At 36.8% G+C, this 141,709-nt stretch overlaps 2 protein-coding genes, 1 non-coding gene and 2 pseudogenes across 7 annotated transcripts; 1 reads left to right on the top strand and 4 right to left on the bottom strand.

Annotated features, from left to right (window-relative positions):
• Positions 1–4,900: 4,900 nt before the first annotated feature.
• LOC107619579 (uncharacterized) lies at positions 4,901–9,587 on the bottom strand. 5 transcript variants are annotated; one of them, XM_088500645.1, is made up of 9 exons: positions 9,111–9,587; positions 8,346–8,496; positions 7,727–8,014; positions 7,563–7,629; positions 7,269–7,459; positions 6,758–7,173; positions 6,206–6,306; positions 5,663–5,737; positions 4,901–5,271 (listed from the first exon to the last, which is right to left on the bottom strand). In XM_088500645.1, exons 3-5 carry the CDS (start codon positions 7,892–7,894, stop codon positions 7,296–7,298), a joined length of 399 nt encoding a protein of 132 aa, XP_088356771.1. In that variant the 5' UTR covers positions 7,895–8,014; positions 8,346–8,496; positions 9,111–9,587; the 3' UTR covers positions 4,901–5,271; positions 5,663–5,737; positions 6,206–6,306; positions 6,758–7,173; positions 7,269–7,295. The 5 variants fall into 5 exon arrangements, with proteins under 5 accessions (XP_088356771.1, XP_088356772.1, XP_088356775.1 ...); XM_088500646.1 differs by having other exon boundaries at positions 8,346–8,500; positions 9,111–9,571; XM_088500649.1 differs by lacking the exon at positions 5,663–5,737.
• Positions 9,588–16,211: 6,624 nt separating this feature from the next.
• LOC148544809 (uncharacterized) lies at positions 16,212–17,339 on the top strand (annotated as a pseudogene).
• Positions 17,340–17,695: 356 nt separating this feature from the next.
• Positions 17,696–18,454, bottom strand: LOC148544808 (uncharacterized). Its single transcript, XM_088498992.1, has one exon. The coding sequence runs from the start codon at positions 18,452–18,454 to the stop codon at positions 17,696–17,698; it is 759 nt and encodes a 252-aa protein (XP_088355118.1).
• A 42,996-nt stretch (positions 18,455–61,450) lies between these two features.
• LOC148544806 (uncharacterized) lies at positions 61,451–132,155 on the bottom strand (annotated as a pseudogene).
• LOC148544807 (small nucleolar RNA R71) lies at positions 87,125–87,232 on the bottom strand. Its single transcript, XR_015902129.1, has one exon. It is a non-coding gene; the product is annotated as a small nucleolar RNA R71 (small nucleolar RNA).
• Positions 132,156–141,709: the final 9,554 nt, after the last annotated feature.

Genomic DNA, 141,709 nt, shown 5'->3' with positions numbered 1-141,709 from the left:
ATTATTTTGATGTGGTGGCAATACCTTTTGTTTTCTGAATGAATGCTTGAACAGTGCATATTTTTTTTTGAATTTGTTGTTTATGAATGTTAAAATTGTTGGCTCTTGAAAGAATAAAGAAAAAGGAGAAATGTTATTTGATAATCTGAAAAATCATAGAATTGATTCTTGAAGTAAGAAAAAGCAGTGAACACAAAGCTTGCAGAAAAAAATGGCGAAAAAAAAAAGAAAAAAAAAGAAGAAAAAGCAAGCAGAAAAAGCCAATAGCCCTTTAAACCAAAAGGCAAGGGTAATAAAAAAGGATCCAAGGCTTTGAGCATTAATGGATAGGAGGGCCCATAGGAATAAAATCCTGGCCTAAGCGGCTAAACCAAGCTGTCCCTAAACATGTGCTTGTGGCGTGAAGGTGTCAAGTGAAAAACTTGAGACTAAGCGGTTAAAGTCGTGGTTCAAAGCAAAAAGAGTGTGCTTAAGAGCTCTGGACACCTCTAACTGGGGACTCTAGCAAAGCTAAGTCACAATCTAAAAAGGTTCACCCCGTTATGTGTCTGTGGCATTTATATATCCGGTGGTAATACTGGAAAACAAAATGCTTAGGGTCACGGCCAAGACTCATAAAGTAGATGTGTTCAAGAATCAACATACTGAAATAGGAGAATCAATAACACTATTTGAATTCTAAGTTCCTATAGATGCCAATCATTCTGAACTTCAAAGGATAAAGTGAGATGCCAAAACTGTTCAGAAGCAAAAAGGCTACAAGTCCCGCTCATCTAATTAGAACTAAGTTCATTGATAAGTTTGGAATTCATTGTATATTCTCTTCTTTTTATCCTATTTTGTTTTCAATTGCTTGGGGACAAGCAACAATTTAAGTTTGGTGTTGTGATGAGCGGATAATTTATACCCTTTTTGGCATTGTTTTTACATAGTTTTTAGCATGTTTTAGTTAATTTTTATTATATTTTTGTTAGTTTTTATTTTAAAATCACATTTCTGGACTTTACTATGAGTTTGTGTGTTTTTCCGTGATTTCAAGTATTTTCTGGCTGAAATTGAGGGATCTAAGCAAAAATCTGATTCAGAGGCTGAAAAAGGATTGCAGATGCTATTGGATTCTGACCCTCCTGCACTCGAAATGAATTTTCTGGAGCTAAAAAAGCTCAATTGGCAAACTCTCAATTGCGTTGGAAAGTAGACATCCTAGGATTTCTAGCAATATATAATAGTCCATACTTTGCCCGAGATTTGATGGCCCAAAATGGCGTTCAAAGTCAGCCTAAAACATCTTCGTGTAAAATGCCCAAACTGGCACCAGAATTGGAGATAAACACTCAAACTGGCACCAAAGCTGGCGTTTAACTCCAGGAACAGCCTAAGCACGAAAAAGCTTCAATGCTCAGCCCAAGAAAACACCAAGTAGGCCCCGGAAGTGGATTTCTGCACCATCTGCACTTAGTTACTCATTTTTTGTAAACCCTAGTTACTAGTTTAGTATAAAAACTACTTTTAGAGATTTATTTTAGAAGTTTTTAATCTCTGAACGTTTAGTCCTTAGACCATGGGGGCTGGCCTCACGGCCATGCCTAGACCTTTCACTTATGTATTTTCTACGGTGGAGTTTCTACACCCATAGATATACTATTTTCTAATGCAATTACTACTATTTTCTATTCAATTCACGCCTACTTCTCCAAGATATACTCTCGTACTTAATTTAGTTAAGTCAGAATGAAGGGGTGACCCGTGACAATCACCCAATCTTCGTTACTCGCTTAGCCAAGGTCGCGTGCCTGACAACCACAAAGCGATCTACATGATGTTCAATGTAGTCATTGGATGACAGCTGGAGTATACTCTCTTGGGTTTCTAATCTAAGATTAGAACCTTCGTGGTATAGGCTAGAATTATTGGCAGCCATTCCTGAGATCCAAAATGTCTAAACCTTGTCTGTGGTATTCCGAGTAGGATCTGGGAAGGAATGACTGTGATGAGCTTCAAACCTGCGAATGTGGGGCACAAGTGACAGTGTGCAAAAGGACCATGGTCCTATTCCGACGCTAGCGGGAACCGACAGATGATTAGCCCTACGGTGACAGCGCAGATGGATTTGTTTTCATCCAAGAGGATCATACAGCTTGCCATGGAAGGAGGTAATGCATGGTTGGAAGAAGGCAATAGGAAAGCAGAGGTTCTAAAGCAACAAAGCATCTCCAGACGCTTATCTGAAATTCCTACCTATGAATTACATAAGTATTTCTATCCTATTTTATATTTTATTTATCTTTTAATTATCAAAACCTTATAACCATTTGAATCCACCTGACTGAGATTTACAAGGATGACCATAGCTTGCTTCAAGCTGACAATCTCTGTGGGATCGACCCTTACTCACGTAAGGTTTATTACTTGGACGACCCAGTGTACTTGCTAGTTAGTTGTGCGAAATTGTAAAAAAGAGTTGAGATTACGATCGTGCGTACCAAGTTGTTGGTGCAGTTGAGATCACAATTTCCTGCACCACGTCACCATGGCCGAACCAAATTATGAATTTTCGTGTGATCTGGTGCCAAACGCTGGTGAGGTGGCATTTGGCGCCACGTTGGTTGAAACAAATGGATGCTTTATTGTGATCGTGGCCCTAAACTTGGATGGGTGAAGTTTGGTACCACCTTATGTATGTACTTGGCTCCTTTTCTTCTTTTGAACTCCGCCAAATTCGCCCGAGTGCTACCTGAAATCAATCAACTTGCAAAACAACTCAAAGTAGCATTCATGGTGGCTTAAAACACCTAATTCTTGATTAAATTCAACAAATTCAAATCCAAACTCACTAAGAAAAGATAAGAAAGATGCTCACGTATCACCTACTACCAACACTAGTACTAGACCCACTTCCCATTTCTCCATTTAACACATGTTTCTTCCTTCTCCTTTCAGTGTATCTCCTTGAGACCCTACTTTTTTCGGTGGTGATTTGTGAGCTAGACTTTCCTTTTTTTTTTCTTTTTTTTTCTTTGTACTTTTGGAGAGTTTTGACTACTCTCACTTTCAAAACCAGGAGGAGGAGGAGGCTTGTAGGCTTCATCTTCGACACTCTCGTATGAATTAGATGATGATAATGATGATGATGATGATGATGATGATGATGATGATGATGATAATGATTTTGAAGAATCTGTCACCATTACAACAAGCTCATCTTCGCAAACTACTTCTTCAAATACAGGATTATCAACTGGATGCTCAAAATAAAGGAAGAATTCATTTAGATTGTGCTTCAATGTGAAATCACACATTTCATTGATTTTCTTATCACCACGAAGCACATGTAACTGATCCTCAAATTCCACAGCAGTAGGGTCGTACCAATAAATTTCCTTATGCACTAAATACCCTAATCCCTTGAAGAGTTTTTCCAAGCTTTCTTATTAATAAAATCCACATTCATTGGAGGAAATTTCTCCACCTTTCCCCCCAAGTAACGCAATTTGCCCTTTGCATTTCCTCTAAACTTTCTGCCATAGTTAAACACAGGAACCACAAACACAGACATCTACAATATTTTAAAACTAAACCATTAAAGTTTTTTCCTAACACACATCACACATCAACGACAGCTAGAAAAACCAGAACTAAAAACACTACATTGTATCAATAACTTGAATATAAACTTCTTTTTTGACAACACGAAACTAATGAACCCTAATAAAAAAAATAGTGTTTTATCATATCACATTAGATGGACTAACTCGGATTTTCTATAAAGAACTAAAAAATAAAGTCGCAATTCATGCAAGCGATTCATTCGTCAGAGACATGCATGCAAAAGAAGTACATTATCAACTCACAACAGAGAAAGCTAAACAGGGGAACTAACCTTTCACGTGTGCCACGAAGTCGCCGTCAAAACCTTCTAAACGTCTGTCAACCACTCGTAACCAGGTCAAGAGTTGCAATGTGTTCCCTGACTTTTGGAGGAAAACAATGGTGGAAGAAGAACTATTAAGGCTTTTCTGTGAATGAGTGAGGAGATCAAGAAGAGTAATGTAAATACGCCTAGGCTATTTATGAACGACAACGTTTGGGACCTAGGGAGGGGGCTTTTAGTCCCATTCACAACTTCGTTCTGCCACCTGGCACTGTGACATGACACGTCAGACAACAGCGGACACGTCACACGGGCAACCCATTGGCATCCAGTGACAAGGGTCGATATGTACATTTCTTTGCATGGATGGGGCCCTGGATAAGATATCAGAAAGATCAAGGTGCGCGTCATCCCTCGGATAAAAGGCCAGGGACCGAAAAGGGTATTTACCCTTTTATTTGGGATTTAGGGTTTAATAGGTGACAGAGTCAAATATAAATAGTAACTTCAAAGTTTCGGTCCCAACATATCAAAATCGCCTCCGTAGCTCACAACTAGAAAATGGATTAATACAGACAGATTTACAGACAGATTTATTCTTTATTACAGACGGATTTTTGGTTACCGACAAAATTACCGACGGATTTTGTCCCTCTGTAAAAGCCTTGTAGGAAATTATTTACTGACGGATTTTTACCAGTTACCGACGGATTTTTTCTCTGTAAATTCTCCATCCATTTCCCTGAAACGTCAAACTTTTCGATGAATTTTCCGTCGGTAATTACAGACGGATTTTCTGATGGATTTTCCGTCGGTAATTACAGACAGATTTTTTGACAGATTTTCCGTCTGTAATTATAGATGGATTTTCCGACAAATTTTCCGTCTGTAATTGGAATCTTGGAAAATCATCCCAAACTCTGAGTACAGATAAAAAATCCGTCTGTAAATCCATCACTAAAGTAAAATAAAATTTTTTTAGATTTTTCATTGCAAAATAAAATTGTTTTCATACAAAATAAATATAAATTTAATAAATACAAATTTTTATTGATGGTACAAATAGAAAAATACACCAGTGAGTATAAAGCATTTTCTTTATAATAAGAAGCAATTATTTCCATGCAATAATACAAACTGAATACATTAGATGACAAGTAACTACTAGTTGACTCATTAGAATTCAATATCCTAATTTATGGATAGCTTCATTCTTTCTTGAGCTTCTTAGTGATGGTGGCAATATACTTGCCTTGGTGGAATGCTTGCTCCAAGTCAAGTTTAGTTGGTTGTCTTGATCCATCACCACTAGCATAAGTTCGGGCATCGTACGGACTGCCACCCTTCACTTCATTCATCTCAAACATGCCGCCGCTGAATGTATATCTGATTGAGGCAGTCTGCTTCCAATTCAATAGAGAATTAATTAAGACCAATGAGGCAACAAAATATTTCATATGAGTAGAAATATAACTAGGAACATGTAAATTATAAAATGCAAAACATAAAATCTCAGCTCTTAACTAGGAACATGTAAATTATAAAATGCAAAACATAAAATCACGCTTGGATATCTGGTTGGACGTTGCTTGGGCAAGCTACAGAAATAACATATCAAGTTTTAAATATAGGTTATGGACCTATAGGTTCAACTAATCAATATAGAAAGGTTACTATTTTATTTACAAGTAAGAGATTAACAACATTTTCAAGCTTGAATGTGTAGACCGGAAAGCAGAAAAGATTTAGAAATAGCAAGAGAAACTCAGATAGGATAACTAAAAACATCACCAGAAGGCGTGTGTTAAACTTCAAGGCTCCACCCACTTTGTCCTCAGTTATTAATTACTATAATTTGAATAGCACCTAGCAACATATAAACAATTGGGAAATCATGAATAATAACTGGTGATTTCAATTGCATTTCTAGTGAATTTGCTAGTAACAAAATACATAATACCAAGTGGTATATGGTGGATTCCAATTATCATGTTGGTAAGTCTAGTAAAATAATTTCACATCCATTATAAGTTACCTTAACACCAGAAACATGATGAAATCCCGAGTTAATTATAGGATCCCTTTAGTGAGTTAATTAGAGAAGTTACTCACCATAAATAAAGGATATAGCAATTAGTTCATGTCTTTGATCATTTGCTACAGTTTAACTTCTCTATCATTGTAACTCAAAAGTTCATCAATATACACTATCTTGGGATTCCAGTTCAAACACATTGATCCCTACATATCTAGATAATGTCTAAACCTATAGTTACAAGTACTATTTCTCATTAATTTTTGTAAAACACAAAAACAATTATGTAACATTATTACCTTATATAGGTGATTCTTGCTCTATGACCACTGAACAAAAGGTTAGCATCTTCTGATCCCGCATCATCCCTATCCAAATCTATCATTTCCACGGTTGAACCCTGGCAAACAATAATAAGTAAAGTGAATGTCGAGATTAATAACAGTCAATGAATGTTTAACAAATCAAACTTTCTCATAACTTCAAAAAATATTTCCAAAAAACAGCTACAACAATATTAACTTAAAACAAAAAAATGAGGTACAAGCAGTAAAAGGCAGCTCTTTGGGGTTAAAATAAATAAATAATTTAAAAAAATCCCATACTATCAATCGTCAAAAGAAAAACTTGGGCATCAGCTAAACTATAAAAAGAAAATTAGAAGCAGATCATGAAACTCAAGGACACCGATGAAATCAAGATCGTAAAAATGATCACAAATACAACTTCTGCCTGGTAACCTACTGAGGTCTTGAGGAAATCCAACACTCGAGTAAATTCACAATCACAGGAATTACTAACAAGTTTGATTACAAGAAAATAGCTTAACTTCTTTAGCAAAGATGTAATACCTTTTGGAGCACACAACTAGTTTATTACATTGTACACAAACTATTCAGTCGGACTATCGGTGCTGTAAAATCTGGAAAAAGGGATAGTAACAACTGCTAAGCAAGAAACTTCAAGGTCCTCCACAGCTTTGGATGGGAAAGTTCTAGCCGCAGGCTCTTGGACTCGATTGTATGACGCGGAGCAGTTCGTCGAGGCTGAAAAGAAATAGTCCTCTGAAGACTGTAAAGAAGTGCCTATCCCCACCATGGAACAAGAAGAACACTAGAAAGATTGTGTAGAGATTATGTGTATAGTAGAAGATTTCAAACTTCATCCTTCTGATTTGTGGAAGTGAAGTGACATAGATAACTAGCCCAGTGACAAGTGTAATCACTCCTGCGAGGTATATTCATCCTGTGTTTTTCCACTTCCAAATCTGTTTGAAGATCATGAAAAGAAAATTAAAAGGACAGTACTAATCACTACTACAATTAAAAGAAAATTGAAAAATTTGAAGAGTTTGGGCTTCACTTCTTTCTGTATATAGTGGCTAACACCCTAGACAAAGTAAGTGCTTGCGCTGTGTATTGCAGTGAAAAATATCATTGCAGTTCCAAGCAAGGTGTGATATCTGACTGAAGCTTCAAATTGGATGCCGAGTATCCGAAACAGAGCCAATCCCCTTAAGATAGGAAGAAGAAGCAAAGCAAGGCAGGCTTCGGCTAGCAACCCGAACCGGGTTGGTTAAAATGAGAAAAATCTCTTAAAATGCAGAACTAAAGAAAACAAAAGCTCAAATAGAAATACAAGTGTTCAACTACATACCACTGCCAGTAGCCTTCATGATTGCATTGCTAATAAATGGTACATTCGAATACATTGCAGCTATCACCTGTACCATAAGCCAATTAGGATAATTGTTTCACATTACAGAAGTACAGAATACATTAGTAAAAGTGAGCCTCAAGGGACAAGGAGAAGAGGGAAACCGTTTGGTTGGAGGTGACCATGACGGCGACGGAAGCGGCGGAGAATAGAATGGATAAGAGCCTGAGAAAGTTTGGGGCAGTCATGAGAATCCTGTGTTTTCCGGTAACTGAGGAGGGTGGTTGTTGGGGTTGGATGGCCTTGGAGTAATGACTTTTTGGGTCAGCCATGGGTTCTTTAGCGGTAGAAAAGTGGATAGGAAGCTGAATGTGTATCTATTCACACACTCAGTTTTATGTATGCTTTGGCTTCTTCTTCCACAAATTATTCATAACTTGTATGCAAGACGACTATATAAATGAAATAATAACCAGCTTAATTCATTACAATTTATTTATACATAAAACGAAAAATCATATGTTGGCTACATGAATAACATATGTTGCATTATATATCACCTCATCAGTACTAAAAAGAGTTTCACATTATATATAATAGCATATAAAATAGTTCAATGTTCAAATGCATATATACGTTAATAACTAATGATAATGATTATAACAAATTTTAGTACAAATATTATTGAGAAGAAGTAGAAGAAGGTGTAACAGTAGAAGAAAATAAAATGTTTTAATTTAGGAATATAATTATTACAAGTTTTGAGAGTAGAGAGTAGTGTACCTGCTCCTTTAGCGGCAGCAGTTTAAATAAGGGAGAGTCCTACCATAAGAGTGTAGGCACCCCTTCCAGCTAAGGATGCTTCAGCTTCATGTGCCTCCAACAAGTTAAGATCACTTGCATTCACGTAATGATGCTCAACCGCTTCAGATCCCTTGCTTGACAGAACAACAAGAATGCATAAGAGAATCAGCATTTTAAGAGAATGTTAACAATAACCATAAGGACTTAAAGGTTGAAAGGCTCATTATTTGACTGAAAAGCGCATGCATGTTTTCTTATACCAAATTAATTTACCATTAATCTCCATGGATTTTGAGACCCTTCAAGCTCATTCCACTTTCACACACATAAAATCTATTCCTAATTTCTCCTGAATAATGACGACAGAAAGCCAGAAATAGGCAAAACAGCAAACAGGTAGAATGCATGCAACAAACTCTTTCAACAGAGTCCATTTCAAAATGTACCCAATCTGATTCAATTCAATGCTCAACAAATCCACTCCTTCAAACTGAATTAAATTTTCAGTTCTAGACAACATTCATCAGGCTCATATTAACAACGTTCAACAATGTTCAGCAATCCAGATTAACAATCTAAACATTTCTCAGCTATTCAGAATCAAAACCTAATCTAATCCTATTTTAACAACCTAAAAATCCACTAATCAGAAAACAAATCTAACTAAACTAATTACTAAAATCAAACTAACTTAACAAAATTAATTGAACATAATAGAAATTAAAAGAATTTTGAAACTAAAACCTGGAAACAGAGACAATCAAAACAACGCAGAGGGAAAGAAGGATGCCCAGGTCTCTACGGTTCGAACGGGGGAAAGAGAGAGGTGGAACCGCGGCTGATGGTGGAACCGATTTTGGTCGCCACGGAGCTAAGGCTTACGAAGGTAGCTGCAGCATTGACTGGAGGAGATGATGGCTGTAGCGCTGGAAGAGATGATGGCTGTAGCCAGAATTGAGGGGGATAAAAGGAGAGAGAGAGAAGCGCGGTGGTGGTGGAGCTTGAGCTTGCTTTGTTCTGTGAATGAGAAAGAATGAGAGAGACAGGGGTTGTATTCTACTGGTTCAGTGTTTTAAAAAGAGGAGAAAGAAAAGGTAGCTGCGGCGATTAGGATGGCGCTGTGGGTGAGGAAAGGAGAAGAAGAAGTAGCCCGTTGACTGAGAAGAAGGATGAGGAATGCTAGGTTTATCTCGTTTAATTTGTGTGCCGTGAATGGAGCTCGCGCAATGGTAGATTTGACGAAAAATTTTAAATTACGTACAGATTTTTCTTCTGTAATAATTTAATATAACGCAGCATTTTTGTCCATTTAATTACAGATGGATTTTTTATCTGTAACTATTTTTCACGAAAAAAAATTAATTTTTTCGACAGAATTATCGATGGATTCTTTCTTCCGTCTGTAATTTATGCTAATTCATTTTTTTTTTCGACAAAAAATTTCTCTAAAATTCCATTTATATTTTCGTGGGATAAAATTCGTCGGAAATATCCGTCTGTAATAACTAGTTTTCTAATAGTGACTCTTTTTTCATCAGATGAGTTACAATTCAATCCTATCAAGGATACAAAAAGTTTTGGTTGATATAATTCTTTAATCACTTTTATGAGTATAAATACGCTTCCGCATTATGATGTATATTTTTTTGATAGTTTAATATAAAAGATTTGAATTATAAAATTATTTGTTCTAATAAGTAGTATTAGAGTCATCCATAATTTAATCATCAAAAATATTTAATTTTATTGTTTTTTTTATTTTTAATTACTGAATTGAAATATGTATATATTTATGTTGTTTACGTTTAAAATTGTTGCTCAACAAAGTCATATATTATGAATATTCTTCTCTGATTCTGTTTATTGTCGTTGCACATATAATATGTAACTTTAATATGTGTGTGCGTCATATGTTTGACTTTTATATATATGTGAGCGTCATATGTCATATATATAACTAGTATTGTTGCACAAACATAAAATATAATCACTTTTAATGCTGATGTTGTTTGGGTTGCAATTCTATATATATATATATATATATATATATACTGTTATGTATGGTGTGTTTGGTTGTATGCTTCACATAGACTATGGATAATTTTAAATAATATTGAGCAGTATTTTGAGAATCGAATTGATATTTTTGGAAAAAAAAAGAGTAAAATCGATTATTGATTAGCCTTTTTGTTATTATTTAAAATATTTGACTTGAAAGAAATGTTAAGATTTTCAAAAACAAGCAATAGAGTGTAGAGAATATTATTAATAGATCAATTAATAAAAACTATTAAAAATAGAAAAATGTTGATTTTTATGGATTGTTGATGATAATAACAAAGGTAACTACAAATTATTATAACTTTATATTTTAGTATTATTTTTTATTATTATTTATTTTATTTTATTGTGTTGAGCTCCTTGCTTTAAAAAAAATATTTATTGTTATGTATAAATATTTATATATATTGATGTGCATTTATAATGAATACAATGTGTTCTTTACTACTCATTTTTTTTTTATAAAATGATACTCATAAAATTGATGATTAGTGCATGATGTACTTCCTTCACGTGTTTTTTTTTTTCAATCTTTAGATTGTGTAATTGAATATGATATGTGTTCTTTTTTTTTTCTATTGTTTAATGCGTTATTTTTTATTAAATAAATAAAAAATAAAAATAATTTACACTTATTGTAGTCTATTTGGTTGAAATATATTAAGATTTTTGTTATGATGTTTAAAAAATATTGTTTAATTGTTAAAATGGGTTTAATAATTAATTTTAAATTTAAAAGTATAAAAATAAAAAATTTAAATATTTTAATGTTATTAAAAAAATAATTTAAGCAAAAATTAGATGCTAAACAAAAGATACTATAGAATTAGTCATATATTAATTAAGGTATATATTTTATATAGAGACTGTATCTTTCTTTTATTTGGTTTGGTAGAATTATCTTGATATAATAAATAAATAAATGAATGATTTATTCTAAAACATTAGTAGAGTATTATAAAACTATGATTGTCTCGAATTTAATTTTGTGTGCTATTCATTTTGTATAAAATTAATTATTCTTTTGGAATATAAGAATTATTGTGTGTTACTTATGTAAATATTAATCAATCTAAAGAGATATTTATATTTGGCTGAATTATATGTATACATTAATAATATTTGAATAATAAAAAATTAAAAATATTTTTTTTATTTATGCAAACAATAATTATCTAAAAAAATTTATTATTTTATCAAATAATAAACATTGTACACTTTTATTTATTTTTTATTAATTATGTGGTCAACAATCGACCTAAAAGAATGTTAATGTTTTGGCCAATTAATAGAAAATATATATAGTAATAAATAGGTTGTGAAGTTTAGGTTTTCATGTGCGCATTTAGTCAGTTTAAAAAAGGTTTAACGTGTGACAGAAATTTTTTGACAATATTTGATTACTACAATGAGAGTATCACTTACACTTAATTTTTCTATCCAAAAATTAAAAATTAATGTTGTTCTAAATATCTCAATATGGACATTTTTCAATTATTTAACTAATATTTATTGCACTTTTTTTTCTAATCCAGTTGCTATGCCTTCAACTACCAATATTTTTGCACAAGTTAGCAGTATTCTTATGCTAAATGGTACAAATTTTAAAGTTTGGGATACTGATGAGTCCATATTTGACGATAATGTTTTGTTCGAATTGAACGGATTTTATCACATAAACTCACTTACTCACCAAAATTGCATACTTTTGTGTTTTATCCCCAAATTGAACCTAAATGTGAAAACATGCGTTTTTGTGCTTAAATTGACCATTTTAATTTCATTTTTATTCCATTCGATGTCGTGATAAGTTTATTGAGTGATTTCAGGTCCTAGAGGCAAGAATGGCTAGGCAAAAGTGGAAGGAAGCATACAAGAATGGAAAACACATGAAGAAAACAAACGAAAAGTACACTGAAGTGTGCGTATGTACACACCTGTGCATACACACAAGTCCCTGCGCGTGACCTCATTAATGAAGCACGTGGCTTGCAATTTTTTGGGCTCTTTGGCCCAATTTTGGAAGTGCTGAAGCCATTTTGGAGTGCTATATGAAGGGAACTTCAACACATATCAAGGCATTAGCTTAGGGAGCTCACTTTTAGATAGAAAAACATAATTAGGAGTAGGAGTAGTGTAGAGTAGTTTTCTCTTAATCCTCTCTTAGGGTTTACTAAAATCTCGTTGTAGCATTTTATAGTTTGAATTTTGGTCTTGGATTTTGCTTATCACATTGTAAGTACTTTTTAATTTCTTCTTTAATTTCACTACTCTTGCTACATCTTCTTCTATTTCAAGTTACTTGTTAATATATGCAATTTTGATTTTTTGAAGTTTTGGTTGGTGAATTTTGTCTTTTATAATTTCTATTTGCTTGATTGCATGTTTATTGTTGTGAATAGTTTGGTTACAGTTTTCATTTTCCTTTGCAAATTCTTATGTTTTATTTTTATGCCCACCAAGTGTTTGTGAAAATGACAACTATAGATTTTGAGTAGATTTTCACTTCCTGACTTAGAAAATGAGTTCCTACGATACTGGAGTCATAATGTCCAACATTTAGTGGTAATTCTTGAGTAGTTAGTTATCTCTTATTTCCATTAACGCTAGTTTTTTACTAAGAAATTAGTAAGTTAGCTAGGACTTATGGATTAAGGTCAATTATACTTACTTGACTTACTCCTCAATGCTAGGGGTTGATGAAGTGAGATTGACTCATCATAGTTATCATAGTTGTGGTTATGGCGATAATAGGATTGCTTAATTCTCATTCCCAAGTCAAGGCTCTTTTATGCATTTACTGCATTTTCACTAAGTTTTTATCTTGTTTCTTTTTAATTGCATTAATTCCCTCTTCGATTGTTTCTTAGTTCTTTTATTACTTATTTTTTTTAATCTTTCGTTTCTTGATTCAAAACCCCCGTTTCTTCACAATCGAAAGTGTAACATCTTAATTGCATTGTCCGAGGGAGACGACACGGGACTTAAAACTCCCGATTTTTATTGGTTTGTGTTGTGACAAATAAAGTTAAAATTTGATCAGGAGTTAATTGTTGGTTTGGACTATACTTGCAACGAAGAAATTCTATTGAGAAATTCTAAACCAACATTAATTCTCACATCAAGTTTTTAGTACCTTTGCCAGGGACAATGCAATTGGTGTCATGTTTTTTGTTGTTGTAAATATGTCAATATTATAAATAGCCTACTTTTTGGTTATTTGGTTGTTGACTTATAGTATTTGATATAGAGGTTGTGATCGTATATAACAGGTTTATCGGGATTCTGGGTGTATCACCGAGCTGTGATGGCTGCTGAACTGAAATCGGATGGACCGAATTATGACAGAAAATCAGACGGTCCGATTTAAGTAATCGGACAGTAAGTAATTGGTGGGTCTGATTTCAATCTATTAGGAACCACGTGGCGAGCATGCACAGCAGTCCCGCGTTGATGAGGTTTCAATTAAGCGAGTCCCACTTTCCCTTTCACTTTCACTCTCATTTCTCTCTCTCTCTTTATTCCCCAACCCCATCATTTCTTTCCCTCTCTGTTCTCCAACCTCATCACCATTGTTGGACCACCGAAACACACAAAAAAATTGGAAACAATGCCAAAACGAATAAAGATCAAAGATATAAATCAACCAAAGTTTCATATTGTTAATTATCTTAGGCATCTTAGTTATATAAGTTTATATTTTTTAATATTTTGATTTAATAAATAAATCAAAGTAGTTAATATATATATATTAAATCAAAGTAGTTAATATTTTTTAATATATTTTTTAATATATATGTATGTAATATATTTTTAAATTTATTTTTTTAATATATATGTATGTAATATTTTTTAATATATTTTTTAATAGTTAATAATATGTATGTAATGTTAGATTTTTTATTTGATTTAGGTTTAGATTCATGATTATTATTAATTAATATGTTTTGAATGGACAATGAATGAATGAGATCTGTAAATAAATTTAAAATTTATTATTATTATTATTATTATTATTATTATTATTATTATTATTATTATTATTATTATCGCTGGAGTAATCCTAATGAAAAATTTTGTTATTATTATTATTATTATTATTATTATTATTGTTGTTTATTATATTATCGGTAGAGAGTTATTAGTATTATTAGTGTTATTATCCGTGGAGAATTGTAATTAATTATTATTATTAATATTATCATTGTCGGTAAATGATGGTAATTATTATTATTATTATTGTTATTATTATTGTTATTATTATTAATTGAGTTTAACATAATTTAGTATAATTTAGACAAATAATTAGGTATATTTATTATGTATGTTTATAATGTATGTATATTTGATAGGCAACTGCAGCTAATTAGTTATAATAATGGTAATGTAAGGAAAATTATATTATTGTTAAGATAGTTATGTTACACTGGTATTTATAAAGGAAATGTGATCTTGTAGGGTTCACAGATGTTGATATATGATCACTTGAAGCCGCCTGATCCGTACAACTAAATTGTTAAGGGTCACTTATGGGAGACGGGTTTTTATTATCTTTCTCATATTGGGGTCATCCAGTGTCAGTCAGCAATGATTAATGCTCTGATTGAGAGATGGTAGCCTGAAACTCACACGTTTTATTTTTTTGGTTGGTGAGTGTGCGGTGACGTTGGAGGATGTGGCAATGATTCTCGATCTGCCGACAAATGGTCTTCCGGTTACAGGACCAACCATGAGTTGTTTTGAGGCGATGGAGGCCGAGTGCTTGCACCAGTTTGGAGTTGCACCGAGGAAGGCAGACTGTAGAGGTAGCTTTATAAAGTTGACATGGTTTAGGGGTTTGAAAGATTGCATAGTATTGACTGATGATATTCACATTCAGATGTATGTAAAGTGTCACATAATGTTGTTGTTTGGAACTATTTTGTTTGGAGATAAGTCGGGTGTAGCGGTGCACTAAAAATTTCTGCCTTTGCTCCGTAACTTCGCGAGGATCATACAGTTTAGTTGGGGTTCGGCATGCCTCGCACACCTGTATAGATCATTGTGTAGGGCAACTCGTGTCGACTGTAAGGAGATGGATGGTCCTTTGACACTTTTACTTACTTGGGCCTGGATCCGGCTACCATTTCTTGCGCCGATACCCGGCAACCCCCGATTGTTTCCGATTGCAAATAGGTAAAATAAAATGATGTATGAATTGACAGAAGCACTAGAAATTGCATTTTATTTTTGACAAAAATAAGTTACTTACGAGATTGTCTTACGGCAGGTGGCGTAGCTGGGATCATGAAAACTATGCTTACCGATATCATTCCCTTCCCCACTACAGGAGGTTGTTAGATGAAATGCAAGAAGGACATGTATGTCATTAAAAACTAGTACCTGCATTTGTTTTGTCAATGAATTTATAGTTGTGTAATCATCTGATAGTTTCGGTGTGTCCAGTTTGTTTGGCAGGCCTATGACGTTGGACACATTGATCCAGACCTGATTCCCGTAGACATCCATTATAATTCTGTTATTTGGAGTGCCACGGTGCCGCTTATATCGTTCGAGTGCGTCGAGTGGCATGCAACCGATAGAATCAGGAGGCAATTTGGCTTGAGCCAAGGTGTCCCTAATCAGGAGCGAGATCTAGGTGCATCATACGATGAAGTACTAATTGGGCCTAAAAATCAAGATTGGGCCGTTACGCACTCTTTTTGGGTAATGCAGTGGACCAATCAGTATAGTCACGTTCTAGTTGATGAAATGGGTCCTTCACATTATTCTTTGGACATTTACATGCATTGGTATCGAGGAGCATTCGGCGTCCACTTGCAATTGTCGGACCTTGTAGTAGAAGAGGATCCAGAAGGTCTCCCAGTTCATAATCAAGAGAATCAACAGCAACAACCAGCGGCACCGACACCGGCACCGCCACATCCACCTTCACCTCCCCCGCTACCTCCACCGCCACTGCCACAACAGGATCTTGAGTATTTTTTACCATATGTTCCTCACACGCATCCCTCTGGTTATTTTTCACCATCAGTTCCGGTACATCAACAGTTTTGGGGTGGTCCACAGTTTGAGACAGGGGAGCAAGCCTCATTCTCTCAGCTGCTTGGTTTAATGGCTAATTCAGGAGCAGGTCACTCATATTCAGGTAATTATGCGGACATTCCCGCCGACCAGCGGGCACGTTCGGGTGGTATTACTCCAGCTAGGAGGTCATTGGTTTTGAGACCTCAGGATCGCACTTCCTCTGATAATTCTGGAGCCAGGATGTCTGTTGATTCGAGCAGGAGTGCTGAAGCCGCGGGAAGCATTATACAGAGTGAAAACCCGAGGCGTATTCCGATGAGTCTAATTCAGGAGAGTAATAAGGGAGTTGATGATGAGACTGATGACTATCTAGTAGACCATCCGGATAGTGATGGAGACCATGATGACGAGGATGAGGATGATGATGAGGATGAGGACGAGGATGAGGATGAGGATGATTCGGAGGATGACGATGACGACGATGACGTCGCTGATGATCCGGCCGGACAAGCTGATGAAGACCGCTGTGACAATCCAACGAGTGCAGGTAAAGTAAAATGTTGAGTATGTATTCTTTTTAGATTATGAATTTTTAGATGACTAGTTCAATCCTGGTAGTGTTGTATTTTGATGCCGACTTTATATTTGATTAGTTCCACTCTGCATGTGTTGTAGATTGATGCTGACTTTATATTTGATTAATTGCACTCATTACATGTATTGTAATATGATAGGTACAGCCACAAGTGAAAAAGGAAAATGCTACAATCTTAGAGAAAATCCGCCACGTCGGAGTGCTAGTCGGTATACCCCTCAGCATTTAACAAGATTGCCAAGAAGTGCAAAAAGTTATACAAAGATATGAAGTGGGCAGCAAGAAAATAATGTGTTTCATGTTGTTAACTAGGTTGTTGTTACTATTTACTATTGACTTAGATTGTTGTTACTATGTATATTACTTAGATTGTTGTTACTATTTAATATTGACTAGGTTAATATTAGGGGACATTGTATGGATCAATTATGTTACTTAGATTGTCGTTGCTTTGCTATTTTGAATCGGTTATATGGATCGATTTTGTTAGTCATGGTGTGATGACTATGTAGGTTTGAAATGAATACATATAGCAATAAATTCCTTACAATATATCGAACTGCCAAAGTCATACAGCAACGTAAATTCAGATAAAATGTAACAATAGTAACTTCTACTCTCCGGGTGCCCCCGTACTTGGACCACTTCATTGTCGACATCTACTCCAGCTGTGTCTCTTGGCACCGCATTGCTTGCATCTCCTAGGACCACGCAACATGCGAGTGTCCATCTCATTCAAGAAGAGGGTCATCTTAGGCCGACCTTTGGCTACCCGTCTGAGGAACGGATTGCCAACGAATTGAGGTCCATGATAAGCAGGCCACGTTGTAGGATTTCTCCATGATAACCTAGCCCTGTATACTCTTCGAACTTGGTCTATCTTGTATACGTCATGAACGTACACTTGCCAATCCAATCGCTGATTTGCACAGCAAGCTAGAACATGTCGACACGGAATTTGGTCAACCTGGAATTCACCACAGTCATACCATTGTTGGTGTAGGTCAACTGCATACTCAACCCCACTAGACATCTCACGTACCTCGAAGACTTCATGTTCTCTATCAAAACAGCTTACCTGTATGTTTCCCGATGCTCGCTGGTTTGCATGCAGCTTGGAGGTCACCATCTCAAAGAACACATGTCCAGCATTAATTCGAGCATCAGCCTCGGCTCTTTTTCTAGTGAACAACTCATTCAGTCTGTAAAATGTAGCTTTAACAAGCACAGTGACCGAGAGATTGCGTGCACCCTTAAGAACGGAGTTGATGCACTCCACAAGATTGGTGGTCATATGTCCCCATCTGTATCCACCATCAAATGCCAAAGCATACTGCTCACGTGGGATGCGGTCAAGCCAGTTCGTGTAGGCCTCACCCCGTTCTTTTAATCGTTCGTAGCGCATCTGGTACTCCCGTATCGTCCTCGAATATCCCACAATAAAAAACAGTCACCAATGAATCACATTCTATCGAGTCATATTTACTTAGTAAACAATGGAGTAGAGCTTGTATTTAAACTTACTGATATTGACGATGAGTTTCTGCAAGTAAGGTGCCTTGAACTTCCTCAAGAAGTTCGACTCAATATGCCGGATATAGAACATATGGAAAGCTCTAGGAGGAAACCAAGCCCCATTACTCCGATCAATAGTTGACCTGATAGAATCGTGTCGATCAGAGATAAGACCGACACCATCTCGTGTCACCACATGTTGACGCATGTTACTTAAAAAAAGTACCATGCATCAGAAGTCTCCCCCTCCACTATGGCAAATACAACAGGCACGATGTTGTTATTATCATCTTGTGAGACTGCAACTAACAAACAACCATTGTATTTACCCTACAAATGAGTCCCGTCCACCTGCACTACTGGCTTGCAATGTCTGAAGGCCCTAATACAAGGGTAATAACTCCAGAAGACTCTATGTAGTACACGGATATCAGGAACCAAGTCATCCTCCTGGTACGCAGGCATTGTTTCAAAGTGAACCACTGCTGACAGCTCCTTGTGACATATGGCCTTAAACCATATGGGCAAAGCTTCATACGATGCCTCCTAACCTCCGAAAATTGACTCAACCGCCTTCTGCTTTGCTAACCAAGCTTTACGATAGCTGATGGTGTAGTTAAAATTTGACTGGACTTCCGCAATGACTGATTTCACCTTTAAAGATAGGTCAACCTCTACCAATGGCTTAATTGCTTCTACAACTGTCTTGGAATCCAGTTTCTAATGATCTTGAGAAATTGTCGACCTGACACAAGTGTGAGTACCATTGTACCTCCTTATCTCCCAGCAGTACTTCTTCTGCATTTTCGTAACCCTGATCAGCCAATCACAATCTTTGTCGTATTGTGTACATTTAGCATAGAATATCGTCGGTTCCGACTCATAAACCCGATAGTCTACACCTCTACGGATGGTATAGTCTTTCATTGCCTTGATTACTTCTTCCCTTGAACTGAATTCCATGCCCACCGTAAATTCACCGTCGACCACAACAGGAAGCTCTGCCACAATCACACCGCAAAATATATCATTATATAGTCTTTACATTCACTATTCTATCTACATAAGAACTAGTAAATATAACTCATAATAAATAACTATTAATTAATAAAGTAATAAAATGGTATGGTCATAAACGACATACCTGCATTCATATACTGCAGAAATTCCAGTGCATTCATCGCTTCCAAGTTCAACGACCGCATGAAAGAAGGCTCTTGAAACGGCACCGAGTTTGCTAGTGCATTAGCAACCTCCACCACATCTGCGTTCATGGTGCCATCAGCTCCATCTTCGTCTTCGCCTGGACCAACGATCTCATAGTTACTTTCAAAATCCTCCTCGTTGTCACTATTATAATCTTCCAATTCAATATTTTGGTCCGCTTGAGATTGCTCGAACTCAATATACAACTCGATGCACGATATTCGGTGGTGATTCTCCATATACATTGAAAACATTTCCTGCATACTCGCTTCATCTGTCATGTATTTGGTCTGAAAATGAACGAACCCATCAAACACAAGTAAATGATACCTGTACAAAATACACGATATTCTTCTACATCTTTCTGAGTGTATCTTCTTACAAATCACACCTTTCAATTCATCCAGTGAAAACTTAAATGGAATAACATCTAATGGATTTTCACATATAAATTAAACTCCCTCATATGTTTCTAATAAAATATGTCCATAACAATAATTTTTTAATACAACTCTATCATCCATAATACTATACTACTTTAAACACTTTCAGTCTCAATAAAAACTAATCTACAGAAATAAAGAAGGATGAGAGAAGAGGAAGAACATCACCTAAATGCAGAGACTCACGGACTGAAGAAGAAGAAGAAATGGGGGTTCTGGGTACAATCTTGGTTTTATGTACGCATGACTCACCAAATCAAACGGTCCGACCGGGTGCTCAACGCTCACAATTTTCCACGCATCAGAAATCGCTGCCTTCGATTACATTGCATCCGATTTTCTTCCGGTAACAAATCGGTGGGTCCGATTATGGTGCCACCGGATTAAAAAATTTTTTTGATCCACAAATCCCTAGGACCGATTTGTGTTCCATTGGATTCAAATAAGTTAAGCCAGCATCAAATCGGTCCATCCGATTACATATGCACACCCAGCCAACAAACAAATCGGACCGTCCGATTTGTTTTCCTTTTCCACAGTAGTAAATCGGACGGTCCGATTTCATCCCCCACCAAACTCCAGCTTTACACCGTCACAGCCCTGTAAATCACTCACAATCTCCATAACGCAGGGTTACTCACACTTGGAAATCATATCGAAAAAAAAGAGCCTTTGGTTGTTTGGTTATTTTTGTTAATACTTAGGTGTTTATTTTTCTTGTTTATTGACGCCTTTTGCTTTTATTTTCTACTTTCTCTATGAGTTATCACCTTTGTTGCTTGGAGTTTGGTTGTGATTATATTGTAGGGTATAATGACTTCAAATTGAGATTGCATCATGGAGTGGGAGAATCAATTGAGGGAGGAACCATATGCGTATGAGCAACCCTCATGGCAACCACCTCCCCCATGTTACAATGAGCCAAATTCTCTCTAATGTGCATACCAAATCCAAAGATATGAACGATACCCCCTACACAATCCTCAACCACCAAGCCTTCAGAACCACACCATCCATCTTCACGAAATTTGAATGTTTATACACTTTTCCACCAACCATATGAATCATCACCTTATTACACACCACCTCAATACCCTCACCCACATAACACCTTTCAACTATACAACCTTTCTCTGCATCATTGAACCTTCTTCTTTACCTCAATATAAAGTTCTTTAACCCTTGCCCCAAAAACAACAAGACCTTCAAACTTTTCTTCAAGAGTAAGGAGAATTTCAAAAGAAGCAAGTGGAGTTCATGGCTACCATAGCCGAAGCGGTGAACCGCTTAGTCCTACTACGCTCAAGCAATCAAGATATTTCCCATGAGAAATGTGAAGGATCAATTAAGGAGTGTAGTGAGGAGGAAAATGTGGAGCCTAAAATAGAAGAAGTGGAGCCTAAAATAGAAGAAGTGGAGCTAAAGATTGAGTCACAAGAGGAGGAAGGTGAGAGGAGTGCACTAGAAGAGGTAAAGGGAGAATTGTGGGAGATTGACCAAGTTGTGAATTCCATCATTGACGATTGTTTTGTCCACATTGGTCAATCTCCTCAATGATCTTGATCAACTTTCTCCCATTGCATATGGAGAGGAGGTCGATGTGGATTTCACATAACCTCTAAAATATGACCTAAGTGATGGGGAAGAGTGTGGAGAGGTTGGTGGGGAAGGAGTTGACAACCAAGAAGTGGAGTCTACAAGAAAAATTCCATTCCAAGGGCAATTTGAGTCGGTAAGGATATCCTCAATGAACTTCATAGGCCCACATCACTTTGTCATATTGGAAACGGATCACCAACATAAGATCCTTCTTGGAGTGTTCAGCAATGAAGACATCTGTGTTGGTTGCTAAAGGAATTCGAGGTATAGGTGGTGCAAGGTTCAATTCGAAGGATTCTAAGGTTTATTTGGGTGCTTCAAAGGAAATTTGAGAGATTGTTCATCCAAGGACAAGAGCAAAAATCAATAAGAAGATGACCGGGAAACTAGAGTTTGGGACCCCGAAGGATTTTTAAAGAGAAAACATGGGTGGCGACTCAAGGATGAGTGGAAGCATAAGCCACCATGTCACAAGCTTCACTCAAAAAGTCAAACTTAAGGACCTTAAACCAAAGTGCTAGTTGGGAGACACCCCACCATAGTAACATCATTCTAACTCCTCTCTTCTTTTAGTTTTTGCTTATTGAAATTTTGTCTCTTGATTTTCTTAGTTTGATTGGATCCTAGGTTAAGTTTAATGGCACATTAGTTTTCATCAAGTGTTTCTAATGGAATAAAATGTTTTTGGGGTTTTAAAATATTTTAGAGCTTGAAAAACTGTTTTGGAAGTCATGTTTGGTGCCTTAAAGGCATTAAAATTTTTGAAAAAATAGAGCTCTGTGCGTACGCACACTTCCCCAATTTTTCGTCATCTGTGCGTACGCACACCCCTTATCACCCCTTCTGTCGAGAGCGCTTGCACCAGCTTGTGCTTGTGCACCCTACCCCTTTTTTTTCTTCTGTGCATACGCATATTCGTGTTCGTAGGCACACCTCACCCTATTTTTTTTAAAAAAGCTTTTCGTGTGTACGCACAGCCCTTGTCACCCCTTCTGTTGGCAGCGCTCGCACACGTCTGTGCGTGTGCATACCCTTTGATTTCTCGAGTGTGCGTACGCACACTACCCTGTGCATACGCATAAGGTCCATTTCGAATGTTAATTCGAAAAAGGAGACCATCGCGCCTTCAGAACTTCCCCCAAACCCTTTTCTTTCTTCTTTGAGCAACCCTGCCCTCCCCTTCAACACAACCCAAACCACTCCACCCCACCATCTCCGTCCGACCACGACCACCCACCACCTGCGACCGCTGTCGCTTACATCTCTCTCTTCTTTCTTCTCTTTCCCCATTTCTCCATTTCTTCATGTCACTGTGCCCTGTTCCAGTGCTCTCTCTAGCTCGCACATCTCTGCAGCTCCGACGAGCAGTACAACACGACCCAGCAGCGGCGAAGTTCTATGTCGCTGCGACACTACCACCACTTCTCCCTGTCTTTCCGTCCTTCTTCTCCCTTTCATCAACGGATGTTCCATTTCTCCCTCCCCTGTGTCTGTTTCTTTCTTTCTTTAATCTTCATTGCTTTTCAGTTTTGCTTTTGATAATCTTGTTAGGCTTAGGCTAGTTAATTTCTGTTCTCTGGATTGCAATGTGTTTGTTTGCTGATTTTTCTGGGTTGATTGTTCCTGGTATCAAGCTGAAATTTCTGTTTTCATGTAATGCACACCACATGCTTGGTGAAATGCCTGTGTGAAAATTTTTTGTTTAATTCTTATGTTTGGCTAGCATATATTTTAAATTTTATTTTTCTTAGGCATTATAATGTATAATTGTGCAGTTTATGTGATTTTTTATGACGATTGAGATTGGATTTTATCATGCACCTGGTTGTTATTTTGTTTCAAACACCAAATAGGTTTTCAATTTTCAGCTTCGATCAATTGTTTGGTGTTAGTTAAGATATGCATATTATGCTTAGTGAGTGAATTGAATGCAATTTCTTATTCATGTTGTTTTTTATCATAAATGATCACATACATAATCACTTGTTCTTTGAAGTTTTTGAGCAATTGGTGCGTACGAACCCCACCCTATTATACAGCAGTACTAGCAAGTGCACTGGGTCGTCTAAGTAATACCTGAGCGAGTCAGGATCGATCCCACGAGGATTGTAGTTTGAAGCAAGCTATGGTTATCTTACAGGTCTTAGTCAGGCAGATCAGAAGGTCATTGGGTAGAACTTTGTATAAGTACTTGTTATATCAAATATTTGGATGTTAAGTAGGAATAAGAATAGGAATAGAGTTGAGAGTTGGAGTTGCGTTGTCTTTCTGAATTAATTCCGATATTATTGCTCTCTTTGCTTGTGAGTGATTTCTTCAATGGCAGGTTGTATGTGATTGACACTAGTTTGAGCAGCTGCCAATACTCCTTTGGATCTGAACCCCAGGGTTAATGGGGATCCATCTCTGCTTGAGGGTGAAACGTGCACAGTTCATTCTCCTTAATGATCATACTCAAAACGCCACAGACAAGGTCGGATCTTCTGGATCAAAGAATGCTGCATCATAGGGTTCTAGCTTCTACCACAGAGACCCTAATCTCCCTGAAATCGGCTAAACTGATGTCTCGAGAAGTTCCCAATGAAGTCGTGGATTAGCTGTCTGATTGATGTATAAATATAGCTGTTGGTTCGTCCTTGTCCGGTGAAAGACGCATTCTGATCCCAAGTAGACGCGGGTGTTTATCAGGCATGTTCGTATTAATATGATGAACAGAGCTAATTTGTTAGATCATCCTATTCACCACGATGAAGATCGGATACATATCTTAGAATTAATCAAACACGGATCGAACAAAAATAGTAGTACTTTTATTAATTCATAGGACTCAGCAGGGCTCCTCCCCTCAACCTAGGAGGTTTAGAAATTCATACTGAAAGAAAAATACAAAGTAAAAATGTGTATGCTGAATGAGATATGAAAAGTGTACGAATAACATGAATCTAATCCCTTAAATACTAAACAAATGACTAGTAAGGGTAGAACAGTCTTTTTAGTACTAAAATTGACTTCTGGGGCCCACTTGGTGAGTGTTTGGGCTGAGCTTTGATGAGATCCATATGATATGAGGTCTCTGGGGTGTGGAACGCCATCTAGGTGGTCCTCTTTGGGCGTTTGTACATTGGTATCTACTCTTTGGGCTCTGGATGCCTGGAAAGGGGCAGGTAGCTAGCGTTGGACGCCAGTTTTGGGTCTTCTAATCCAAACCAAAGTATAAACTATTATATATTGCTGGAAAGCTCTGAAAGTCAGATTTCCAAAGCCGTTGAGAGCACGCCATTTTCACTTCTGTAGCTCCAGAAAAGCTCTTCCGAATGTAAGGAGGTCAGATCTGGACAGCATCTACAGTGCTTTCTCTGTCTCTGAATCAGACTTCTGCTCCAGCTCCTCAATTTCAGCCAGAAAATACCTGAAATTGTACAAAAATACAAAAACTCATAGTAGAATCCAAAAATGTGAATTTAACACTAAAACCTATAAAAACTTAATAAAAACTAAATAAAAACTACTAAAAACTATATGAAAGTGATGATGCCAAAAAGCGTATAAAATATCCACTCATCAACAATTAAAATTGATTTTCACCAAGTTTATTGCCTTTTGAACAAGGGTTGTGTTTGTTTAATTATTTTTCACTTTTTAACATGAATAAGTAGGCTCTTCAAATATTGACTTGGCTCTTCAAATATTGGCCCTTTGTGCCAATTTTGGTTAAATCTTACACTTTCATTGCACAATTGCAATAACCAAGTTGTGATTCAATTCACTTCCATTGCTTTACCTAAGATTTTTATGCTCTAATTGTCATTCATGCATTTATTCACTACTTAGGTTTCTTGATTGTGGAAAACCTTACTTTCTTTTGAGCATATTACACTTTTCAACCTATTTTTCTCAATTAAGTGTTGGTTTACCTTATTGGCTTTAATTTGCATTTTTACTATTCCCTCTTTTGCTTGTGTGCCAATTATCTGTTTCTCCTGAGTTGTATACCATTTTTCTTCTTTTTCAGGATGCATCTTAAGGGCAAAGCACCAGCTTCTTCATTGGCTCATGCCGATTTCAATACAAGCACTCAGCCGGATACTTTTTGTAAATGAAGAGGCCCAGAAGCAAGATAAGAAGCTAGAAAGGAAAGCCTTCTATTATGAGAGGAAACTGGATATACCGGCTAGATATGCGGATTCCATCCACGACCGGCTTAATTACTATCAGTGGAAGTTCATAGAACTCGATCGATTAGAGATAAATGAGCACATGGTAAAAGAGTTCTATGGAAATTTATTGAAAGTGGATGCTGAAACAATTTTTCTCTGAGGGGTGCAGTTAGACACCTCAACGCATGCATTTGGGGCTCTCTTTTAGCTTCCTTACATTCCGCCGAGCCGTGATGCTTATATCAAGATAGCGGTAGATTTGATTCAGGGCAAGATTTCACTAGACACAGTTCTGAAGAAGATTGGTCGACTAGAGACCTGTTGGGAGTACAGTAAGGGAGAGAATGCCATCTCCATTAGCATTGCATGCTCTCATCTAGACCCTGAGGCGAGGATTTGGCAGCAAATCATTGCCGACTACATACTACCGAGTACGCCTGCTACACATATCCAAGTCCGAGTGGTGGTGCTTCTTTGGGCTATTCTGGAGGGTAAGAGAATTTTTGTTCTGTCCCTTATCAGAGAGGCGATGTGGAAGGTAAACCAGCAACAAAAATATAATATTCCCATCCCATCGATAATCATGAGATTGGCTACATTATCGGGAATAGAGCAGAGGCCGGGTGAACGGATGTCTACCCTTATCAGTAACGTCCCATTTTTGCCTTTCGGGGAACCGGAGGAGCCAACACAGAAGAAGAGGAAGACTACTGAGCCATCATCGTCATCAGTAGCTCCATCGCCTTCAGCACCTGCACCAGCAGCTCGACCCACTTATGAGTTAGTTTAGGATATTCTTCAGGAGCTCCGCCGTCATGAGCGCCACAGTGAGCGTCATTTTCAGTGGATAGTGGTGAGGCTTGACGGACGAGACCCTGGACCACCTCCTGCACACACACTTGAGCCAGAGCCTGAGACTGAGGAGGGAGCTGAGGAGGTAGCTACAGAGGTTATTATAGAGTCGACCCGAGATATCATCGTCTACCAGCCACCATAGCACCCATTACCGCTAGACGGTGGAGCTTCACAAAGCTAGTCATCCCCATCATGATTTTGTTTGGCACGGAGGATCGTGCAGTGCTTAAGTGTGGGGGATGATTCACTACTTTTTTGGTGTAAAATTATCTCCTAAACACTCTGTTATCCAGTTTATTTTAGTTCTTATTATGCTTTTTGTGGATATTTATAGTACTTTGACTTATGCAATATATACTCTTGTTTTGGTCGTTTGTATATATGTTAGATTACTTCTAGCTTATTTCTAGTGTTGCATTCTCATTTTGATATATATATATATATATATATATATATATATATATATATATATATATATTGCACTTTTAATTACTTGGTATATATTACATATCTTGGTTGTGATTGGATGATGTGAATAGCATAGTGCCTAGTTCAATTTTGTCCTAATTGTTCATATTGGTTTTTGGATATTGAAAATTTGGAATAGAACTAGGAAAATATTTGTTGAAATTGCATCCATCACAACATACATACATACATATAGGAAATAATTTTGCTGAAAAACAACAAAGATTTCCAAGAATTTTATTTTTAGGGCGTTCTATTGAATCGATTTGGAAAAATCCTTTTTTTAAAAAAACTTGCTTGAATGATTTTTGTGGAACATAGAAGAGAGATAGAACAAAATACCTTGTGAGTTGTTAAGCTTTTAATGAGTGGTTACACATTTTAACTACAATTTTTGTTCATTGTGTGCTATGCTCCTTCTATGATTGTGATCTAAGTTTTGCTTGATTCTTTATTTCCAATAGTTGATAATTTGAATGCATTGAGCATGATTGAGACCATTTTTGAATTAAACTCACTCATCCATATAGCCATACCCCTTACATCTGCCATTGTTAACCCCTTTGAGACTTATTTACCCCATTGTTTTTGACATTACTACATCACAACCTTAAGCAAAAAACCATGATCTATCTTGAATTGCACCATTGATTGGCTTAGATTGAGAGGTGTGTTGCATTTAAGTGTGGGGGAATTTTGGAATAGCCTTGGAAGAAAGAATAAAAATATTTTAGGTATGCATTGAAAAAAATTTTGAAAATGGGTGCATTCATGTATAAATTCTTAAACCATATGCATTTGATATATAAGAAAAAAAGAGAGAGAAGGGGACAATGGTTTTCCCAAGGAAAAAGAAAATATAAATAAGAAATGTATATGTGATTTGAATGAAAGAACATACATGAATGTGTTTAAAAAGAGATGATGGAAGGTTAGGATTGCATATTTTTGTTATTGGATTGATATAGGTTGAGTTGATAGTTAAACAAATCAAGGATTCAATCTTTTTGTCCACTTGGCCATATGAATCCCACCTTAAACCTAGCCCCATTACAACCCTAAAAAGTCCTCATGATACTTGCATTCATTCATCATATGTTTGTTGATTGTTAGACGAAGAGCAAATCCTTGAAAGCCTGATTAGAGGAGACTTGAGTGATTAAACCCTTAGACACTTGAGCGACTAGAGTGCATATACACATCTAGTGAGGGCTCAATTACTCAATTCTATATTTTCACACCTCTTATTATGCATTCTTGCAAGTTGCTTCATTTTAAAATTCAAATCAATTCTTTGGATTTTGATTGCATTGAATTATTTCTTTGTTTAGCCCTATATGTCCATATGCTTACTTGAAAATTTGATTGTTTGTTTTCACCAATTCAATAAGATACTATAATATAGATAGACATAGATAGTATATAGTATATTTGCATGCATATAGATAGTTGTATTCAATAAGTTGTTACCCTTTAATTATTCTCCTTGTTTTTGTTTAGCATGAGGTCATGCTATTGTTTAAGTGTGGAAAAATTAATGAGTCCATATTTGACGATAAGTTTGGCTCAAATTGGACGGATTTCATCACATAAACTCTCACTTAATCACCATAATAACATACTTTTGTGTTTTATCCCTAAATTGAACCTAAATATAAAAACATGCATTTTTGTGCTTAAATTGACCATTTTAATTTCACTTTTATTCCATTCGATGCCGTGATATGTTTGTTGAGTGATTTCAGGTCCTAGAGGCAAGAATGGCTAGTCAAAAGTGAAAGGAAGCATACAAGAAGGGAGAACACATGAAGAAAACAAAGGAGAAGCACACTAAAGTGTGCGTACACACAAGTGGTGAAATCAGCAAGTGTGCGTACACACAAGTCCCTGTACGTGACGTCATTAATAAAGCATGTGGCTCACAATTTTTGGGGCTCTTTGCCCAATTTTGGAAGTGCTAAAGACATTTTGGATTTCTATATGAAGAGAACTTCAACACACATATCAAGGCATTAGCTTAAGGACTTTTGGATAGAAAAACATAATTAGGAGTAGGAGTAGTGTAGAGTAGTTTTCTCTCGATCCTTTCTTAGGGTTTACTGAAATCTCATCGTAGCATTTTATAGTTTCAATTTTGGTCTTGGATTTTGCTTATCTCATTCTAAGTACTCTTTAATTTCCCCTTTAATTTCACTATTCTTGCTACATTTTCTTCTATTTCAAGTTACTTGTTAATATATGCAATTTTGAATTCTTGAAGTTTTGGTTGGTGAATTTTGTCTTTTATGATTTCTATTTGCTTGATTGCATGTTTATTATTGATTTTGTGAATAGTTTGGTTATAGTTTTTTATTTTCCTTTGCTAATTCTTAAGTTTTGCTTTTATGCCCACCAAGTATTTGTGAAAATGCCAACTATAGATTTTGAGTAGATTTTCACACCTTGTCTTGGAAAATGAGTTTCTAGGATACTAGAATAATAATGTCCAACATTTTGTGGTAATTCTTGGGTAGTTAGTTGGCTCTTGTTTCCATTGACGCTAGCTTTTTACTAAGAAATTAGTAACTTAGCTAGGTCTTATGGATTAAGGTCAATTATGCTTACTTGACTTACTCCTCGATGCTAGAGGTTGACGAAGTGAGATTGACTCATCATAGTTATCATAGTTGTGGTTATGGCGATGATAGGATTCCTTAATTCTCAAGGCTCTTTTATGCATTTACCACATTTTCACTAAGTTTTGATCTTGTTTCCTTTTAATTGCATTAATTCCCTTTTTGATCTTTTCTTAGTTTTTTATTACTTATTGCTTTTAATCTTTCGTTTCTTGATTTAAAATTCCCTTTTCTTCACAACCAAAAGTATAACATCTTAATTGCATTGTCCGAGGGAGACGACCCAGGACTTAAAACTCCCGGTTTTTATTGGTTTGTGTTGTGACAAACAAAGTGAAACTTTGATCAGGAGTTAGTTGTTGGTTTGGACTATACTTGCAACGAAGAAATTCTATTGAGAAATTCTAAACCAACATTAATTCTCTCCTCAAGTTTTTGGCACCGTTGCCGGGGACAATGCAATTGGTGTCATGTTTTTGGTTGTTGCAAATATATCAATATTGTAAAAATAGCTTACTTTTTGGTTATTTGGTTATTTGGTTATTTTTGTTAATACTCAGGTGTTTGTTTTTCTTGTTTAATGATGTCTTTTGCTTTTATTTTCTACTTTCTCTATGAGTTATCACCCTTCTTACTTGGATTTTGGTTGTGACTATATTGTAGGGTATTATGACTTCAAATTGAGATTGCATAATGGAGTGGGAGAATCAATTGAGGGAGGAACCATATGCGTATGTGCAACCCTCATGGCAACCACCTCCCCCATGTTACAATGAGCCAAACTCTCTCCAATGTGCATACCAAACCCAAAGATATGAACGGTAACCCCTACACAACCCTCAACCACGAAACCTTCAAGCACCATGGTGCATGGAATCGTGATTACACGGAATTGTGATTACACTTTTCACAACTCCGCACAACTAACCAGCAAGTGCACTGGGTCATCCAAGTAATACCTTACGTGAGTAAGGGTCGATCCCACGAAGATTGTCGGCTTGAAGCAAGCTATGGTTATTTTGTAAATTTTAGTCAGGAGATTAATGATAAGAGTGATTGTGTTTTTATGAAAAATAAATAACATGAAATAAACAGTACTTGTGATTCAGTAATGTCAAATAGGCTGACGTTACGGAGATGCTCTGTCCTCTGAATCTCTGCTTTCCTATTGCTTTCTTCTCCAAACACGCATGGCTTCCTTCAATGGCAAGCTTTATGATCCTGTTGGATGAAAAATATCAGGTACGATCTCTACACGGCTAATCAACTGTCGGATTTCTCGTCTCGGATGACAAAAACCAAGTACAGCTACCGTACGGCTAATCATCTGTCAGTTTCCACTAGCGTCGGAATAAGACCCTTGTCTTTTTGCACACTGTCAGTGCGCCCAACATTCGCAGGTTTGAAGCTCGTCACAATCATCCCTTCCTAGATCCTACTCGGAATACCACAGACAAGGTTTAGACTTTCCGGATCCCAGGAATGCTGCCAATGATTCTAGCCTATACAACGAAGATACTAATCTCACGGACTCGGTCCGTGTATTAGATACCCAAGAGATACGCACTCAAGATGTTGCCCAATGACTATGTTGAGCTCAAATAGAACGGGAGTGGTTGTCAGGCACGCATTCATAAGTCTGAACGCCCAGAATGCTACCTGCATGGGCGTTAAACGCCCATTCTGCTATCCTTACTGGCGTTTAAATGCCAGTAAGCCTGTCCTCCAGGGTGTGCTATTTTTTATGCTATTTTTGATTCCACTTTAATTCTGCAGCTATTTTTGTGACTCCACATGATCATCAACCTAAAGAAAACATAAACTAACAATGGAAAATGAAATGAAAACTTAATTATCATAGATAAATAAGATTGGGTTGCCTCCCAATAAGCGCTTCTTTACTATCTTTAGCTAGACTTTTACTGAGCTTTTAATTTAGTCTCAGTTTTGAGCATTCTTGCTCAACATTGCCTTCAAGATAATGTTTGTGCTTACTGTACTCTTTGGGTATGAATCTCACAGCTTTATAGTTTGCAATGTCTGCAAACCAAGGTACTTCCTGAATGGCAAAGAGTTGCTCATCCGCGAATGTTTCAGAGATCTCAGTAGGAGGAGGGGACGCCCCTGCTACTGGCTCTATCCGGGACAGGTGGTCAGCTACTTAGTTCTCTGTCCCTTTTCTGTCTCTTATTTCTATATCAAACTCTTGCAGAAGCAACACCCATCTTATGAGTCTAGGTTTTGAATCATGCTTTGTGAGGAGATATTTTAGAGCAGCATGGTTAGTGTACACAATCACTTTTGATCCTACTAAATAAGATTTGAACTTGTCAATGGCATAAACCACTGCAAGCAACTCCTTTTCTGTGGTTGTGTAATTCTTCTGTGCGTCATTTAAAACATGGCTTGCATAATAAATGACATGCAGGAGCTTGTTATGTCTTTGTCCCAATACTGCACCAATGGCATGGTCACTGGCATCACACATTAGTTCGAATGGTAATGTCCAGTCTGGTGCAAAAATGACTGGTGCTGTGACCAGCTTAGCTTTTAGAGTTTCAAATGCCTGCAAACACTCTATGTCAAAGACAAATGACGTGTCAGCAGCTAGCAGATTGCTCAGAGGTTTTGCAATTTTTGAAAAATCTTTTATAAACCTCTTATAGAATCCTACATGACCCAGAAAGCTTCTGATTGCCTTAAAATTGGTAGGTGGTGGTAATTTTTCAATTACCTCTACCTTAGCTTGATCCACCTCTATCCCCTTGTTTGAAATTTTGTGCTCAAGGACAATTCCTTCAGTCACCATAAAGTGATATTTCTCCCAGTTTAAAACCAGGTTAGTCTCTTGGCACCTTTTTAGAACAAGTGCTAGATGGTCAAGATAGGAGCTGAATGAGTCTCCAAATACTGACAAGTTATCCATGAAGACTTTCATAAATTTTTCTACCATATCAGAAAAGATAGAGAGCATGCACCTCTGAAAGGTTGCAGGTGCATTGCACAGACCAAATGGCATCCTTCTGTAGGCAAATACCCCAGATGGACATGTGAATGCCATTTTCTCTTGGTCCTGAGGATCTACTGTAATTTGGTTGTAACCTGAATAGCCATCCAAAAAGCAATAGTATTCATGGCCTGCTAGTCTCTCTAGCATCTGGTCTATGAATGGTAAAGGAAAATGATCCTTCCTGGTGGCTGTATTGAGCCTTCTGTAGTCAATACACATACGCCACCCTGTAACTGTTCTTGTAGGAACCAGTTTATTCTTTTCATTATGTACCACTGTCATGCCTCCCTTCTTGGGGACAACTTGGACAGGGCTCACCCAGGGGCTATCAGAAATAGGATAAATAATTCCAGCCTCTAGTAAGTTAGTGACCTCTTTCTGCACCACCTCCTTCATGGCTGGATTCAGCCGCCTCTGTGGTTGAACCACTGGTTTAGCATCATCCTCCAATAGGATCTTGTGCATGCATCTGGCTAGGCTAATGCCCTTGAGATCACTTATGGACCACCCAAGAGCTGTCTTATGTGTCCTTAGCACCTGAATTAGTGCTTTCTCTTCCTGTGGCTCTAAAGTAGAGCTTATGATCATGGAAAAAGTGTCATCTTCTCCCAAAAATGCATATTTCAGGGATGGTGGTAGTGGTTTGAGCTCGGGTTTAGGAGGCTTCTCCTCTTCCTGAGGAGTTTTCAGAGGTTCTTCTATTTTTTCTGGTTCCTCCAGATCAGGCTGAACATCTTTAAAAATGTCCTCTAGCTCTGATACAAGACTCTCAGTCATATTGACCTCTTCCACCAGGGAGTCAATAATATCAGCGCTCAGGCAGTCTTTTGATGTGTCTGGATGCTGCATAGCTTTGACAACATTCAACTTAAACTCATCCTCATTGACTCTCAGGGTTATTTTCCCTTTTTGGACGTCAATAAGGATTCGTTCAGTTGCTAGGAAAGGTCTTCCTAGAATGAGAGTTGCACTCTTGTGCTCCTCCATTTCTAGCACTACAAAGTCAGTAGGAAAGGCAAATTTTGGATATGATTTTCGAAAAATAAAGAGAGGAAAAGTGGTTAGGAAGTTTTGAAAAAGATATGTCTTAAAATTAAAGATACTTGTAAGAAAATAAATAAATAAAAGAGAATATTTGAAAAAGATGTGATTTTAAAATTTTAAAGATTGAAACTTTCTTAACAGGAAAACACCAAACTTAAAATTTTTCAATGAAGATAATAAAATAGGACAAGTAATTCGAAAATTATGTCTAAAAGGAAAAAGATTTTGAAAAAGATATTATTTTTTTTTAAAAAGATTTGAATTTTGAAATTTTAAAACTAAGATAAGATAGAATAAAAAAATTTAAAATAAAAATCTGAATTTTTAAAGGTAAAATTCGAAAATTCAATTAAAATAAAGAGAAAAGATATTTTTGAATTTAATGAGGAAAGAGAAAAACAATAAAAAGACACCAAACTTAGAATTTTTAGATCAAAACAAAAAAAAAAAAACAAACAAGAAAACTTTGAATGTCAAGATGAACACCAAGAACACTTTGAAGATCAAGATAAACACCAAGAACAAATTTTGAAAATTTTTTTAGGAAATAAGGACACGAAGCACACCAAACTTAAAAATTTTTATATTTGGAACACTAATAATTCGAAAATGCACAAGAAAAACAAGAAAAAATACAAAACAAGAAGAATTAAAGATTAAAAAAGGAAAATAAACAAGAACAACTTGAAGATTAAGAAAGAACTAGGAACATATAATTCGAAAAATTGAAAGAAAAATAAAATCATGCAATTGACACCAAACTTAAAACATGAAACTAAACTCAAACAGAAGACTAAATTATGAGGTTATTGGTTTTTTTTTCTTTTTTTTAAGATTTTCGAAAATAATTTAGAAAAAAATAAGGATTTTAAAATTTTAACCAAAAGCAATAATAGAAGACTCAATTTTAGTGACTCTAAACCAAAAAGATAAATTTTTCCTAATCTAAGCAACAAAATAAACTGTCAGTTGTCCAAACTCGAACAATCCCCGGCAACTGTGCCAAAAACTTGGTGCACGAAATCGTGATTACACTTTTCACAACTCCGCACAACTAACCAGCAAGTGCACTGGGTCGTCCAAGTAATACCTTACGTGAGTAAGGGTCGATCCCACGGAGATTGTCGGCTTGAAGCAAGCTATGGTTATTTTGTAAATCTTAGTCAGGAGATTAATGATAAGAGTGATTGTGTTTTTATGAAAAATAAATAACATGAAATAAACAGTACTTGGGATTCAGTAATGTGAAACAGGCTGAGGTTACGGAGATGCTCTGTCCTCTGAATCTCTGCTTTCCTACTGCTTTCTTCTCCAAACACGCATGGCTTCCTTCAATGGCAAGCTTTATGATCCTCTCGGATGAAAAATACCAGGTACGATCTCTGCACAGCTAATCAACTGTTGGATTTCTCGTCTTGGATGACAAATACCAAGTACAGCTACCGTACGGCTAATCATCTGTCGGTTCCCACTAGCGTCGGAATAAGACCCTTGTCTTTTTGCACACTGTCACTGCGCCCAACATTCGCAGGTTTGAAGCTTGTCACAGTCATCTCTTCTTGGATCCTACTCGAAATACCACAGACAAGGTTTAGACTTTCCGGATCCCAGGAATGCTGCCAATGATTCTACCCTATACCACGAAGATACTAATCTCACGGACTTGGTCCGTGTATTAGATACCCAAGAGATATGCACTCAAGCTATCGCCCAATGAATACATTGAGCTCAAATAGAATGGGGGTGGTTGTCAGACACACGTTCATAAGTTTGAGGATGATGATGAGTGTCACGGATCATCACATTCTCCAGATTGAAGTACGAGTGAATATCTTAGAACAGAATCAAGCGTGATTGAATAGAAAACAGTAGTAATTGCATTAATCCATTGAAACACAGCAGAGCTCCTCACCCTCACCTATGGGGTTTAGAGACTCATGCCGTCAAAGATATAATATGGAATGTAAAAAATGTCATGAGGTATCAAATGAATATCTAAAAGTAGTTTTTATACTAAACTAGTAACTTAGGTTTACAGAAAATGAGTAACTAAGTGCAGATAGTGTAGAAATCTACTTTCGGGACCCACTTGGTGTGTGCTTGGGCTGAGCTTTGAAGCTTTCACGTGCATAGGCTGTTCCTGGAGTTAAATGCCAATTCTGGTGCCAGTTTGGACGTTTTACGCCAAGATGTTTTAAGCTGGCTTTAAACGCCAATTTGGGCCATCAAATCTCAGGTAAAATATGGACTATTATATATTGCTGGAAAGCTTAGGATGTCTACTTTCCAACGCAATTAAGAACTCGCCAATTGGGTATTTGTAGCTTCAGAAAATCCACTTCGAGTGCAGGAGGGTCAGAATCCAACAACATCTGCATTCCTTTTTCAGCCTCTGAATCAGATTTTTGCTCAGGTCCCTTAATTTCAGCCAGAAAATATCTAAAATCACAGAAAAACACAGAAACTCATAGTAAAGTCCAAAAATGTGATTTTTGAATAAAACTAATTAAAATATAATAAAAAGTAATTAATTCATACTAAAAACTATGTAAAAACAATGCCAAAAAGGGTATAAATTATCCGCTCATCACACCACCCCATCCACCTTCATTGAATTTGAATGTTTATACACCTTGCCATCAACCATATGAACCATCACCTCATTACACACCACCTTAATACTCTCACCCACATAACACACCTTCCAACTATACAACCTTTCTCCCCACCATTGAACCTTCTTCTTTACCTCAATATGAAGTTCTCCAACCCTTGCCCCAAAATTAACAAGACCTTCAAAATTTTCTCCAAGATCAAGGAGAATTCTGAAAGAAATAAGGGGAGTTCATGACTACCATAGCCGAAGCGGTGAACTGCTTAGCCCTACTACTTTCAAGCAATCAAGACATTCTCCTTCAAAAATGTGGAGGATCAACTAAGGACTGTAGTGAGGAGGGAAACGTGGAGCCTAAAATAGAAGAAGTGGAGCTAAGGATTGAGTGACAAGAGGAGGAAGGTGAAAGGAGTGTACCGGAAGAGGTAAAGGGAGAATTGTGGAAGATTGACCAAGATGTAGATTCCATCATTGACGATTTTTTTGTCTACATTGGTCAATATCCTCAATGATCTTGATGAAATTTCCCTAATTGGATATGGAGAGGAGGTCGATGTGGATTTCACACAACTTCTAAAATATGACCTAAATTATGGGGAAGAGTGGGGAGAGGTTGGTGAGGAAGGAGTTGACAACCAAGAAGTGGAGTCTATAAGAGAAATTCCATTCCAAGGGTAATTTGAGTGGGTAACGATATCCTTAATGAACTTCATAGGCCCACATCACTTTGCCATCTTAGAAAAGGATCACCAACTTAAGAACCTTCTTGGAGTGTTCAGCAATGAAGACATCAGTATTGGTTGCCAAAGGAATTCGAGGTATAAGTGGTGCAAGGTTCAATTCGCAAGATTCTAAGGTTTATTTGGGTGCTTTGAAGGAAATTTGGGAGACTGTTCATCCAAGTTCAAGAGCAAGAATCAACAAGAGGATGACTGGGAAACTAGGATTTGGGACCCCGAAGGATTTTTAAAGAGCAAACATGGGTGGCGACTCAAGGATGAGTGGAAGCATAAGTCACCATGACACAAGCTTTACTAAAAAAGTCAAACTTAAGGACCTTAAACCAAAGTGCTAGATAGGAGACACCCCACCATGGTAACATCATTGTAACTCCTCTCTTCTTTTAGTTTTTGCTTATTGAAATTTTGTCTCTTGATTTGCATAGTTTGATTGGATCCTAGGTTTAGTTTAATGGCATGTTAGTTTTGATCAAGTGTTTCTAATTGAATAACATATTTTTGGAGTTTTAAAATGTTTTGGGACTTGAAAAACTGTTTTGGAAGTCATGTTTGGTGCCTTAGAGGCATTAAAATTTTTTAAGAAAGAGAGCTCTGTGCACACGCACAGGTAACATCCCCCATTCTTCGTCATCTGTGCGTACACACACCCCGTATCTATCCTTCTGTCCAGAGCGCTCGCACCAGCTTTCTATGCGTGCGCACAGCCTTGTGCGTACGCACATCCCTTGACACCCCTTCTGTTGGCAGCGCTTGCACACGTCTGTGCGTGTACATACTCTTTGATTTCCCGAGTGTGCGTGCGCACACTACCTTGTGCGTAGGTCCATTTTTGAACGTTAATTCGAAAGGGGAGACCATCGCGCCTTCAGAACTTCCCCCAAACCCTTTTCTTTCTTCTTCGAGCAACCCCGCCCTCCCCTTCAACCCGACCAGACAACACCACCCCACCATCTCCGTCCGACCACGACCACCCACCACTGGCGACAATCGTCACCTACCTCTCTCTCTCTCTTCTGTCTTCTCTTTCCCTGTTTCTCCATTTCTTCCTGTCGCTATGCACTGTTCCAGTGCTCTCTCTAGCTCGTGCTTCTTCGTAGCTCCAATGAGCAGTATGACACAACCCAGCAGCGGCGAAGTTTTGTGCCACTGCGACACTACCACCACTTCTCCCTGTCTTTTCGCCCTTCTTCTCCCTTTCATCAATGCAGGTTCTGTTTCCCCTCCCATGTGTCTATTTCTTTCTTTCTTTAATCTTCATTACTTTTCAATTTTTCTTTTGATAATCTTGTTCGGCTTAGGCTAGTTAATTTCTGTTCTCTAGATTGCAATGTGTTTGTTGGCTGATTTTTCTGGGTTGATTGTTCCTGGTATCAAGCTGAAATTTTTTTTTCCATATAATGCACACCACATGCTCGATGAAATGCTTGAGTGAAATTTTTTTGTTTAATTCTTATGTTTGGCCAGCATATGTTTTCAATTTTATTTTCCTTAGGCATTATAATGTATAATTGTGCAGTTTTATGTGATTTTTGATGATGATTGAGATTGGATTTTATCATGCACTTGGTTGTTATTTTGTTTCAAATACCAAATAGGTTTTCAATTTTCAGCTTTGATCAATTGTTTGGTGTTAGTTAAAATGTGCATATTATGCTTAGTGAGTGAATTGAATGCACTTGCTTATTCATGTAATTTTTGAACATAAATGATCACATATATAATCACTTGTTCTTTGAAGTTTTTGAGCAATTAAAATTGATTTTCACCAAGTTTATTGCTTTTAGAACAAGGGCTGTGTTTGTTTAATTATTTTCCACTTTTTAACATGAATAAGTAAGCTTTTTAAATATTGACTTGGTTATTCCCTTTGTGCCATTTTTGTTAAATCTTACACTTTCATTGCACAATTGCAATAACTAAATTATAATTCAATTCACTTCCATTGCTTTACCTAAGTTGTTTATGCTCTAATGTCATTCATGCATTTATTCACTACTTAGGTTTCTTGATTGTGGAAAACCTTACTTTCTTTTGAGCATATTACACTTTTCAACCTATTTTCATCAATTAAGTTTTGGTTTACCTTATTGGCTCTAATTTGCATTTTTACTATTCCCTCTTTTGCTTTTGTGCCAATTATCTGTTTCTCCTAAGTTGTATTCTGTTTTTCTTCTTTTCCAGGATGTGTCGCAAGGGCAAAGCACCGTCTTCTTCGTCGGCTCCCGCCGATGTCAATCCAAGCACTCAGCTGGATACTTTTGTAAATGAGGAGGCCCAGAAATAATATAAGAAGCTAGAAAAGAATTCCTTCCATTATGAGAGGAAACTGGATATACCGGCTAGATATGCGGACGCTATCCATGACCGGCTTAATTACTATCAGTGGAAGTTCATAAAACTCGATCCATTAGAGATAAATGAGCACATGGTGAAAGAGTTCTATTGGAATTTACTGAATGTGGACGCTTGATGCACCACTATTTCGTGGTATATCTTGTGCTTAATTGAGTAGATTTTATCCACCATCCTCACACTTATTCATTGTATTCGCATGTTTTACATTTTCCTTCCTAATTTTGTGCTATGATTGAAAACATGCTTCCTTAGCCTCAATTTCACTATTTCTAATCCTCTCTTATTATCATTCAATGCTGTGATATGTTTGCTTAGTGGTTTCAGGATTTATAGGGCAGGAATGACTTAGAGGATGGAAATGAAGCATGCAAAAGTGGAAGGAATACAAGAAAATGAAGGAATTGCTGAGCTGTCAAGCCTGACCTCTTCGTACTTAATTGACCATAACTTGAGCTACCGAGGTCCAAATGAGGCGGTTTCAGTTGCGTTGGAAAGATAATATCCGGGGCTTCAAAATGATATAAAATTTTCCATGGTTGCATGGTGTTTAGGGATGCGTACTTGTGAATCACGCGTACGCGTGTATGGTGCGGCAGACAAGCGACGCGTATGCGTGGGCGATGCGTACGCGTGATCGAATTACGTGCTGTACGTATCAGAAAATACTGGAGGCAATTTTTGGGCTCTTTTTGGCCTAGTTTCAAGCCCGAAAAACACAGATTAGAGGCTGCAGAGTGGGAGAATCATTCATTCATTCACAACATAACATTCATTCACGTAATTTTAGGTTTTAGATGTAATTTTCTAGAGAGAGGCTCTATCCTCTCTCTAGGTTTTAGGGTTCTTAGGTTTAATTCTTTCCAATTTTAGATTTTTATCTTAGTTTAATTAGTTTCTCTTCTAATTTTATTTGTCTTAGCATTCTAGTCTATTTAATTCTCTTGTTGATTACTTTATGTTGCCAATTTAGTTTATGAATTATCATGTTAGATTTGATTTTCTATTTGATGCATTTTGAGGTATTTCATATTTATGATTGCTTTCTTCTATTTGTGTTATTGATGCTTACAATTGGTTGTTTGGATTTTATTGTCTCTTATTGCTTTTCTATGCTTTTATGTTGTGCCTTCCAAGTGTTTGATAAAATGTTTGGTTAGATTTTAGTGTAGATTTCTCTCCTTTTGGCTTTGGTTGAGTAATTGGAGACTCTTCAGTTATCAAACTCTTTTGTTGATTGATAACTGAAATTTTCTAGTTGATTTGGATCCCTCTAAAGCTAGTCTTTCCTTAGGAGTTGACTAGGACTTGAGGAATCAAATTGATTTATCCATTTGACTTTCCTTCATAGTTAGAGATTAACTAAGTGGGAGCAATGGATAATTCTCATCACAATTGATAAGGATAACTAGGATAGGACTTCTAATTTTCATACCTTTCCAAGAGTTTTCTTAGTTATTAATTTAATTTCTTGCCATTTTATTTCCTTGTTCCTTATTTCAAAAACCCAAAAAGATACTTTTCCACAACTAATAATAAACTACACTTCCCTGCAATTCCTTGAGAGACGACCCGAGGTTTAAATACTTCGGTTAATTTTATTGGGTTTGCTTTAGTGACAAACAAATTTTTGTATGAAACTATACTAGCAAATTCTTTGTTGGTTTAGAAACTATACTAGCAACGAGATTTCATTTGTAAAATTTTTTACCGACAAAAATCTGTTCATCAACGCTGAAACAATTTTTCTCCGAGGGGTGCAGTTAGACACCTCAGCACATGCATTTGAGGCTCTCCTTTAGCTTCCTCACATTCCGCCGAGCCGTGATGCTTATATCAAGATAGCGACTGATTTGATTCAGGGCAAGATTTCACTAGACGCGGTTCTGAAGAAGATTGGCCAACTAGAGGCCTGTTGGGAGTACAGTAAGGGAGAGAACGCCGTCCCCATTAGCATTGCATGCTCTCATCTACACCCTGAGGTGAGGATTTGGTAGCAAATCATTACCGACTACATACTGCCGAGTACGCATGCTACACATATCCGAGTCCGAGTAGCGGTGCTTCTTTGGGCTATTCTGGAGGGTAAAAGGATTTCTATTCTGTTCCTTATTAGAGAGGCGATATAGAAGGTAAACCAGCAGCAAATATAATATTCCCTTTCCATCAATGATCATGAGATTGGTTACATTATCCGGAGTAGAGCGGAGCCCAGGTGACTAGATGTCTACCCTTATCAGTAACTTTCCATTTTTGCCATTCGGGAAATGGGAGGGGCCGGCACAGAAGAAGAAGAAGACTACTGAGCCGTCATCGTCATCAGTACCACCAGCGCCTTCAACACCTGCACCGGCAGCTCGACCCACTTATGAGTTGGTTCAGGATATTCTTCAGGAGCTCCACCGTCACGAGCGCCGCAGTGAGCGTCGTTTTCAGTGGATAGTGGCGAGGCTTGACAGATGAGACCCTAGACCACCTCTTGCACACACACCTGAGCCAAAGCCTGAGCCTGAGACTAAGGAGGGAGCTGAGCAGGCAGTTGAGAGGCAACTGCAGAGGTTATTGTAGAGTCGACCCAAAATATTATCGTCTACCAACCACCACAGCACCTATCACTGCCAGACGGTAGAGCTTTATAGAGCTAGTTGTAACGACCCACATTTTTAAAAAAATATAAACATAAATAAAATAATTTATTTTATTAATTGGAGCTTCTTATTTTTAGAAACTAATTTACTAATAATAATTAAATTAATTTTATAATTATTAAAGTTTAAATTAATTATGATTTATTCTATTAGTTTGAATTATTTATTAAAAATTATTTTAATAAGTGAAATTAAACTTATTATTATTATTATTATTATTATTATTATTATTATTATTAATAATGGCCGAGGCCATCAAGGAAAAAAAAATAAAAGAAAAGCCAAACGTGGCTTGATTATGTATAAGCATATATATATAATGCGACACGTATATCTTTTATTCCATTGATAACCTTTTTTCATTCTTCACTTCTTTATTGTCACCACCGAAACAAAAGAAAGGAAATAAGAAAGAGAAAGTCCGAAGCTTGCATGGAAGAAAATCGTAATTCCCACTAAAATTTCGACTTCAATTTCTTGCGATCCGTAACTCGAATAAAAAATCTAATCTGGTAAAAGGGTTCGTATCCTCTTCTTTTACATGTTGATGTTACTTTTGTCTAGTAGAAGTTGACGGTGACGTAACTCCTCTTCCTCTTGAGTTCGGCCAATTAGAGTTCTAGGAGGCACAGACGATTTCTTACATTCTCTTCTTCAACAGCTCGATCAGAAAGCTTCTCCGGAGTTTTTGTCGTTGTAATTTCTGTATGGAGGTAGGGTTTGGTAAATTTATAATAATTAAATGTAAATTTGATAAGTGAATGTTGAGTTGGTTGATTATTATTGGAGTTTGAATGCGTTTATATTGAATTATTGTTGTTTCTTGTGATTTGTTAGTTTGGCTTTGAAAAATAACACAACGGTGGTTGTTTTAATGATTTTAGGACTGTTGTGATTGTGTTTTCTATGATTGTGTGTGCTTGTGATTGGATTCTATGTTCTGTAATTGCTGAGTTGGATGGTACTTTGTTGACTGTTGTTATTTACTGAGAACATAATAAAACGAACTTAACTAACTACCCCGACCCTACTAAGAACTTCCCAATTCTTATCCCCTATTTCCACCCCTTTCAGCTACAGGTGCGAAGGTTTAGTGTGGAGCTACAGGAGCATAGAAGATTATTTTCACAAGTTGAGTTGTTAGAATTTATTTTTTCCTCGTCATTTATTATTTTGGTTTTTAGATGGGTGAGATTTGTTTTGAGGCTCTTTGAAATAAGTCTATGTATTTAAAGTTATGTGAATATATATACTTTTGTGATTAAATGGTTAAAAACAAAGTCTCATTTCGTTTTCTTAATAAGAGTTTCTATTCATATTCACGAAGGCTCAATATTAAATAAACATAGTATATAATTAAAGAAATAGAGGTAAGTAATGCTCAAACTTTTAGTACGATCATGAGGTGCTAAAAGTTAGGGTGTTACACTAGTCATTCCCATCCTGATTTTTTTTGTACGGAGGACCGTGTAGTGCTTAAGTGTGGGGAGTATTCGCTACTTTTTAGGTGTAAAATTCTCTCCTAAACACTCTGTTATCCAGTTTATTTTAGTTCTTATTATACTTTTTGTGGATATTTATAGTACTTTGACTTATGCACTATATACTCTTGTTTTGGTTGTTTGTATATATGTTAGTTTGCTTCTAGCTTATTTCTAGTGTTACATTCTCATTTTGATATATATATATATATATATATATATATATATATATATTGCACTTTTATTTACTTGGTATATATTACATATATTGGTTGTGATTGGATGATGTGAATAGCATAGTGCCTAGTTTAATTTTGTCCTAATTGTTCATATTGGTTTTTGGATATTGAAAATTAGGAATAGAACTAGAAAAATATTTGATGAAATTGCATCCATCACAATATACATACATACATATAGGAAATAATTTTGGTAAAAAACAACAAAGATTTTCAAGAAATTTATTTTTAGTGCGTTCTATTGAGTTGATTTGGAAAATTCCTTTTTTTTTAAAAAAACTTGCTTGAATGGTTTTTGTGGAATATAGAAGAGAGATAGAACAAAACACCTTGTGAGTAGTTAAGCTTTTAATGAGTGGTTACATATTTTAACTACAATTTTTGTTCATCGTGTGCTATGCTCCTTCTATGATCGTGATCTTAGTTTTGCTTGATTCTTTATTTCCAATAGTTGATGTTTGAATGCATTGAGCTTGATTGAGACTATTTTTGAATTAAACTCACTCACCCATATAGCCATACCCCTTGCATCTACCATTGTTAATCCCTTTGAGACTTATTTACCCCGTTATTTTTGACATTACCATATCACAACCTTAAGCGAAAAACTATGATCTACCTTGAATTGCATCATTGATTGGCTTATATTGAGAGGTGTGTTTCATTTAAGTGTGGGAGAATTTTAGAGGAGCCTTGGAAGAAAGAATAAAAATATTTTAGGTATGTATTGAAAAAAATTTTGAAAATGGGAGCATTCATGTATAAATTCTTAAACCATATGCATTTGATATATAAGGAAAAAGAGAGAGAAGGGGACAATGGTTTTCCCAAGGAAAAAAGAAAATATAAATAAGAAATGCATGTGATTTGAATGAAAGAACATGCATGAATGTGTTTAAAAACAGATGATGGAAGGTTAGGATTGCATATTTTTGTTATTGGATTGATATAGGTTGAGTTGATACTTAAACTAATCAAGAATTTAATCTTTTTATCCACTTGGCCATATGAATCCTACCTTAACTCTAGTCCCATTACAACCCTAAAAAGTCCTCATGATACTTGTATTCATTCATCATATGTTTGTTGATTGTTAAACGAAGAGAAAATCCTTGAAAGCATGATTAAAGGAGACTTGAGTGATTAAACCCTTAGACACTTGAGCGACTAGAGCGCATATACACATCTAGTGTGGGCTCAATTACTCAATTCTATGTTTCCACACCTCTTATTATGCATTCTTGCAAGTTGCTTTATTTTGAAATTCGAATCAATTCTTTGAATTTTGATTGCATTGAATTATTTCTTTGTTTAGCCCTATATGTCCATATGCTTACTTAAAAATTTGATTGTTTATTTTCACCAATTCAATAAGATACTATAGTATAGATAGACATAGATAGTATATAGTATATTTGCATGCATATAGATAGTTGCATTCAATAAGTTGTTACCCTTTAATTATTCTCCTTGTTTGTGTTTAGCATGAGGACATGCTATTGTTTAAGTGTGGAAAAATTGATGAGTCCATATTTGACAATAAGTTTTGGCTCAAATTGGACGGATTTCATCACATAAACTCACATTTAATCACCAAAATAACATACTTTTGTGTTTTATCCCTAAATTGAACCTAAATGTGAAAACATGCGTTTTTGTGCTTAAATTGACCATTTTAATTCCACTTTTATTCTATTCGATGCCGTGATATGTTTGTTGAGTGATTTCAGGTCCTACAGGCAAGAATGGCTAGGCAAAAGTAAAAGGAAGTATGCAAGAAGGGAGAACACATGAAGAAAACTAAGGAGAAGCACACTGAAGTGTGCATACATACAAGTGGCGAAATCAGCAAATGTGCGTACGCACAAGTCCCTGCGCGTGACCTCATTGATAAAGCATGTGGCTCGCGATTTTTGGGAATATTTGCCCAATTTTGGAAGTGCTAAAGCCATTTTGGATTTCTATATGAAGGGAACTTCAACACATATCAAGGCATTAGCTTAGGGAGCTCACTTTTGGATAGAAAAACATAATTAGGAGTAGGAGTAGTGTAGAGTAGTTTTCTCTCAATCCTCTCTTAGGGTCTTCTAAAATCTCATTGTAGCATTTTATAGTTTTAATTTTGGTCTTGGATTTTTCTTATCTCATTCTAAGTACTCTTTGGTTTCCTCTTTAATTTCACTATTCTTGCTACATTTTCTTCTATTTCAAGTTACTTGTTAATATATGCAATTTTGGTTTCTTGAAGTTTTGGTTGGTGAATTTTGTCTTTTATGATTTCTATTTGCTTGATTGCATGTTTATTATTGATTTTGTGAATAGTTTGGTTATGTTTTTTATTTTCCTTTGCAAATTTTTAAGTTTTGCTTTTATGCCCACCAAGTGTTTGTGAAAATGCCAACTATAGATTTTGAGTAGATTTTCACACTTTGGCTTGGGAAATGAGTTCCTACGATACTAGAGTCATAATGTCCGATATTTAGTGGTAATTCTTGGGTAGTTAGTTGGCTCTTGTTTCCTTTGACGCAAGCTTTTTACTAAGAAATTAGTAAGTTAGCTAGGACTTATGGATTAAGGTCAATTATGCTTGCTTGACTTACTCCTCGATGCTAGGGGTTGTCGAAGTGAGATTGACTCATCATAGTTATCATAGTTGTGGTTATGGCAATGATAAGATTCCTCAATTCTCATTCCCAAGTCAAGGCTCTTTTATGCATTTACCGCATTTTTACTAAGTTTTGATCTTGTTTCCTTTTAATTGCATTAATTCCCTTTTTTATCGTTTCTTAGTTCTTTTATTACTTATTTCTTTTAATCTTTCGTTCCTTGATTCAAGTGTAACATCTTAATTGCATTGTCCAAGAGAGATGACCCGGGACTTAAAACTCTTGGTTTTTATTGTTTGTATTGTGACAAACAAAGTTAAACTTTGATAAGAAGTTAGTTGTTGGTTTGGACTATACTTGCAATGAAGAAATTCTATTAAGAAATTCTAAACTAACATTAATTCTCACATCAGATACGATGGAGATTGTCCTCAATTTTATGGATCTAGATTTGGCTCTTTGAGAGGAGAAACCCATTTTCACTCCAAAAATTTTCAATGAGGTTAAAATAGAAAAATGGGAGAGATCCAATCGAATGAGTATCATGATTATGAAATGCTCATTTCTTGAGACATTTATGGACTTAATTACTGAGGATACAGATACCAAATATTCCTAAAAGATGTTGAAAAATTCTTTGCTAAAAATAAAAAAGCGAAAGTAAGTAACCTTTTGAGCAAATTTGTCTCCATGATATATAAAGATAAAGGGAACATAAGGGAGTACATTTTGGAAATGTCTTTATCTTGCTTCCAAATTGAAAGCATTAAAGTTAGAGTTGTTTGAGAATTTACTCATGCATTTTATTTTGATCTCTCTTTCTGCATACTTTAGGCAATTTAATGTGAGTTATAACACTCTAAAGAACACTTGGTTCTTAAATTAGCTTATACCTCACTGTGGGCAACAAGAAGAAGAAAGGCTACAGCGAGATAAGATTAAAAGTGCTTATGTGGTTTCATCTTCTTAGTATAAAAGAAAGTGTGATACTACTACGAATACACCTTTTCAGCAGAAAAAGACTAAGAAATAGGATCATGCTTCAACCTATTTTTTTCGGAAAAAAGATCGGACACATAAAGAAGTATTGTACTAAATATGCCACTTGCATTGGTGTGCAAAAAAAGTATGATTTTTACTTTCATTTTTTTATGCTAATTTAAGTTATGCACCTATTAATACTTGGTGGATAGATTCTGCTGCTACTACTCATGTAAGTGTTACTATGCAGGATTGCTTGTAGAGCCAACTGCCAAGTGATGTTGAAAGATATATCTATGTAGTAGAAGGCAATATAGCTGCAATAGAAGCTATAGGAACTTTTAGATTACATTTTACAAGTGGATTTTACTTGAATTTGTTTGAGACATTTTATGCACCATCATTTAAACAGAATTTAGTTTCTATTTCTCGTTTGGACAAATCAGGTTATTTTTGTTCGTTCGAAAACAATATGTTAAAAAAGAAAAGTTAATTTTAATTTTAAAAATCAAATTTTGAATTAATTAGGTTTAATCACAATTTTGAATTTTTTTTAATTTTTGTCGCAACCGCTCTTTTCGTAATCTTGTGCCACCGCCCCAACTGCTGTCTTGTTACTTGTTTCTTATCAATTAAGTCAGATGTTCATTTTACTATGTATGTGGATGGTTCTTTTCATTCCAAAGTGGATGTTTATTTGGATATACTATTGGTATTTTACTTAATTTGCTTGATTCTGTATGCACATGCTCTGCAGGATGTTCATTTTACTATGTATACGGAGATTTTTTTTTACTGAGATGTGGATGTTCATTATTAAACACTACTCAAAGAAAACTTCCAATTTCTTCTCGCTCCAATATATAGTTTGAAAAAAGGAACAAATACGAATGTGATAAAAATATAGGGGACTCACGGTGGGAAGGGTGGTGGCGCAGTGACGAACCGAGTCGGGCTTGGCTGTTGAAAACGCGTGGCAGGGAGAATAATCGGCGCTGGTTCGAGGCTATGGCAGTGACCACACTGGGCTGGGATGCGGCGTTGGGGAGGACACTGGGCAAAAGTGCGTCGGGGCAACAGCGGAATAGAAAAAGAGAAGGCATGGCTTCGCTGCGGTGACGGTAATCGAATGTGATGCTGAGAAGCTTCATGACAGTGACAGTTAAAGGTGTCACAAGGGAGGCGGCAATGAGCATTGTCACATGGGCTACGATGGTGGAATGGTTGTGCTGAAATTAGGATTGCAGGTGCAGCCCGTTGTTCATAATTCTCGTTGTCTTCCTAGTTGAAATGAGTGGGAGTAGAATTTTTACATTTTTATGAATAATTTTTTATTTTTTATTTTTAAAAGAATTTATTTTGAAAGTTAGATATCAAAATTTGAAAAAAAATGAGAAAATTATATTCAAATAAGTTTTTCAAAAACAAATTAAAATATTTTTGAACACACATACAGCAAATGCATTTTAAACTATTGAAATTTTATTGTATTTAGATGACTGGAAATCACCATCACAACAGTACAATTTAGGAGATGCAAAGGACATGAGTGAGGTCGAGGAGGGAAGCTTCTGAAAGATCGGGACCTCAATAATGAAGACTAAGGATCTGTGATCCGAAACGCAGATAAGACGAATGTGATTGATAAACCACTATTTCATGGTTTATCTTGTACTCAATTGAGTGGATTTTATCAACTCTTTACCCACTTATTCATAATATTTTCATGGTTTTATATTTCCTTCCTGATTTTTGTGCTATGATTGAAAACATGCTTCTTTGATCTTATATTTGCTTATTATTAATCCTCTCTTATTACCATTAGATGCCTTGATATGTGTGTTAAGTGATTTCAGATATTATAGGACAGGAATGGCTCAGAGGATAGAAAGGAAGCATACAAAAGTGGAAGGAATACAAGAAGTTGGAGAAATTGCTAAGCTGTCTAGCCTGACCTCTTCGCACTCAAACGGCTATAACTTTAGCTACAGAGGTCCAAACGACGCGGTTCTAGTTGCGTTAGAAAGCTAACGTCCGAGGCTTTGATTTGATATATAATATGCTATAGTTTCTCTGATGCTAGGCGACGCGACCGCGTGATCCATGCGGCCACGTCACAGTGACAGAAATCCAGCGTGGTTGAATTCGAGACCAGCAAATTCTGGGCTATTTCTGACCCAATTTGCGGCCCAGAAAATATAGATTAGAGGCTATAAAGTGGGAGAATGCATTCATTCATAGAGGGGCTCTCATATTCACAATTTTAGGAGTAGATGTAGTTTTTAGAGAGAGAGGTTCTCTCCTCTCTCTTAGATTTAGGATTTAGGACTTCTCTTAGTTTTAGGAGTGACTCTCAATCCCAGGTTCAATGTCCCTTTCTATTTACTTTCGCTTCTATTTTTATTGACTCTAATGCTTTTATTTGTATTTGATTTATGTTGCCCAATTGGCTTATGAACTTTCCCATGTTAGATTTTACTGCTTTGAATGTATTTTATTTGAGGTATTCCAAATATTTATGATTTTAATTTAGCTTTCTACATTCTTGGCTTTGGTTAAGAAATTAGTAACTCAGGAGTTATCTTAACTCAACATAAGTGATAATTGTTATCTTTGCTAATTGAATTGATCTTCAATAATCCCAATCTTTTCTTAGGAATTAACTAGGATTCAAAGATCTAACTAATTAGTCACTTAACCTTCCCTTGTTATAGCAAAGGTTAACTAAGTGGAATTAAGATTCAGTTTTCATCATCATTGATAAGGATAACTAGACTGGACTTCCAATTTCTCATACCTTGCCAAAAGTTTATTTTACAGTTATTTTATTTGTCATTTAAATATACCTGTGCCCATTGCCCAAACTCAACATTCCCCAAAAACACTTTTTCATAATCAATAATAAGAACACCTCCCTGCAATTCCTTGAGAAGACGACCCGAGGTTTAAATACTCGGTTATCAATTTTAAAGGGGTTTGTTACTTGTGACAACCACAACTTTTGTAAGAAAGGTTGATTGCTTGGTTTAGTAACTATACTTACAACGAGAGTTTCTATAACCTCTAAACCATCAATCTTCAGTTCTTCAAAATGGCGCCGTTGCCGGGGAATTGCAAACGTGTGCCTTATTATTGGTTATTTTTAAATATTTTATTTTTGCTTGTTTATCTATTTTTATTTTTGTTTTTATTTTTGCTTTTTCTTAAGTTAAGAGGTTATTGGTTTTTATTTTAAAATTCTTATTTTATCTTATCTTATTTCAAAAATCAAATTTCAAAATTCAAATTTAAAAATTTTCAAAATTCAAATTTAAAAATTTTCAAATTTCAAATTTAAAAATTTTCAAATTTCAAATTTCAAAAATTCAAAATTCAAAAATTTAAAATTCAAAATTTCAAAATATAATTTTAAAAAATTTAAATAACCTTTTAATTTAAATTTGTTTTTATTTTTTTATTTGCTACTATGAACTCTCACCCCTTTGGCTATGAGTCTGGTTACAATTATGTTGCAGGAAGAAGAAATTACAATGAGAACAGGCATCAAGGTTGGAACAATCAAAGATGGAAGGAGCCACAAGGATTTGATCAACCCTCACGGCAACAACCACCTCCAATGGACTATCAACAACCACCACCATATGCCTATGAACCCTTTCTTCAACATAACTTTGGACCACCACACTCACAAGCCCCTTTCCGCCATTCACCTCCATATAACCCCAACCCTCAACCACCATACCAACCACCTTATGAGCCATATGAACCATATATAGAAGCACCCCAATTCCAATCCAATTACCCACAAGAACCACCACTTCAATATTCACCATCTCCATATCCATCAATCCAAGAGCACTATGATCTTATTTATGAAAGCCGAGTGCATCAAGAGACAAATGATCGTCTCAAGAAAACAGTGGATCAATGTCAGGAAACCATTCATCAATTGGGGCAAGCAATAATGAGACAATTAGCTTCTTGACGTTCGGACACTCAAGGAACCCCCATGGCTTCATGTGGGCAATCTAATGAAGAACGTAGCATGAAGGAGATACTAGAAACTCCAGTGAACAGTACGGAGCATGACTTTGTACTGGAACAAGTGGAGGAAGCCAGAATTATTGAAGAAGAAGAAGTGGTTGAAGACTTAGGAGATGCAGAACCTCCATGGGAAAGTCCAGTCATAGAACCCCCTTCTAAGACGTTTGAAATTGATGCTGAGGAAGGTGTACAACTTCCAAGGCATATCACAGTTGAAGACTTGAAAGAGGTTGATCAAGTGATGGAGATTCAAGAAGAAGAAGCACAACCTCCCATGCCCTTGGAAAGTAATGAAGAGGAGATTGAATTGGAAGAAAGCTGCCAAGAGGAAGAGGTTAAAATTGAACAAGCTTGCAAAGAGGTGATAATTATCAGAGAAGAGCACAAGGGAGTGGAGCTTGCAATTTCATTGAAAATACCTCCCCCTAAGCTGCCATCATCCTTCACAACATTCAAGTGGGTAAATTTCATATCCCTTAGCTTTCTAATCCCACTTGAATATGGGCTACTGGAGACGGATGGTCAACTTAGAGCTCTTTGTGGCATTAAGAGTAAGAGGAAGATGGTCAGTGGTAAGAATTATCCTGCAAGGTTCATTATGGTTGGAGGCTTTAAGTTTAAACGCAAAAGTTGGTGTAAAGCTCAACTGAATGGGTCTAGGAAGTTGTTTGGCCGCTTTAGTGAGAATTCAGATTGCTTGCTACCCGGATAGAATCATGATAATCAACACAAAGACGGGTGTAAAAGCAAGATTTGGGATCCTGAAATCTGCTCTGACATTTGTCACCCCGGGAGCCTAAGAATCTGTTTGAAGCTTCTTAATGGCTTTACATGCCTAGTTTGGGACTCCGGAGGCCATTGGAATCACAAACATTGGTGGAGATTCCTGGATCAGTACAAGCACAAGGCACTATAACACAGGAAGCTCATCCAATGTCTAACTTAAGGACTTTAACTAAAAGTGCTAGGTGGGAGACAACCCACCATGGTATGATTGTTCCTTTTTCATTTTTATTTAGTTTTGTTTGTTTTCTAGTTTTATTTTATTCTATTTTATTATATTGAACTTGGAGTTTTGCATCACATTCATATTAACACTGCATTCTTCATTTTTCAGATTATAAAAAAAAAGGATTTTCGCACGCGACGTGACAGCGTCGCCGACGTGTCCGCATCGTATGTGCGTTTGGAAGAAAATGAGGATGAACAGAGAGTCATGCGAAAGTGTGGTTGGAGGCGCGCTAATGGCACAAATTAATCCACGCGACCGCGTCATTGACGCGGCCGCGTCACTGACGCGACCGCGTCATTTGAAAAAATAGCTTCCCACGCGATCGCGTCACCTACGCGACCGCGTGGCTCTGAGAAGTCGACGTAAATGGGTGTATGGCAGAAAGTTGAGCTGGAGTTGGGCTGGACTCGTGCTGGAAGCCCAAGCCCTACCACGCGAACGCGTGCTCCACGCGGCCGCGTTGTTTTCAGAAAATGGCCATTCATGTGATCGCGTTAACCACGCGATCGCGTCACCCAGAATTTTGGCAAAAATAGTTTCGAACAAAGAGTTGCGTGACCGCGAGGCTGCACTCGCGCCAATCGCACAAAATAGGCCACACGATCGCGTGACCCACGCGTCCGCGTCACCTGACCTGATCACGCACCACGCGACCGCGCCACTCACGCGTCCGCGTCACAAGCGGCGCACAGAATATCCAGATCAGCCAATTTTCTTATCTTTTCTTCTCTAATCCTTATTTTTCTTATCTTTTCTTATTTCTTTCTTCTTCCTTTCTTATCTTCTTTCCCTTCTCATTCTTCTTATTTTTCTTTTTATTTTATTTTAATTTATTTGCATACTTTCATTCATTGCATTATTTTCATTGGTGTTAGAAATTTCTTTGGGTCATTATTTCTATATTTTACTTGTGGATTATTAGAGAAATTATTTGACAATTATATATATTTTTATTTTTAAAGGGTTGCTTGCATGTTCAATTTATTATTTTCATTAGATTATTTACCATGCATGCTATGTGTTTGTGAAAACGCCCGTATGGCATTATGCACTGTTTTTCAGTATCTTTTATCCTAGTACTCTGAATGCCTGCTTTTCACAAAACCCTTTTTCATATCATATTCATTCAATATAATTGTCATTACAAACATGTTGCTAGTTTGAAAGACTTGGTAATCTAACTTGGACATTGAATGCTTGATCTATGCTACTCATGCCTTTGCCTGCATGCCAATAAACACCTTGCATTCAATTGTTATCATATGCACCAGCTATTTTCTATTGATGACTTTTCACATGTACTCATGAGCGTGTGTTAACGTCATTCTTCTTTATTGTGCATTGATTACCACCTTTCCCTCTCTCTTCCTTGCTCTAACCCTTAGCTTTATAAGTCACTTTCTTTTTCCCTTTTCAGGATGGCCACCAAGAAAGGTAAAGAGAAAGCTACTCCCAAACTACCGGCAAGGAAAGGAACAAAAAGAGCCCCAGCTGAGGAACCACAACCCCCGTCCACTTGCAAATCTCAGCATGCACCGAGGACGGTGCAATCTTTAAGTGTGGGGAGGTCGATACCGATCTCCGTGGGTTAGTACCTTCCTATCTCAAACACCAATGGTTTATTTTTCTTGTTAGTTGTTGCATTTGCATATTTAATTGCATATTTGTTTGATTTTTTTGCATATTTTACCACTTGGTTAAAGTAATATTTTCTTTTTCAAGAAACCTTTTAGAAAATTTCACTAATTTGAATAAAATTTAATGTTACACTTGTTTGAAGAAATATTACACTGGAATAGAGCTCGAACACATAAAACCTGTGAGATTTTGAGCCTATTTGAATTGGTTGCATTTTTCAACCAATATTTTATTTTTGATGTGTGTTTTTTCTCTCTAAAATTGTGATCTTTATCTTGCTTAATTCTATATTTCCATGGTTTGATGTATGCATGCACCTATATGATTGAGGCCTTTGTTTCACTGAGCTTACATACCCATATGGCCTTACCTTTCATTATCCCTTGCAAACCAATTTTGAGCCTATTGTACCCCTTTATTCTTTTTATTTAGCACATCATTAACTCTAAGCGAAAAACAATAATGTCCTTAATTTGAATCCTTGGTTAGCTTAGACTAGTGAGAGTGCTTATGATTTAAGTGTGGAAAAAGTGGGTTTGGAAATATTTGGTTTAAGAATTGGGTATTATATATCTTTATGTGAAAGAAATGTTTAGAACATCATTCATGCATTCAATATCTTAATCATATGCATTGAGAAAAAAATATATATATATATAATAAAAAAAAAGAGCAAATAAGTGAAAGGGGACAAAATGCCCAAAAGTAAGTGGTGAAAGCAATACATATGAGTTGTACTTGAAATTAGAATGCATGAATATGTGGAAAACATGGTTAATGGACAGTTAGCTTTTGTATTATGATTACATGGATTGTCTAAAGTTAGGTGGAAAGTTTAAGTTAATTAAGGATTCATATTTTAGTCCACTTGGCCAAATACAATCTTACCTTGACCCTAACCCCATTACAACCCTTAAAAGACCTCTTGATATGTGTATATGTACATTAAATTTTTGTTGATTGTTAGATGAAGAGCAAGCCTTAGAAAGCAAGGTTAGTAGAGAATTGAGAGAATCGAACCTTAAACACTTGAGTGATTAGAATGTATACACTACCAGTGAGGGTTCGATGCTCAATCCCTTGTTCCCTGCTTTCATAAGCTATTTTCTTCTTGCAAGTCTATTTGTACTTCATTTTTATGATTTGAATTAGTGAAATCCAGTTCATATTTATTCTTGAAAGATTTATTTGCTTTTAACCAAGTAGGTAGAAACATTCTGCATGTAGTTGCATTCATAGGTTGCATTCCATACATCCTACCATTCCTCTTCATTTCTTTATAGCTTCTCTTGAGCTTGGCATGAGGACATGCTAATGTTTAAGTGTGGGGAGGTTGATAAACCACTATTTCATGGTTTATCTTGTGCTCAATTAAGTGGATTTTATCAACTCTTTACCCACTTATTCATAATATTTGCATGGTTTTATATTTCCTTCCTGATTTTTGTGCTATGATTGAAAACATGCTTCTTTGATCTTATATTTGCTTATTATTAATCCTCTCTTATTACCATTAGATGCCTTGATATGTGTGTTAAGTGATTTTAGATATTAAGGGCAGGAATGGCTCAGAGGATAGAAAGGAAGCATGCAAAAGTGGAAGGAATACAAGAAGTTGGAGAAATTGCTAAGCTGTCCAGCCTGACCTCTTCGCACTCAAACGGCTATAACTTTAGCTACAGAGGTCCAAACGACGCGGTTCCAGTTGCGTTGGAAAGCAAACATCTAGGGCTTCGATTTAATATATAATATGCTATAGTTTCTCTGACGCTAGGCGACGCGACCGCGTGATCCATGCGGCCGCATCGCAGTGACAGAAATCCAGCGTGGTTGAATTCGAGACCCGCAAATTCTGGGCTATTTCTGACCCAGTTTGCGGCCCAGAAAACACAGATTAGAGGCTATAAAGTGGGGGAATGCATCCATTCATAGAGGGGCTCTCATATTCACAATTTTAGGAGTAGATGTAGTTTTTAGAGAGAGAGGTTCTCTCCTCTCTCTTAGATTTAGGATTTAGGACTTCTCTTAGTTTTAGGAGTGACTCTCAATCCCAGGTTCAATGTCCCTTTCTATTTACTTTTGCTTCTATTTTTATTGACTCTAATGCTTTTATTTGTATTTGATTTATGTTGCCCAATTGGCTTATGAACTTTTCCATGTTAGATTTTACTGCTTTGAATGTATTTTATTTGAGGTATTCCAGATATTTATGATTTTAATTTAGCTTTCTACATTCTTGGCTTTGGTTAAGAAATTAGTAACTCAGGAGTTATCTTAACTCAATATAAGTGATAATTGTTATCTTTGCTAATTGAATTGATCTTCAATAATCCCAATCTTTTCTTAGGAATTAACTAGGATTCAAAGATCTAACTAATTAGTCACTTAACCTTCCCTTGTTATAGCAAAGGTTAACTAAGTGGAATTAAGATTCAGTTTTCATCATCATTGATAAGGATAACTAGACTGGACTTCCAATTTCTCATACCTTGCCAAAAGTTTATTTTACAGTTATTTTATTTGTCATTTAAATATACCTGTGCCCATTGCCCAAACTCAACATTCCCCAAAAACACTTTTTCATAATCAATAATAAGAACACCTCCCTGCAATTCCTTGAGAAGATGACCCGAGGTTTAAATACTCGGTTTTCAATTTTAAAGGGGTTTGTTACTTGTGACAACCACAACTTTTGTAAGAAAGGTTGATTGCTTGGTTTAGTAACTATACTTACAACGAGAGTTTCTATAACCTCTAAACCATCAATCTTCAGTTCTTCAGTGATGGCAAAGGATGATATGATGTGACAAAGATAAACAAAAGGAGAGCAGATATGGAGGGGGAGAGAGAGGCTAGAAGTTGCGATATTGACATTGGGAGATGTGGCTAACGGAGGTTGCGATGACGACAACGACATTAGATTTTGATGTAGAAAGAGAAGGGAGAGAGCAAATATTATGGGTGAATGCAGCTCGGATATGGCCACAATTTGGATCCGATCCGCACTAAAATTATCGTATCGGATCCAATATCCGCAGTTTTTCAGCTTAGATCCAATCCAGTCTACACATTTGCGAATCGGATCAGATCGGATATCAGATATATCCTCAAAATACAAAAATATTTTTGAAAGCTTAATTTTTTTTAAAAAATATTAATAAAATTTATTTTTATATTTTTTTAAATATGTTTACTCTTAAAATAATGTTAAACATATTTTTCTTGAATAATAAATTAAAATAATACAACATATATGATAATTATTAATTGAAATAAAACATAAAAATAGTATTTACTTATTTATTCCTTTATTTTTGCGGATACGCGGATATGGGAATACCTATATAAAATCTGTAATCCGATCCAATTAGCGTGCGGATATGATCCGATCCGATCCCATAGCCTCGTTGATCGGATCCATATCCGCAATTTTCGAATTGGATTCGGATAAACACCACGGATGTGCAGATTGGATCCAATCCATGAACACCCCTAGCAAAGATTTAAGAGGCTAAATTTTTTAGATATTGGAGAAAAGTGTTGATATGCATAGTATGAGTTCGTTATGTGTTTTTACAGATTTAGAGAACCGTAGTGCGAACTAACAAATTGTTGGTAGCGATTTGCACGTTGGACAACAAAAATTTGGAAGGAGGAAATTGCCCTTGACAATTTGTGTACGTTAGGTGCCTTTTAATAAAATCGGTTTCGGCAATTTCATTTTATTGAAATTAAAAATAATTTTTAAAATCAAAACGTGGGGTGATATCTAAACACGATAAAGAAAAAAGTTGCACGTGAAACAAAATGCTAAGAGCAATCTGACAATCTCTATTGCCGATTTGAACAATGCTGTGGAAATTTTCTAAAAAAATAATAAAGTTAAATTTAAATAACGAGTATTGTCTCTAAAATTACTATAAAATGTTAGATATTTTATAAAACTAGTAATTTACATATCTCCAGCCATTGCTAATAAATTCTTTGATTTAATTTGGAACTTTCAATTCTTGAATCACAAAGCTAGATGGAATCAAGGTGTGTTTGTTTATTGTTATATGATCAGAATTGGGGACCCAAATTTTATAAAGTTTATGATGAACAGTCGTGTTCTTTCTATCAAACAACAAACCAACTGCCAATATAATTAATGAATAATTACAACACCACCCAAACTAATTTCTATATTAACAAATTAGACCATAATTAGAATAAAAATTCTAACATCTCCCACTTGGTCCAACATTTGTTACGTATAGTCTGTAATTACATATTATGTTTAAACAAGTAAGACAAATTACACGAATCATAGTGATAGGTTCTCATGAATCGAGTATTACCTTCTATGTATTACAATGTAACATCTCCTAATTGAATAAACTTTTTATGTGGTATTTCTATAGGAATAAGCCCAATGCTTATTCTAGGTCCTTCACTGAATTTTATTTGTCAATCTCAATCACGTATGCGCGTATATACTAACCAAATGAGAAACAAACAATAATAAGAATTTCATATCCAAATATGTCATATGATATAACATAAGTCATATAAGTGACGTTACAGAACATAAACCCATACTAGTAACATGATCCTTAAACAATTCTAATGGCATGCCTTTTGTCAAAGGATCAGCTATCATTTGTTTAGTACTAATATGCTCTATCTGTACCTCATTAGACCTAACTCGGTCTTTAATGGCTAAGTACTTAATATCGATATGCTTACTTTGACTACTACTTCTATTATTCTTAGCCATAAATACAGCAGATGAATTGTCACAATATATTCTCAATGGCCTAGAAATATAATCCATAATCTTAAGCGCAGAGATAAAATTCTTTAACCAAACACCTTATGATGTACTCCCAAAATAAGCAATAAACTCGGCTTCCATGGTAGAAGTGACTACAAGTAATTGTTTTGCACTCTTCCAAGATACTGCTCCATCAGCAAGCATAAAAATGTATCCTACCGTTGACTTTCTAGAATCAATACATTTCGCCAAGTCTGAATCTGAGTATCTAACAATTTCCAAATTGTCGGTTCGTCTATATGTTAGCATGAAGTCCTTAGTCCCTTGAAGATACCCTTAAGACCTTTTTTTGTAGCTCTCCAATGGATAATTCCTAGATTACTTTGATATCTTCCTAACATGCTAACAGCAAAAGCAATGTCAGGTCTTGTACAGACCTGAGCATACATTAGACTTCCAATGGCTGAAGCATAAGGAATATTTTGTATCTGTTTCTTTTCAAGTTCATTTTTGGGACATTGATCTAAGCAGAATTTGTTACCTTTCACAATAGGTGCAACACTTGGTAAATAATTTTGCATTTTAAACCTCTCAAGCACTTTATTAATATAAGTTTCTTGAGATAAACCTAAAATTTCTTTATGTCTGTCTCTATGAATCTTTATGCCAATGACATAAGATGCATCCCCCATTATCTTTCATATCAAAATGTCTAGATAGAAATTGTTTCACTTTATGCAACAACCCTAAATCATTTGTTGCAAGCAAAATATCATCACATATAAGATGAGAAATATGATCTTGCTCCCACTAACCTTGTGATATATACATTGATAAAAAATATTCTCAATGAACCCAAATGAAGAAATCAAATTGTGAAACTTCAAATACCACTGTCGGGAAGCCTGCTTAAAACCATACATTGCTCTCTTAAGCTTGCAAACTAACTCCTTAGCAGCACTTGAGATAAACCCTTCAGGTTGTCTCATATAGACCTCTTATTCCAAATCTCCATTAAGAAAGGCCATTTTCACATCCATTTGATTCAATTCCATGTTAAAGTGTGCTACCAATACCATAATGATGCGGAAAGAGTTTTTCTTTGAAATAAGAAAAAAAGTTTCCCTGTAGTCAACTCCTTCCCTTTGAGTAAATCCTTTAGCAACAAGTCGAGTTTTGTAGCGCTCAATATTGCTTGAGGAATCCTTCTTGGTCTTAAAGACCCATTTACAACCAATGGCCCTTTCCCCATTAGACAATTCTACAAGATCCCAAACTTGGTTATCCGCCATAGAATTCATTTCATCCTTCATAGAATCTAGCTATAAATTGGAATTACAACTTTCCATTGCTTGTGAAAATATCGTTGGGTCATTTTCATCACAAACATCATAGTCAGACTCAGCAAGATGCACTACATAGTCACTAGAAATTGCTGGCTTTCTTATTCTTGTTGTTCTTCTTAATGTGCATCATCAGCCTCTTGTAAAGGTGGTGGCATAACAGGCTCTCCCTCTTCTTGAAGTTGCTCTTAAGCAATATGTTCTTGAACAACATTTTCATTATGAAAAGTTTGATCCTCCACCATATGATTGACTTGAACATTATCTTCATGATGTGGAACATTAGTAATATATTGTTCTACATTGACCCTATCTGTATGGGCATTATATTGAACAATCACTCTTGTACATGGAGAGGTTTGACAAACATTATCATTCTCAATAATTTTAAGAGGATGATTTCTCCCACTTTACACATCATGCTCTAAAAACCTTGTATTTCTAGATTCAACTATTTTACTTGAATGGAAGGGACAGTAAAATCTGTAACCCTTAGACTTTTCTATATAGCCGATAAAATAGGCACTTATCATCCTTGGGTTCAACTTCCTTTCTTGTGGATTATAAACCCGAACTTCAGCAGGACAACCCCAAATGTATATATGATTCAAACTAGGTTTCCAACCTTTCCATAGCTCAAATGGCATTTTAGAAACTGCCTTTGTTGGAATTCTATTTAATATATACGCAGCTGTCCTAAGGGCTTCACTCCACAAGGATAAAGGAAGATTGGAGTTGCTAAGCATACTCCTCACCATATCCAGCAAAGTCCTATTTCTTCTTTCAGCTACACTATTTTGATCTGGTGTGCCAGGCATGGTGTATTGTGCCACAATACCATGCTCTTGAAGATACTTTACAAATGGACCAGGTGCTTGTCCACTTCCAGTATATCTTCCATAGAATTCTCCACCTCTATCTGATCTCACGATCTTAATTTGCTTTTCACATTATTTTTCTACTTCAACTTTATAAACTTTAAAAGCGTCCAATGCCTCATATTTATTATGAAGCATATAGAGATACATATATTCCTTAATAATCATCAATAAAGGAGGTGAAGTATTTCTGACCACTTAAGGACATATCAGGACAACATATGTCAGTGTGAATTATTTCTAATATATCAGAACTTTTCTTAGTACCTTTTTGAGACTTTTTGGTTTGCTTTCCCTTAATGCAATCCACACAAGTATCAAAATCAGTAAACTCTAGAGGTTCAAGAACCCCATCACTTACTAATTTCTTAATTCTCTCAATGGAGATGTGTCCCAACCTTCGGTGCCACAACATGGAAGATTTTTTATTCATACCATTACCATGCATAACCATAAAACCAGATGGAACATTATTAGCTAAATGTACTTTAAATAAACCACCAATTAAAGTACCATGTCCAATAATATTAGAATTTTTAATAATGTCAATAGAAGCATCATAAAAATTTATACATAATCCTTCTTTTACAAGCTTAGATAAAGAAATGAAAATTTTTAGAAAAATCTGGAATATAAAAAGTTTTTTCTAAATCTAAAATACAACCAGTACTTAATACAAGCCTAAATGTTCTAACAGCTTTCACACGTGAACGCATCCGATTGCCCATATAGATGCTCAGTTCAATTCCTATCGGTTTCCTTTTCCTTATGAAACCCTGCATGGTATTTAAAATATGAATTTCAACACCAGAATCAATCCACCAAGTGTCATGACATATTTCAACAAAATTAGATTCAAAACACACTGAAAGGATAAGATCACAAAGGTTAGTACCTTTCTTTTCATGCCAAACTTTAAATTTTGGGCACTCCTTCTTCATGTGTCCTTTCTTTTTACAAAAGAAACACCGTGCACCTTCTTTCTTCATAGGATGGGATACAATACTCTTTCCTTTCTTCTTATGATCTTGCTTTTTACATTGTCACTAATATTGCACTTTCACCAAGTTCCTGAATTAGCCTTCCTTCTTTTTGCAAACAGATCACGAGTAATTCGTTGATGGACCATTTTTCTTTGTGTGTTATAAGAAATCTTAAATGGTCTGTACTGGGCAGGAAGAGAATTTAGAATAAGATGCACCAGAAATGAGTCAGAGATCTCAACCTCTAAAGGTTTCAGTTGTGCTACAATATCTCTTATGCGAGGCAAAAATCAGCCAATTAAGAAATCAATATAGAAATACGTTGCAAGTATAGTTCTTAACCAGTAAAAATTCGCTCATCAATTTAGAAAGGATGTCACAAAATTAGAATAAAAATACTGGGAGTATGAATCCCAGGTCGTCTCCCAATGAGTTGACAAAAGGGTGCTATCTTATTAATCAGGAGTTTTTCGAGAAATTGTTTTGAGAGTTGAATGACAGAAAAATAAATAATTGTAAATTAGCACAATGAAAATTAAAAGGGATTTATATTATTCAAAATAAAAAGCCTTGACTGGGGGAATGATTAATTGGAAGTTCTATCCTTGTTGGAATTCTCTCAAGTGTAGTATAAAGAGGTTGTTATTTTCACTTAGTTAACCCTTACTAAATAAAGGAAAGTCAAGTGATTGAGCTAACTTTTATTCGCAAATCCTAGTCCTCTCCCTTGGAAAGGACTAGCATTAGTAAATAGAGAATTAGCCAACAACTTCCAATTTAACTAATCACTTGAGCATTCCAACTCAAGTGTCTCCTCTTAATCAACTCCCATGTCAAGTTGGGAATCTACTCCATTGACATGAATATAACGCTCACAAAAGTGTAAGAAGAAGACATGATAAATTAAATAAAATAGGGATTGAAAACCAATTAAAGGAAAAATTAATTATCTGTATTAATAAATTCAAAATGCAACATACCTATCTGAACAGGATTAATAAGTAATCAAAAGAGTAAAGGAATAAGAAAACAAACTAGAATAGTAACTTCAACAGAGGTGATGACTCTCTCAATATCCAAAGCAAAAGCATGAAACTAGAATTCTATGAATGTAAAGAAAACTTAGAGGAAGAGTAATTTTCTCTCTAGATTCAGATCTAAAAACTAAGACTATGTTAATGTGAATGTGTGTTGAGTCTCAGCCTGTTCCCTGGCTCTAGTCTGTATTAATGGGCCGGAAACTGGGTCCAAACTTGGCCCAAAATCGCCCCTAGCATTTTTTGAAATTTCTGCAGATCGCGCATGTCACGCGTACGCGTCGCTGGTCATTTTCACGTGTCACGCGTGCGCGTACCCGACGCGCACGCGTCGTCTTGCAGAACTCCAATCCACGCGTATGCGTTGGGTACGCGCACGCGTCGCTGTGAGAATCTCCAGATCACGCACACGCGTGAGCCATGCGTGCGCGTCACTCCTCGCTGATTGTCTCCTTTATTTCTTGTGCTCCTTCCATTTTTGCAAGCTTCCTCTCCATCCTCTAAGCCATTCTTGCTCTACAAAGCCTAAAACACTGAACACATGGATCACGGCATCGAATGGTATAAAGGGTGTTTAAAATACACAAATTAAAGGCTTAGGAAGCAAGTTTTCAACCATAGAACAAAACTAGGAAGGAATTGTAAAACCATGCAATTTGTATGAATAAGTGTGCAAAGACTTGATAAAAATCACTCAATTGAGCACAAGATAAATCATAAAATAGTGGTTTATCAACCTCCCCACACTTAAACATTATCATGTCCTCATGCTTAGCTCAAGGAGATCAAAAGACTAAATAAGGGAAAGTAAGACTCATGAGATGCAACCTATGAATGCAGCTATATGCTAAGATGTTTCTGTCTACTTGGTTAAAAGTAAATAAATTCTCCAAGATAAAGATAAATCAAATTCCACTAATTCAAATCATACATAAGGACAAGTAAACTTGTAAGAAGACAGCTCATGAAAGCAGGAAACATAGAATCAAGCATTGAACCCTCACTGATGGTGTATATGCACTCTAGTCACTCAAGTGTATAGGGTAATCCACTCTAGTCTTCTCTAGTCATGCTTTCTAAACTTTGTTCTTCATCTAACTAATCAACAAGTATTTAATATACCAATACAAACATCATGAGGTCTTTTCAAGGTTGTAATGGGGTCAAGGTAAGGGTGAGGATATATGTATGGCTAAGTGAGCTATAAATTGAATCCTTGACTAACCTAAGTTCTCACCTATACACATACTCTATGTACTTCTTAAATCAAGCCTAGCTACCCAAAATTCCCACTTTTCATCTCATACTCATGCATCAACTTTTCTTTTAATTTGTATCACATATGCATTGACTTTTCATTAACTTAATATTGGGGTAATTTTGTCCCCTTATTTATTTATTTAGATATTTTTGGGTTTTTTTTTTGGAATATAAAAGTAAATATAACATATCAATGCACATGGATTTTTAATTTTTCTGGTCTCACATGAGTAGGTACCCGAATTCCTAATATTTTATTAAAGTAGAAACATAACACATTCCTTATTAACCCATGTTCCCACAGTTTTCCCACACTTAGCTGATACACAATCTCTATCTTAAGCTAACCAAAGATTCAATTGAGGTATTTAATTATTTTTCTGCTTAAGGCTAGTGATGTGGTAAAATATAGAACAAATGGGGATTAAAAGGCTCAAAGTGGCTAACAAAGGTAATTAAAAAGGGTAGTCTATTTGGGATATGTGAGCTAACAACAAATGATGGCCTCAATCTTATGCATGCATATAAATACACTAAATATTGGACATATAGAGTAGAACAAAATATAGATTACAATCATAGAGAAGAAAACACACATGAATAAAATTATTATGGTTAAATAATGTAACCATGCAATTAAGCTCAATTCTCACAGGTTGTGTGTTCTTAGCTATAATTCATGTTCCAAATTACAATCTTCAAACAAGTTTTAACACAAAAGTTTTAATTTAGATTAGTGAAATTTTCAAAATAGAGTCTTGAAAAGAAACTTATTATTTTTCAACCAAATAGAACATGCATGAAAACACCTATTACTATGCAATCTATCCTATCCTAACAAAAGAAAAATAACCTATTGGTGTTAAGAAAGAGCAATTACCTCCGGAAGTCAGGTACTGACCGACCTTCCCACACTTAAAGCTTGGCAACATCCTCGGTGCCATCAGTCAGGAATAAAGGGGGGCTGGTAACAGCATCTCCACAGTCGGGATTGTCATGGCTCCCTATGTTGGTGGATGAAGTAGAGTCTGGGATGTCTGGGTCTTCTTCAGGTGGGTGGTTGCCAACAATCAGCTCCTTGAGGTATGTAAATTGGCGCTTGTTACGGTGCTCCCTTCGCTTTGCCTGCCCGTCAAGACGGTCCAACCTCTCAAGTATCTGTAGGAGCAGTTGACTTGTTGAAGGTGCTTGTGATGTGGAAGGAGAGCAAAGATATCCGGCCGGATCTGCAGGCCGGCTGGTAGTGGCTGCTGGGGGTCTGATGTACTTCCTGTTAGGAACATACTGATTATCACGTGGAATCATGGCCTTGGTGTCCCCAGCTCTGTAGGAGACTCCGGCTACTGAGACTAGATCTGAAACCAAGGCGGGGAAGGGTAGGTTTCCCGCAATCTGTACATGTCCCATGGCATGCCGGAGGTGTCTTGGTAAGTTGAGAGGCTGGTCTTTAAGGATACACCAGAGGAGAACAGCCATATCTGCAGTGAAGGAGGACTCGTGAGTACTCGGAAAGATGTAATAGGACATAATCTGTGCCTAAACTCGAGCCTCCAAGGTGAGTGCTAAAGCCAATATGCCCTTAGGTCGAGATCGATGGTATCCATAGATCCATTTGCTGCCAGGTTGTACTATAACTCTGAGGACGGTGTCCCAGTCAAATTGGTATGTCTGGCGCTTGAAGGAGGCTTCTTGGAATGCGTCCAATCCTTCTGGAACAGGGGGAAGATCTAAAGCTCGCTGAATGGTCTCTTCAGTTATGGCAAGTAGATGCGAGATGTTTATTAACGTGCCGACAAAGGCATGAGTAGAATAGATCAAGCATCAATAGCTTAAATATATTATCACTCGTAACAAACTAACAGTCACATTTGTATTGACAATTATATTCAATTAATAAAATATTAATGGGGTTTTGTGAAAAACAGGCATTAAAGTAGAAGGATAGAATAATTATAAATGCACAATGCCATACGGGCTTTTTCACAAACACTTAGCGTGCATGGTAAAGATGTTATTGAAAGTATTAAATTTGAACATGCAAGCAACCCAAAAATAATTAGTGATAATTGTCAAACAACTCCTTAATAATCCACAAGCAAAATATAGAAGAAAATAATCACCCAATTAAATTTCTAACACCAATTAGAAGGATGTAAAAAGAAAAAGAAAGACAAAAAAAACATAGATAATGAAATTAAAAAAAGAAAAGAAGAACTGAATATAAATTAAAGTAATAATGGAAGAGTAAAAGGGGCAGAAGAAAAGAACCTTGATGAAGAAGATGAAGAAGGAGGGAGAAAGTAGTAGAAAGTAGGAAAAAAGAAAAAAGAAAGAAGGGAGAAGATAGAAGAAAGAATGATGAGAGAAAGATAAGTAGGGTTGGGGGGTGGGAGATTTGAAATCACGCACTGAGGTAGTTTAGCTGTGCATCGCTTGCGACGCGTACGCGTGCATCACGCGTTCGCGTGGGCTACGCTATTTTCAAGCGACGCGTACGCGTGACAGGGGTTGTGCAATTGGCGCGGAGGTAGCCTTGCGCATGCACAACTCTCTGTTTAATACGCACCTTTGCCAAAATTTGAGGCGATGTGTGCGCGTCAGGGACGCGTACGCATGAATGGCCTGAATTGGAAAAACTACGCGCATCGTGTACTTCCTTTTTTTTTATGCAGAATGCAGAATGCAGCATGCAGATGAATATGCAGACATTATGGATGAATGATAATAAAAAGAAAATAAAATAAGACTGAATATAAAAAGGGACAATCATACCGTGGTGGGTTGTCTCCCACCTAGCACTTTGCTTTTACGTTCGTAAGTTGGACGGAGTTCAGGCTCATTCTGCTTCTGTTGGTGGGTCCTTTAAGAGGAAGACCTCTAGCTCTTTGTGTTCCTTCATCTTCTCACCATGATAAAGCTTTAGGCGATGTCTATTGACCTTGATGAAATTGGAACTTGAAGGATGACTCAGGTGGAAGACTCTGTATGGCTCTGCCTTCTCTACTTTATAGGGGCCTTCCCATCTGGATATCAGCTTTCCTGGCATGAGTCTCAGCCTGGAATTGTAAAGGAGAACCAGATCTCCAGGTCTGAACTCTCTCCTCTTAATATGCTTGTCATGCACAGCCTTCACCTTCTCTTTGTATAATCTGGCGTTGTCATAAGCTTCGAGTCGAAGGGTCTCCAGTTCTGCTAGTTGCAGCTTCCTTTCAGTGCCAGCTTTCTCAAATCCCATGTTGCACTCCCTCACAGCCCAGAAAGCCTTGTGTTCCACCTCCACTGGAAGGTGGAAAGCCTTTCCGTATACCAGGCGGAAGGGGCTCATTCTAATGGGTGTCTTGTACGCTGTCCGATACGCCCAGAGCGCATCAACAAGTCTGGTGCTCCAATCCTTCTTATGAGGCTTTACTATCTTCTCCAGAATGCATTTTATTTCTCTGTTAGACACTTCCACTTGCCCATTGGTCTGGGGATGGTAGGCTGTTGCCACTTTGTGAACTATCCCATGTTTCTTCAGTAGTCCTGCTAATCTCCTGTTACAGAAGTGAGTGCCTTGATCACTCACGATTGCTCGTGGTAATCCAAAACGACAGATAATATGGTTTCTAACAAAGGAAACAACAGTGTTAGCATCATCAATACGGGTAAGAATTGCTTCCACCCATTTAGAAACATAATCTACAGCTAATAGTATATAAAGGTAACCACTAGAGTTTGGGAATGGACCCATGAAGTCGATGCCCCAAACGTCAAATATTTTATAGAATAGCATAATCTGTTGGGGCATCTCATCCCTCTTGGATATATTACCAAACCTTTGGCATGGAGAACAAGATTTACAAAAGGCAGCAGCATCTTTAAAAAGAGTAGGCCACCAAAATGCACAGTCTAGAATTTTTCTAGCTGTTCTTTGAGGGCCAAAATGTCCTCCACTCTTAGAAGAGTGGCAAGCCTCTAAAATGGACTGGAATTCTGATTGGGGCACACACCTTCTAATTACCTGGTCAGCACCACACCTCCATAAATATGGATCATCCCATATATAATATTTGGACTCGCTTTTCAGCTTGTCTCTTTGATGCTTAGTAAAATTAGGAGGGAAAGTATGAATAACTAGATAATTAGCTACAGGTGCATACCAAAGAACTACTTCAGATACTACATGCAAGCTATCAAATGGAAAAGCATCATTGATAGGAGTGGAGTCAGTCTTAATGTGCTCAAGGCGACTCAAGTGGTCTGCCACTAAATTCTGGGAACCACTCATATCCTTAATTTCTAAATCAAATTCTTGTAGCAGCAATATCCAATGTATTAGCCTTGGTTTAGACTCATTTTTAGCTAATAAATACTTTAGAGCTGCATGGTCTGAGTACACTGCCACCTTAGTACCAAGTAAATAGGCTTAAAATTTATCCAGAGCGAAAATAATAGCCAGAAGCTCTTTTTCAGTAGTGGTGTAATTAGACTGAGCAGCGTCGAAGGTATTAAAAGCGTAAGAAATTACGAAAGGATCCTTACCTTTGCACTGAGCCAACGCTGCTCCTACTGCATGGTTGGAGGCATCATACATAATCTCAAAAGGCTGGTTCTAGTTTGGTCCTCTCACAATTGGAGCTTGAGTCAAGGCGATTTTTAGCTTATCAAATGCTTGCATGCAATCCTCACTAAACTCGAACTCAACATCTTTCTGCAACAGTCTGGATAAAGGCAATGCTACCTTACTGAAGTCCTTAATAAATCTCCGGTAGAAACCTGCTTGACCAAGGAATGAACGGACTTCCCTCACGGAGGAGGGGTAAGGTAAACTAGAAATGACATCTACCTTTGTTGGATCTACAGAAATACCAGTATTAGAAACAACATGTCCTAGAACAATCCCTTATTTTACCATAAAATGATATTTTTCAAAATTTAATACAAGGTTTGAACTAACACACCTGTCTAATACTCTAGCTAAACAATCCAAGCAAAGGTTAAAGGAATCACCATATACGCTAAAATCATCCATAAAAACTTCTATACAGCTTTCGATAAGATCTGAAAAGATACTCATCATGCATCTTTGGAAAGTAACCGGTGCATTACATAAGCCAAAAGGCATCCTCTTGTATGCATACGTTCCAAAGGGACATGTAAAAGTAGTCTTCTCCTGATCTGTAGAAGCTATATAAATTTGAAAATAGCCTGTATAACCATCTAAAAAATAGTAATGGGATTTACCTGACAGGCGATCAAGCATCTGATCAATAAATGGCAAGGGGTAATGATCCTTGCGAGTGGCTTAGTTGAGACACCTGTAATCAATGCAAACTCTCCACGAATTTTGCACCCTAGTTGTCAGGAGCTCTCCATGCTCATTCTTCACTGTTGTGACTCCAGACTTCTTGGGCACCACTTGTACTGGATTGACCCATTCGCTATCTAAGATGGGGTAAATGATATGTGCTTTAAGTAGACTGGTCACTTCTTTCTTGACAATTTCTAAGATGGTGGGATTCAATCTTCTTTGGGGTTGACGGACATGCCTTGCTCCCTCTTCTAAGAATATTCTGTGCTCACAAACTTGAGGGCTGATGCCTACTATATCCACCAAACTCCACCTAATTACTTTCTGGTGTCTTCTCAGCACACTAAGCAGCTGCTCCTCCTGTTGGAAAGTGAGTTCCCTTGCAATGATAACTGGAAGCTTCTGATTATCCTCAAGGTAAGCATACTTGAGGTGGGGTGGAAGGGGCTTTAATTCCAATTTCTTCTCATGGCTAGGCTCTAGATCATCTGGAGCTAGTGATAATGGCAAAGTTTCCTCATTGTGTTCAGAGGGTGTCCCCACACTTGGACCTTGCTCCATGTGCCTCTCTTCTACTTCTTCTTGGTGAACTGCAGCTACAGTTTCATCAATGGTGTGACACTGGAAGATGGAATGATCTTCTGGAGCGTGCTTCATAACTTCATTCAAATTGAAACTCACTGCTCTACCATCTATCACAAAGGAGTAAGTTCCTGAAAAGGCATCCAGCTTGAACTTTGAAGTCTTCAGGAATGGCCTTCCAAGCAGGATTGATGATGGTCTTTGATGATTGGATTTTTGACGGTTTAGAAATTCACTAATGAAATCTCGTTGTAAAGTATAGTTTCTAAACCAAGCAATAATTCTTTTCATACAAAAAGTTGTTTGTCACTAGTACAAACCCCTAAAATTTATAAACCGAAGTATTCAAACCTCGGGTCGTTCTCCCTAGGAATTACAATAAAGTGTCTTATTATTGGTTATGAGTTATTTTGGGGTTTTGGATAAGAAGCATGAAAAGTAAATGGCAATGAAAATAAACTAACAACTATAAAAGGCTCTTGGTTTGGTATAAAAATTAGAAGTCCTATCCTAGTTATCCTTCTCAATTGTGATGAGAATTATTCATTGCTACCACTTAGTTAACCCTTACTAATTAAAGAAAAGTCAAGTGGATAAATTGACTTGAGCCACAAGTCCTAGCCAACTCCCAAGGAAAGACTAGCTTTAGTGCACTCCAAACCAATTAGCAATCTCTCCAATTATCAATCAACAAAGGGATTAGATAACTCAAGTGTCACTAATTACTCTACCTAGGCCAAGAGGAACAAAATCTACACTATATCTAGAAGAGGCATTTCAACAAACACATAGAGTGCAATAGAAGTAAACATTATTAATTGCAAGAATTAAAGGAATCTACAACTACAAAGGCAAGAGATCAACAATAGAAAAGCAAAGAAGAACAATTATTATGAATTACCTCTTATTGAATTGGAAGAATGTAGAAAGAACAATACTAGATCTACAACAAAATATAAGAACAACATAAAGGAAATTATAACAAAAGAATAGAAGAAGATGAATGTAGCAACAAAGAATTGAGAGATAGAAGTGGAAGAAAGCAAAGATTAAAACCTAGATCTAAGAACTAAACCTAATCCTAATCCTAATTCTAGAGAGAAGAGAGAGCTTCTCTCTCTAGAAACTAACTCTAAACTAATCCTAATGAGTGTGTATGATTGCAATCCCCTTGCTCTTCAATCCTTGGCTTTAAATAGCATCTTTGGCGCCAAAGTTGGTTGGGATTGGGCCCCACAACCCTTGAGAATTCGTTGGTCACGTTTTCATTAAAAAAATCATAAACCAGCACCGACGCGTACGCGCACAGAACGCGTACGCGTCCATGGGCGAGTTCAACTTCTTTGACTTTTCATGATTTCTCCACTTTGCATGCTTTCCTCTTCACTCCTTTGATCCATTCCTAGCCTTTTCAATCTGAGATCATTAACAAACATATCAAGGCATCTAGTGGAATCAAAGGGAGATTAAAACCATCAAATTAAGGGTCTAAAAGCATGTTTTCACATCTAAGCACAAATAAGGAGACAATCACAAAAACATGCTATTTCATTGAATAAATGTGGGTAAAAGGTGATAAAATCTCTTAAAATCAATACAGGATAAACCGTCAAAACGGGGTTTATCAACCTCCCCACACTTAAACCAAGCATGTCCTCATGCTTAAACCAAGGATGAAGCAAAGGGCATGGCATTTATTCAATGGAAACTAATTAAATGCAATCTACCTATATGCAACTATCTAAATGAATGCAAGTGCTTGGTCAAAATAAATAAATTCCCAAGAAGCGTATATGCACAAGGGCTAAGGACTAGCAAGTCTAATCCACAATTGAATTGAGTTATTAAATATTTTTACAAACTTGCATGAAAAGAGATGATCATAGGTGAAAACATGTAATTGAGCATCAAACCCTCACCGGTAGTGTTTGCACTCTATTCGCTCAAGTGTTTAGGGTCGATTCTCTTAATTCTCCCCTAATCATGCTTTCCAAGATTTGTTTTTCTTCTAACAATCGACATACATTTCATGCATGCATACAAGTATCATGAGGTCTTTTCCTTAGGTTGTAATGGGGTTAGGGTCAAGGTAGGATGCATATTTGGTCAAGTGAGCTTAAAATTTGAATCTTTGATAAACTTAGACTTCCCACCTAACCTATAACATCCTATACAATTAAGTTCTAACCTAACTACCCATTCTTCATTTTTTCACATACTCATGCATTTTCTTTTTCATTTCGCAACACTTATGCATTGATTTTATTGGACCTTGCTTTGGGGCATTTTGTCCCCTTTTTATTATTTTTTTTTTCTTCTTCTTTTTTTTCTTTTTCTATTTTTTTTTCTTTTCCATATTATTTTTCTTTTCTTTTTATTTTCTTTTTCTTATTTTTTTTCTTTTTATATACAAGAACCTCAATGCATAAGGTTTTACATTTGATCAATACATGAGTATGTACCCAATTCCCAATATTTCCAATAACATTACAAAACTACCCTTTTATTCACCCAATGTCTCAAGGTTCCCACACTTGAATGATACTCACACACACTAGCCTAAGCTAATCAAAGATCCAAATTAAGGACATTTATTGTTTTTCGCTTTAAGGCTAGTAATGTGCTAAATTAAAGAATAAATGGGTTAAGCGTAGGCTCAAATTTGGCTAACAAAGGAAGATAAAAGGTAAGGCCATTTGGGTAAGTGAGCTAATGAAATGATGGCCTCAATCATATAAATGCATGAATACACAAAATAATGGACATAAAGAATCAAACAAATCAAGGATTACAATCATAGAAAGAGAATAATGCACACAAGAAGGAAAATAAGTGGTTATAAGATGTAACCATACCATTAGGCTCAAATCTCACTTTCTTGTGTTCTTAGCTCAAAAACATGATCCACAATATATATAATTCAAGCAAGTTCTATGAAAAGTTTTCACTCAAATCAATTGAGATGCCCTACAGATAGAAATCTTGAAAAATTTCATTATTTGAAAAATTTCATTATTTTGACTAAGCTTATTGTGTATACATATGCAAAAATAAGAAAATGAAAGTAAAAATCCTAAGAACCTAAAATGAAATGCAAAAGTGTTGGGATTAGAAATTTGTCACCCAAAATCGCCGACCGGTCAGACGACCTCCCCACACTTAAAAGTTTGCACCGTCCTTAGTGCACTCAAAGATGAGCAAGGGGGTACGGCGAGTCTCTGGATTGCTGCGTGGTCTTAGTCTTGCTTCCATGTTTGCTTGTGGTGCATTTATCATGAAAAACAAAAATACAACACCATAAGATGAGAAGATATAAAAGCAAGGAAGCATACATTGTTGGAATGAGGTAAATCACTAGAATTGAGTGAGTGAATTAGTGTGACATTAAGAAATATTAGGTGTGTGAATTCTAAATTGCACGGTTTAGAACACACATTAGTAATAAGAGCTATGTCACAAAAGAAGCATGCACGTCACTTATCCTAGTGTGCTTGAGATGCTTTAAGTAAGCTTGTAAGGTAAGGTAAGACAAGCATGAGAGAAGCATGAAAGCATTCAAGTCAAACATATGGATGGATATAATCATGAAATACAATGCATTAAGGTAAATGCTCAACATCATCCATCAAGAGATTGCCCAATCAAAGAATACGGTTCAAATCACATGGTGACCAAATCATGCAATTCAAAAGAATTACAAGTTCGAAGGCAATTCTCATCACTTGGCAGTTTTCAAAAGGTAAGCATGAAAAACTCAAAACCAAGTAGCAAAATATAACCTCAATCATAGGATCCAACGAAGTTTATATACATAATGATGTTAAGATAACATCCCCTTTTTAATACCCAGCAGCAATTAATGGTAAACAAGAATAACAATCCAACACTTATAATGAAAAAGATAGAAAATAAAATGAAAACTAAACTAAAACTAACTAATCAACCAACTAACTAACTAATTAGTTAACTAAAATAAATGGTTGTCAATGGTGTTTGGAAGTGTTGGATGAGGGGTAGGAGGAGGGAAGAAGAAAGGAGAAGGAAAGAAATGGAAAGAGGAAAAGAAAAGAAGTGGATGGAAGAAAGGGCATCCACGTGTACGCACGCATGGCGCGCGCGCGTCATTGGCTTATTTCGAGAGTGGCGCGTACGCGTGTGCGCAAGTGGGGTTTGTGCCAGAGGCACAACGTTGGCGCGGCGCAGGCACAACTCTCTGAAAAATGTATGGAGGTTGGGACTTCTCAATCCACGCGTACGCACGCATGGGGCACGCGCGTGGATGGTCGAAAATGCTGGAAGTGCGCGTACGCGCCATGTACGCGTACGCGTGGATGGTGCTCTGTTTTTCAAAAATTTTTTCTATGTTTTTGCACCAATCCAAGCATTCCAAACCTCCAAACAGATACCAAAACACCATAAAACCTTATTTAACATACTTAAACAACCAAACATACTCAACTAACTAAACAAAACATGAAATTAAACTAATTATACCAATATATACAAAAGAGAAAATGAAAGGATTTTACCATGGTGGGGTGTCTCCCACCTAGCACTTTTATTTATTGTCCTTAAGTTGGACTTATGGGGAGCTCCTCATCAAGGTGGCTTGTGTTTGAATTCATCCTTGAACATCCACCAATGCTTGGACTTCCATTGTGCTTCATCATTCAAAGTTAATAACTCCAAGCTTTGATGGAGTTCTTCACAAACCGTGGGCTCCCAAAGTTGATCCTCTTCTTGTAATCTGGGATCCCACACTTTATTTTCACACCCGTCTTGAAGTTGATCATCATTATTAATCCATCCGGGTGGTGAACAAGATGAATTCTCTATATAGTGGCCAACAATCCTCCTAGACCCATCTATTTGAGCACTACTCCAACCTTTATATCTCATATTTGGTGCATCAACCATAATGAGCCTTGATTTGTAACGCCAACCACGAAACATCTTTCGCTTACGCTTCATCCCACAAAGGATCCTAAGTTGACCATCCGTTTCAAGCAAGCCATACTCAAGTGGGACAATAAAGCTAATAAAAATGAATTTTACCTACTCAAGTGAAGGGGTAGATGACAACCTAGGCAAAGATGCTTCTAACGATCTTAACAGAGCGTATTCCACTCCCATCCTTCTATTTCTAAGGACTTCTGCCTCTTCACAAGATCTCTCTAATTCAATCCTTTGTTCATTAATACTATCTAAGCCTTTTCCCTTAATCAAACTATAATTGGGAGGGTGAAAGAAGTTTACCTCCGCAACATTTTCAAACACACCGGGAGAAGGTTCTTCAAGTTCAAAGGATTCGCCACTACTAGGACTTGATGCTTGCTCTTCATTGCCATGGAAACTCAATTCTTGCTCTATCCCATCCAAGTCTTCATATGGAATATGCCTTGGAAGGTGTGCACTTTCCTCCCTAGCATCAATTTCAATCATCTTGGAGGGATTTTCTTCAACTCTATGTTCCCATGGAAGCTCCGCATCTCCTAAGTCTTCTACCACTTCTTCCTTGTCTTCAACAATTAAAGCTTCCTCCAATTGTTCCAATACAAAGCAACTTCCCTCATTTCCCACCGGAGTTTCCAATCTCTCCTTCATGCTATGTCCTTCATTCGATTCTCCACATGTAGCCATGGGAGTTCCTTGAGTGTTCAAGCATTGGGAGGCTAATTGATTTGTTACCGCATCCAAGGTGGCCATGAAATTTTGCACATCCCTTTTCATCTCTTCTTGCCCTTGAACAAGAACACCAAAGGTTTCATCCATTAGAGATTGGGGTGGGTGGAAGGGTTCATTAAATTGAGGGGAGGGTTCATAGTAGGAAGGTGGTTCTTCTTGGTAGAGTTGTGGTGGTTCTATGTTTTCCACTCTTTCCACTTGTTGCACAACACACTCCATGGTTGCTTGAAATTGATCCAATGCTTCCTTGAGACGATCCCTTGACTCTTGTTCCTCTTGGATAATATGATTAGGATCATGTGGCTCTTGGATCAATGGATATGAGTATTCTTCCATGGAAGGTTGTGGTGGAAAGTAGTATTCATCTTGTGGTTAAAAATTTTCATATATTGGAGGTGGTTCATCTTGGTAATAATGTGGAGGAGGTGGCTCTTGAAAATGTTGATGTTGACGTGGTGGTGACTCTATGTGTGGTTCATATTGCTCATATGGTTGTTGGTAGGATGGATATGGATTAGGGTCATATGAAGATGGTTGGTAAGAAGGGGCTTGTGAGTATGGTTGAGAGTTATGTTGAGGACATGCTTCATATTCATATGGTGGTGGTTCTTGAAAGTCACAAGGTGATTCACCATAGCCATTGGATTGATATGCATCATAGAATGGCTCTTCTTCATAGTGCATTGGTGGGGTTGTTGCCATGAGGATTGATCATATGCATATGGCTCCTCCCACCTTTGGTCATCCCATTCTTGATACACATCTTCATTATAGTCCTCATTTCCTACAACATGTTGATAACCAAACTTATAGCCAAGGTGAGAATTCATGATAGCAAGAAGAAAATGAAAACAAAATCAAATAAGAAGCAAGAAAATTAAATCCTAAAACTAGCAAGAGCTAACAAAAGCAAACATATTCACACTATTCACATATATACAATAACCAATAACATAACACCATTGCAAATCCCCGGCAACGGCGCCATTTTGATGATTGGATTTTTGACGGTTTAGAAATTCACTAATGAAATCTCGTTGTAAAGTATAGTTTCTAAACCAAGCAATAATCCTTTTCATACAAAAAGTTGTTTGTCACTAGTACAAACCCCTAAAATTTATAAACCGAAGTATTCAAACCTCGGGTCGTTCTCCCTAGGAATTACAATAAAGTGTCTTGTTATTGGTTATGAGTTATTTTGGGGTTTTGGATAAGAAGCATGAAAAGTAAATGGCAATAAAAATAAACTAACAACTATAAAAGGCTCTTGGTTTGGTATAAAAATTAGAAGTCCTATCCTAGTTATCCTTCTCAATTGTGATGAGAATTGTTCATTGCTACCACTTAGTTAACCCTTACTAATTAAAGGAAAGTCAAGTGGATAAATTGACTTGAGCCACAAGTCCTAGCCAACTCCCAAGGAAAGACTAGCTTTAGTGCACTCCAAACCAATTAGCAATCTCTCCAATTATCAATCAACAAAGGGATTAGATAACTCAAGTGTCACTAATTACTCTACCTAGGCCAAGAGGAACAAAATCTACACTATATCTAGAAGAGGCATTTCAACAAACACATAGAGTGCAATAGAAGTAAACATTATTAATTGCAAGAATTAAAGGAATCTACAACTACAAAGGCAAGAGATCAACAATAGAAAAGCAAAGAAGAACAATTATTATAAATTACCTCTTATTGAATTGGAAGAATGTAGAAAGAACAGTACTAGATCTACAACAAAATATAAGAACAACATAAAGAAAATTATAACAAAAGAATAGAAGAAGATGAATGTAGCAACAAAGAATTGAGAGATAGAAGTGGAAGAAAGGAAAGATTAAAACCTAGATCTAAGAACTAAACCTAATCCTAATCCTAATTCTAGAGAGAAGAGAGAGCTTCTCTCTCTAGAAACTAACTCTAAACTAATCCTAATGAGTGTGTATGATTGCAATCCCCTTGCTCTTCAATCCTTGGCTTTAAATAGCATCTTTGGCGCCAAAGTTGGTTGGGATTGGGCCCCACAACCCTTGAGAATTCGTTGATCACGTTTTCATTAAAAAAATCATAAACCAGCACCGACGCGTAAGCGCACAGCACGCGTACGCGTCCATGGGGTGATTTGCAGGTGCGCGCAAGTGCCAGGTGCGCGCGCGCGTCCATGGGCGAGTTCAACTTCTTTGACTTTTCATGATTTCTCCACTTTGCATGCTTTCCTCTTCACTCCTTTGATCCATTCCTAGCCTTTTCAATCTGAGATCACTAACAAACATATCAAGGCATCTAGTGGAATCAAAGGGAGATTAAAACCATCAAATTAAGGGTCTAAAAGCATGTTTTCACATCTAAGCACAAATAAGGAGACAATCACAAAACCATGCTATTTCATTGAATAAATGTGGGTAAAAGGTGATAAAATCTCTTTAAATCAATATAGGATAAACCGTCAAAACGGGGTTTATCAGTCTTCCTGAGTCATTGGTGCGTGGCAGAAATTAGACCAATTAAGAGATTGTAATATAAGAACAGCGCGGCGAGTATAGCTCTTAACCAGCAAAAATCTGCCTCATCAATTTAGAAAGGTTGTCACAAAAGTTTAGAATAAAAATACTGGGAGTATGAGTCCTAGGTCGTCTCCCAACGAGTTGCTAGAAAGGGTGCTAATTTATTAATTAGGAGATTTCCGAGAATTTTGAGAGTTGAATAACAGAAAATAAACAATTATAATTAAGTGCAACAAAAATTAAAAGGAATTTATATTATTCAAAATAAAAAGTCTTGACCGGGGGAATGATTAATTAGAAGTTCTATCCTTGTTAGAATGATCTCAAGTGTAGTATAAAGAGGTTGTTATTTTCACTTAGTTAACCCTTACTAAATAAAGGAAAGTCAAGTGATTGAGCTAACTCTTATTCGCAAATCCTAGTCCTCTCCCTTGGGAAGGTCTAGCGTTAGTAAATACAGAATTAGCCAACAACTTCCAATTTAACTAACCACTTGAGCATTCTAACTCACGTGTCTCCTCTTAATCAACCCCCATGTCAAGTAGGGGATCTACTCTATTGACATGGATACCATCTTCGTTATTGGGGGTTTGGAATAGAAAAGAGACATGATAATTTAAATAAAATAGAGATTCAAAATTAATTAAAAGTAAAAGTAATCCTTTCCATTAATAAATCTAAAATAATCTAATTACCACTCTAAACAAGAATTAAGAATATAGAATAAATAAATAGGGAGTAAGAAAACAAACTAGAATAGTATCTTCAACGAAGGTGATGACTCTTCAATATCCAAAAGCAAAAGCAATAAACTATGAATGTAAATAAAACCTAGAGGAAGAGTGATTTTCTCTCTAGATTCAAATCTAAAAAACCTAAAACTATGCCAATGAGAATGTGTGTTGAGTCTCTGCATGTTCCCTGGCTCTAGTCTGTGTTTTTGGGCTAGAAACTAGGTCAAAACTCGGCCCGAACTTGCCCCAGCATTTTCTGTTATTTCTGCAGATCGCGCAAGTCATGCGTACGCGTCAGTCACGCGTGCGTGTCATTTGACGAATTTCCTTGTCACGCGTTCGCGTCAGTCACGCTCACGCGTCATCTTGCAAAACTCCAATCCACGCGTACGCATCAGGCACGTGCATGCGTCGCTGCAAATTTCTCCATGTTGCGCGCTCGTGTGAGCCATGTGTGCACGTCGATGCTCGCTGGTCATCTCCTTAGTTTCTTGTGTTCCTTCCATTTTTGCAAGCTTCTTCTCCATTTTCTAAGCCATTCCTGCCCTATAAAGCCTGAAACACTTAACACACGGATCACGACATCGAATGGTATAAAGGAGAATTAAAATATACTAATTAAAGATCTCTAGGAAGCACGTTTACAACCATAGAATAAAACTGGGAAGGAGTTGTAAAATCATGCAAATCATATAAATAAGTGGGTAAAGACTTGATGAAACCACTCAATTGAACACAAGATAAACCATAAAATAGTGGTTTATCAACCTCCCCACACTTAAACATTAGCATGTTCTCATGCTTAGCTCAAGAAAATTAAAAGACTAAATAAAGGAAAGTAAGACTCATGCAATGCAATTCCCTATGAATGCAACTATATGCTAAAATAATTTTGCCTACTTGGTTAAAAGTAAATAAATTATTCAAGAAAAATATAAATCAGATATAACTAATTAAAATTATACAGTAAAAACAAGTAAACTTGTAAGAAGACAGCTCATGAAAGTAGGGAACATAGAATCAAGCATTGAACCCTCACTGATAGTATATGTGCACTCTAATCACTCAAGTGTATAGGGTAATCACTCTACTCTTCTCTAGTCATGCTTTCTAAACTTTGTTCTTCACCTAACCAATCAACAAGTATTTAATGTACCAATGCAAACATCATGAGGTCTTTAGACAGGTTGTAATGGGGCTAAGGTAAAGGTGAGGGTATATATATATGGCTAAGTGAGCTATAAATTGAATCCTTGATTAATCTAAGCTCTCACCTATACATACACTGTATACTTTTAAATTCATGCCTAGCTACCCAGAATTTTCCCACTTTTGCATTACATACTCATGCATCAACTTTTCTCTTAACTTGTATCACATATGCATTGATTTTTCATTAAACTTAACTTAGCATTGGGGTAATTTTGTCCGCTTATTCATTTATTTATTTACTTAATTGAATATTTTTGGTTTTTTTTAAGAAGTAAACATAACATTATCAATGTACATGGATTTATAATTTTTCTGGTCCCACATGAGTAGGTACTCAAATTTCCTATATTTTATCAATTGTAAAAACATAACACATTCCCTTGTTAACCTATGTTCCCACAGTTTTTCCACACTTGATTGACATACAATCTCTATCTTAAGCTAACTAAAGATTCAATTTGGGGTATTACTTATTTTTCTGCTTAAGGTTAGTGATGTGGTAAGATATAGAACAAATGTGATTTAAAAGGCTCAAAGTGGCTAACAAAGGTGAATGAAAGGGAAGGCTATTTGGGATAAGTGATTTAATAATCAAATAATGGCCTCAATCATATGCATGCATATAACACATTAAACATTGGACATAAAGAATGGAACAAAATATAGATTACAATCATAGAGAAGCAAACACACAAGAATAAAATATTATGGTTAAACAATATAATCATGTAATTAAGCTCAATTCTCACAGGTTGTGTGTTCTAGCTATCATTTATGTTCCAAATTACAATCTTCAAACAATTTTTAACACAAAAGTTTTAATTTAGATTAGTGAAATTTTCAAAATAGAGTCTTGAAAAGAAACTTATTATTTTTCAACCAAATAGAATATGCATGCAAATACCTATTACTATGCAATCTATCCTATCCTAACAAAAGAAAAATAACCTATTGGTGTTAAGAAAGAGCAATTACCTCCGGAAGTCAGGTACTGACCGACCTCCCCACACTTAAAGCTTGGCACCATCCTCGGTGCCATCAGTCAGGAACAAAGGGGGGCTGGTAACAGCATCTCCACAGTCGGGATTGTCATGGCTCCCTGTGCTGGTGGATGAAGTGGAGTCCGGGATGTCTGGGTCTTCTTCAGGTGGGTGGTTGCCAACAATCAGCTCCTTGAGGTATGTAAATTGGCGCTTGTTACAGTGCTCCCTTCGCTTTGCCTGCCGGTCAAGCCGGTCCAACCTCTCAAGTATCTGTAGGAGCAGTTGATTTGTTGAAGGTGCTTGTGATATGGAAGGAGAGGAAATATCTCCGGCCGGGTCTGCAGGCCGGCTGGTAGTGGCTACTGGGGGTCTGATGTACTTTCTGTTAGGAATATACTGATCATCCCGTGGAATCATGGCCTTAGTGTCCCCAGCTCTGTAGGAGACTCCGGCTGTTGAAACTAGATCTGAAACCATGGCGGAGAAGGATAGGTTGCCCGCAATCTGTACATGTCTCATGGCATGTCGGAGGTGTCTTGGTAAGTTGAGAGGCTGGTCTGTAAGGATACACCAGAGGAGAACAGCCATATCTGCAATGAAGGGGACTCGTGAGTGCTCGAAAAGATGTAATAGGACATAATCTGTGCCCATACTCGAGCCTCCAAGGTGAGTGCTGAAGCCAATATGCCCTTAGGTCGGGATCGATGGTATCCATAGATCCATTTGCTTTCAGGTTGTGCTATAACTCTGAGGACGGTGTCCCAGTCAAATTGGTATGTCTGGCGCTTGAAGGAGGCTTCTTGGAATGCATCCAATCCTTCTGGAGCAAGGGGAAAATTTAAAGCTCGTTGAATGGCCTCTTCAGTTATGGGGACTTGCTTCTGACGGACATAGACAGACTGCAGGGTTGGCATGTGAAAAATGGAGTAGAATTCAACTACCCATGAGAGATTAACCTGCCGTGGCTGTCTCCGTAAAAATCTCCATTGTCTGGGCTCAATCCGGGGTTTTACAAACTCAATGATGTGGGTAGGGAGGATGAGTAGGTGCTCATTGTTGTAGTTTTGCTCAGCCAGGATGGGGAACATCTGCTCACAGTAGCGGTTAGGGAACCGCGTAGTGTCCCTTGCTGGAAAGGCTTTCGCTGTTTCATCGACCTTGATGATCCTCTTGACCCTCTTTGTTGTCGGTTTGACTGCTGTTGAGGATGGTTCTGCAGCTAGTGCTCTTTTTGTTCCTCTCCTTGCTGGTGGTTTGGGAGTAGCTTTCTCTTTAACCTTCTTGGTTGCCATCCTGAAAAGGGGAAAAGAAAGTAACTTGTAAAGCTAAGGGTTAAAGCAAGGGAGAGGGCAGTACAAGTGATAATTAATTCCAAGGTAAAGAAGGATGTCATTAACACATGGTTGCGACAACATGTGATCAGTTCATCAATAGAAATATAGCAAGTGCATGTTATGGCAAGTAGATGCGAGATGTTTATTAGCATGTGATGAGCGGATAATTTATACGCTTTTTGGCATTGTTTTTAGTATGTTTTTAGTAGAATCTAGTTACTTTTAGGGATGTTTTCATTAGTTTTTATGTTAAATTCATATTTCTGGACTTTACTATGAGTTTGTGTGTTTTTCTGTGATTTCAGGTATTTTCTGGCTGAAATTGAGGGACTTGAGCAAAAATCAGATTCAGAGGTTGAAGAAGGACTGCTGATGCTATTGGATTCTGACCTCCCTACACTCAAAGTAAATTTTCTGGAGCTACAAAACTCAAAATAGCGCGCTTCCAATTGCGTTGGAAAGTAGACATCCAGGGCTTTCCAGAAATATATAATAGTCCATACTTTGGCCGCGTTTAGATGATGTAAAAGGGCGTTGAACGCCAGTTCTACGCTGCTGTCTGGAGTTAAACGCCAGAAACACGTCACAAGCCAGACTTGAACGCCAGAAATACGTTACAAACTGGCGTTCAACTCCAAGATTGACCTCTACACGAGTAACATTCAAGCTCAGCCCAAGCACACACCAAGTGGGCCCCGGAAGTGGATTTATGCATCAATTACTTACTTCTGTAAACCCTAGTAACTAGTTTAGTATAAATAGGACTTTTTACTATTGTATTAGATCATCTTTGATCAGTTTTATGCTATCTTAGACTTTCATGGGGGCTGGCCATTCGGCCATGCCTGGACCATTATCACTTATGTATTTTCATACGGTAGAGTTTCTGCACTCCATAGATTAAGGTGTAGAGCTCTGCTGTTCCTCAAAGATTAATGCAAAGTACTACTGTTTTTCTATTCAATTCAACTTATTCCGCTTCTAAGATATTCATTCGCACTTTAACCTGAATGTGATGAACGTGACAATCATCATCATTCCCCCACGAACGCGTGCCTGACAACCACTTCCGTTCCACCTTAGATTGAATAAGTATCTCTTGGATCTCTTAATCAGAATCTTCGTGGTATAAGCTAGATTGATGGCGGCATTCATGAGAGTCCGGAAAGTCTAAACCTTGTCTGTGGTATTCCGAGTAGGACTCTGGGATTGAATGACTGTTACGAACTTCAAACTCGCGAATGCTGGGCATAGTGATAGACACAAAAGGAGGGTGAATCCTATTCCAGTATGATCGAAAACCTCAGATGATTAGCCGTGCTGTGACAGAGCATTTGGACCATTTTCACAAGAGGATGGGATGCAGCCATTGACAAGGGTGATGCCTCCAGACGATTAGCCATGCAGTGACAGCGCATCGGACCATTTTCCAGAGAGGATAAAAAGTAGCCATTGACAACGGTGATGTCCTTACATAAAGCCAGCCATGGAAAGGAGTAAGACTGATTGGATGAAGACAGCAGGAAAGTAGAGGTTCAGAGGAACAAATGCATCTCTATACGCTTATCTGAAATTCTAACCAATGAATTACATAAGTATTTCTATCCTTATTTTCTATTTATTATTTATGTTCGAAAACTCCATAACTATTTTATATCCACCTGACTGAGATTTACAAGGTGACCATAGCTTGCTTCATACCAACAATCTCCGTGGGATCGACCCTTACTCACGTAAGGTTTATTACTTGGACGCCCCAGTGCACTTGCTGGTCAGTTGTATCGAAGTTGTGAATGAAAAACGATTTATTAAGACGTGCGTACAGAGTTTCTGGCGCCGTTGCCTGAGATCACAATTTCGTGCACCATGTTTTTGGCGCCGTTGCTGGGGATTGTTCGAGTTTGGACAACTGACGGTTCATCTTGTTGCTCAGATTAGGTAATTTTCTTTTTGTTTTATTTTCAAAAAATTTTTCAAAAACCTTTAAAAAAATTTCTCATCTTATTTCGAAAATAAATAAATAAATAAATAAATCTTTTCAAAAATATATCTTTCTTCAGAATTTTTAAGAATGAATTCTAGAGTTTCATGAAGCATGTTGAAGCCTGGCTGGCTGTAAAGCCATGTCTAATTCTTTTGGATAGGGGCTTCCAACCATCAGCATAGAGGCAAGTTAATTGGAATGTCAGCCGTGGCATGTCTGAGTTACATACTAAAGCTTGCTGGCTATTAAGCCATGCCTAACCCTCGGATTGGAGCTTTAGACTAAGAATACAAGATTCCTGGAATTCATATTAAAAATTTTGAAATCCTTATTTTCTTTTTCCTATATGTTTTTTCGAAAAAAAAATACAAAAATCCAAAAAAATAAAAAAAATCATAAAAATAAAAAATATTTCATGTTTCTTGTTTGAGTCTTGAGTCAAGTTGAAAGTTTGGTGTCAATTGCATATTCATCTTGCATTTTTCGAAAAATTCATGCATTCATAGTGTTCTTCATGATCTTCAAGTTGTTCTTGGTAAGTCTTCTTGTCTGATCTTGATGTTTTCATGTTTTGTGTCTTTTCTTATTTTTCATATGCATTCTTGCATTCATAGTGTCTATACATGAAAAATTTTTAAGTTTGGTGTCTTGCATGTTTTCTTTGCATTAAAAATTTTTCAAAAATAAGTTCTTGATGTTCATCTTGACAGTCAAAGTGTTCTTGGTGTTCATCTTGACATTCATAGCATTCTTGCATGCATTCATTATTTTGATCCAAAATTTTCATGCATTGAGTCTTTTTCATGTTTTTCCCTCTCATCATAAAAAATTCAAAAATAAAAAAATATCTTTCCCTTTTTTACTCATAAATTTCGAAAATTTGAGTTGACTTTTTCAAAACTTTTTAAAATCTAGTTGTTTTTATGAGTCAAATTAAATTTTCAATTTAAAAATCTTATCTTTTTCAAAATCGTTTTCAAAAATCAAATCTTTTTCATTTTTCTTATTTATTTTCGAAAATTTTAAAAATAATTTTCAAAAATCTTTTTCTTATCTTTATCTCCTAATTTTCGAAAATAACATCATCAATTAATGTTTTGATTCAAAAATTTCAAGTTTGTTACTTACTTGTTAAGAAAGATTCAAACTTTAAGTTCTAGAATCATATTTTGTGATTTCTTGTGAATCAAGTCATTAATTGTGATTTTAAAAATCAAATCTTTTTCAAAACTAATTTCAATCATATCATTTCAAAAATATCTTTCTATCTTATCTTTTTCAAAATCATATCTTTTTCAAAAATTTGATTTTAAAATATCTTTTCTAACTTCTTATCTTCTTATCTTTTCAAAATTGATTTTCAAATTTGTTTCAACTAACTAACTAACTTTTTGTTTGTTTCTTATCTTTTTCAAAACTACCTAACTAACTCTCTCTCTCTCTAATTTTTGAAAATATCTTCCCTCTTTTTCAAAATTTCTTTTTAATTAACTAATTATTTTAATTTTTTATTTTAATTTTCGAAAAATTACTAACCTTTTTCAAAAACTATTTTCGAAAATTACTAACTCTTTTTCAAAAATAATTTTCGAAAATTATCCTTCTCTCTCATCTCCTTCTATTTATTTATTCTTCTACTCACACAGGGGAACCTCTATACCTGTGGTAAAAAGGATCCCTATTATTATTTTTCTGTCCTTCTTTTTCATATGAGCAGGAGCAAAGACAAGAACATTCTTGTTGAAGCAGATCTAGAACCTGAAAGGACTCTGAAGAGGAAACTAAGAGAAGCTAAATTACAACAATCCAACAAGCACCTTTCAGAAATTTTTGAACAAGAAGAGGAGATGGCAGCCGAAAATAATAATAATACAAGGAGGATGCTTGGTGACTTTACTGCACCTAATTCCAATTTACATGGAAGAAGCATCTCCATTCCTGCCATTGGAGCAAACAATTTTGAGCTGAAACCTCAATTAGTTTCTCTAATGCAACAGAACTGCATGTTTCATGGACTTCCATCTGAAGATTCTTTTCAGTTCTTAACTGAATTCTTGAAGATATGTGATACTGTTAAGACTAATGGAGTAGATCCTGAAGTCTATAGGCTCATGCTTTTCCCTTTTGCTATAAGAGACAGAGCTGGAGTATGGTTGGACTCTTAACCTAAGGATAGCCTGAACTCTTGGGATAAGCTGGTCAAGGCTTTCTTAGCCAAGTTCTTTCCTCCTCAAAAGCTGAGTAAGCTTAGAGTGGATGTTCAAACCTTCAGACAGAAAGAAGGTGAATCCCTTTATGAAGCTTGGGAGAGATACAAAGAACTGACCAAAAAGTGTCCTTCTGACATGCTTTCAGAATGGACTATCCTGGACATATTCTATGATGGTCTGTCTGAATTAGCTAAAATGTCATTGGATACCTCTGCAGGTGGATCCGTTCACTTAAAGAAAACACCTGCAGAAGCTCAAGAACTCATTGACATGGTTGCTAATAACCAGTTCATGTACACTTCTGAGAGGAATCCTGTGAGTAATGGGACGCCTATGAAGAAGGGAGTTCTTGAAATTGATACTCTGAATGCCATATTGGCTCAAAACAAAATATTGACTCAGCAAGTCAATATGATTTCTCAGAGTCTAAATGGAATGCAAGCTGCATCTAACAGTACTCAAGAGGCATCTTCTGAAGAAGAAGCTTATGATCCTGAAAACCCTGCAATAGTAGAGGTGAATTACATGGGTGAACCTTATGGAAACACCTATAACCCCTCATGGAGAAATCACCCAAATCTCTCATGGAAGGATCAACAAAAGCCTCAACAAGGCTTTAATAATGGTGGAAGAAATAGGTTTAACAATAGTAAACCTTTTCCATCATCCACTCAGCAACAGACAGAGAACTCTGAACAAAATACTTCTAATTTAGCAAACTTAGTCTCTGATCTATCTAAGGCCACTGTAAGTTTCATGAATGAAACAAGGTCCTCCATTAGAAATTTGGAGGCACAAGTGGGCCAGCTGAGTAAAAGGATCATTGAAATCTCTCCTAGTACTCTCCCAAGCAATACAGAAGAAAATCCAAAAGGAGAGTGCAAGGCCATTGACATAGTCAACACGGCCGAACATGGAGAGGAAAGGGAGGACGTAAATCCCAGTGAGAAAGACCTCCTGGGACGTCCAGTGATCAATAAGGAGTTTCCCTTTGAGGAACCAAAGGAATTTGAGGCTCATCTAGAGACCATAGAGATTCCATTAAACCTCCTTATGCCATTCATGAGCTCTGATGAGTATTCCTCTTCTGAAGAGAATGAGGATGTTACTGAAGAGCAAGTTACCAAGTACCTTGGTGCAATCATGAAGCTGAATGCCAAATTATTTGGTATTGAGACTTGGGAAGATGAACCTCCCTTGTTCACTAATGAACTGAGTGATCTGGATCAACTGACATTGCCTCAGAAGAAATAGGATCCTGGAAAGTTCTTAATACTTTGTACCATAGGCACCATGACCTTTGAGAAGGCTCTATGTGACCTTGGGTCAGGGATAAACCTCATGCCCCTCTCTGTAATAGAGAAACTGGGAATCTTTGGGGTGCAAGCTGCTAAAATCTCATTAGAGATGACAGACAATTCAAGAAAATAGGCTTATGGACAAGTAGAGGACGTATTAGTAAAGGTCGAAGGCCTTTACATCCCTGCTGATTTCATAGTCCTAGATACTGGGAAGGATGAGGATGAATTCATCATCCTTGGAAGACCCTTCCTAGCCACAGCAAGAGCTGTGATTGATGTTGACAGAGGTGAATTAGTCCTTCAATTGAATGGGGACTCCCTTGTGTTTACAACTCAAGGTTATCCTTCTGTAAACATGGAAAAGAGGCACAGTAAGCTTCTCCCTCTGCAGAGTCAACCAGAGCCCCCACAGTCAAACTCTAAGTTTGGTGTTAAGAGGCCACAACCAAACTCTAAGTTTGGTGTTGAACTCCCATATCCAAACTCTAAGTTTGGTGTTGGGAAGTCTCAATATTGCTCTGAACATCTGTGAGGCTCCATGAGAGCCCACTGTCAAGCTATTGACATTAAAGAAGCGCTTGTTGGGAGGCAACCCAATTTTTATTTATCTAATTTTATTTTTCTTGTTCTTTCATGTTTCATTAGGTTCATGATCATGTGGAGTCACAAAATAAATATAAAAATTGAAAACGGAATCAAAAACAGCAGAAGAAAAGTCACACCCTGGAGAAAGATCTTACTGGCGTTTAAACGCCAGTAAGAAGCATCTGGCTGGCATTCAACGCCAGAACAGAGCATGGTTCTGGCGCTGAATGCCCAAAATGGGCAGCACCTGGGCGTTTGAACGCCAGAATTGCACCCTGGATAAGAGCTGGCGTTGAACGCCCAAAACAAGCATGGTTCTGGCGTTCAACGCCAGAAATGGGCAACAAATGGGCGTTTAACGCCCAGAACAAGCACCAATCTGGCGCTGAATGCCCAGAGTTGTGTGCAAGGGCATTTTGCATGCCTAATTTGGTGCAAGGTTGTAAATCCTTGAACACCTCAGGATCTGTGGACCCCACAGGATCACCTCAGGATCTGTGGACCCCACAGGATCCCCACCTACCTCCACTCACTTCTTCTCACCCCTCTTTCACACAATCCCATAAACACTCTTCCCCAAAACTCTTCACCAATCACCTCAATCTCTCTTCCCTATCACCACTTCACCACTCACATCCATCCACTCTTCCCCATAAACCTAACTCATAAACTCCATCTACCTTCAAAATTCAAAATCAATTTCCCACCCAAACCTACCCTATATGGCCGAAATTACCCCCTCCCTTCCCTATATAAAGCCCTCCATTCTTCTTCATTTTCACACAACACAATCCTCTCTTCCCCTTCTTGGCCGAATACACCCCTCCCCCCTCTTCTCCATATTTTCTTCTTCTTCTTCATCTATTCTTTCTTCTCTTGCTCGAGGGCGAGCAATATTCTAAGTTTGGTGTGGTAAAAGCATAAGCTTTTTGTTTTTCCATTACCATTGATGGCACCCAAGACCGGAGAATCCTCTAGAAAAGGGAAAGGGAAGACAAAAGCTTCCACCTCCGAGTCATGGGAGATGGAAGATCATCTCCAAAGCTCATCAAGACCACTTCTATGATGTTGTGGCCAAGAAGAAGGTGATCCCCGAGGTCCCTTTCAAGCTCAAGAAGAATGAGTATCCAGAGATCTGACATGAAATCCAAAGAAGAGGTTCGGAAGTTCTAACAAACCCCATCCAACAAGTCGGCATCCTAATGGTTCAAGAGTTCTATGCCAATGCATGGATCACTAGCAACCATGATCAAAGTAAGAACCCAAACCCAAAGAATTATATTACAATGGTTCGGGGGAAATACTTAGATTTTAGTCCGGAAAATGTGAGGTTGGCATTTAACTTGCCTATGATGCAAGGAGATGCACGCCCCTACACTAGAAGGGTCAACTTAATCAAAGGTTGGACCAAGTCCTCAGGGACATATGTGTGGAAGGAGCTCAATGGAAGATTGACTCCAAAGGCAAGCCGGTTCAATTAAGAAGACTGGACCTCAAGCCTGTGGCTAGAGGATGGTTGGAATTCATCCAACGCCCCATCATCCCCACTAGCAACCGATCTGAAGTTACTGTGGATCGGGCCATCATGATTCATAGCATCATGATTGGAGAGGAAGTAGAAGTTCATGAAGTCATCTCCCTTGAATTCTACAAAATAGCCGAAAAGCCCTCTCCTGGGGCAAGGCTAGCTTTTCCTCATCTTATTTGCCATCTATGTTGCTCAGCTGGAGCTTTCATAGAAGGAGACATTCCCATTGAGGAAGAGAAGCCCATCACTAAGAAAAGGATGGAGCAAGCAAGAGAGCCCATTCATGGATCTCAAGAGACGCATGAAGCTCATCACCATGAGATCCCGGAGATGCCTCAAATGCATTTTCCTCCACAAAACTATTGGGAGAAAATCAACACCTCCCTAGGAGAATTAAGTTCTAACATGGGACAATTAAGGGTGGAACATCAAGAGCACTCCATCATCCTTCATGAAATAAGAGAAGATCAAAAAGTAATGAGGGAGGAGCAACAAAGACAAGGAAGGGACATAGAAGAGCTCAAGGACATCATTGGTTCCTCAAGAAGGAAACGCCACCATCACTAAGGTGGACTCATTCCTTGTTCTTATTTTCTGTTTTTCATTTTCTTAATGTTAAGTGCTTATCCATGTTTGTGTCTTATTACATGATCATTAGTAGTTAGTAACTATGTCTTAAAGTTATGAATATCCTATGAATCTATCACCTCTCTTAAATGAAAAATGTTTTAATTCAAAAGAACAAGAAGTACATGAGTTTCGAATTTATCCTTGAACTTAGTTCAATTATATTGATGTGGTGACAATGCTTCTTGTTTTCTGAATGAATGCTTGAACAGTGCATATATATTTTGAAGTTGTTGTTTAAGAATGTTAAATATGTTGGCTCTTGAAAGAATGATGACAAGGAGACATGTTATTTGATAATCTGAAAAATCATAAAATTGATTCTTGAAGCAAGAAAAAGCAGCAAAGAACAAAGCTTGCAGAAAGAAAAAAATAGCGAAAAAAATAGAAAAAAAGAGAGAAAAAGCAAGCAGAAAAAGCCAAAAGCTCTTAAAACCAAGAGGCAAGAGCAAAAAGCCAATAACCCTTAAAACCAAAAGGCAAGGGTAAATAAAAAGGATCCCAAGGCTTTGAGCATCAGTGGATAGGAGGGCCTAAAGGAATAAAATCCTGGCCTAAGCGGCTAAACCAAGCTGTCCCTAACCATGTGCTTGTGGCGTGAAGGTGTCAAGTGAAAACTTGAGACTGAGCGGTTAAAGTCAAGGTCCAAAGCAAAAGAAGAGTGTGCTTAAGAACCCTGGACACCTCTAATTGGGGACTTTAGCAAAGTTGAGTCACAATCTGAAAAGGTTCACCCAATTATATGTCTGTGGCATTTATGTATCCGGTGGTAATACTGGAAAAACAAAGTGCTTAGGGCCACGGCCAAGACTCATAAAGTAGCTGTGTTCAAGAATCAACATACTGAACTAGGAGAATCAATAACACTATCTGAACTCTGAGTTCCTATAGATGCCAATCATTCTGAACCTCAATGGAAAAAGTGAGATGCCAAAACTATTCAAGAGGCAAAAAGCTACAAGTCCTGCTCATATGATTGGAGCTATGTTTCATTGATAGTTTGGAATTTATAGTATATTCTCTTCTTTTTATCCTATTTGATTTTCAGTTGCTTGGGGACAAGCAACAATTTAAGTTTGGTGTTGTGATGAGCGGATAATTTATACGCTTTTTGGCATTGTTTTTAGTATATTTTTAGTAGAATCTAGTTACTTTTAGGGATGTTTTCATTAGTTTTTATGTTAAATTCACATTTCTGGACTTTACTATGAGTTTGTATATTTTTCTGTGATTTCAGGTATTTTCTGGCTGAAATTGAGGGACTTGAGCAAAAATCAGATTCAGAGGTTGAAGAAGGACTGCTGATGCTGTTGGATTCTGACCTCCCTGCACTCAAAGTAGATTTTCTGGAGCTACAGAACTCAAAATAGCGCGCTTCCAATTGCGTTGGAAAGTATACATCCAGGGCTTTCCAGCAATATATAATAGTCCATACTTTGGCCAAGTTTAGACGACGTAAAAGGGCGTTGAACGCCAGTTCTACGCTGCTGTCTGGAGTTAAACGCTAGAAACACGTCACAAGCCAGACTTGAACGCCAGAAATACGTTACAAATTGGCGTTCAACTCCAAGATTGACCTCTACACGAGTAACATTCAAGCTCAGCCCAAGCACACACCAAGTGGGCCCCGGAAGTGGATTTATGCATCAATTACTTACTTCTGTAAACCCTAGTAACTAGTTTAGTATAAATAGGACTTTTTACTATTGTATTAGATCATCTTTGATCAGTTTTATGCTATCTTAGACTTTCATGGGGGCTGGCCATTCGGCCATGCCTGGACCATTATCACTTATGTATTTTCATATGGTAGAGTTTCTGCACTCCATAGATTAAGGTGTGGAGCTCTGCTGTTCCTCAAAGATTAATGCAAAGTACTACTGTTTTTCTATTCAATTCAACTTATTCCGCTTCTAAGATATTCATTCGCACTTCAACCTGAATGTGATGAACGTGACAATCATCATCATTCCCCCACGAACGCGTGCCTGACAACCACTTCCATTCCACCTTAGATTGAATGAGTATCTCTTGGATCTCTTAATCAGAATCTTCGTGGTATAAGCTAGATTGATGGCGGCATTCATGAGAGTCCGGAAAGTCTAAACCTTGTTTGTGGTATTCCGAGTAGGACTCTGGGATTGAATGACTGTGACAAACTTCAAACTCGCGAGTGCTGGGTGTAGTGACAGACGCAAAAGAAGGGTGAATCCTATTCCAGTATGATCGAAAACCTTAGATGATTAGCCGTGCTGTGACAGAGCATTTGGACCATTTTCACAAGAGGATGGGATGCAGCCATTGACAAGGGTGATGCCTCCAGATGATTAGCCATGCAGTGACAGCGCATCGGACCATTTTCTAGAGAGGATAAAAAGTAGCCATTGACAACGGTGATGTCCTTACATAAAGCCAGTCATGGAAAGGAGTAAGACTGATTGGATGAAGACAGCAGGAAAGCAGAGGTTCAGAGGAACGAATGCATCTCTATACGCTTATCTGAAATTCTAACCAATGAATTACATATGTATTTCTATCCTTATTTTCTATTTATTATTTATGTTCGAAAACTCCATAACTATTTTATATCCGCCTGACTGAGATTTACAAGGTGACCATAGCTTGCTTCATCCAACAATCTCCGTGGGATCGACCCTTACTCACGTAAGGTTTATTACTTGGACGACCCAGTGCACTTGCTGGTCAGTTGTATCAAAGTTGTGAATGAAAAACGATTTATTAAGACATTCGTACAGAGTTTCTGGCGCCGTTGCCTGAGATCACAATTTCGTGCACCAGCATGCCGGCAAAGGCATGAGTAGAATAGATCAAGCATCAATAGCTTAAATGTATTATCACTCGTAACAAACTAACAGTCACATTTGTATTGATAATTATATTCAATTAATAAAATATTTAAGGAGTTTTGTGAAAAACAGGCATTAGAGTAGAAGGATAGAATAATTATAAATGCACAATGCCATACGGGCTTTTTCACAAACACTTAGCGTGCATGGTAAAGATGTTATTGAAAGTATTAAATTTGAACATGCAAGTAACCCAAAAATAATTAGTGATAATTGTCAAACAACTCCTTAATAATCCACAAGCAAAATATAGAAGAAAATAATCACCCAATTAAATTTCTAACACCAATTAGAAGGATGTAAAAAGAAAAAAAAAAGACAAAGAAATCATAGATAATGAAATTAAAAAAAGAAAAAGAAGAAGGGAATATAAATTAAAGTAATAATGGAAGATTAAAAGGGGAAGAAGAAAAGAACCTTGATGAAGAAGATGAAGAAGGAAGGAGAAAGTAGTAGAAAGTAGGAAAGAAGAAAGAAGAAAGAAGGGAGAAGATAGAAGAAAGAATGATGAGAGAAAGATAAGTAGGATTGGGGGGTGGGAGATTTGAAATCAGGCGATGAGGTAGTTTAGCTGTGCGTCGCTTGTGACGCGTACGCGTGCATCACACGTTCGCATGGGCTGCGCTATTTTCAAGCGACGCGAACGCGTCAGGGACGCGTACGCGTGACAGGGGTTGTGCAATTGGTGCGGAGGTAGACTTGCGCATGCACAACTCTCTGTTCAATACGCACCTTTGCCAAAATTTGAGGCGACATGTGCGCTTCAGGGACGCGTACGCGTGAATGGCCTGAATTGGAAAAACGACGCGTACGCACATCGTGTGCTTCCTTTTTTTATGCAAAATGCAGAATGTAGCATACAGATGAATATGCAGACATTATGGATGAATGCTAATAAAAAGAAAATAAAATAAGACTGAATATAAAAAGGGACAATCATACCGTGGTGGGTTGTCTCCCACCTAACACTTTGCTTTTACGTCCTTAAGTTGGACGGTCTTCAGGTTCATTCTGCTTCTGTTGGTGGGTCCTCCAAGAGGAAGACCTCTAGATCTTTGTGTTACTTCATCTTCTCACCATGATAAAACTTTAGGTGATGTCCATTGACCTTGATGAAATTGGAACTTAAAGGATGACTCAGGTGGAAGACTCCATATGGCTTTGCCTTCTCTACTTCATAGGGGCCTTCCCATCTGGATATCAGCTTTCCTGGCATGAGTCTCAGCCTGAAGTTGTAAAGGAGAACCAGATCTCCAGGTCTGAACTCTCTCCTCTTAATATGCTTGTCATGCACAGCCTTCACCTTCTCTTTGTATAATCTGGCGTTGTCATAAGCTTCGAGTCGAAGGGTCTCCAGTTCTGCTAGTTGCAGCTTCCTTTCAGTGCCAACTTTCTCAAATGCCATGTTGCACTCCCTCACAGCCCAGAAAGCTTTATGTTCCACCTCCACTGGAAGGTGGCAAGCCTTTCCATATACCAGGCGGAAGGGGCTCATTCCAATGGGTGTCTTGTACGCTGTCTGATACGCCCAGAGCGCATCAACAAGTCTGGTGCTCCAGTCCTTCTTATGAGGCTTTACTATCTTCTCCAAAATGCGTTTTATTTCTCTGTTAGACACTTCTGCTTGCCCATTGGTCTGGAGATGGTAAGTTGTTGCCACTTTGTGAACTATCCCATATTTCTTTAGTAGTCCTGCTAATCTCCTGTTATAGAAGTGAGTACCTTGATCACTCACAATTGCTCGTGATAATCCAAAGCGACAGATAATATAGTTTCTAACAAAGAAAACAACAGTGTTAGCATTATTAGTACGGGTAAGAATTGCTTCCACCCATTTAGAAACATAATCTACAGCTAATAGAATATAAAGGTAACCACTAGAGTTTGGAAATAGACCCATGAAGTCAATGCCCCAATCGTCAAATATTTTATAGAATAGCATAATCTGTTGGGGCATCTCATCCCTCTTAGATATATTACCAAACTTTTGGTATGGAGAACAAGATTTACAAAAGGCAGCAGCATCTTTAAAAAGAGTAGGCCACCAAAATCCACAGTCTAAAATTTTTCTAACTGTTCTTTGAGGGCCAAAATGTCCTCTACTCTCAGAAGAATGGCAGGCCTCTAAAATGGACTGGAATTTTGATTGGGGCACAGACCTTCTAATTATCTGGTCAGCACCACACCTCCATAAATATGGATCATCCCATATATAATATTTGGACTCGCTTTTCATCTTGTCTCTTTGATGCTCAGTAAAATTAGGAGGGAAAGTATGGCTAACTAGATAATTAGCTACAGGTGCATACCAAGGAACTACTTCAGATACTGCGTGCAAGCTATCAAATGGAAAAGCATCGTTGATAGGAGTGGAGTCAGTCTTAATGTGCTCAAAGCGACTCAAGTGGTCTGCCACTAAATTCTGGGAACCACTCCTATCCTTAAATTCTAAATCAAATTCTTACAGCATCAATATCCAACGTATTAGCCTTGGTTTAGACTCCTTTTTAGCTAATAAAAACTTTAGAGCTGCATGGTCTGAGTACACTACCACCTTAGTACCAAGTAAATAGGCTCGGAATTTTTCCAGAGCAAAAACAATAGCCAGAAGCTCTTTTTCAGTGGTGGTGTAATTAGACTGAGCAGCGTCTAAGGTCTTAGAAGCATAAGCAATTACAAAAGGATCCTTACCTTCGCACTGAGCCAGCACCGCTCCTATTGCATGGTTGGAGGCATCACACATAATCTCAAAAGGCTGGTTCCAGTCTGGTCCTCTCACAATCGGAGCTTGAGTCAAGGTGATTTTCAGCTTATCAAATGCTTGCATGCAATCCTCACTAAACTCGAACTCAACATTTTTCTGCAACAATCTGGATAAAGGCAATGCTACCTTACTGAAATCCTTAATAAATCTCCGGTATAAACCTGCATGACCAAGGAACGAACAGGCTTCCCTCACGGAGGAGGGGTAAGGTAAACTAGAAATTACATCTACCTTTGCTGGATCTACAGAAATACCAGTATTAGAAACAACATGTCCTAGAACAATCCCTTGTTTTACCATAAAATTACATTTTTCAAAATTCAATACAAGGCTTGAACTAACACACCTGTCTAATACTCTAGCTAAACTATCCAAGCAAAGGTTAAAGGAATCACCATATACGCTAAAATCATCCATAAAAACTTCCATACAGCTTTTGATAAGATCTGAAAAGATACTCATCATGCATCTTTGGAAAGTAGCCAGTGCATTACATAAGCCAAAAGGCATCCTCTTGTATGCATACGTTCCAAAGGGACATGTAAAAGTAGTCTTCTCCTGATCTTTAGGAGCTATATGAATTTGAAAATAGCCTGTATAACCATCTAAAAGGCAGTAATGGGATTTACCTGACAGGCGATCAAGCATCTGATCAATAAATGGCAAGGGGTAATAATCCTTGCGAGTGGCTTGGTTGAGACACATGTAATCAATGCAGACTCTCCATGAATTTCGCATACTAGTTGTCAGGAGCTCTCCATGCTCATTCTTCACTATTGTGACTCCAGACTTCTTGGGCACCACCTGTACTGGATTGACCCATTCGCTATTTGAGATGGGGTAAATGATATGTGCTTCAAGTAGACTGGTCACTTCTTTCTTGACAATTTCTAAGATGGTGGGATTCAATCATATTTGGGGTTGACGGACAGGCCTTGCTCCCTCTTCTAAGAATATTCTGTGCTCACAAACTTGAGGGCTGATGCCTACTATATCCGCCAAGCTCCACCCAATTGTGTCTTCTCAGCACACTAAGTAGCTGCTCCTCCTGTTGGGAAGTGAGTTCCCTTGCAATGATAACTGGAAGCTTCTGATTATCCTCAAGGTAAGCATACTTGAGGTGGGGTGAAAGGAGCTTTAATTCCAATTTCTGCTCATGGCTAGGCTCTGGATCATCTGGAGCTAGTGATAATGGCAAAGTGTCCTCATTGTGATTCAGAGGGTGTCCCCACACTTGGACCTTGCTCCATGTGCCTCTCTTCTACTTCTTCTTAGTGAACTGTAGCTACAGTTTCATCAATGGTGTCACAATGGAAGATGGAATGAACTTCCGGAGTGTCCTTCATAACTTCATTCAAATTGAAACTCACTGCTCTGCCATCTATCTCAAAGGAGTAAGTTCATGAGAAGGCATCTAGCTTGATCTTTGAAGTCTTCAGGAATGGCCTTCCAAGCAGGATTGATGATGGTTTTCCTGAGTCATTGTTGCGTGGCAGAAATTAGACCAATTAAAAGATTGTAATATAAGAACAGCGTTGCGAGTATAGCTCTTAACGAGCAAAAATATGCCTCTTCAATTTAGAAAGGTTGTCACAAAAGTTTAGAATAAAAATACTGGGAGTATGAGTCCCAGGTCGTCTCCCAACGAGTTGCTAGAAAGGGTGCTAATTTATTAATCAGGAGTTTTCCGAGAATTTTGAGAGTTGAATAACAGAAAATAAACAATTATAATTAAGTGCAATGAAAATTAAAAGGAATTTATATTATTCAAAATAAAAAGCCTTGACCAGGGGAATGATTAATTGGAAGTTCTATCCTTGTTATAATTATCTCAAGTGTAGTATAAAGAGGTTGTTATTTTCACTTAGTTAATCCTTACTAAATAAAGGAAAGTCAAGTGATTGAGCTAACTTTTATTTGCAAATCCTAGTCCTCTCCCTTGGGAAGGTCTAGCGTTAGCAAATACAGAATTAGCCAACAACTTCCAATTTAACTAACCACTTGAGCATTCTAACTCAAGTGTCTCCTCTTAATCAACCCCCATGTCAAGTAGGGGATCTACTCTATTGACATGGATACCATCTTCGTTATTGGGGGTTTGGAATAGAAAAGAGACATGATAATTTAAATAAAATAGAGATTTAAAATTAATTAAAAGTAAAAGTAATCCTTTCCATTAATAAATCCAAAATAATCCAATTACCACTCTAAACAATAATTAAGAATATGGAATAAATAAATAGGGAGTAAGAAAACAAACTAGAATAGTATCTTCAACAGAGGTGATGACTCTTCAATATCCAAAAGCAAAAGCAATAAACTATGAATGTAAATAAAACCTAGAGGAAGAGTGATTTTCTCTCTAGATTCAGATCTAAAAAACCTAAAACTATGCTAATGAGAATGTGTGTTGAGTCTCTGCATGTTTCCTGGCTCTAGTCTGTGTTTCTGGGCCAGAAATTGGGTCAAAACTCGGCCCGAAATTGCCCCAGCATTTTCTGTTATTTCTGCAGATCGCGCAAGTCACGCGTACGCGTCAGTCACGCATGCGCGTCATTTGACGAATTTCCTTGTCATGCGTTCGCGTCAGTCACGCTCATGCGTCATCTTGCAAAACTCCAATCCACGCGTACGCGTCAAGCACGTGCACGCGTCGCTGCAAATTTCTCCATGTTGCGCGCTCGCGTGAGCCATGCGTGCACGTCGATGCTCGCTGGTCATCTCCTTAGTTTCTTGTGTTCCTTCCATTTTTGCAAGCTTCTTCTCTATTTTCTAAGCCATTCCTGCCCTATAAAACCTGAAACACTTAACACACGGATCACGGTATCGAATGGTATAAAGGAGAATTAAAATATACTAATTAAAGATCTCTAGGAAGCAAGTTTTCAACCATAGAATAAAACTGGGAAGGAGTTGTAAAATCATGCAAATCATATGAATAAGTGGGTAAAGACTTGATAAAACCACTCAATTGAACACAAGATAAACCATAAAATAGTGGTTTATCAACCTCCCCACACTTAAACATTAGCATGTTCTCATGCTTAGCTCAAGAAGATTAAAAGACTAAATAAAGGAAAGTAAGACTCATGCAATGGAATGCCCTATGAATGCAACTATATGCTAAAATGATTTTGCCTACTTGGTTAAAAGTAAATAAGTTATTCAAGAAAAACATAAATCAGATATCACTAATTAAAATTATATAGTAAAAACAAGTAAACTTGTAAGAAGACAGCTCATGAAAGTAGGGAACATAGAATCAAGCATTGAACCCTCACTGATAGTATATGTGCACTCTAATCACTCAAGTGTATAAGGTAATCACTCTACTCTTCTCTAGTCATGCTTTCTAAACTTTGTTCTTCACCTAACCAATCAACAAGTATTTAATGTACCAATGCAAACATCATGAGGTCTTTAGACAGGTTGTAATGGGGCTAAGGTAAAGGTGAGGGTATATATATATGGCTAAGTGAGCTATAAATTGAATCCTTGATTAACCTAAGCTCTTACCTATACATACACTATATACTTTTAAATTCATGCCTAGCTACCCAGAATTTTCCCACTTTTGCATTACATACTCATGCATCAACTTTTCTCTTAACTTGTATCACATATGCATTGATTTTTCATTAAACTTAACTTAGTATTGGGATAATTTTGTCCGCTTATTCATTTATTTATTTACTCAATTGAATATTTTTGGTTTTTTTTTAGAAGTAAACATAGCATTATCAATGTACATGGATTTATAATTTTTCTGGTCTCACATGAGTAGGTACCCAAATTCCCTATATTTTATCAATTGTAAAAACATAACACATTCCCTTGTTAACCCATGTTCCCACAGTTTTTCCACACTTGATTGACACACAATCTCTATCTTAAGCTAACCAAAGATTCAATTTGGGGTATTACTTATTTTTCTGCTTAAGGCTAGTGATGTGGTAAAATATAGAACAAATGGGATTTAAAAGGCTCAAAGTGGCTAACAAAGGTGAATGGAAGGGTAGGCTATCTGGGATAAGTGATTTAATAATCAAAAAATGGCCTCAATCATATGCATGCATATAACACATTAAACATTAGACATATAGGATGGAACAAAATATAGATTACAATCATAGAGAAGCAAACACACAAGAATAAAATATTATGGTTAAATAATGTAACCATGTAATTAAGCTCAATTCTCACAGGTTGTGTATATTCTAGCTATCATTTATGTTCCAAATTACAATCTTCAAACAAGTTTTAACACAAAAGTTTTAATTTAGATTAGTGAAATTTTCAAAATAGAGTATTGAAAAGAAACTTATTATTTTTCAACCAAATAGAACATGCATGCAAACACCTATTACTATGTAATTTATCCTATCCTAGCAAAAGAAAAATAAGCTATTGGTGTTAAGAAAGAGCAATTACCTCTGGAAGTCAGGTACTGACTGACCTCCCAACACTTAAAGCTTGGCACCATCCTCGGTGCCATCAGTCAGGAACAAAGGGGGGCTAGTAACAGCATCTCCACAATCGGGATTGTCATGGCTCCCTGTGCTGGTGGATGAAGTGGAGTCCGGGATGTCTGGGTCTTCTTCAGGTGGGTGGTTGCCAACAATCAGCTCCTTGAGGTATGTAAATCGGCGCTTGTTACGGTGTTTCCTTCGCTTTCCCTGCCGGTCAAGCCGGTCCAACCTCTCAAGTATCTGTAGGAGCAGTTGACTTGTTGAAGGTGCTTGTGATGTGGAAGGAGGGGGAATATCTCCGGCCAGGTCTGTAGGCCGGCTGGTTGTGGCTGCTGGGGGTCTAATGTACTTTCCGTTAGGAACATACTGATCATCCCGTAGAATCATGGCCTTGGTGTCCCCAGCTCTGTAGGAGACTCCGACTGTTAAGACTAGATTTGAAACCAAGGCGGGGAAGGGTAGGATGCCCGTAATCTGTACATGTCCCATGGTATGCCGGAGGTTTCTTGGTAAGTTGAGAGGCTGGTCTGTAAGGATACACCAGAGGAGAACAGCCATATCTACAGTGAAGGAGGACTCGTGAGTGCTCAAAAAGATGTAATAGGACATAATATGTGCCCATACTCGAGCCTCCAAGGTGAGTGCTGAAGCCAATACGCCCTTAGGTCGGGATTGATGGTATCCATAGATCCATTTGCTGCCAGGTTGTGCTATAACTCTGAGGACGGTGTCCCAGTCAAACTAGTATGTCTGGCGCTTGAAGGAGGCTTCTTGGAATGCATCCAATCCTTCTAGAGCAAGGGGAAGATCTAAAGCTCACTGAATGGCCTCTTCAGTTATGGGGACTTGCTTCTGACGGACATAGACAGATTGCAGGGTTGGCATGTGAAAATTGGAGGAGAATTCAACTACCCATGAGAGATTAACCTACCGTGGCAGTCTCCGTAAGAATCTCCATTGTCTGCGCTCAATCCGGGGCTCTACAAACTCAATGATGTGGGCAGGGAGGATGAGTAGGTGCTCATTGTTTTAGTTTCGCTCAGCCAGGATGGGGAACATCTGCTCACAGTAGCAGTTAGGGAACCGCGAAGTGTCCCTTGCTGGAAAGGCTTTCTCTATTTCATCGATCTTGATGATCCTTTTGACCCTCTTTGTTGTTGGTTTGACTGGTGTTGAAGATGGTTCTGCAGCTAGCGCTCTTTTTGTTCCTCTCCTTGCCGGTGGTTTGGGAGTAGCTTTCTCTTTACCCTTCTTGGTGGCCATCCTGAAAAGGGGAAAAGAAAGTAACATGTAAAGCTAAGGGTTAAAGTAAGGGAGAGGGCAGTACAAGTGATAATTAATTTCAAGGTAAAGAAGGATGTCGTTAACACAAGGTTGCTGACGAGCGGATAATTTATAAGCTTTTTGGTATTGTTTTTAGGTAGTTTTTAATATGTTTTAGTCACTTTTTATTATATTTTTATTAGTTTTTAAATAAAAATCACATTTCTGGACTTTTCTATGATTTTGTGTGTTTTTCTGTGATTTCGGGTATTTTCTAGATGAAATTGAGGGGCCTGAGCAAAAATCTGATTCAGAGGCTGAAAAAGGACTACAGATGCTGTTGGATTCTGACCTCCCTGCACTCAAAGTGGATTTTTTGGAGCTACAGAGTCCAAATGGCGCGCTCTCAATTGCGTTGGAAAGTAGACATCCAGGGCTTTCCAGCAATATATAATAGTCCATACTTTGCCCGAGTTTAGATGACGCAAACTGGCGTTCAACGCCAGTTCTCTGCCCTATTCTGGCGTTAAACACCAGAAACAGGTTACAAGTTGGAGTTAAACGCCCAAAACAGGTTACAACCTGGTGTTTAACTCCAGAAACAGCCTAGGCACGTGTAAAGCTCAAGTCTCAGCCCCAGCACACACCAAGTTGGCCCCAAAAGTGGATTTCTGCACTATCTATCATAGTTTGCTCATTTTCTGTAAACCTAGGTTACTAGTTTAGTATTTAAACAAGTTTTAGAGATTTATTTTGTACCTCATGACATTTTACACATTTCATATTTTATTTCTGACGGCATGAGTCTCTAAACCCCATGGTTGGGGGTGAGGAGCTCTGCTGTATCTCGATGAATTAATGCAATTACTTCTGTTTTCTATTCAATCATGCTTGTTTCTATTCTAAGATACTCGCTTGTACTTAACTGTGATGAATGTGATGATCCGTGACACTCATCATCATTCTCAACCTATGAACGCGTGCCTGACAACCACTTCCGTTCTACCTTAGATTGAGTGTGTATCTCTTAGCCTCTTGGTTCATGATCAGAGTCTTCGTGGTATAGGCTAGGATTATTGGCGGCCATTCCTGAGATCCAGAAAGTCTAAACCTTGTCTGTGGTATTCCGAGTAGGATCTGGGATGGGATGACTGTGACGAGCTTCAAACTCACAAGTGCTGGGCGTAGTGACAGACGCAAAAGGATCAATGGATCCTATTCCAACATGAGTGAGAACCGACAGATGATTAGCCGTGCGGTGACAGCGCATTTGGACCATTTTCACTTAGAGGACGGATGGTAGCCATTGACAACGGTGATCCACCAACATACAGCTTGCCATGGAAGGAAACATGCGTGCGTGTAGAAGAAGATAGTAGGAAAGCAGAGATTCAGAAGACAGAGCATCTCCAAAACCTCAATCTGTTCTCCATTATTACATAACAAGTACTATTTAATTTATGCTTTTTACTATTCATAAATATAATCACTCTTATTTTTAAATTCCTGACTAAGAATTACAAAATAACCATAGCTTGCTTCAAGCCGACAATCTCCGTGGGATCGACCCTTACTCACGTAAGGTATTACTTGGACGACCCAGTGCACTTGCTGGTTAGTGGTACGAGTTATGAAAAGTGTGATTTACAATTCGTGCACCAAGTTTTTGGCGCCGTTGCCAGGGATTGTTCGAGTTTGGACAACTGACGGTTTATTTTGTTGCTTAGATTAGGAAAATTTTGTCTTTTGCGTCAGAGTCTTTTATTTTCTTTTTAAAAAAAAATTTTCAAAAATTTATTATTTTTCTTTATTAATCTTTAGAGTTTTTTGTTTGAGTCTAGTTGCATGTTTTAAATTTGGTGTCCTTTGTGATTTTGTCATCTGAAAAAAAAATAGTTTTTCTCTGTTTAATCCTTGCATTTGTTGAATGTGTCTATATTCTTGTGAATAGTTGCTCCTTTGAGTCTTTCTTTCTAAAATCTTTTCAAAAATAATTTTTCTTTGATTAAATCTTGTGTCAAGTTTTAAGTTTGGTGTTTTCTTGTTAGTTCTTATTTAATTTTCGAAAATTTATTTTTGGTTTTCTAAAAATTTTAAGTTTGGTGTTCTTTTTTTTTTATGTTCTTGAGTCCTTTGAGTCTTTCAATTTTTGTTCTTTGTGTTCTTGTGAATCTTCAAGGTGTTCTTGAGTCTTGCTTGTGTTTTGATCTTAAAATTTTTATGTTTGGTGTTCCTTGGTGTTTTTCCTCCAAATTTTCGAAAATAAAGAGCATTAGATCTAAAAAATTTTAAGTTTTGTGTCTTTTTATTATTTTTCTCTTTCTTCATTAAATTCAAAAATATTTTTCCACTTTATTCTAATTAATTTTCGAAATTTACATAAGAATTTCAGATTTTTATTTTAAAATTTCTATTTTATCTTATCTTAGTTTTAAAAAAATTTCAAAATTCAAATTTTTTTCAAAAAAATCATATCTTTTTCAAAATCTTATCTTATCTTATTTCAAATTTCAAATTTCAACTTCCAAAATTCAAAATTTCAAAATTCAAAATTCAAAATTCAAAATTCAAAATTCAAAATTTAAAATTTAATTTTCAAATTTAAAAATCAAATCTTTTCGAAATTTAAATCTTTTTCAAATCCTTATCTTATATTGTTGACTTTTTCGAAAATTCAAAATTCAATTTTCAATTTTCAAATTTCAAATTTAAATTTCAAAACTTTTAATTTAAATTCCTTATCTTCTCTTACCTATCTTATCTTATCTTTTCTAATCTCAAATCTTAAAATCAAATCTTTTTCATATCTTTTCTTTTTTTATTTTATTTTATTTTCTTACAAATATCTTTAATTTTAAGACATATCTATTTCAAAACTTCCTAACCAATTTTTCTCTCTTCATTTTTTCGAAAATCCTCACCCACATCTTTTTTAAATCTTTTTAATTAATTAATTTAGTTTTCAATTTTCTTTTATTTCTTTTTCTTCTAATTTTCAAAATTATAGTCAATTTTTTATTTATTTTATTTCAATTTCGGTTTTCAAAGAAAAAATTTATTTGCAATCCGCATCATCTCCCTTTCTCCATCATGGACCTAAGTGGAAATGAACAGTCCAGAAGGACTCTGGGGTCATATGCTAACCACATTACTGCTGCATACGGGAGTAGTATCTGTATACCTCCTATCAAAGCAAGCAGTTTTGAGCTAAATCCTCAGCTCATTGTCATGGTGCAGCAAAATTGTCAGTATTCCGGTCTTCCACAGGAAGAACCTACTGAGTTTCTGGCACAGTTCTTGCAAATTGCTGACACAGTGCGTGACAAGGAGGTAGATCAGGATGTATACAGGCTGTTACTGTTTCCGTTTGCTGTAAAAAATCAAGCTAAAAGGTGGTTAAATAACCAACTCACAGCAAGCATAAGAACATGGAAACAGTTATCAGACAAATTCCTGAATCAATATTTCCCTCCAAAAAGGATGACACAGCTAAGGCTGGACATCCAAGGCTTTAAACAAGAGGATTATGAATCCCTTTATAATGCCTGGGAGAGGTACAGAGGGATGCTAAGGAAATGTCCCTCTGAAATGTTTTCAGAGTGGGTGCAATTAGACATCTTCTACTATGGGCTTACAGAAAGAGCTCAGATATCTCTAGACCACTCAGCTGGTGGATCTATACACCTGAGAAAGACTATTGAAGAGGCTCAAGAGCTTATTGATATAGTTGCTAGGAATCAGCATCTGTACATAAGTAATGAGTCCTCCATGAAAGAAGAAGTTAAGGCAGTATCAACTAACTTTAGTCCTCAGGAACAAGTTGCTGAACTCAATCAGCAACTATCTTCTATAACAAGGTAGTTAGCAGAAGTTAAGGAGATACTACAAGAAACAAAAAATGCTAACAAGGATATGGAATCACAATTGAATCAAACAAAATAGCAGTTATCAAAACAGATAATGGAGGAGTGCCAAGCAGTTCAATTAAGAAGTGAAAAAACATTAAATACCTCAACTCAAAGTAGCAGAAAGCAAAGAAAAGAACAGCTGACAGAGGATGAGCAACCTGCTACCCAAAATCCCTCTAAGAACAGTAAGAGCCCAGAGAGGAATAAGTCTAGCGTTCAAACGCCAGGGAGGAATCAGACACCTGCAAGTGCTGATACTAACTCCCTCAAGAAGGCTTCTCAACCTGCCTCTGTAGGAAATAAACCTGTAGCAACTAAGGTTGAAGAATATAAAGCCAAAATACCTTATCCTCAGAAACTCTGCCAAGCGGAACAGGATAAACAATTTGCCCGCTTTGCAGACTATCTCAGGACTCTTGAAAAAAAGATTCCGTTTGTAGAGGCACTTGAGCAAATTCCCTCTTATGCTAAGTTCATGAAAGAGATCTTGAGTCATAAGAAGGATTGGAGAGAAACTGAAAGAGTTCTCCTCACTGAAGAATGCAGTGCAGTCATTCTGAAAAGCTTTTCAGAAAAGCTTAAGGATCCTGGAAGCTTTATGATACCATGCACATTAGAGGGTGCTTGTACCAAGACAGCCTATGTGATCTTGGGGCAAGCATCAACCTAATCCCTACATCCACTATCAGAAAGCTTGGCTTGACTGAAGAGGTCAAACCAACCCGGATCTGTCTTTAACTTGCTGATGGCTCCATTAAATACCCATCAGGCATAATTGAGGACATGATTGTCAAGGTTGGGCCATTTGCCTTCCCTACTGACTTTGTAGTGCTGTAAATGGAGGAGCACAAGAGTGCAACTCTCATTCTAGGAAGACCATTCCTAGCAACTGGACGAACCCTCATTGACGTCCAAAAAGGGGAGATAACCCTGAGAGTCAATGAGGATGAGTTTAAGTTGAATGTTGTCAAAGCTATGCAACATCCAGACACATCAGAAGACTTCCTGAGCATTGATATTATTGACTCCCTGGTGGAAGAGGTCAATATGACTGAGAGTCTCGAATCAGAGCTAAAGGACATTTTTAAAGATGTTCATCCTGATCTGGAGGAACCAGAGGAAATAAAAGAACCTCTGAAAACAACTCAGGAAGAGGAGAAACCTCCTAAACCTGAGCTCAAACCACTACCACCATCCCTGAAATATGCATTTCTGGGAGAAGGTGACACTTTTCCTGTAATCATAAGCTCTGCTTTAGAGCCACATGAAGAGAAAGTACTAATTCAGGTGCTAAGGACACACAAGACAGCTCTTCGGTGGTCCATAAGTGATCTTAAGGGCATTAGCCCAGCCAGATACATGCACAAGATCCTATTGGAGGATGATGCTAAACCAGTGGTTCAACCACAGAGGCGGCTAAATCCCGCCATGAAGGAGGTGGTGCAGAAAGAGGTCACTAAGTTACTAGAGGCTGGGATTATTTATCCTATTTCTGATAGCCCCTAGGTGAGCCCTGTCCATGTTGTCCATAAGAAGGGAGGTATGACAGTGGTTCATAATGAAAAAAATGAACTGGTTCCTACAAGAACAGTTACAGGGTGGCGTATGTGTATTGACTACAGAAGGCTCAATACAGCCACCAGGAAGGATCACTTCCCTTTACCATTCATAGACCAGATGCTAGAAAGACTAGCAGGTCATGAATACTACTGCTTTTTGGATGGCTATTCAGGTTATAACCAAATTGCAATAGATCCTCAGGACCAAGAGAAAATAGCATTCACATGTCCATTTGGAGTATTTACATACAGAAGAATGCCTTTTGGTCTGTGCAATGCACCTGCAACCTTTCAGAGGTGCATGCTCTCTATCTTCTCTGATATGGTAGAGAAATTTATGGAATTCTTCATAGATGACTTCTCAGTATTTGGAGACTCATTTAGCTCCTGTCTTAACCATCTAGCACTTGTTCTGAAAAGATGCCAAGAGACTAACCTAGTTTTAAATTGGGAAAAATGTCACTTTATGGTGACTGAAGGAATTGTCCTTGGGCATAAAATTTTAAACAAGGGAATAGAGGTGGATCAAGCTAAGGTAGAGGTAATTGAAAAATTACCACCACCTACCAATGTTAAGGCAATCAGAAGCTTTCTGGGGCATGCAGGATTCTATAGGAGGTTTATAAAGGATTTTTCAAAAATTGCAAAACCTCTGAGCAATCTGCTAGCTGCTGACACGCCATTTATGTTTAACACAGAGTGTCTGCAGGCGTTTGAAACCCTGAAAGCTAAGCTGGTCACAGCACCAGTTATTTCTGCACCAGATTGGACATTACCTTTGGAACTAATGTGTGATGTTAGTGACCATGCCATTGGTGCAGTATTGGGACAGAGGCATAATAAGCTTCTGCATGTCATTTATTATGCTAGCCGTGTTTTAAATGATGCCCAGAAAAATTACACAACCACAGAAAAAGAGCTGCTTGCAGTGGTTTATGCCATTGACAAGTTTAGATCATACTTAGTAGGATCAAAAGTGATTGTGTACACTGACCATGCTGCTCTTAAATATCTACTCACAAAGCAGGATTTAAAGCCCAGGCCCATAAGATGGGTGTTGCTTCTGCAAGAGTTTGATATAGAAATAAGAGACAGAAAAGGGACAGAGAATCAAGTAGCTGATCACCTGTCCCGGATAGAACCAGTAGCAGGAGCATCCCTCCCTCCTACTGAGATCTCTGAAACCTTTCCGGATGAGCAATTGTTTGCTATTCAGGAAGCTCTGTGGTTTGCAGACATTGCAAACTATAAGACACAAGGTTCTCCTTCTGTAACCATGGAGAGGAAGCATGAAAAGCTTCTCTCAATACAGAGTCAAACAAAACCCTCACATTCAAACTTTAAGTTTGGTGTTGGGAGGCCACAACCAAACTCTAAGTTTGGTGTTGAGAGGCCCCAACCCTGCTCTGATTATCTGTGAGGCTCCATGAGAGCTCACTGTCAAGCTATTGACAATAAAGAAGCGCTTATTGGGAGGCAACCCAATTTTTACTTATCTATGTTAATTTTCTATTTTCCATTTTTATTTTATGTTTTCTTTAGGATGATGATCATGTAAAGTCACAGAAATCAAAGCAAAGTCAAAAACAGCATTAAAACAGCTCACCCGGAAGAAGAGCTTACTGGCATTTAAACGCCAGTAAGAAGCATCAGACTGGCGTTTAACGCCAGAAAGAAGCATCAAGCTGGCGTTAAACGCCAGAATCAAGCACCAAGTTGGCGTTCAACGCCAAGAAAGGGAAAAAGCTGGCGTTTAACGCCAGAAACAAGCAGCAGTCTGGCGTTAAACGCCAGGATTGCACAGTAAGGGCATTTTGCATGCCTCAATGGAGCAGGGATGCTAAGTCCTTGACCCCTCAGGATCTGTGGACCCCACAGGATCCCCACCTTCTCCTTCTACTCCCTTCTATCTTCTTTTGCTCGAGGAAGAGCAAACCTTTTAAGTTTGGTGTGGAAAAAGGCGTTGCATTTTGTTTTTCTATAACCATTTATGGCACCTAAGGCCAGAAAAACCTCTAGAAAGAGGAAAAGGAAGGTAGTTGCTTCTACCCCCAAGTCATGAGAGATGGAGAGGTTCATCTCAAGGGTCCATAGTTCAGTGGTAGAGCATTTGACTGCAGATCAAAGACCCATGAGGGAGGAGCAACAAAGGCAAGGAAGAGACATAGAGGAGCTCAAGAGCACCATTGGTTCTTCAAGAGGAAGAAGACGCCACCCTCACTAAGGTGGACCCGTTCCTTAATCTCCTTGTCTATTTATTTTTCTATTTTTCGATTTATATGCTTTATGTTTTATCTATATTTGTATCTTTATTACATGATCATTAGTGTCTAGTGTCTATGTCTTAAAGATATGAATGTCCTATGAATCCATCACCTTTCTTAAATGAAAAATGTTTTCTGAAAAAGAAAAAGAAGTACATGAATTTCTAATTTTAAAATAGTTTAATTATTTTGATGTGGTGGCAATACTTTTTATTTTCTGAATGAATGCTTGAACAGTGCATATTTTTGAATTTGTTGTTTATGAATGTTAAAATTGTTGGCTCTTGAAAGAATAATAAAAAAGGAGAAATGTTATTTATAATCTGAAAAATAAAAAAATGATTCTTGAAGCAAGAAAAAGCAATGAATTGAGAAAAAAAAGGCGAAAAAAAAAGAAAAAGAAAGAAAAAGAAAAAAAACAAGCAGAAAAAGCCAATAGCCCTTTAAACCAAAAGGCAAGGGTAAAATAAAAAGGATCCAAGGCTTTGAGCATCAGTGGATAGGAGGGCCCACAGGAATAAAATCTTGGCCTAAGCGGCTAAACCAAGCTGTCCCTAACCATGTGCTTGTGGTGTGAAGGTGTCAAGCGGGAAGCTTGAGACTGAGCGGTTAAAGTCGTGGTCCAAAGCAAAAGGAATGTGCTTAAGAGCTCTGGACACCTCTAACTGGGGACTTTAGCAAAGCTGAGTCACAATCTGAAAAGGTTCACCCAGTTATGTGTTTGTGGCATTTATGTATCCGGTGGTTATACTGGAAAACAAAATGCTTAGGGTCACGGTCAAGACTCATAAAGTAACTGTGTTCAAGAATCAACATACTGAACTAGGAGAATCAATAACACTATCTGAATTCTGAGTACCTATAGATGCCAATCATTCTGAACTTCAAAGGATAAAGTGAGATGCCAAAACTGTTCAGAAGCAAAAAGCTAATAGTCCCGCTCATCTAATTAAGACTGATCTTCATAGATATTTTTGGAATTCATTGTATATTCTCTTCTTTTTATCCTACTTTGTTTTTAGTTGCTTGGGGACAAGCAACAATTTAAGTTTGGTGTTGTGATGAGCGGATAATTTATACGCTTTTTGGCATTGTTTTTAGGTAGTTTTTAATATGTTTTAGTCACTTTTTATTATATTTTTATTAGTTTTTAAATAAAAATCACATTTCTAGACTTTACTATGAGTTTGTGTGTTTTTCTGTAATTTTAGGTATTTTCTGGCTGAAACTGAGGGACCTGAGCAAAAATCAGATTCAGAGGCTGAAAAAGGACTACAGATGCTGTTGGATTCTGACCTCCCTGCACTCAAAGTGGATTTCCAGGAGCTACAGAAGTCCAAACGGCGCACTCTCAATAGCGTTGGAAAGTAGACATCTAGAGCTTTCCAGAAATATATAATAGTCCATACTTTGCTCGAGTTTAGACGACGCAAACTGGCGTTCAACGCCAGTTTTCTGCCCTATTCTGGCATTAAACGCCAGAAACAGGTTACAAGTTGGAGTTAAACGCCCAAAACAGGTTACAACCTGGCGTTTAAGTCCAGAAACAGTGGCACGTGTAAAGCTCAAGTCTCAGCCCCAGCACACACCAACTGGGCCCCGGAAGTGAATTTCTGCACTATCTATCATGGTTTGCTCATTTTCTGTAAACCTAGGTTACTAGTTTAGTATTTAAACAACTTTTAGAGATTTATTTTGTACTTCATGACATTTTACACATTTCATATTGTATTTCTGATGGCATGAGTCTCTAAACCCCATGGTTGGGGGTGAGGAGCTCTGCTGTATCTCGATGAATTAACGCAATTACTTCTGTTTTCTATTCAATCAAGCTTGTTTCTATTATAAGATACTCGCTTGTACTTAACCGTGATGAATGTGATGATCCGTGAAACTCATCATCATTCTCAACCTATGAACGCGTGCCTGACAACCACTTCCGTTCTACCTTAGATTGACAGTGTATCTCTTAGCCTCTTGGTTCATGATTAGAGTCTTCGTGGTATAGGCTAGGATTATTGGCAGCCATTCCTGAGATCTAGAAAGTCTAAACCTTGTCTGTGGTATTCCGAGTAGGATCTGGGATGGGATGACTGTGACGAGATTAAACTCATAAGTGCTGGGCGTAGTGACAGACGCAAAAGGATCAATGGATCCTATTCCAACATGAGTGAGAACCGACAGATGATTAGCCGTGCGGTGACAGCGCATTTGGACCATTTTCACTGAGAGGACGGATGGTAGCCATTGACAACAGTGATCCACCAATATACAGCTTGCCATGAAAGGAAACCTGCGTGCGTGAAGAAGAAGACAGTAGGAAAGTAAAGATTCAGAAGACAGAGCATATCCAAAACCTCAATCTGTTCTCCATTATTGCATAACAAGTACTATTTAATTTATGCTTTTTACTATTCTTAAATATAATAACTCTTATTATTGAATTCTTGACTAAGAATTACAAAATAACCATAGCTTGCTTCAAGCCGACAATCTCCGTGGGATCGACCCTTACTCACGTAAGGTATTACTTGGACGACCCAGTGCACTTGCTAGTTAGTGGTATGAGTTATGAAAATTGTGATTTACAATTCGTGCACCAGTTGCTACTACATGTGATCAGTTCATCAATGGAAATATAGCAAGTGCATGTTATGGCAAGTAGATGCGAGATATTCATTAGCATGCCGGCAAAGGCATGAGTAGAATAGATCAAGCATCAATAGCTTAAATGTATTATCACTCGTAACAAACTAACAGTCACATTTGTATTGATAATTATATTCAATTAATAAAATATTTAAGGGGTTTTGTGAAAAACAGGCATTAGAGTAGAAGGATAGAATAATTATAAATGCACAATGCCATACGAGCTTTTTCACAAACACTTAGCGTGCATGGTAAAGATGTTATTGAAAGTATTAAATTTGAACATGCAAGCAACCCAAAAATAATTAGTGATAATTGTCAAACAGCTCCTTAATAATCCACAAGCAAAATATAGAAGAAAATAATCACCCAATTAAATTTCTAACACCAATTAGAAGGATGTAAAAAGAAAAAAAAGACAAAGAAAACATAGATAATGAAATTAAAAAAAAAGAAAAAGAAGAAGGGAATATAAATTAAAGTAATAATGGAAGAGTAAAAGGGGAAGAAGAAAAGAACCTTGATGAAGAAGATGAAGAAGGAGGGAGAAAGTAGTAGAAAGTAGGAAAGAAGAAAGAAGAAAGAAGGGAGAAGATAGAAGAAAGAATGATGAGAGAAAGATAAGTAGGATTGGGGGGTGGGAGATTTGAAATCAGGCGCTGAGGTAGTTTAGCTGTGCGTCGCTTGCGACGTGTACGTGTGCATCACGCGTTTGCGTGGGCTGCGTTATTTTCAAGCGACGCGTACGCGTCAGGGATGCGTATGCGTGACAGGGGTTGTGCAATTGGCGCGGAGGTAGCCTCGCGCACGCACAACTCTCTGTTCAATACGCACCTTTGCCAAAATTTGAGGCGACGCGTGCGCGTCAGGGACGCATACACGTGAATGGCCTGAATTGGAAAAACGACGCGTACGCGCATCGTGTACTTCCTTTTTTTATGCAGAATGTAGAATGCAGCATGCAGATGAATATGCAGACATTATGGATGAATGCTAATAAAAAGAAAATAAAATAAGACTGAATATAAAAAGGGACAATCATACTGTGGTGGGTTGTCTCCCACCTAGCACTTTGCTTTTACGTCCTTAAGTTGGACGGTCTTCAGGCTCATTCTGCTTCTGTTGGTGGGTCCTCCAAGAGGAAGACCTCTAGCTCTTTGTGTTCCTTCATCTTCTCACCATGATAAAGCTTTAGGCGATCTCCATTGACCTTGATGAAATTGGAACTAGAAGGATGACTCAGGTGGAAGACTCCATATGGCTCTGCCTTCTCTACTCTATAGGGGCCTTCATATCTGGATATCAGCTTTTCTAGCATGAGTCTCAGCCTGGAGTTGTAAAGGAGAACCAGATCTCCAAGTCTGAACTCTCACCTCTTAATATGCTTGTCATGCACAGCCTTCACCTTCTCTTTGTATAATCTGGCGTTGTCATAAGCTTCGAGTCGAAGGGTCTCCAGTTCTACTAGTTGCAGCTTCCTTTCAGCGCCAGCTTTCTCAAATCCCATGTTGCACTCCCTCACAGCCCAAAAAGCCTTGTGTTCCACCTCCACTGGAAGGTGGCAAGCCTTTCCGTATACCAGGCGGAAGGGGCTCATTCCAATGGGTGTCTTGTACGCTGTCCGATACGCCCAGAGCGCATCAACAAGTCTGGTGCTCCAGTCCTTCTTATGAGGCTTTACTATCTTCTCCAGAATGTGTTTTATTTCTCTGTTAGACACTTCCACTTGCCCATTGGTCTGGGGATGGTAGGCTGTTGCCACTTTGTGAACTATCCCATGTTTCTTCAATAGTCCTGCTAATCTCCTGTTACAGAAGTGAGTGCCTTGATCACTCACGATTGCTCGTGGTGATCCAAAGCGATAGATAATATGGTTTCTAACAAAGGAAACAACAGTGTTAGCATCATCAGTACGGGTAGAAATTTCTTCCACCCAATTAATAACATTATCTACAGCTAACAGTATATAAAGGTAACCACTAGAGTTTGGAAATGGACCCATGAAGTCAATGCCCCAAACGTTAAATATTTCACAGAATAGCATAATCTGTTGGGGCATCTCATCCCTCTTGGATATATTACCAAACCTTTGGTATGGAGAACAAGATTTACAAAAGGCAGCAGCATCTTTAAAAAGAGTTGGCCACCAAAATCCACAGTCTAAAATTTTTCTAGCTGTTCTTTGAGGGCTAAAATGTCCTCCACTCTCAGAAGAATGGCAGGCCTCTAAAATGGACTGGAATTCTGATTGGGGCACACACTTTCTAATTACCTCGTCAGCACCATACCTCCATAAATATGGATCATCCCATATATAATATTTGGACTCGCTTTTCAGCTTGTCTCTTTGATGCTTAGCAAAATTAAGAGGGAAAGTATGGCTAACTAGATACTTAGCTACAGGTGCATACCAAGGAACTACTTCAGATACTGCGTGCAAGCTATCAAATGGAAAAGCATCGTTGATAGGAGTGGAGACAGTCTTAATGTGCTCAAAGCGACTCAAGTGGTCTGTCACTAAATTCTGGGAACCACTCCTATCCTTAATTTCTAAATCAAATTCTTGCAGCAGCAATTTCTAACGTATTAGCCTTAGTTTAGACTTCTTTTTAGCTAATAAATACTTTAAAGCTGCATGGTCTGAGTACACTACCACCTTAGTACCAAGTAAATAGGCTCAAAATTTATCCAGAGCGAAAACAATAGCCAGAAGCTCTTTTTCAGTGGAGGTGTAATTAGACTGAGCAGCGTCTAAAGTCTTAGAAGCGTAAGTAAATACGAAAGGATCCTTACCTTCGCACTGAGCTAGCGCCGCTCCTACTGCATGGTTGGAGGCATCACACATAATCTCAAAAGGCTGGTTCCAGTCTGGTCCTCTCATAATCGGAGCTTGAGTCAAGGCGATTTTCAGCTTATCAAATGCTTGCATGCAATCCTCACTGAACTCGAACTCAACATCTTTCTGCAACAGTCTGGATAAAGGCAATGCTACCTTACTGAAGTCCTTAATAAATCTCCGGTAGAAACCTGCATGACTAAGGAACGAACGGACTTCCCTCACGGAGGAGGGGTAAGGTAAACTAGAAATGACATCTACCTTTGCTGGATCTACAGAAATACCAGTATTAGAAACAACATGTCCTAGAACAATCCCATATTTTTACCATAAAATGATATTTTTCAAAATTTAATACAAGATTTGAACTAACACACCTGTCTAATACTCAAGCTAAACTATCCAAGCAAAGGTTAAAGGAATCACCATATATGCTAAAATCATCCATAAAAACTTCCATACAGCTTTTGATAAGATCTGAAAAGATACTCATCATGCATCTTTGGAAAGTAGCCGGTGCAATACATAAGCTAAAAGGCATCCTCTTGTATGCATACCTTCCAAAGGGATATGTAAAAGTAGTCTTCTCCTGATCTTCAGGAGCTATATGAATTTAAAAATAGCCTGTATAACCATCTAAAAAGCAGTAATGGGATTTACCTGACAGGAGATCAAGCATCTGATCAATAAATGGCAAGGGGTAATGATTCTTGCGAGTGGCTTGGTTGAGACACCTGTAATCAATGCAAACTCTCCATGAATTTTGCACCCTAGTTGTCAGGAGCTCTCCATGCTCATTCTTCACTGTTGTGACTCCAGACTTCTTGGGCACCACTTGTACTGGATTGACCCATTCGCTATCTGAGATAGGGTAAATGATATGTGCTTTAAGTAAACTGGTCACTTCTTTCTTGATAATTTCTAAGATGGTGGGATTCAATCTTCTTTGGGGTTGACGGACAGGCCTTGCTCCCTCTTCTAAGAATATTCCGTGCTCACAAACTTGAGGGCTGATGCCTACTATATCCGCCAAGCTCCACCCAATTGCTTTCTTGTGTCTTCTCAGCACACTAAGCAGCTGCTCCTCCTGTTGGGAAGTGAGTTCCCTTGCAATGATAACTGGAAGCTTCTGATTATCCTCAAGGTAAACATACTTGAGGTGGGATGGAAGGGGCTTTAATTCCAATTTCTGCTCATGGCTAGGCTCTGGATCATCTGGAGCTAGTGATAATGGCAAAGTATCCTCATTGTGTTCAGAGGGTGTCCCCACACTTGGACCTTACTCCATGTGCCTCTCTTCTACTTCTTCTTGGTGAACTACAGCTACAGTTTCATCAATGGTGTCGTACTGGAAGATGGAATGATCTTTTGGAGGGTGCTTTATAACTTCATTCAAATTGAAACTCACTGCTCTGCCATCTATCTCAAAGGAGTAAGTTCCTAAGAAGGCATCCAGCTTGAACTTTGAAGTCTTCAGGAATGGCCTTCCAAGCAGGATTGATGATGGTCTTCCTGAGTCATTGGTGCATGGCAGAAATTAGACCAATTAAGAGATTGTAATATAAGAACAGCGTTGTGAGTATAGCTCTTAACCAGCAAAAATCCATCTCATCAATTTAGAAAGGTTGTCACAAAAGTTTAGAATAAAAATACTGGGAGTATGAGTCCCAGCTCGTCTCCCAACGAGTTGCTAGAAAGGGTGCTAATTTATTAATCAGGAGTTTTCCAAGAATTTTGAGAGTTGAATAACAGAAATTAAACAATTATAATTAAGTGCAATGAAAATTAAAAGGAATTTATATTTTTCAAAATAAAAAGCCTTGACCGGGGGAATGATTGATTGGAAGTTCTATCCTTGTTAGAATTATCTCAAGTGTAGTATAAAGAGGTTATTATTTTCACTTAGTTAACCCTTACTAAATAAAGGAAAGTCAAGTGATTGAGCTAACTCTTATTCGCAAATCCTAGTCCTCTCCCTTGGGAAGGTCTAGCGTTAGTAAATACAGAATTAGCCAACAACTTCCAATTTAACTAACCACTTGAGCATTCCAACTCAAGTGTCTCCTCTTAATCAACTCCCATGTCAAGTAGGGGATCTACTCTATTGACATGGATACCATCTTCGTTATTGGGGGTTTGGAATAGAAAAGAGACATGATAATTTAAATAAAATAGAGATTCAAAATTAATTAAAAGTAAAAGTAATCATTTGCATTAATAAATCCAAAATAATTCAATTACCACTCTAAACAAGAATTAAGAATATGGAATAAATAAATAGGGAGTAAGAAAACAAACTAGAATAGTATCTTCAACAGAGGTGATGACTCTTTAATATCCAAAAGCAAAAGCAATAAACTATGAATGTAAAGAAAACCTAGAGGAAGAGTGATTTTCTCTCTAGATTCAGATCTAAAAAACCTAAAACTATGCTAATGAGAATGTGTGTTGAGTCTCTGCATGTTCTCTGGCTCTAGTCTATGTTTCTGGGCCGGAAACTGGGTCAAAACTTGGCCCGAAATTGCCCCCAGCATTTTCTGTTATTTCTGCAGATCGCGCAAGTCACGCGTACGCATCAGTCACGTGTGTGCATCATTTGACGAATTTTCTTGTTACGCGTTTGCGTCAGTCACGCGCACGCATCGCTGCAAATTTCTCCATATCGCGCGCTCACGTGAGCTATGCGTGCGCATCGATGCTCGCTGGTCATCTCCTTAGTTTCTTGTGTTCCTTCCATTTTTACAAGATTCCTCTCTATTTTCTAAGCCATTCCTGCCCTATAAAGCCTGAAACACTTAACACACGGATCACGGCATCGAATGGTATAAAGGAGAATCAAAATATACTAATTAAAGATCTCTAGGAAGCAAGTTTTCAACCATAGAACAAAACTGGGAAAGAGTTGTAAAATCATGCAAATCATATGAATAAGTGGGTTAAGACTTGGTGAAACCACTCAATTGAACACAAGATAAACCATAAAATAGTGGTTTATCAGTCATTAGGGGGCATTTCCAAGATATAGAAGTCAATGGGAAATGTGAGCCCCTTAATGCTCACCAGCACGTCTTCAGCAATTCCAACCACTGTGATGATGCTTTTAACTGCTAAAACAAAATAAGATGCCGACTTTTTTAAGGGAGGGAGGCTCAAAGCATCATATATAGACAATGGCATAATACTCACGCATGCTCCTAAATCACACATGCAATCAGAAAATATTAGACCCCCAATGTTACAGTTAACCATGCATGGACCTGGATCACTACATTTTTCAGGTATACCTCCCATTAAAGCAGATATAGAACTACCTAAAGGAATAGTTTCTAATTAATTAATTTTATCTTTATGTATGCATAAATCTTTCAGAAACTTTGCATATTTAGGTACTTGTTGAATAACATCAAAAAGGAGAACAGTTACCTCAACCTTTTTGAAGATTTCTACCATTTTGGGATCAAGTTCCATCTGCTTCCTAGACTTCCTTGCAAGGTGTGGAAATGGAATAGGGATGGCGCCACTTGCAGCTTCTGCGTCCTTTGGTGCTCCATTCCTTGGCTGAGCTACTTCTTCTTCAACCATGTCCTGTACTTCCTCTTCCTCTTCAGCATCTTCCACTTCAACTATGTCTTCAACTGGGGCGTGTTCTTGTGGGCTTGGCTCCTCCTGATTCCTCTCTTGCAGTGTTGTTCCGGACCTCAAAGTGATGGCATTGATGCCACCCTTGGGGTTGGGTAAGGGTTGAGAAGGAATTCCATTGGAGCTTGAAGGCTGATTATTGGAAGTATTCATTGATCCAATCTGTGAGGCAAGAGCTTGTACAGCAGAGGTTAGACCGTTCAAGGTGGAGCTAAGTGTGTTCTCCATGGCCTTTTGTCTTTGCTCAATAGACTGAAGCATTTCGTCATGAGAAGAAGAAGAAGAGTATGTGATGTGAGGGGCCTGCTGTTGGTTGTTCTGAGGCGCTTGGGACTGCCTTAAGTAAGGTGCTTTGTAGGGCTGGTTTTGGTTCTGCTGTCTGTTGTTGTTATTCCACCTCCGATTTCTATTATTGTCTCTGCCTCCTCTGTTGTAGTTGTCCCTCCAACCTTGGTTGGAATTATCCCTCCATCCCTGGTTGGAATGGTCTCTCCATCCCTGGTTGGAGTTGTCTTTCCAACCTTGGTTGTAGTTTCTACCTTGGTTGTAATTGCCGCCTTGTTGATTGTACCCTTGATTCGGGCGGTCATAGAAATTATGAGTAGCTGCCAAGGTGTTGTCCTCTTGTTGGAGCTGTGGACACTCATCAGTGTAATGACTATAATCAGCACATATTCTGCATACTCTCTGAGGGACTAACTGTTAACTTTGTTGTGGTGGGGGAGGCTGAGATTGTTGTTGATTTAGCTGTATCTGCTTCAGTAGGTTGGTCATCTCACATATATCCTGTGTGAAAGTTGTACTCTCACTGCTAGAGGAAACTTCTGCAACAGCCCTTTAGTGGCTGTTCCTATGCCTGTGATTCAAAGTGGACTCAGCTAGATCGCTGATCAGTTACCACGCTTCATCTGCGGTCTTGTACTTTTTCAGAGAACCATTACTAGCACCATCCAATGTAGTCTTATCCCGAGGCTTCATGCCTTGAGTGAGTAGCTGATCAACACCAACTTGTCAATCATGTGGTAGGGGCATGCATCCAGAAGATTCTTGAAGCGCTCCCAGTGTAATGACCCAATTTTCAATATGTCTAGATCATACTGGAAACTGAGCACTACCAATTTATCTTCCTAATTATTATCTATTATTTATCATATGAGCCTGATTCGTTGTTAAAAGCGTAGTTAATTTATGAGGTATATTTTTTTTAAAATGTTTGGATTAATAGACGGAATCATTCATAATCAACTCACAGCTCATAACAGATAAAATAGTTATAAGCAACCACACATAAATACATCACAAGTAGCGAGCAACATTCAGTGATCCAGCCTTTATTAGAGTATAGACCTTTAGTTAGAACACCCCTAGATATAGCTAGATAAAAACTATATACATATACATACATACAACATCCCAGGTCCTGACCTGTTCAAGAGGTCTCTAAGCTGGCACCTAGGCTAGCCTAGACTCTATACTCACTTAGCCCCTCTAAATTACTAAAGCGAGGGAAAGTATGTTCTAGGTCTTCAAAACTCAAGTCAGGTGGAACGTCATCAAAAGGTAGAACATCATCTACTACTCCTTTGCACGGTCAGACATTGCCATATAACGTCTCTCTAGTACCTCATCAAGTAGCCACACAACAGGAGTCTCGTACACAGGATTTAGGCTAAAGTGCGCATACGAACGGGGTGCAGATGTTGGCTGGTCTCACAGTATATACATATAAATAGAAACGGAGTTCACTCTAGACTCAGAAGACTACCTAGAGCGAAATCCTTTTTTGCGTATGATCGTTAGCGAATTACGGAAGGGAACTCATGCTTCCATCTGAAGGGGGAAGGGAGAGAAAAGGGATAAGAACTGGGGAGTTCTTAGTAGGACCGGGGTTATTAGTTAAGTTCATTAATTCTATGTTGTTTAGTAGATAAATAGCAGAATATCGAGAAGCAGTAGACAGAAGAAACAGATAAATAGAAAAAATAAAAAGCAAAACACAAACAAAAGAATACAAGAAAACAAAACACAGACACAGAGAATAGAATGAAAACAAAGAAAGCATACATTCAAACAACAATCATAACAAAGGAAATGCGCAACCAAGTATGATGCATGTCTGTCCTATGCAGGCCATGAGCTCACGTGTCGGTTTACACCCTGCATCCCGACATTACCCAAGAACTAGTCCTAGATATGGCTTTATCTCTGTAGGTGAACTTCGGCCTACAGAAACAGCACTCTCATAAGTGAACTTTGGCTTACAGGAATAGTCTAAACACAAACAGAACAACTTTCTGTAGGTGAATTTCGGCCTACAGAAATGGCATCTCTGTAAGTGAACTTCGGCTTACAGAAATGGTGCCCCTGTAAGTGAACTTTGACTTATAGGAATAATATAAACACAACACAACAACTTTCTGTAGGTGAACTTCGGCCTACAGAAATAGCACTCCTGTAAGTGAACTTCGGCTTATAGAAATGGCAACTCTCTGTAGGTGAATTTCAGCGTACAGAAGCAACACCCTGAGCTACACAATTTATATTCACTGTAGGTGAACTTCGGCCTACAGGAATAACAACTTACTGTAGGTGAACTTGGGCCTACAGGACCTCTAGGGCCAACGGAAAAACAGCAGATAAACATACAATAGAATATCATGCCACAAGGCTTAACTCTTTATTATATTACTCTTTTCTCTTTGTCTTATTACTCTGTTCTGATTACTTTTTTCTCTGTATCTCTTTACTCTGCTCTGGTTTCTCTGCTTAACGTATATATTTAAAGCTTATGTAAATTTCGGTATGAATAGTTAGCCTGTCCCAAGTATAGGTTCATTAAGTCTATACTGAAACATTTTAACTTTTCATATAATACCTAACCCTAGTCGGAACTCAAGAACTAACTATGTTACCCTAGTTCGTTCACTAATCTCTATCTGTTTTTCTGTAATTAAAACTTTACAGACTTTTTCGTTGGTTTTTATCTTTTCTTCAACTTTTATCTTTCTTTTATCTTTGTCTCACTAATATGTTCTTACCACTCCCTAAGTGTTTTATGAAGGTAATTATGAGATTCTGCGCTTAAAGTTGTCTTTCTAAAACTTTTACAGAAAACTGTCTTTTTCGTATTATTTTATTATTTTTATTAAAATATTATTTTCAAATAAATATTATTATTTAATATTTTATTATTATTTATTATTTTATTACTAAATTTTCGAAAATTACCTTGCCTTTACCTTTTAACCTTTAAAATTCACTTTTTACGCTGGTAACTTTTAATATTTCTACTTTAACCACCCTAACTTTCAAAAATTACCAAATAACCCCTCAAACACCAAAATAATTATAACCTTTCCCTTTTTAAGATCTAAAAGGTGTTCTTCAATGTTCTTCATGACACTCAAAGTGTTCTTCGTGTTCTTCGTAAATTTTTCAGATTCTTTCTCTATTTTCACCCGTTTTTCAGTCTTTTCAGCAACCGATTTTTACCATAATTCAAAATAAAATTGCAGCCACTAAAGCCCCTTATTTCCTACTTGAATTCAACAAAAATTCAACCCCAATTTAAATCCTAGAGTTCATTTTTTCCAGCAGCCATGAAGAACACAAATTCAAAGTTGAATATCATCAAATTTCATCAAATTTTCACCAAAATTTCAACAAGAATCACTCATATAAACAATCAATTTCAAGCATAACCAAACCATATCATAATCACACAACTCAAACACAATCAATCAAGATTAATTTTACCAAAACCTACCTTGATTTGCTGCTCCAAATCCGGTTACTCTTTGAAGTGTTCTTAAAGAACTTTTTCCTCCTAAAATACATCAAGAACAACTTTAAAACTCTAAACCATCAACTAAACGAACTTCAGCAGCATCTTAGGAAGGTTATCCTCACCTTAAATATTCAGGAAATCAAAGATCTTTGGCCCACAAGTCAAGCTAAGCAAGAGATCTAAGGAAGAACATCAAGAAAACACTTGTTTAAGCATGTTTCCTTGAAAACCGAATTGAAGAGGGAGGGAGACAGCCATCTCACCTAATTTCCAGCATTGATAAGTCACATAGTTATGTAGAGGAAGAAGAGAGGACCATTTTGGTGAAATCGAAGTTTTGATTTGAGTTTTAGTTCAGAAGAAATCAAGCTTTGAAGATTAAGTGTTCATGAAAGTTTCTCTCTTTTCTCTCTTGTTATTTTCAGTCAAAATGATGAAATGAGATAGCCTTGGAGGTCTTGGAGGTGAAAGGTGAGTCGTGATTGGTTGGCTTGGAGGTGGGTTAAAATAATATTAAAATATCTCAGGTGTATAACTACTAAAACTAGATGTATCAGAACACTCGTAAAAACATCTCTAAAAATTATTTTCTAAGCTACTAGCATAAATGAAACTAGTAACATATTTATTATGAGAATAGAACATGTATGATGAGGCCTTAGCATTGCTAAAGTCATCAGAGAGTGCTGGTGCTAAGCTGCACCAGTAAACCGTAAACCCGGTTAAACCGATTTTCTGTTTTTAACTAAAACAGACCAGGTAACCTTATAATATCATTCAAGAATTTTATAATACTAATATAATAATAATATTATACTATTATCTCTCTCCTCTCATGAATCGAATCTGGTTCGTCAAACAGAGACTATTTACAAAAATCAGAATCAAAACTGCCAACCGATACGGTTCAAAAACTAGGTTCTTCGTGACCGCGTTATCGAGCTTGCCTCGGAAAAGGTTCTAGCTTAAGGATGACATAATGACAATGAGGATTGAGATACTTGTTGATATAGAAGAGGTGTTCCCTTTACTGATCTTCTGGCGAAATCCGTGCCTTCGGAAAAGATTTCGCATACTCGAAAATCAGGGTTGTTACATTCTACCCTCCTAAAAAAAATTTTTCCCTCAAAATTTCAGCTGCATGCAAGAATCCATCTTCAAGCAGTCTATTTCCTTCAAGCCATCCTGACGAAGATATCAGTTCGTTCCTTACAGCATCTAAATATCACATAGCCATGGCCATGGAGATCATAACAGCTATAAGAATAGTTGTGCCTCACACGAATTTGTCGTTCGAAACTCGATTAAACCATGCCTATTCACAGTCATTGAGGTCTTATCCGCACCAAACAATTAATATTAAGGTGATCAGTCTTAATATCTCAAGTTAGGCACGAACATTCCCAAAATGAGCACTCATAGACATTCATACCAAATGTATCTTGAAGATACCCTAACAGCATGAGACACACAAGCAGAGTATGGAATGAAGCATAGTCAGTCCACTCCCCAAGCTCTATTGGGAACGAACTGCTCTGATACCAAATTGTAACGACCCAATATTCAATATGTCTAGATCATACTAGAAACTGAGCACTACTAATTTGTCTTCCTAATTATTATCTATTATTTATCATATGAGCCTGATTCATTGTTAAAAGCGTAGTTAATTTGCGAGGTATATTTTCTTTTTAAATGTTTGGATTAATAGACGGAATCATTCATAATCAACTCACAACTGATAACGGATAAAACAATTATAAGCAACCACACATAAATACATCACAAGTAGCAAGCAACATTCAGTGATCCAGCCTTTATTAGAGTATAGACCTTTAGTTAGAACACCCCTAGATATAGCTAGATAATAACTATATACATATACATACATACAACATCCCAGGTCCTGACCTGTTCAAGAGGTTTCTAAGCTGGTACCTAGGCTAGCCTAGACTCTATACTCACTTAGTCCCTCTAAATTACTAAAGCGAGGGAAAGTACGTTCTAGGTCTTCAAAACTCAAGTCAGGTGGAACGTCATCAAAAGGTAGAACATCATCTACTACTCCTTTGCACGGTCAGACATTGCCATATAACGTCTCTCTAGTACCTCATCAAGTAGCCACACAACAGGAGTCTCGTACACAGGATTTAGGCTAAAGTGCGCATACGAATGGGGTGCAGACGTTGGCTGGTCTTACAGTATATACATATAAACAGAAACGGAGTTCACTCTAGACTCAGAAGACTACCTAGAGCGGAATCTTTTTTTGCGTACGATCGTCAGCGAATTACGGAAGGGAACTCATGCTTCCATCTGAAGGGGGAAAGGAGAGAAAAGGGATAAGAACTATGGAGTTCTTAGTAGGGCCGGGGTTATTAGTTAAGTTCATTAATTCCATGTTGTTTAGTAGATAAATAGCAGAATACCGAGAAGCAGTAGACAGAAGAAACAGATAAATAGAGAAAATAAAAAGCAAAACACAAACAAAAGAATACAAGAAAATAAAACACAGACACAGAGAATAGAATGAAAACAAAGAAAGCATACATTCAAACAACAATCATAATAGAGGAAATGCGCAACCAAGTATGATGCATGTCTGTCCTATGCAGGCCATGAGCTTACATGTCGGTTTACACCCTGCATCCCGACATTACCCAAGAAATAGTCCTAGATATGGCTTTATCTCTGTAGGTGAACTTCGGCCTACAGAAACAGCACTCCCATAAGTGAACTTCGGCTTACAGGAATAGTCTAAACACAACAGAACAACTTTCTGTAGGTAAACTTCAGCCTACAGAAATGGCATCTCTGTAAGTAAACTTCGGCTTACAGAAATACTGCCCCTGTAAGTGAACTTCGACTTACAGGAATAATATAAACACAACACAACAACTTTCTGTAGGTGAACTTCGGCCTACAGAAATAGCACTCCTATAAGTGAACTTCGGCTTACAGAAATGGCAACTCTCTGTAGGTAAACTTCGGCCTACAGAAGCAACACCCTGAGCTACACAATTGATATTCACTGTAGGTAAACTTCGGCCTACAAGAATAACAACTTACTGTAGGTAAACTTGGGCCTACAGGACCTCTAGGGCCAACAGAAAAACAGCAGATAAACATACAATAGAATATCATGCCACAAGGCTTAACTCTTTATTATATTACTCTTCTCTCTTTGTCTTATTACTCTGTTCTGATTACTTTTTCTCTGTATCTCTTTACTCTGCTCTGGTTTCTCTGCTTAACGTATATATTTAAAGCTTATGTAAATTTTGGTATGAATAGTTAGCCTGTCCCAAGTATAGGTTCATTAAGTCTATACTAAAACATTTTAACTTTTCATATAATACCTAACCCTAGTCAGAACTCAAGAACTAACAATGTTGCCCTAGTTCGTTCACTAATCTCTGTCTGTTTTTCTGTAATTAAAACTTTACAGACTTTTTTGTTGGTTTTTATCTTTTCTTCAACTTTTATCTTTCTTTTATCTTTACCTCACTAATATGTTCTTACCGCTCCCTAAGTGTTTTATGAAGGTAATTATGAGATTCTGCGCTTAAAGTTGCCTTTCTAAAGCTTTTACAGAAAACTGCCTTTTTCGCATTATTTTATTATTTTTATTAAAATATTATTTTAAATAAATATTATTATTTAATATTTTATTATTATTAATTATTTTATTACTAAATTTTCAAAAATTACCTTGCCTTTATCTTTTAACCTTTAAAATTCACTTTTTACCCTAGTAACTTTTAATATTTCTACTTTAACCACCCTAACTTTCAGAAATTACCAAATAACCCCTCAAACACCAAAATAATTATAACCTTGCCCTTTTTAAGATCTAAAAGGTGTTCTTCAATGTTCTTCATGACACTCAAAGTGTTCTTCGTAAATTTTTCAGATTCTTTCTCTATTTTCACCATTTTTTCAGTCTTTTCAGCAACCGATTTTTACCATAATTCAAAATAAAATTGCAGCCACTAAAGCCCCTTATTTCCTACTTGATTTCAAAATAAATTCAACCCCAACTTAAATCCTAGGGTTCATTTTTTCCAGCAGCTATGAAGAACACAAATTCAAAGTTGAATATCATCAAATTTCGTCAAATTTTCACCAAAATTTCAACAAGAATCACTCATATAAACAATCAATTTCAAGCATAACCAAACCATATCATAATCACACAACTCAAACACAATCAATCAAGATTAATTTTACCAAACCCTACCTTGATTTGATGCTCCAAATCCGGTTACTCTTTGAAGTGTTCTTAAAGCACTTTTTCCTCCTAAAATACATCAAGAACAACTTTAAAACTCTAAACCATCAACTAAACAAACTTCAGCAGCATCTTAGGAAGGTTATCCTCACCTTAAACGTGCAGGAAATCAAAGATATTTGGCCGACAAGTCAAGCTAAGCAAGAGATCTAAGGAAGAACATCAAGAAAACACTTGTTTAAGCATGTTTCCTTGAAAACCAAATTGAAGAGGGAGGGAGATAGGCATCTCACCTAATTTCCAGCATTGATAAGTCACATGGTTATGTAGAGGAAGAAGAGATGATCTTTTTGGTGAAATCAAAGTTTTGATTTGAGTTTTAGTTCAGAAGAAATCAAGCTTTGAAGATTAAGTGTTTATGAAAGTTTCTCTCTTTTCTCTCTTGTTATTTTCAGTCAAAATGATGAAATGAGACAGCCTTGGAGGTCTTGGGGGTGTAAGGTGAGTTGTGATTGGTTGGCTTGGAGGTGGGTTAAAATAATATTAAAATATCTCAGGTGTATAACTACTAAAACTAGATGTATTAGAACACTCGTAAAAATATCTCTAAAAATTATTTTCTGAGCTACTAGCATAAATGACACTAGTAACATATTTATTATGAGAATATAACATGTATGATGAGGCCTTAGCATTGCTAAAGTCATCAGAGAGTACTGGTGTTAAGCTGCACCAGTAAACCGTAAACTCGGTTAAACAGATTTTCTGTTTTTAACTAAAACGGACTAGGTAACCTTATAATATCATTCAAACATTTTCTAATACTAATATAATGATAATATTATACTATTATCTCTCTCCTCTCATGAATCGAGTCCGGTTCGTCAAACAGAGACTATTTACGAAAATTAGAATCAAAACTGCCAAACGATACGGTTCAAAAACTAGGTTCTTCGTGACCGCGTTATCGAGCTTGCCTCGGAAAAGGTTCTAGCTTAAGGATGACATAATGACAATGACGATTGAGATACTTGTTGATATAGAAGAGGTGTTCCCTTTACTGATCTTCTGGCGAAATTTCTGCCTTCGGAAAAGATCTCGCATACTCGAAAATCAGGGTTATTACACCCAGTACTCATAAAGAGTCTCCGATTCACCTTGAATGATACAGAAAATCTCTTTTCTCAGTCTATCTGTCACTTCAGCTGGGAAGTATTTTTCAAAAAATTCTCTTCTGAGCGTATCACAGTTGGCAACAACTGCCTCAGGTTGGGAGTAGTACCACTCCCTCGCCTTTCCCTCAAGAGAAAATGGGAAGGCGATTAGCAGAATGGAAGTCTCATCTGCACCATGACGCCTAATAGTAGAACAGGCTGTCTGAAAATTTCTGAGGTGCTTTATAGGCTCCTGAGCAGGTAAGCCATGAAACTTAGGCATCAAGTTGATTAGTGCAGTCTTCAGTTCAAAATCTGCAGCCAGATTTGGGTGGTGCACTTGATACGGTTGCAGTGTAAAGTCTGGAGCTCCAGCTTCCTGGAGAGTGATTCTTCTGGGCTCTGCCATGTTACCTGCACGTGAATTAACAGAGTCAGTAGTAGAGGAGCTGGTTTCTGCCTCAGATGGCGATTCAGATTCGCCCTCAGATGAGACTGGTGAATTGATAGTAATCGCTTCACCACCCTCAGAGGCTAACCAATGCCGAGCTCGCCTAATACGTGAAAGAGTTCTTTAAATTTCAGGATCAAATGCGGCTAAGCTCGGATCAGGCAGTGAACGCGTCATTCAATAAAAGAAACATACAGCTCATTGTAATAAAATAGAATAAAATATGCAAAAATTAAAATATATACAGCAATTAATAATTTAGCACGCTATTGCAACTCCCCGGCAATGGCGCCAAAAATTGATGTGAGGCGGAAATCAGCCAATTAAGAAATCAATATAAAAATACGTTACAAGTATAGTTCTTAACCAGCAAAAATCCACTCATCAATTTAGAAAGGTTGTCACAAAATTAGAATAAAAAACTGGGAGTATGAATCCCAGGTCGTCTCCCAACGAGTTGACAAAAGGGTGCTATCTTATTAATCAGGAGATTTCCGAGAAATTGTTTTGAGAGTTGAATGACAGAAAAATAAATAATTGTAAATTAGCGTAATGAAAATTAAAAGGGATTTATATTATTCAAAATAAAAAGCCTTGATTGGGGGAATGATTAATTGGAAGTTCTATCCTTGTTGGAATTCTCTCAAGTGTAGTATAAAGAGGTTGTTATTTTCACTTAGTTAACCCTTACTAAATAAAAGAAAGTCAAGTGATTGAGCTAACTCTTATTCGCAAATCCTAGTCCTCTCCCTTGGGAAGGACTAGCGTTAGTAAATAGAGAATTAGCCAATAACTTCCAATTTAACAAATCACTTTAGCATTCCAACTCAAGTGTCTCCTCTTAATCAACCCCCATGTCAAGTTAGGAATCTACTCCATTGACATGATTATAACGCTCACAGAAGTGTAAGAAGAAGACATGATAAATTAAATAAAATAAGGATTAAAAACCAATTAAAGGAAAAATTAATTCTCTGTATTAATAAATCCAAAATGCAACATATCTATCTGAACAGGATTAATAAGTAATCAAAAGAGTAAAGGAATAAGAAAACAAACTAGAATAGTAACTTCAACGGAGGTGATGACTCTCTCAATATCCAAAGCAAAAGCATAAAACTAGAATCTATGACTGTAAAGAAAACCTAGAAGAAGAGTAATTTTCTCTCTAGATTCAGATCTAAAAACTAAGACTATGCTAATGTGAATGTGTGTTGAGTCTCTGCCTGTTCTCTGACTCTAGTCTGTGTTTCTGGGCCGGAAACTGGGTCCAAACTCGGATCAAAATTACCCCCAGCGTTTTCTAAAATTTCCGTATATAACGCATGTCACGCGTACGCATCGCTGGTCATTTTCGCGTGTCACGCGTGCGCATACTGACGCGCACGTGTCGTCTTGCAGAACTCCAATCCACGCGTATGCGTCGGGTACGCGCACGCGTCGCTGTGAGAATCTCCAGATCACATGCACGCGTGAGCCATGCGTGCGCGTCGCTCCTCGCTGATTGTCTCCTTTATTTCTTGTGCTCCTTCCATTTTTGCAAGCTTCCTCTCCATCCTCTAAGTCATTCCTGCTCTACAAAGCCTGAAACACTGAACACAGGGATCACGGCATCGAATGGTATAAAGGGGTTTAAAATACACAAATTAAAGGCTTAGTTAGTAAGTTTTCAACCATAGAACAAAACTAGGAAGGAATTGTAAAACCATGCAATTTGTATCAATAAGTATACAAAGACTTGATAAAAACTACTCAATTGAGCACAAGATAAATCATAAAATAGTGGTTTATTAATCTCTCAACCTCATGATGTATTCACGCACACCACTTATGCCGGTAAGCCTCATGATGACAATTGTGACATTAGGGTGCTTGCAAGTGCCTTACTAGAAGTCTCAAATTGTTCATCAATAGCCTTCATATAATCCTTGACATTCCTGCAATCAGGAATTGAACCTCGGATACTAGCTGAGATACGAGACTTAATGAACATCATACTTAAACGGTTGGATTTCTCCCACCGTTCGTATAATGCTACCTCGCCTTGAGAACTAGCATCAGTAGGTGCCGGAGGCTCTTCCCTACGAAGAGCATAGTCAAGGTCTACACACCCTAAATGAAAGAGAATCTTATCTTTCTATTATTTATAGTTGTCGCCACTTAACAAATGAACTTCAGATACAGTTTCAGATATCATTACTGTTGCAAATAATAAATCATGCTAACATTACTCAACTTTAAATAGGCACATCAAAATCCATAACATATGATAATACATGGCAATGTAAGTCATATCAAAATAATATGAATCATAGTGTCATTAAAATCTACCTATGGAAAAAGATTTTAACAAACATAATATTCACTATATTACCTAAAGTATTGAAACTAGAAAATAAAATACCACTTCTTAATACCTATAAGCTAATTAAGAAGTAAGAAATATTTTCTATTTCAATCTAATTATATGTGAATAACATAATAAATTCCTATGGGTAAGTTTATTATATAATTCACAATAATTACAAATATATCATATTAATATTTGTGATTTTTTTAAATATAATTATTATCAAGGATGCTGTGGCTACTCCTCAATAAATCATTTATTAATCACAATGTGATATGTAGCGGAAGAATTTATATTGCATGCAAATATAATCATTAAATAAATAAATTCAATAACATGAATAATATCAAAAGTGAAGATGTTCTAGTGGATAACTATTTTGTCAATATTTATAAGATCCAAATTCAAACCTCACTCCTACCAAAATTTGAGTTTTTATAATAAATTTAAATTTCGAAACCAACAACTTCAACTTGAAAGTAGCAAGCATTCAATATGTTTTTTCTGTTTTCTTTCTTCTAGGGTCTTCCCTTTCTTCTCCTTTTTTTTAATGCAAAAATAAGCAAACCTATGGGAATCATGAAAATCATGCTATTATGAAGAACAACTACCACACAAATTTGGATAATTCTTTCCGGGAGTATTTTCTATTATTTTTTTTCTTATGATGCGTCAATTTCAATTTCAATGGTTTTTCTTATTTATTCCAAAATTTATATACTATGCATTTTTCTTTTGAAAACAATTAATCAAAATAATGCACAGTAATTAAATTTTGAAATGGCAACGGCAGAGACAATTTTGCTTCAGTAATTTACGTACCTCCAGTCATTGTCAATAAATTCTTTGATTCAATTTGGAACTTTCAATTTTTGAATCACAAAGCCGGATGGAATCAAGGTGTGTTTGTTGTTATATGATCAGAATTGGGGACCCAAATTTTATGAAGTTTATGATGAACAGTCGTGTTCTTTCCATCAAAGAACAGACCAACTGCCAATATAATTAATGAATAATTATAACACCACCCAAACTAATTTCTATATTAATAAATTGGACCATAATTAGAATAAAAATTCTAGCATTCTCCCACTTGGTCCAACATTTGTTACGTATAGTCTGTAATTACATATTATGTTTAAACAATTAAGACAAATTACATAAATTATAGCGGTAGGTTCTCATTAATCGAGTATTACCTTCTATGTATTACAATGTAACATCTCCTAATTATCCATACATAATACTAAATTTAATAAAATTATTTACTAAAAAATTTAATCATAAATTTTAGTAACTTTCAGTTTTTTATTCCTAAAGATTTTACTAAACAAAATAAAAATTACAATAAATTTAAAGAAACTTACATGAACAATTATACTAATTATTCATACATAAATTATTACAACTAAAAAATTACTCTAAAAATTATACTAGTTGTTCATACATATTACTAAAATTTATTAAAAATATTTTCTAAAAAAGATTAATTGTAACTTTAATTTTTTACACTTATTAATCAATCGATCGTACGGAAATTTACATTTATCAACTAAAAAATTTACTATAAGTATCAAATTAGCACCCAAAAAAATTACTAAATATAACAAAAACCTTACGGTAAATTTAAAGCTAATCACATACATTTCATTACATATATTACTAAATGATTTAGCCTAAATATAAAAGTAACCCAACAACAAAATTATTTATTTTTCCTAAACATATTTCTAAATATATTAAAAAAATTAAAGTACATTTTCAACAACACATACATTTTTTATTATTATATCTAATTAGATATAATACAATATAACAAATAAACAATAGTTACAATACTGAATTCAATAACATTTTACAATAATATTCCTATACTTATACGACTATACAACTAAAGTATTTCTTCACAATAATATAACAAATAATAGTCTATAAACTACGCTAACAAACACCTATCCAAGATAATATTAAAAAGAATAATTTATATATTTAAAATTATGTAAATATTCAATAATATATTTTTTGAATTTAGTAAGATTATAGACTATATTTTTTTTCTTTATTTATGGTTAATTTTGTGCATTTTTCTTTCTCATTCACTTTTTTTGGTAAAAAAATTTACTCACTTATAATAAAAATAGGTGAGTTTTAACATGCACGCATTTAAATGAAGTGTGTAACACGATTCGTACTTTATGTGAATTTGATAGGTAGAGTGCGTGATATATGTATCAATGTGTTAGATTCACGTGTTAACTGTGACTTTTAATTTATTTGAACTAGTAAATATATAATTTTAAATTTGCTATTGATTTTGGAGAACAAACATAAATATGTATGGTGTGTTGGGCAAATTTTTTGTTCGTCAGCAATGTTGGATTTGCAAAAAAAAAACGATGCACAAATTTTAAGGTAATTTTCTAAAAGGTTGATATTGTATATGATTTTCTAAATTTAATTTAATATTATTAAAAAAATAGATATTTATTATGTAGACAAATAAATGCATTACTGTTTAAAATTAACCAAAATAAATATAACTAAAACTAAATAATTTTTAAAAATTATACACGATTTTTCTTTTTCATAACAAGAATCTTTTAATTAAATATTAAAATATAAAAAAAAGTATATAGAATATATAATTACTAATATTACGTCGATTTTATCCTGACATTATAGATTATGGCACAAAAGATTTATAGAATCAAACTACTTTTACAACAAGATCGTAGAGGACAAAAGTCACCATCGACTAAGAAGTTTAGGGTCTCCGTAGATAAAAAATTAAATAATAAAATTTTTAGTTATTATTTTCATGTGAAAAAATTTAATTTATTACTAATAATTAATTTTAATATTCCTTATCTAAAATTTGAAACGATTTAACTTGTATACTTTTGATTAGTTGTTAAGTCTATTTCATAAATAGAAATAATTAATTTTTATGCTTGCTATTTAAAAATAATATTTTTTCTATATGTATATAAACCATCGACTAAGAAGTCTAGGGTCTCCGTAGATAAAAAATTAAATAATAAAATTTTTAGTTATTATTTTCATGTGAAAAAATTTAATTTATTACTAATAATTAATTTTAATATTCGTTATCTAAAATTTGAAACGATTTAACTTGTATACTTTTGATTAGTTTTTAAGTCTATTTCATAAATAGAAATAATTAATTTTTATGCTTGCTATTTAAAAATAATATTTTTTCTATATGTATATAAAAATATAATTAGATATTAGTATAAAAAATTATATTGATAGTTATAAAATTAACTCAAAATTTTTTTTAAATAATTAAATCTTGTTTTTAACTTTTAATCATAACATTAGTATTCTCTCCAAATTATATTTAATAAATATTTGAAAGAAAGGAAAAGAAAATATATATTAAAAAGATAAGCAGTACAAATTTAAAACTAAATAAAAAGACTAAAAAATATGTATATAATAATAATAATAATATTTTTTATTTAAATTATATTATTTTTTTAATTTTATTTTTTGTAAAACAAAAAGATAGAAAAAATAGAGAATGAGAGAAAAGAGAGAGAAAGATAAAGATGAAGACTGAGTGAGAGAGAGAAAGAGAGAGAGTTTGTTAATTTTGAAAGAAAAAATTTATTTTAATTATAATAAAAAAATATCGGATGACACGTTTTGATTTCTCAAATTACTAATGTAAACCCCATAAAATTAGCGAATAATTAATCAATAAATTAAATTTTTAAAACGAAAATTAAAAATGTGAATTTTATATTAAAATAGGAAAGAGCTCATTAAAACGATAATTTTGACACTAATTTCAAAGAATTTTACCCAAAATTGGACCGAACGGACCGAACAGATCGAACCGAACCCAAAGTGGGCCCAAGGCCCAATTAAACCCAACCGCACTTAAACAGCACAGCTCTCCTTTCTCCCTTCATCCTCATTCACACTGGAAACATTCTAAGAAAGGGGGAAGAGCATGTCACAACCCCAAACCCTCACTCATATAATCAAATCCCAATAACTTTTGATCCGAAGCTCTAATTGCTGCACCGTTCGCGGCCACGCGTCCAGTGATACGTGAGCATCTTTTCTATCATTTCCTAGTAAATTTACATTCGAATTGTTAAGTTTAATCAAGATTTAAATACTTCTTAGCCACTATGAGTTCTACTTTGAGTTGTGTATAATTCTGTTTATTTCAGGTAGCATTCAGATGAATTTGATGGAGTTTTGTAGAAAAAAGAGAAGAAAGTAAGTGATGTTGTCAATTCTGACCTTCTTGCACTCCAATAGAAATAACTTGAGCTACAGAGGTCCAATTGATGTGATTTCAGTGATATTGAAAAGCTAACTTTCAGAGCTTTCCAACGATGTATAATAGTATACACTTCTTCTCCAGCATGCTCGGCCATACTCCTAAGTTAGGCGCTGGAAGAAGAACTAAGCTTCAACTGCTTGCTGCCAAGGCAGCGCCTAACTTCAGAATCCTGAAGTTAGCACCAGGATCAAAGGAAAAACCACAATTGCGTGCTTCCTCACCCAATTCTAACTTCACATTTGTGAAGTTAGGCGCCAGCCTAAGAGAATCAAGTGGTCCTCGCGTCTATATTGATGATGGCAACTAAGATTTTATTAATTTTGATTAAAACTTTATTTTATTTACAAATAGGAAAAGATATTATTTAGTTTTAGAAAATATATCTTACATTAATTAGGATTAGATATAAAAGGAGAAGAGATCTTGACCTACGCTCCTCTCTCCGAATTGTTATTCCACACTTTTATACTTTTCTCTACTAGGATTTATTTTCTCCATGAGAAACTAAGCCTCCATTGTGAAGGTTATGAGCTCTATTTACTTTGATGGATTAATAATTATTTGTTCTTCTACTCTTGATTAATGTTTTGATTATTGTTTAAGAATTGGTTTCCTTCTTCATCCTAAGAATTAGTGATTATTGGGAAATAACTCTAATTCAACTTGAATTCTATTTGAATCTTGGAAAAGTTATATCATTAGAATTACATCTTGAAATCAATTCCTCACAATTCTCTATTTATCTGGATTTAACGCGATACGTGACATATAATCATCTTATTTTTGGGTATCTAGGGTTTGTGTGGCTCATAAACTAGTTTTGAACTTAACCCTCTAATCGGAATCAAGTGACCAAGGAATTGGCGGTTGATGAAGGTTAGAGGAGACTAAAAAGGTCTAAGAAATTGGGGTTTAGTCACATATAGTTTTCCATAAACATAATCTTTGCATGATCAAGGTAGTTAACATTGAATATTAATCCAGAAATTTAAATATTTCTGACACCTTAACTATTTTTATCATATTATTTTCTTAACCAATTTTAGTTTGTTTTTATTTAATTCTCTGTTTTTATGTTATTTGCTATTAAAACCCTAAATTTTGATTGTCTGACTAGAATAATCAATTGACTATTGTTGCTTAATCCATTAATCCTCGTGGGATCAACCCTCACTCACCTGAGGTATTACTTGGTACGACCCGGTGCACTTGCCAGTTAGTTTGTGGTATTCAAATTCCAAAACAAGTTTTTGACGCCGTTGTCGGGGATTAATTGTGATTAACAACTATCAGTTGATTGATTACCTATATTAGACTTTTTTTGTTTAATTTTCTTATTTTATTTTTACATTATATTTTTTTTCCTTTTCTGAATTTTTTTTAAAAAAAATTAATATCTCTTTTTGTTCTTTTTTCTTAGCTTTTCTGTTTACCACATGGTGCGTTTAATTCTATTTGGTGTTTTGTGCTAAAGAAAATAATAGAGAGAGATCACATGGTTTACTACTCACACCCAAGGAGTGATTCATATTACTGTGGATGGAGGAACTACTCGAATTTTGGTTGAAAAAGTCAAGACCAAAGAAATTTCAGTGCTCCATGTTTCAACTATCAAGAACCACCATCTCCATATTCGTACCAAGAAACACCACCTATCTTTTTATATCAAAAACCATCATCTTTCTGCTCATGTCAAGAGCCACCATCTCCCTATTCATACCAAGAACCATCATCTTTTTACTCTTACCAAGAACCATCATCTCCTTATTCATATCAAGAACCATCAGCTCTTGAGCTTGTCATGAAAGAATGTATACATGATATAAGGATGAGTTTAAAAAATATAGAAAAATATGTGGAGTTGATTATCAAGCCCTAGGAAGAGGAACAAGCAAATTCCTTCCCAAGAGATACCATGCAAGATCTTATGAAAGAAAGTGAGGAAATCAATCAAAAGAGTTCATACTCCAGTAAATTAGAGAACTCTCCACCCTCACACTTGGAAGAAGAGGAAGATGCACAAACAAAGAAGGAAGATGAACAAACAAAGGAGGTTGTAAGGGATGAAAACAATTATGGGAATCTACACTCCAATGAAGCAGAGAGTAGCATAGAGGGTGAGTTTAGTAAACCACCAATTCAAGATGTTTTTTATGAAGGGTACACTCTAACCATCACACAACACCCAAATTTTGAAATCAAAGAAGTGAAGGCAGCCAAAGAAAGCACTGAAAAGGGGATTGTGACCAAGAAACAAAAAAAATATCCATGAAAAAGAGAAGGTCAGCAAAAAGCAATCCAACCTCTACCCCAATAAGCAAGGTGAATCAAGCTAATAACAATAAAAGAAAGTTTGTTAGGAGAAATTTATATCAGGGGGAACTAATTTTCTCCTCTTCTCCCTTGGAGTCATTTCTTTTAACCAACTGGAAGAAAAGGAAGAAAATTCAAGAACAACCGTCAAGCTAGCGACGTTAAAGAAGCGCTTGTTGAGAGGCAACCCAACGTTTGGTATTTTCTTTTCATTCTCTTTTTTTGGTTTGCTTAAGGTTGTGTATGTATTCATGGATTAAGTTTTGTGTGCTACACCAAATTTGCATCCCACTGGGTACTTGGCTTAGTTTCACATAGATTGTATCACACTAAGTTTGGTGTCCTCACACCAAGTTTGGTGTTGCCAAAATCACCATGAAACACATTAACAATCTAGCTATTTTATACTATTTTAGTTTTTCTTGAGTTTTGTTTTAATTTGATTAATTTATTTTGAATAAGGCCTTTGCATTGCTTGATTTCCTTTCACTTGCTAGTCCTATTTACTCTTATTTTCAGCACCATTATTTCTCTTTCTTTGTTGCTTGAGGACAAGCAACCATTTTAAATTTGGCATTGGAAGCTATACTCTACATAGCTTAAAAGGGGATAAAGAAGAAGATGATGAAGAGAAAGGCAGAGAGAGCTAAGGTTGTTTCCTTTCTTTTTAATTATATGCATGTGTGTTCTTCCTTTTAGATAAGCATAATATAACTTTGAATTGTAACATATTTCCTTTATATCATGATTATCATCTTGAAATTTGTGAGCCAAAGCAATTAAGCATCATGATCATCAATAAACAGGGTAATTAAAGAAGAAGCTAGCATGAGCATATGAGTATTAGAAGGCTAGCATGACTATTTTTGCTCTAACACATTTGAATTATGTTTGATTGAAATTTTTATCTAGAAAACTTTATAAAATCTTTGAAATTTTGAAAACCTTGAAGAAGCTTGTCAATTAATGATCAAGTAAAGAAAAAAAAGAAGAGAAAGGGGAAAATGAGAAAGCTGAAGGCTCTGAGTACCAATGACAACTCATTAGTCAAGTACTTATGGTATTTATGTATCAAGCAAAAAGCTTGAAAAAAAATAAAACACTTAGAGTCAAGGCTAGGCTCAAGTGTAAAACACCTCCCTCAAAACTCAAGGCTCTGAGCATCAATGATTAGAGAGTAAAGAAAAGAAACAAAAGCAAAGCTTAAAGAGTTCTCTAGTTATATGCTTGTGGTGCTTATGTATCAGGTGGTAATACTTGAAAACAAAACATTTAGAGTCAAAGCTATAAAAACAAATAGTGCAAAGCATCCAAGAAGCTAAGAAAAGAAACAAATGAAAAGCTTGTTTCAAAGAAGGAATATAAGAAAAGATTTCATAAAGTGATCAAGATAAAATCATCAATCATTTGAAATTCTTTTGTGAGTGTTGCATGCCTAGTTAACTAGCCAAGCATAAACATTAAAATTGCTATTCTTCTCACCTTGGATTGTCAATTTATATTGCATGATTCTTTGTTTGCTTGAGGATAAGCAAAGTTTAAGTTTGGTCCAGCGCATCGAGCTCTACGAAGCCCGGTACCCAATTTTGGTAAGAAACCTCGATTTCCATCTCAGCCTCTCATCCTTTTGATTTTTGAAATTTTGAAGTTTTGGTTAATTAAATTCGATGTCTTGATGTTTAGACTCAGAGTAGTTTGAGAAATTTGTGGGCCTTTGTTCAATCAAGGCATGTATATGGTAAGGATCACTAACCCTAGACAATTCTTTAATTGAGTATGTTAGATATTGAATTTTAAGTATGTATGTGTGATATGTATGAATTAGGGTTATGTATAAGTAAATTGGAAGCTTGGTGGAGTTTAGGAAGCATTGTCTTGGAGATTTTGGACTTTTTGGGGCTGTGTTGTTTGCCTTGGTGGTGTCTCGAAAAATACGTGAAAATCGGCCAAGGTATGGTTTAGGTTTCTGGTATTTAATATATAATGTTCTGTGAAAACTTAGGCTAGACGACCATAGGATAGGTTGGAACGTAAAGAAATGTTTAATGCTTAGTACCCATGGTGATGATTTGTGATATGAGTTGTGTATTTGATTAGATGATTACTATTGATGATAATAATAGGATGTGAATTGATGAATTGATGATTATTGACTTGATGACATGAATGTATATGCCTAGAATAGGTGAATGATAATCTTCTTGATGTATTTGAGAGATTGATGCATGATATTGTTGAATTGAGAAATGGTAAGACATGGAGGTTGTTGTGATGTTGAGAAAGATAAGTTGTGTTGATGGTTACAGGTATGGTAAGTTGAATTGAAGTTGAATTTTAGAAAAAATGGAGGTTTTGAGGTTTTGTGTAAAGTTGGTTTTTGCCGAACTTCGGTGAGCCATTACTTGGCTTTCAGACCCCCAAATGGTTTCAAATCTTTTTTATATAAAAATTGAATCCACGAGGTTTACGCCGTTTGAAGAACGGAAGAAAAATGATTTAAAACAAAAATATTATGCACGTCAGAAGTTTAGGATTCAAAATTAAAATTTTGTAGGTTTTCAGACTTAGTTAAATTTTTTGATAAAAACGTACGCCCACGCGTACGTGTGACATAGGATTTTTGCGTACGCGAAACTCCCTTATGCGACCATGCGTTTCTGTTTGACGCACATGCGTGCACGTAAAGGGCGTTGCATACGCGAAATGGGCCAAAATGTACACCCACGCGTACGCGTGACATGGGGTTTTTGCGTACGCGAAATTCCTTATACGCGACCAGTCAATTCTGCCTAGTCGCAGGCATACGCATGAAGGGATATGCGTACGCGTCTTGGTCCAAGCGGGCACCCACGCGTATGCGTGGCCCACGGTGTACGCGTGACCCCTGTTTCAGAAAAAATGTATTTTCATGTTTTAAAGCTCAAATTTCAACCTCTAAACCTCTATTTTCATCCTCTTAACCTTATAGCATAGTAATTAGTCTAGTGATAAGTTGAAGCTAGGAAATGGAGGTAACTTGGGGGTGAAGTAAAGTTAGAAAAGTGATGAGTTATATATGAAAATGTGTATACTGGGAATGTATATGGTACCATAGCTTAAATGATATGATTATGCAATGATTACAAGTGAATATGAATGTTTATTGGCTTATACACTCAATTTTATCTGAGATTTAAGTTTCCCTGGGTAAAGTACCGTGACTTGCCACCATGTTTTCCAGGTCGAGAATCGATACTCTGTTGACCCTACGTCGTAAGGGTGATCGGACACATATAAATTCCCGGGAATGGTACCCCTATTGAGCAAATTGATGTACATTTATGTGAAAAGCTATGCATAGACTCTTGGGGATGCGCGACGGGGGACAGTTCAGGGTTTAGCAGTCGGACTTGTCCGGTTGGCTTGATAACGGACAGATGAGCCTCATCAACCATAGGACAGGCATACATCATGTGCATATTGTTTGCTTTGTTTGCTATGCATTAGTTGAGAATGCCTAATTGATTATATTATGATAACTGTTATATTTTCTACTTACACTACTTGTTCCCTACTTGCGCTTGCATTTGTCTATTTGTCTGTCTTTGCAAATTTACCGGAGATGGAGGAACAGAGGAAAGGTGGAAAGACTTAGTGTTATAAGTTTAAGCTAGGCTTAGATATTCTTAGAAGACCACCAAATTATGGTTTCTGTTTTAGTACCTTAAGCTTTTATATCTGAGTGTCGGCATTCTAGGATCGCCTCTGGCATT

The sequence above is a fragment of the Arachis ipaensis genome, chromosome B9 (genome assembly GCF_059453495.1).
Source record: "Arachis ipaensis isolate K30076 ecotype BB chromosome B9, ASM5945349v1, whole genome shotgun sequence".
Classification (NCBI taxonomy): domain Eukaryota; kingdom Viridiplantae; phylum Streptophyta; class Magnoliopsida; order Fabales; family Fabaceae; genus Arachis; species Arachis ipaensis.
This window is presented reverse-complemented; position numbering and strand designations above follow the sequence as displayed.

Bases quoted from the DNA above. Each gene is read 5' to 3' on its own strand.
- LOC107619579 (XM_088500645.1), bottom strand. From the start codon at position 7,894: ATGGCTGACCCAAAAAGTCATTACTCCAAGGCCATCCAACCCCAACAA. The intron at 7,630-7,726 runs GTTTCCCTCTTC...CTTATGGTACAG, and splicing joins TGGTCACCTCCAACCAAACG to GTGATAGCTGCAATGTATTC. The intron at 7,460-7,562 runs GTATGTAGTTGA...TCGGGTTGCTAG, and splicing joins CATGAAGGCTACTGGCAGTG to CCGAAGCCTGCCTTGCTTTG.
- LOC148544808 (XM_088498992.1), bottom strand. From the start codon at position 18,454: ATGCGCTACGAACGATTAAAAGAACGGGGTGAGGCCTACACGAACTGG.